The sequence below is a fragment of the Bufo gargarizans genome, chromosome 3 (genome assembly GCF_014858855.1).
Source record: "Bufo gargarizans isolate SCDJY-AF-19 chromosome 3, ASM1485885v1, whole genome shotgun sequence".
NCBI lineage: Eukaryota > Metazoa > Chordata > Amphibia > Anura > Bufonidae > Bufo > Bufo gargarizans.
In genome coordinates this window covers 294,184,441-294,328,619 of record NC_058082.1, presented here as the reverse complement: position 1 = coordinate 294,328,619, position 144,179 = coordinate 294,184,441, and the positions used below count along the sequence as shown (strand labels likewise).

The 144,179-nt window shown below is 44.3% G+C and overlaps 2 protein-coding genes across 3 annotated transcripts; one reads left to right on the top strand and one right to left on the bottom strand.

Moving 5' to 3' along the window:
• Positions 1-35,091: 35,091 nt before the first annotated feature.
• Positions 35,092-48,353, top strand: RBBP4 (RB binding protein 4, chromatin remodeling factor). 2 transcript variants are annotated; one of them, XM_044286476.1, is made up of 12 exons: positions 35,092-35,352; positions 35,470-35,617; positions 35,699-35,844; positions 38,030-38,203; positions 42,902-43,017; positions 43,204-43,364; positions 43,952-44,078; positions 44,587-44,664; positions 44,857-44,936; positions 45,728-45,785; positions 45,876-45,986; positions 47,650-48,353. In XM_044286476.1, the coding sequence occupies exons 1-12, from the start codon at positions 35,337-35,339 to the stop codon at positions 47,713-47,715; spliced, it is 1,281 nt and encodes a 426-aa protein (XP_044142411.1). In that variant the 5' UTR covers positions 35,092-35,336; the 3' UTR covers positions 47,716-48,353. The 2 variants fall into 2 exon arrangements, with proteins under 2 accessions (XP_044142411.1, XP_044142412.1); XM_044286477.1 differs by having other exon boundaries at positions 35,093-35,352; positions 44,860-44,936.
• SYNC (syncoilin, intermediate filament protein) lies at positions 48,136-86,587 on the bottom strand. The gene is made up of 4 exons (XM_044286478.1): positions 86,379-86,587; positions 83,581-84,352; positions 54,392-54,516; positions 48,136-48,745 (listed from the first exon to the last, which is right to left on the bottom strand). Exons 1-4 carry the CDS (start codon positions 86,420-86,422, stop codon positions 48,694-48,696), a joined length of 993 nt encoding a protein of 330 aa, XP_044142413.1. The 5' UTR covers positions 86,423-86,587; the 3' UTR covers positions 48,136-48,693.
• Between the last annotated feature and the right edge of the window lie 57,592 nt (positions 86,588-144,179).

Here is a 144,179-nt window from a genome sequence, read left to right as displayed (position 1 = left end):
AGAGGTGGAAGGGAATAGAATGTCTGTAAGTTCAGAATTACCATGGTAGAGTCCAGTAAAAGGCAAAGTCTTTGTAAGAAATAATCCAAGATGGCGGGGTGCCCGTGTCCAGCAGGCGGTCGTGATGTTAGTCGACGTCAGATGGTAGATGAAGGACCCAGGACCTGAGTGTGTCACTTTTTTTACCTACTCTGAAGCGGGGAGTGGTTATGACACATATAGGTCCAGCCTTGTGTAATTGGAACAGGGGCAGTCCTTTGCCCCATAGGGAGAAAATCTGGCAGAATCTTTGCTTTACCCTGTTTTTCCATAGCTGTAAGTCCAATCAGGAAATAGAGTTGATATTGATAATCAGTACAATTTTTATGTATCATCTGATACCAAATATGACTGGACGACAATACAGTGTGCCTGAGAACCTTTATATCTCAGAGCGGGAATCCCTGATTTGCCCGTGGGTTTCCTGGAAGGTGGGTTATAATAATCTTACCAATTCCTGAAGAGATTATTCATTTTGTATTTTCCTATCCTACGAAATATGAGGGGAAAATATGAGATCTATGAAATCCCTTTCTCCCTGTATCATCCAGCTGTCTGATACAGATCTGTCCTTTTCTTTTGAAGCTCTCTGATGAGGCTTAAGGTGTGAGGCTTCCTGCTGGGGTTGGAGCCGCTCCGACTACAGAAAGGGAGTTTTTATGAGGTTCTGTCAAGAAAATACCAGATTGATGGGTACTTAACCTTGCATGGGGGCAGGAAGAGTCTTTGGCAAGGAGGTGCTAATTGTACCTCTGATCTGTGAGCTGTGCTAGCAAGGGTAAATAACTTTAGGGTTGAAAAAAAGATTTTAACTCTTTGTGTGCAGACGAAGGCTCTGGTGATTTTAAAACCGCACGCATTCGCGATTTCGTCGTGTTGCTGAGATCGCAAATCGTCACAGCAGATGATTTACTTTTGTACACCTCGAACCCTCATGTTTCCCTCCCATCCATATTAAAAGAATTTCAACAATTTGGACGCCTTAGTAACTTTAAGATTAACTTCAATAAAAGTGAAATGCAGAACATCACGTTATCAGAACATGAGGCCTTACTTATATAGTCCAACTTCTCTTTCAAATAGGCAGACCACAAGCATTGCATACTTGGGTCTACAAATCCCGGCACAACTCCATCTCCTCTATCCACTTAACTGTCTGCCTCTTCAAAATAGAACGGTAGCAGATTTGGGGAGGTATTCTCTTAGGACTCTATTGTGGTTTGGTAGAATAAACAAGATTAAAATGGATATACTCCCAAGATTCCTTTACCTTTTTCAAACCATTCCCATTTGCGTACCCGGGAAAATTTTTATTACTCTGACCAAAGCTATGACATATTTCATATGGGGTTCTAGCAAGTCTAGATTGAGGAATTGGACATTGACTAAAGCCAAACACAGAGAAGGCATGGGCATGCCGGACCTGAAATTTTATCATGCATCGGCATTACTCATGCGGATCCTGAATTGGTCTGAAGGACCGAAAGTGAAGCTTTGGGTTCAATTGGAGTTTGAGCTCTCTCCCTTGGATCTAAAAACAATGCCCTGGTTAAGGGTTGCAGATAGACCTCAGATGGAGGAATGGCCCTTTTTAGTGCGATAAACCCTCACTCAGTGGGATAGATGGCTCCTAAATTCTCATTTATCTCATAGACCAGGTCCAATGACTCCTCTTATGGGCAATCCCACCTTTTTCCCAGGGGGTGTCAAATGAATAGATTTCTGAAATGGCCCCAATGTCCAAGAGTAAGGGATGCCATGATGGATTCTAAATTGACTCGGTTTGATGACTTCGGATGTGAGACAAGGGAGTTGTTGGCTCAAATATGCTCAGCTGAAAGTATTTGTTGAAGGATTATTTGCACTCTCCTCATATCCGACAATGTCGGATTTCGATTCCCTCTTTCTCAAACCCGGCAAACTGCTCTCACAGCCATACAAAATCTTACAGAAACAATGCAATGATGATTTAGCACCCTATTTCCAAAAATGGGAAACAGATCTTCGATTGTCCTTCTTACCCGAGGAGGTTGGCAAAATGTGTGCGTTCTCTCATGGATTGTCCATAGCAACTTCAGCCCAGGAAAAAAACTTCAAGATACTTTCTAGATGGTATTACTGTCCATCGACCCTTCATAAAATGTTTCCTTCTACTTCCAATTTATTTTGGAGATGCAAGGCAGATGAAGGTACTTTGTTACATATTTGGTGAGCCTGCCCAACGATCAAAAACTTCTGGGACAAGATGCTACGTACGGGTCTATAAGAAGTTCTCTGGGAAGGAAGTTGCAAATATTCCCAAAATTACCCTTCTTTCGTTGGTGCCTGGTTCTTTGGTGCAAGTGAAGAAGAATGCTCTAAGATTCTTCCTCACGGCAGCTCGCATGATGATCCCGAGACAATGGAAATCAGAGAACCCTCTTTGTGTAAATGGAAGAAGGAACTTAGGCATTTACTGAGAATGGAAGAACTGATCGCTCTTTCGCATGAACAGGGAGAGAGATTTGAATGAAGTTGGCGTCGTCTCTCTGAATTCGTTAGCTCCTCTGAATTCTCAGTGGCACTTGATGATGAGGTAGATGATGTCACACAGCTCACGGAACCTTTTCTAATTCCAGATGAGGTTTAGTGCTTCAACATTTGAGATGATTCAATTGAGACTTAGACTGATTTTACAGAATAACCCCTCATTATCTTACCCTCCCTTCTCTTTCCCCTCTCCGCCTTTCTTCCCTCTCTCTCCCTCCCCCTCCTGTTTGTCAGTTTATGTGTAAACGCTCCGATATCATGACAGACCAGGCTGATTTAGAAAAGTGAGTTTATTACTGTTTGAAGTTCACAGCAATTTTCCTAATGGTTTCAACTGCAGAAGCTTAAGTTATGGAGATCCTGCGTGATCCTATAAGACTTATTTATACATTTTCAAGAGATTGTATTGCTGTTTTTGTCATTTTATGAAAATAATAAAAAACAGAGTAAACATAAAAGGGGTAGAGATGCATGTGACGGGAACAAAGTTGTGCCAGTGTGCAAATCATTAATCAGACTGCATATGGAGTATTGTATACAATTTTGGTACATGTGCCCAACTGTATCTCATCTTGTATTCAGGCTATAGGCAGACCAACAGGTACTAGGGCCCACTTTGTATTGTGCATTTTTACCCAATAAACTTATCCTTTCGCTCTAAAAATAAAATAAATAAAATGGGAACAGATACTGCAAAGTCAGGACATTCATTAGAGGATATTAGAGGGCTGGGAAAGGGTAAAGAAGAATGTGATTGGGGACCGATGGAGGGAAATATCTTATAAATTAACTCATAGAGCGGTTTATGGTTTTCATTTCCATCTATCACCAGCCAACCCAGATAGACTTACCGCATGTCGGAGATGTAACACCCCCTTTACAGATCTGTGGCAAGGGATTTGGCAATACCTACAGGTTGATAGATACTGGGATACGGTCAAACTAATATATATATATATATATATATATATATATATGCGCATCTATATATATATATATATATATATATGTATATATACAGTGACAACTCAGTGTCACTTAACTCTCCAGGATCGCCGTCTTCTCCGCTTAGATGGTTGGCACACCTTTGTCACTTTTACAGCAGACCAAGCATAAATCATAAACATAAATCCTCGGCCGTCTGGCAACTGACTACACAGTATTTCCCCCTCTCTATCGGAATCTGGGTCTACCACCCAGCTCCCCAAAACACAGCACGGTGCTTACCCTACACACGGTTAGAGGTTCCTGGCTCCCACAGGCCTTGGCGCAGCCTGCTCCTTCCCCAGACTCAGAGCCCTGATTGAGGAGATCAGCCCACATTTACCTGAGCTCCTCAGCTGGCTGCTAATTCTCTTAATTACCAGCCTAGCTTCTGCAGACAGTGGGAAAAACCTATTTTCCCAGTCTTTCTTGTTCTCACACAGCTTCCTCTGGGTGAGATACATCATTTTAATGGCCCTCATATGGCCCTCTGGCAGCTGCACTGCCACATATCCTCCCTCCCCCATATAGGCTGTAGGACTGTTCACATTACATAACTCCCCTCCAAGGTAAAGCTCCTACATTGGGAAACATCTGCGGTCACCTCTGCAGTAGATATACCATGTGCATTACCCTCCAAAGGTGTACAAGACACTTGTTCAGTCATGGAATTACTCCTCCATTTGCTTACTCACCTCACACATTCATTGATTTTGTGATTTTTCCTGTTTCATACATGGCATAAATCCCACTGAGAATTTGTTTTAACACCAACACAAATATCCATCCATGTTGAAGGCCTAACAAACTTCTGTACTTACAGTCAGGTCCATAAATATTGGGACATCGACACAATTCTAACATTTTTGGCTCTATACACCGCTACAATGGATTTGAAATGAAACGGACAAGGTGTGCTTTAACTGCAGACTCTCAGCTTTAATTTGAGGGTATTTACATCCAAATCAGGTGAACGGTGTAGGAATAACAACAGTTTGCATATGTGCCTCCCACTTGTTAAGGGACCAAAAGTAATGGGACAGAATAATAATCATAAATCAAACTTTCACTTTTTAATACTTGGTTGCAAATCCTTTCCAGTCAATTACAGCATGAAGTCTGGAACACATAGACATCACCAGACGCTGGGTTTCATCCCTGGTGATGCTCTGCCAGGTCTCTACTGCAACTGTCTTCAGTTCCTGCTTGTTCTTGGGGTATTTTCCCTTCAGTTTTGTCTTCAGCAAGTGAAATGCATGCTCAATCGGATTCAGGTCATTAACTTGATTAACTTAGCCATTACATAACATTCCACTTTTTTCCCTTAAAAAACTCTTTGGTTGCTTTTGCAGTATGTTTTGGGTCATTGTCCATCTGCACTATGAAGCTGATAGTCTGCAGTTAAAGCACATCTTGTTCGTTTCATTTCAAATCCATTGTGGTGGTGTATAGGGCCAAAAATGTCAAAATTGGGGCGTGGCTTGCTCATGGCGGAGTAAGACGTGCAGTGGAACAGCTCTCCCACCATCCCTGCTCTCTACCACTATTCTCCATGCAATTTACCTCACCAAATAGTCTAGATGGGTCGGAAAACAGCGAAGGGTCCAGTGGAGACCGAACACCAATCAGATAATACCTGCATCCAGAAGTTCTTCGGCTCCCAGACAGGTGCATCGGGGCATCAAGCTACGCCTAAGATGGCTGCCTTCTTAAGTAGACTCTCGGAGTCCCTCCTCATGCGCTTCTGACAGCGGCTGGGATCTCCAAGCCCAGTTGGAGGCGTTACCCACCAAAGAGGACCTAGAGAATGGACATACAAGGCGGAGATGGAGGTACTGAAGGGGGAAATCAAACACCTAGGCCATCGGGTGGAGGCCTCTGAGAAGGCACAGGAGGCCATACTTGGGCATTTAGAAGATCACCATAAGGTGTTGGAAGCCCAGTCCCAACATATATCTCAGCTACTATGCCATTTAGAGGACACCGACAACCGTCACCGTCGAAACAACCTTCGGATCAAAAGTGTCTCGGAATCGGTCCAACCCGGTGACCTAGAGCATACTACACAATCACTTTTTGGCTCTCTACTGAATGGATCAGTTACACTCCCTATCGAGCTTGATTGCATACATAGAGCTTTGGGGCCTAAATCGGTCGATCTGGCCAGGCAACGCGACATTGTGTGCCGTGTCCACTTCTACAAAATCAAAGAAGCCATTTTGAATGCTGCCCGCTAGGCAGAGAAAGTGGAAATTGAAGGGTCTCAGATCCAAATAATGCCTGACCGCTCCAGAAGAACACTTCTCTTCAACTCCGCAGAGCGGTACGACCTATCCTTACCCTGCTAAAGGACAAGGACATTACCTATAGATGGGGATTCCCATTTCAGCTCCACGCAAAGAAGGACGGAAGACCGGCGACATTCCAGGATCCGGTGGACCTTCCCAAGTTTCTAGAGACTTCCTCGTTACCTCAGGTTTTCCTTCCGGACTGGCCGACAGTCCCATCTTCGATGCACATGTCACATAGGGAGCAATGGTCCAAGGAGTCCCCAAGATCTTTGAAGCAGAGGAAGACGTCTTAATACCCTTCGTCTTCTCCCCACACTGCCTTATTTTTGTGGACTTCTCTGTTGTTAACCTACATACTTAGTTAAATTCGTGTGTTCGAGGAGCCCATCATTGGGCCCTTCTGCGGAGTACTTTTTGTGCTCCTTAGGCCCCTTGCAGACGAGCGTGTCCGGATTAGGTCCAGATGCGTCCCGGTGCATTGCGGCAAACCCGTGCGAGTAGGGACGCAATTGCAGTCAGTTTTGACTGCGATTGCGTTCCAATGTTCAGTTTTTATCGAGCGGGTGCAATGTGTTTTGCACGCGCGTGATAAAAAACTTACTGTGGTACCCAGACCCGAACTTCTTCACAGAAGTTCAGGTTTGGGTTAGTTGTAGTGTAGATTGTATTATTTCCCCTCATAACATGGTTATAAGGGAAAATAATAGCATTCTGAATACAGAATGCATAGTACAATAGGGCTGGAGGGGTTAAAAAAAATAATAAAAAAAAATAATTTTACTCACCTTAATCCACTTGTTCGCGCAGCCGGCATCTCTTCTGTCTTGTTCTGTGAGGAATAGGACCTTTGATGACGTCACTACGCTCATCACATGGTCCGTCACATGATCCATCACCATACTGAAAAAACAAAACAAACCCATCAGAGAGATAGAAAAATCATTAGGCATGGCCAAAATAACTGTTTGGAACATTCTTAAAAAGAAGGAACGCACCGGTGAGCTCAGCAACACCAAAAGACCCGGAAGACCACAGAAAACAACTGTGGTGGATCATGTGACGGACCATGTGATGAACTTAGTGACGTCATCAAAGGTCCTATTCTTCACAAAAGAAGACAGAAGAGTTGCCGTCTGCACGAACAAGTGGATTAAGGTGATTTACATTATTTTTATTTTAACCCCTCTAGCCCTATTGTACTATGCATTCGGTATTTAGAATGCTATTATTTTCCCTTATGGAAAATTCAGCCCGCACAACCCCTAGCAGGTGCAGATTGCTATGGCGAAATAGAGATATAAATGTAAAAACACAAAATGCAATCGCACACTGCAACCAGCACTCTGCCCTGCCTTTATGCTGGATGTTGAATAAGGCATTGGTGTACATTTTGGCCAAAGCGTAATAAGCCACTCTGCTTTTAACCCCGTCCGGTGCCATTACAGCTTTCATCGGATCCAGGGATGCAAGTACTCACATGCATGCTGAACCCACTATATACTTCTCCTGGAGCCTAATGGCCTGGTAGGTGCTATATAAGCAGACTCAGTTTTATACTGACTTTAAAACCAGCCTCCAGGGGGCAGATTAACTGGACAGGTGTGCTTGACTGCTTGGAGATCGCCACGCCTCCAATACGTACTACAAAGAGAAAAATATGGAAAATTCAGCCCGCACAACCTCTAGCAGGTGCAGATTGCTATGGCGAAATAGAGATATAAATGTAAAAACACAAAATGCAATCGCACACTGCAACCAGCACTCTGCCCTGCCTTTATGCTGGATGTTGAATAAGGCATTGGTGTACATTTTGGCCAAAGCGTAATAAGCCACTCACCACGTCAAGGTCGCCTTCATGAGTGGTCCCTAACACTAGTTCCTACCTTTTATGGGCCATGACAGCCACATAAAGTCCAGGGAGCGCAGGTACAGCATGCACGCCAAGCACACTCTGCTTTTAACCCCGTCCGGTGCCATTACAGCTTTCATCGGATCCAGGGATGCAAGTACTCACATGCATGCTGAACCCACTATATACTTCTCCTGGAGCCTAATGGCCTGGTAGGTGCTATATAAGCAGACTCAGTTTTATACTGACTTTAAAACCAGCCTCCAGGGGGCAGATTAACTGGACAGGTGTGCTTGACTGCTTGGAGATCGCCACGCCTCCAATACGTACTACAAAGAGAAAAATATGGAAAATTCAGCCCGCACAACCCCTAGCAGGTGCAGATTGCTATGGCGAAATAGAGATATAAATGTAAAAACACAAAATGCAATCGCACACTGCAACCAGCACTCTGCCCTGCCTTTATGCTGGATGTTGAATAAGGCATTGGTGTACATTTTGGCCAAAGCGTAATAAGCCACTCACCGCGTCAAGGTCGCCTTCATGAGTGGTCCCTAACACTAGTTCCTACCTTTTATGGGCCATGACAGCCACATAAAGTCCAGGGAGCGCAGGTACAGCATGCACGCCAAGCACACTCTGCTTTTAACCCCGTCCGGTGCCATTACAGCTTTCATCGGATCCAGGGATGCAAGTACTCACATGCATGCTGAACCCACTATATACTTCTCCTGGAGCCTAATGGCCTGGTAGGTGCTATATAAGACTCAGTTTTATACTGACTTTAAAACCAGCCTCCAGGGGGCAGATTAACTGGACAGGTGTGCTTGACTGCTTGGAGATCGCCACGCCTCCAATACGTACTACAAAGAGAAAAATATGGAAAATTCAGCCCGCACAACCCCTAGCAGGTGCAGATTGCTATGGCGAAATAGAGATATAAATGTAAAAACACAAAATGCAATCGCACACTGCAACCAGCACTCTGCCCTGCCTTTATGCTGGATGTTGAATAAGGCATTGGTGTACATTTTGGCCAAAGCGTAATAAGCCACTCACCGCGTCAAGGTCGCCTTCATGAGTGGTCCCTAACACTAGTTCCTACCTTTTATGGGCCATGACAGCCACATAAAGTCCAGGGAGCGCAGGTACAGCATGCACGCCAAGCACACTCTGCTTTTAACCCCGTCCGGTGCCATTACAGCTTTTATCGGATCCAGGGATGCAAGTACTCACATGCATGCTGAACCCACTATATACTTCTCCTGGAGCCTAATGGCCTGGTAGGTGCTATATAAGCAGACTCAGTTTTATACTGACTTTAAAACCAGCCTCCAGGGGGCAGATTAACTGGACAGGTGTGCTTGACTGCTTGGAGATCGCCACGCCTCCAATACGTACTACAAAGAGAAAAATATGGAAAATTCAGCCCGCACAACCCCTAGCAGGTGCAGATTGCTGTGGCGAAATAGAGATATAAATGTAAAAACACAAAATGCAATCGCACTGCAACCAGCACTCTGCCCTGCCTTTATGCTGGATGATGAATAAGGCATTGGTGTACATTTTGGCCAAAGCGTAATAAGCCACTCACCACGTCAAGGTCGCCTTCATGAGTGGTCCCTAACACTAGTTCCTACCTTTTATGGGCCATGACAGCCACATAAAGTCCAGGGAGCGCAGGTACAGCATGCACGCCAAGCACACTCTGCTTTTAACCCCGTCCGGTGCCATTACAGCTTTCATCGGATCCAGGGATGCAAGTACTCACATGCATGCTGAACCCACTATATACTTCTCCTGGAGCCTAATGGCCTGGTAGGTGCTATATAAGACTCAGTTTTATACTGACTTTAAAACCAGCCTCCAGGGGGCAGATTAACTGGACAGGTGTGCTTGACTGCTTGGAGATCGCCACGCCTCCAATACGTACTACAAAGAGAAAAATATGGAAAATTCAGCCCGCACAACCCCTAGCAGGTGCAGATTGCTATGGCGAAATAGAGATATAAATGTAAAAACACAAAATGCAATCGCACACTGCAACCAGCACTCTGCCCTGCCTTTATGCTGGATGTTGAATAAGGCATTGGTGTACATTTTGGCCAAAGCGTAATAAGCCACTCACCGCGTCAAGGTCGCCTTCATGAGTGGTCCCTAACACTAGTTCCTACCTTTTATGGGCCATGACAGCCACATAAAGCCCAGGGAGCGCAGGTACAGCATGCACGCCAAGCACACTCTGCTTTTAACCCCGTCCGGTGCCATTACAGCTTTCATCGGATCCAGGGATGCAAGTACTCACATGCATGCTGAACCCACTATATACTTCTCCTGGAGCCTAATGGCCTGGTAGGTGCTATATAAGCAGACTCAGTTTTATACTGACTTTAAAACCAGCCTCCAGGGGGCAGATTAACTGGACAGGTGTGCTTGACTGCTTGGAGATCGCCACGCCTCCAATACGTACTACAAAGAGAAAAATATGGAAAATTCAGCCCGCACAACCCCTAGCAGGTGCAGATTGCTGTGGCGAAATAGAGATATAAATGTAAAAACACAAAATGCAATCGCACACTGCAACCAGCACTCTGCCCTGCCTTTATGCTGGATGTTGAATAAGGCATTGCACCTGCGCGGAAATCTCGCCTGTGTGAAAGGGCCCTTACTGTTTAAGATGTTGGTAGGAAGATGAAAATCCCATATGTTATAATTACTCCATATGAGGTTTATACCTGTTAGGTTGGTTAGTTAATACTATTGCTGGATAGTTCTGTTTATTCAGAACACTTCTCCCTCCCTCTATATGTAGGGTTGCAGGGTTACCCTTAATAATTTCCGAGTTATCGGATTAGTGTATTTCAGCAGATGGCTCACAGGAGCTGTTTGGCCTATTTGTCTTGTCCCCCTGTTCTGTTTTGTCTACCCTCTCGTTTTCCCCTTCCCAATCCTTTTCCTGCGTTGCGAGGTATAAAGATGTTCATCTATTTTCTACTCTATGGCTTCTATTAGGATCTGTTCTTATAATGTAAATGGTCTAAACGACCCTGCTAAGAGAAATCAAATTTTGTATAGACTTCACAAGCAGAAGGTTTCTATAGCTCTTCTGCAAGAAACTCACTTTAAGTCTGGGCACGTCCCTTCTTGCAAAAATAGATATTTTTCAGAATGGGTACATAGCACATTCCCGGAGTTTAAATCCAGAGAGGTGTCTATAGCTACACATAAGTCAGTCCCCTGTAATATTTTAAGTTCAGAAGTAGATAAGTTAGGACGTTATCTCTTCCTTAAATTCGCTAACACAGGTCAATCCCGGTTCTCCTCTGTGATATTTGCTGCTGTAGAGGAATTCGCTGGAGGCCTGCCGATCATTTTTGGTGGAGACATAAATTTCCCCCTGGATGCTTCTGTTGATGTTTCTTCAGGTAGGTCTTCTGCTGGGGTGGCCCGTGGATTTAAGAGACACCTACAACACCTTAGACTTGTGGACATATGGCGTATTCTCTACCCTACCATCAGAGATTACACATTCTTCTCTGCCTCTCATAACAACTACTACCGTCTTGACTACCTTCTTCTTTCTCACTCCCTCCTGGATGCCTGCCCTTCTGCCGGTATTGAGCCTATCTTATTCTCTGATCACTCCCTTATCTGGGTGACCTTAGAAATTGGGGACCATACCCGCTCCCAGAGTTCTTGGAAACTCAACGATAACATACTTAGAGGATTGTGTGGCTGATATTAAAGCTGCTATCTCAGACTTTGTGGAGGTTCATAAATCAGATCCTTCAAGCCCAACCATTCAGTGGGAGGCTTTGAAATGTTTAGTACAGGGTAGACTCCTCTTACATGCCTCTAGATTAAAGAAGATGACAGTTGAGCAGATAAGGTCTCTGCTGCAGAAACAAGCTGCTCTGGAACAGAGACATAAGGGTTCTCTCTCTTAAGTGGTGTATCAAGAGTTATGTGATACATGTATGGCTCTTAAGAAGATAATTGACCAGAAATACTTGGTTGCCAGAGATAGACTCCAAAAACTTTTTTATGGGCAAGGGGATAAGTGCGGTAGATTGCTAGCAAAAACACTGAGGCTAAGACCAAACTCCTCCTATATATCCTCCCTTAATCTGCGGGAATGGGGTCGTGTCCACGCTACATATTATAAGGAGCTTAACAATCTGAGAGGGAAGTATGCAGACCTTCATTTAGACGCTAAAACCCAGAAAATCAGAAGCTAAATCTCAGGCCTGTGGGCCCTAAATTATCAGGAGAACGGGGGGGGGGGGCCTATCGCTATCATGGCCGCACGTGTCTGAGAGCGGCTCCGACTCCCGTTGATTATCCTGAGCCATCCTGCACCTTGCATTCTCCTCACTCACACCTAAACAGTGTCCCCAAGAAGCTAGAAGCTGCAGAGGTAAGACATAAGCCCCAGCAAAGCCCAAATGGCGGCAGAAAGAATATGCCCGTCAGGAGTCTCAACATGGCGCCACCACTTCATCTTCCTCACGTGCTCCTCAAACCAGGGGACAAACGGCGCAGCAGCTCCCTTCTGAAGCCAAGGCTGAATCTAAACTCACGCTGCAAACTTCTCACATGCAGCTGATGGCACCGTCTGCCAGTCATCCCTTACAGGGAAGATAGAGGAGGTTAGAGTCGACTTAGAGCTCCTGCGCCATGATGTCCAGCAACTTTGAGAACGCGTCAAACTTACTGAAACACGTGTCTCGGACCTGGAAGACTTAACCAAACCTCTACCTGCCAGAATCGCTAAAATGCGATTGTGCGCATTTTAGGCATGCCGGAAAGGTCGGAGGGATCAGATCCTGCAGCATTCCAGGAGGGATGTTTTAGATCTACTTTCCCCGAAGCAACCTTTTAATCCGCATATGCCGTGGAAAGGGTACACAGTGTCCCAGCCAGGACACCTGCTCCTGGTGCTCCTCCAAGACCCCTCCTAGCTCGCCTGCTTAATTGGCGTGACAGGGATCTCATTTTATCTCAAGCCAGGATCAAGCAAACCATAAGCTTCGGCCCTGCGAATATCTCCCTATATCCAGATTTCTCAGCCGAATTACAAAAGAAGCGCACCACTTTTGTCTCCATCAAAAAACGTCTACGGGGTCTCAATCTCCAATATTCTATGGCTTGCCCGGCACGCCTCAGAGTGGTTAATGGCCAGTGATCAGTTTTTTTCTCCAACTCCGGGGAAGCTGAGGACTGGCTTTCCAGGAGACCACGCAGTTCTTCTCCCAAGTGAGCCCCTCCGAGGATTTGAAGGGCCCCGCATTTCTGCTTTTCGCTGGGGCTGATGGAGTTGCAGTTGTGACTCTATTCTTTTTTTGATATGCATCAATCATACACCAGAGCTTGGTAATGTACTGAGTCTATGATTTCCGTCAGTCCACGGTTACTGTTCTTCAGTTCTGATCATCATTATTCTGGTTTGCAAGAGATCATACTGGTATGGGGAGTCAGTTCTTATACCTGCACTAGTATAACATCTTCCTACACTGTGCAGGTCCCCCCCCTCACTGTGTATATTACTCCTATTCATGTTATATACCCAAAGTTATGGGTAATATGGGTATGTTATGTGTTATTCACTGTTTCTAGAGCAAGGTACCCTACTGCAAGGTATATCTCTCATCTATTATTTGCCGCTTTTGATAGCAGGCACCATTTGTCAAGTCCCCATCCTCACTATGATATTCAACGGTACCCATGGCGAATATCAGAGTGATGTCTTGGAATGTGAGGGGTCTAGGAGGTCCCAGAAAATGCATGGCAGTATTCACACATATTCGTAATTACGCCCCGCATATTCTAGGTTTGCAGGAAACCCATCTTACAGTTGATATGGGAGGGAGAGTTAAAAAAAAACTGGGTACAGTGGGTGGAAAGCGCATTTAGGAACTCCTACTCCAGAGGTGTGTCTTTGTTGATATACCGCACTGTTCGGTGGGAACCACATCAGACGATTGTTGACTCTGAGGGGAAATGTTTTTTCTTACGCTCATATCAATGGTGTTCCATATGTTGTACTAAATCTATATAATCCTCCTCCTGCTAATCTCTCTCTGCTACAAGCGGCGGCGGGTTTTGCAGCACAATTTCACTTTGCAAGACTACTCTGTATGGGCAATCTTAACATGGTGTTGGACGAATCTTTGGATAGGTTTCACAATCCGTCTAATAGTATTGGTCCCTGTTCGTCTAATACCATCCTTTGCGAGATTCCTTTCAGAGTTGGGGTGGCTGGATGTGTGGAGGGAAAAATTCCCAGGTCGTACAGAATATTCCTGTTTTACTCCTTCTAAGGGAGCCTTATCTAGGATAGATTATTTGATTGGCACTGCTAATATTTTTCTAGCGATACAAGAAGTGCAGTATGGTACTTAAGGTCCTTCTGACCATGCACCTATTATAGCGATGATCGTTGTATCTGGTGAGGTCAGCCGTGGCCCCAAGCTGCGCATTCACCCGTTCTGGCTATCCTTGATGAATGTGAATGATCGTATCCCAGATCAACTTAATGCTTTTCTTGAAGTTAATATAGTTGACGTTGACCCTCCCTTACTGTGGGAAACCTTGAAGGCCTTTCTACGTGGATGCCTCAAATCCTCCATCTCTTATATTAAGAAATTCTCCCACCGTAGAGAGGAGGAGTTGGGCATTCAGTGTAGAAATGCTGAACATAAATATACCTCTGATCCTACAGAGGAAAACAGGACAGACTGGATGATGAAGGGGAGACTGTATATGACACACTTGAAAGAAAAAAGTGATCGTAAATTGCTATTCCTCAAACAGTGGTGTACAGGACAAAAAACAATGGGCCTCAGCTGCGTTGGATACAGCCAAAGCATTTGACTCTGTTGAATAACCCTATCTGGTGCAAGCCTTAAAAAGTTTTGGATCAATATGGGAGGGAGAAAAGGGGGGGGAACGCGTCAGGGCATTCGTGCCATGACCCTTTCTGTCCCTGCAATATCCCTTTATGCCTCCTCCTCAGCCCGGAGATGTGTCTTGATGGTAGGCACACTCCGTCCACGTACCTATACTGTCTATCCTTATAGTGCCCTTTACATACTATCCCATATGGATATCTGGGTAATAGTAGATATTGAAAAAGATATCGGTTAAATAATCACGTGTCCCGACGCGTTTCCCCCCTTCCTCTCATTGAAGGGGTTCATCAGGGGACAAAGTCACTGTCAATCAAAAGAGATATCAATGAATCATACGACTGGAGGCCACAAACACAAATAGAAACCCAAAGACCAAATCACTGACTAAAGACAAAGGTCCGCACTTAATTGTGTAAAGATCAACGGATTTCAAGCCAGTAAAGAATATACTTAGCTGGTCCACTGGGAAGATGTCCAAGTCAGCGGTTTCTAGGTGAACATGTTGTCAGGGCCTCCAGGGGGCAAGATGTGATATAGCTCCAATTACTGTGGAGTTCCCACCAGATTTAAATAGCCATATGGGGCTTGTCCCAATCCGAGGGGCCAATCAGGAGTACTGGTGTTGGTCATGTGGTCCTGTAATGGGGAGGAGCCAAAATAGGTTGCAGAAAAAAACCTAATAATCCCCTAGATAGGAGAACACTGAATTCATTTTGGCTATCTCCCAGACTGTAGGGCCGGGTGCACCGCATATTTATTATCAAAAAAGGCGCAGCCGCTGCGATAAACATGCTGCTTAGGCCGTCATATGAAACGGGTGGAACGCACGCCAAAAGTTAAAATGGCCGTGCGTTCCATCTCCAGCCAATGGGGGACAGAGTCCCATAGGTCCTCCCTAATGCGTCACAGGAGCACACGTGACTGAGGATGGAGCGCACGCCACCAGGACATGTTTGTGCGCTCCACCCACAGCCAATCCGGGGCCACTGCGTCACAGGAAGCAGGAGGATGGAGCGCACGTCACTGAGAAATGTTCGTGCGCTCCACCCACAGCCGATCCGGGGCCACTGCCGCATCATCCACAGGGATAAGGTTATTAGAGTATATGTAAACCATATGGTTACCTATCGGGATAAAGATAATAAAATATATGTCCACCATATGGTTACCTAAATAACCCCATTGATCACAGGGCATGGAGGAGGGACCCAGGGCCATAAGATCCTTGCGATGTGGATCTATCAATGAATAAATTCAAAGATATAAAAGAAAAAAGAAAAAAGCGGATAAATTTATTTTGCACTAATCATGCGCCGGCCCCTTAATTATTAACAGAACATCATTTTGGTAAACTCCACAAATTAATGAATATTGTCAGTCAGTGCTATGTTGATGATGCACAAAAACCGGATATTAAAATGGATGTGATAAGGGTAATGGATAAAACTCACCCCTAAGATATACATAAATGTGACACTTTACGTGTCGATAATCAATTCTATCCATTATTTGGGATCAGGTGCGTGGGAGTATGCTGAATAATTCCAATGACATCCATATAAACTCAAGCTTATTGATCTATAAAAAGCATGTATATACGAGTTTTTCATTTAAACCCCTCGGGGACTGGGACCGCAGCCGATGGATCCATTCGGCTTCCTTCTGTAGGATCTTACGGTCCCAATCCCCTCTCCTAGGGGATGGTCTGATTATCTCTAAAGCCGCGAATCTAAGTGACTTTGGGTCCCCCTTATGGCACTCCCAAATATGGTTAGCCACAGGGGTTTCTTTCCGTTTTTTAATATCGTTGATATGCTCAAGGATACGTCTGCGGAACTCTCTGAATGTCTTTCCCACATAGTCAAGCGGGCATGTACACTGCGCCAGATAAATCACTCCTTTGCTCCTGCAATTGGAAAAGTCTCTGATGACATAATTAATACCCGTCGCTGAGCAAACATTGATTTTTGTGTTATTAATATAGCTGCAGGCCATGCATGCCCCACAGCGGAACGTTCCCAGAGGCTTACGATCCAGCCATGTCCCCTCAGGGGTTGGTCGTACATAATGGCTGTGTACTAGGCGATCCCGGAGGCTACGGCCTCGCCTAAACGTGATGCTTGGGCGTGCAGGAAGTACGTCCGCAATGCCTGGGTCCATCAGGAGGATGGGCCAGTGTTTCGTGATAATTTTACGGACCTCCTTATTCATGGTGTCATAGGTAGATATAATCCTCATGATATCCCCCTCCTTGTTGTTTAAATCCCTGGGTACCAGTAGTGTTTCGCGGTCCCTAGAGACTGCACTCTGGAATGCTTCCCGAAGTACATTCTGTGGGTAGCTCCTAGTTCTAAAACGATCTTGTAGTTTTCTAGGACTCTTGGAAAAAACTATCATGATTGGAACAGTTTCTTTTCATACGTAAATATTGCCCTCTTGGAATGCCCCTCTTCAAACTCATTGGGATGATGACTCTCCCAATGAAGGAGGCTATTGGTGGCGGTTTCTTTTCCTGAAAGTAGAGGTCACTAGTCTATCTCCTTTTTTGGTAATTCTGATATCCAAAAAAGTGAGAGACTCATGGTGGAACTCGGATGTGAATGCCAGATTCCAATTCCAAGAGCGTCAAAACAAAATCGTTGTGATACCTATGTGAGACAGCCCTGGTTCTAAGGAAATCAGATACCGCTTCCAGACCCCTTTCATGAGGAATACAACTGTACAAAGATTCTACATCTATGCTTGCCAGCGAGCAAGATGTTTCGATACTGATGGATTCAATCTTTCGTAAGAAATCCATAGCATCTCGCGTGTATGAGGGCAGAGCCGATACAAAACCCTTAAGTACATGGTCGATATAGATCCCACTGTTTTGTGTTACCGAGCCCACCCCCGATACAATAGGGCGCCCCTTTAATGGAGAGGTGCCCTTGTGGATTTTAGGCAAACCATAAAAAGTAGCAATCTGGGGTGTGCTCGGCAACAGAAAACGGTATTCCACATCAGAGATGACCTTTCTAGAGAGGCCAGCCTTCAAAATATCCTCCAGTTCTTTCAAGAAAATATCTGTGGGGTCTGAGGGCAGCACTCTATAACAGCCGCGATCATTCAATAAGCGTTCACACATGTTTTTGTATTCTATTTTTTTCTGTTTTTGTATCTTACTTTTAGGTCGAAGATCAGTAAACGGACCTTGACCAGGTGTCCGTGTGCCTTCCTCCATTAGATCACAGAGGATTTTGAAGTCCGTTTACTGATCTTCGACCTAAAAGTAAGAAACCTGCACCTCCGATGAACTATGATCATATAGAAATATTCTTACAAATGACCACAGAGGAAATTGAAAGATTACCCGCTAACTCATCACACTTCCATAATCTCTCTGGTCGGGAGATGGAGGCACTTCGGGGACTTGAAAAAGACACTACAATAATAATTAAGCCTGCCGATAAGGGCGGGAACCTAGTGATTATGGGTCACATAGAATACAAAAACATGTGTGAACGCTTATTGAATGATCGCGGCTGTTATAGAGTGCTGCCCTCGGACCCCACAGATATTTTCTTGAAAGAACTGGAGGATATTTTGAAGGATGGCCTCTCTAGAAAGGTCATCTCTGATGTTGAATACCGTTTTCTGTTGCCGAGCACACCCCAGATTGCTACTTTTTATGGTTTACCTAAAATCCACAAGGGCACCTCTCCATTAAAGGGGCGCCCTATTGTATCGGGGGTGGGCTCGGTAACACAAAACAGTGGGATCTATATCGACCATGTACTTAAGGGTTTCGTATCGGCTCTGCCCTCATACACGCGAGATTCTATGGATTTCTTACGAAAGATTGAATCCATCAGTATCGAAACATCTTGCTCGCTGGCAAGCATAGATGTAGAATCTTTGTACAGTTGTATTCCTCATGAAAGGGGTCTGGAAGCGGTATCTGATTTCCTTAGAACCAGGGCTGTCTCACATAGGTATCACAACGATTTTGTTTTGACGCTCTTGGAATTTGTTCTCACTCATAACTTCTTTCTTTTTGACATGCGTATCTTCCACCAGCTCAGGGGGACAGCGATGGGGAGTTCCTGTGCCCCATCGTATGCTAATCTCTTCCTGGGCTGGTGGGAGGACTAAAGTGGTTTTTCCAGACACACAGACCTGGTGGGTAGATAAGATCACATTATGGACAAGATACATCGATGATGTGTTTATAATCTGGAACGGTAATGATGAAGAATTTGCGCTATTTGTAAAGGCACTTAATATCAACGATTTAGGTCTGGCATTCACATCCGAGTTCCACCATGAGTCTCTCACTTTCTTGGATATCAGAATTACCAAAAAAGGAGATAGACTAGTGACCTCTACTTTCAGGAAAGAAACCGCCACCAATAGCCTCCTTCATTGGGAGAGTCATCATCCCCATGAGTTTGAAGAGGGGCATTCCAAGAGGGCAATATTTACGTATGAAAAGAAACTGTTCCAATCATGATAGTTTTTTCCAAGAGTCTAGAAAACTACAAGATCGTTTTAGAACTAGGGGCTACCCACAGAATGTACTCGGGAAGCATTCCAGAGTGCAGTCTCTAGGGACCGCGAAACACTACTGGTACCCAGGGATTTAAACAACAAGGAGGGGGACATCATGAGGATTATATCCACCTATGACTACCATGAATAAGGAGGTCCGTAAGATTATCACGAAACACTGGCCCATCCTCCTGATGGACTCAGGCATTGCGGACGTACTTCCTGCACGCCCAAGCATCACGTTTAGGCGAGGCCGTAGCCTCCGGGATCGCCTAGTACACAGCCACTATGTACGACCAACCCCTGAGGGGACATGGCTGGACCGTAAGCCTCTGGGAACGTTCCGCTGTGGGGCATGCATGGCCTGCAGCTATATTAATAACACGAAAATCAATGTTTGCTCAGCGACGGGTATTAATTATGTCATCAGAGACTTTTCCAATTGCAGGAGCAAAGGTGTGATTTATCTGGCGCAGTGTACATGCCCGCTTGACTATGTGGGAAAGACATTCAGAGAGTTCCGCAGACGTATCCTTGAGCATATTAACGATATTAAAAAACGGAAAGAAACCCCTGTGGCTAACCATATCTGGGAGTGCCATAAGGGGGACCCAAAATCACTTAGATTCGCGGCTTTAGAGATAATCAGACCATCCCCTAGGAGAGGGGACTTGGGACCGCAAGATCCTACAGAAGGAAGCCGAATGGATCCATCGGCTGCGGTCCCAGTCACCGAGGGGTCTAAATGAAAAACTCGTATATACATGCTTTTTATAGATCAATAAGCTTAAGTTTAGCACGTATGTCATTGGAATTACTCAGCATACTCCCATGCACCTGATCCTAAATAATGGATAGAATTGATCATCGACACGTAAAGTGTCACATTTATGTATATCGTAGGGGTGAGTTTTATCCATTACCCTTATCACATCCTATTGTAATATCCGGTTTTTGTGCATCATAACATAGGCACTGACTGACAATATTCATTAATTTGTGGAGTTCACCAAAATGATGTTCTGTTAATAATTAAGGGGCCGGCGCATGATTAGTGCAAAATAAATTTATCCGCTTTTTTCTTTTATATCTTTGAACTTATTCATTGATGGATCCACATCGCAAGGATCTTATGGCCCTGGGTCCCTCCTCCATGCCCTGTGATCAATGGGGTTATTTAGGTAACCATATGGTGGACATATATTTTATTATCTTTATCCCGATAGGTAACCATATGGTTTACATATACTCTAATAACCTTATCCCTGTGGATGATGCGGCAGTGGCCCCGGATCGGCTGTGGGTGGAGCGCACGAACATTTCTCAGTGACGTGCGCTCCATCCTCCTGCTTCCTGTGACGCAGTGGCCCCGGATTGGCTGTGGGTGGAGCGCACGAACATGTCCTGGTGGCGTGCGCTCCATCCTCAGTCACGTGTGCTCCTGTGACGCATGGGGGAGGACCTATGGGACTCTGTCCCCCATTGGCTGGAGATGGAACGCACGGCCATTTTAACTTTCGGCGTGCGTTCCACCCTTTCCCTATGATGGCCTAAGCAGCATTATCGTAACGGCTGCGCATATTCGATAATAAATATGCGGCGCACCCGTCGTTTAGGTTTAGGAGATAGCCAGATTATTTTAGTGTCCTCTTATTTAGGGGATATTAGGTTCTTTTCTGCAACCTATTTTGGCTCCTCCCCATAACAGGACCACATGACCAACACCAGTACTCTTGATTGGCCCCTCGGATTGGGACAAGCCCCATTTGGCTATTTAAATCTGGTGGGAACTCCACAGAAATTGGAGCTATATCACATCTTGCCCCCTGGAGGCCCTGACAACATGTTCACCTAGAAACCGCTGACCTGGACATCTTCCCTGTGGACCAGCTAAGTATATTCTTCACTGGTTTGAAATCCGTTGATCTTTACACAATTAAGTGCGGACGTTTGTCTTTAGTCAGTCATTTGGTCTTTGGGTTTCTTTTGTGTTTTTGGCCTCCAGTTGTATGATTTATTGATATCTCTTTTGATTGACAGTGACTTTGTCCCCTGATGAACCCCTTCAATGAGAGGAAGGGGGGAAACGCGTCGGGACACGTGATTATTTAACCAATATCTTTTTCAATATCTACTATTACCCAGATATCCATATGGGATAGTATGTAAAGGGCACTATAAGGATAGACAGTATAGGTACGTGGACGGAGTGTGCCTACCATCAAGACACATCTCCGGGCTGAGGAGGAGGCATAAAGGGATATTGCAGGGACAGAAAGGGTCATGGCACGAATGCCCTGACGCGTTCCCCCCCTTTTCTCCCTCCCATATTGATCCACTTGTCTGATCCTGCTCGTTCATATGTTTGTTGTACTGTTTTTGTTTTGTGTTTTGTTGCACTAGCTGTTCCTCTTTTAGGGAATTTTAAGTGACTGTAATAAAGGTTAAATTTTAGGTAGTCGTACTTCAGTGATTTCGATTGAACAATTCTACGACTACCCGCTTTATCTATAATTAGAGCTTTACTTAAAATGTTTTGGCCCAGTTTTTTGTCCAGTGGGTTAATATTCTGTATAGGACACCTATGACCAACATTCTAATTAACAGCTCATTATCACTAACTTTCCAGCTACATAGGGGAACCAGGCAGGGGTGTCCACTGTCTCCCCTTCTGTTTGCGGTAGCTATTGAACATATGGCGCTTAGAATTTGCCAAGACTCAATATTTAAGGGGATATCTATGGGAAACAGAGAAGACAGGCTAGGTCTCTATGCAGATGATCTAATTTTATATATGGATGAGGTGGAGACATCGTTGCCCAGAGCGATAGACCTCATAGAGCAATTTGTTTTTTTCTCTGGTCTTCGCATGTACTGGCCCAAATCGGCCCTTATGCTATTATGGTCCCCAGAGTGGCCTTCTGTTTATCACAACCTAATGGTTGTAGACCGGTTTAAATATCTGGGCATCATCATTACAAAATATCCCCTCCTATCCCACAATTTAAATATTGTTCCCATTGAATCTTATTTTATAGACAAGTTCAAGTCCTGGGGTACCCTCCCCATATCTATCATGGGAAGACTGAACCTGATTAAAATGATTTTATTGCCTTAAGCGCTACATCTGCTAGAATATGCTTGCACCCCGATTCCCCGTAACTTCTTTGACCGTTTGCACTCTATAATGGCCACCTTTATTTGGGGCAAAGAAAGACGGAAACTAGCATTGAATACCTTGCAAAGAAGCTGGCAACAAGGCGGAACGGCCTTGCCTGACCTATATTTATATTTCCTTGCTGGTCAATTGCGATTCTTAGTGCCATGGGTGTCACAAACCACACTTCCTAATTCTGAATATTACTTGCAGCAACATTTGCGGCTGTCCAATCTGTGGCCTGTATTGGAAAGATGTCATCGGTTTTCGGGCCAACTTCTACAAATCCACAGACTAGCGCTCCAGGTTTGGAGAGCTGCAAAGCTTCAGCAGTACAGTGATCTGCCAGATGTTATTCCTTTGTGGCACAATATGATGTTAAGTTCAAGCAAAATCAATAAACATAGATATCATGGGGTATGTAGAATATATATCAAGGTTCCAGCATAGAAGAAAAAAAACCTAAAATCACAACTTTAATGATATACCTTAAAAAGATCCAAGTTGGATCCACTATACAAAACACAAACAATACATACTAGATATGTGACCGATAATCACATCCAGCACTAGATAATAACCTGGGGTATGGGAATAATTGTCCCTATGTCTACCCCTATCCTATAACCTCAGTCCAGGGAAGGCTCCTGGTGGTGGAGGCCCCCTGTACGCGTACCTAGACTACTATCCCTCAAAGTTCCCTAAAGGGGTACTGCAGGGATTGTTCTAGAGTGCCCCAGGTGTTAGGTAAGGATAATGAAGTACCGTTAGTACACCAATTAGCTGGATGGAAGAAAAACAAAAAACAAAACACATAGTACAGACATATACAAAACATATAGATAGTCAGGGTAGTCATACACCTTGGTTACCTCGACGCGTTTCCCCCTAGACAATGCTATGGGATAATCAGGAGGTACAATAAAACACTATTGGTCTATACAATGTTAATGAGACAGAATAAGCACTGGCATATACCCAGGTCACACAGACAAAATCAGATGGTTGCTCTACATATAGTTGATACAGGGGGCTGTATTCGGGCCAATATACATGCTTTATAGCACCATTCCAGGCCAGTCACAGATAGACATTGATTGTGGTGCCTGGGTCAAAGTCCCTTGAGTCTACGTGAATTTTTATAGTGTACCGAAAATTAGACCACATGCGTAAAGCATGAAATATTATGTATTATCATTATGGACATTAGCGACCGGACATCAGGTCACTGTCTTGAGATGACCACGGACTGTGGACATTCTCTTTGAAACTTTTGTGGGGATCCGCTCTGGTAGGCAGTGGTAGCGAGTGCAGTATAGAGGCAACACAGAATGGTCTTGGTGTAAAACACGATGCTTTGTTTATTCACACGGTGCATACAAGTGAAAGACGGTGCAGTTCATAGGGAGGGTGATCACACACAACAGCAAAATAATAGTTCAAACACAGCAAGTCCCTGCTGCAGGCTACTTGAGGCCTGTTTCAGTCACATAGAAACATAGAATGTGTCGGCAGATAAGAACCATTTGGCCCATCTAGTCTGCCCAATATATCTGAATCCTATGAATAGTCCCTGGCCCTATCTTACATAAAGCAAAGTCTATTTAAAGCCAGGAGTAATGTCACCTTTTTCGTGAAGTAAGTCCATGGGTCCTGCTTCTAGCCACAGGACACGGATCCCTCCTGGTTTCAGCTGCAGGATCCTGCACAGTCCTCCACAGGCCTCAGCACACAGCCCAGCTCACCTCCACTTCTCACTCTCACAGCCAGAGAACACAGAAACTTCACATTGCCCACCACACCCTTGTTGCTGGTCAGGTTTTAACCCTTCCCTGCAAAACCTGGCCTGGACCGTGGGGAGACAGGCACCCGCCCGCATATCTGCCTGCTCCCAATAAGAGCCGGCCCGGATCCGCTGTGTTAACAGCATAACCGCTGCAATATGCACTTTTCTGGCTCTTACTCCACCGGTGCCAGGACCCCCGGTGGCACGTACCTGCCGTCTATTACCACCCCAGGTACTCTCCTATATATCCCCCCCCTTTGTTCAACCCTGAAGGGTTGCACACCCTGTTCAATCCTGAGGGGTTGGACACATGTACAACAGTGTACCCGGGAAAGGGCATCGGCATTCCCCTGTAAGCGGCCTGCCCTGTGTTCGACATTGAACTTAAAATTCTGGAGGGACAAGAACCATCTGGTGACCCGGGCACTCCCCTCCTTGGCCCGGCTCATCCACTGGAGAGGGGAATGGTCGGTCACCAGACGGAACCTTCTCCCTAACAGATAGTACCTAAGGGACTCGAGGGCCCACTTAATGGCCAGGCATTCTCTCTCTACCACACTGTACCTGGTTTCCGCTGGGGTGAGTTTGCGACTCAGGAAGACAACAGGGTGTTCCTCCCCACTGATTTCCTGAGAGAGTACTGCCCCTAGGCCCACTCCAGAGGTGTCCGTCTGAACGACAAATTCCCGTGTGAAGTCGGGTGTCACCAAAACCGGGGACCCACACAGAGCCGACTTCAAACGGGAGAATGCCTCCTCCGCCTGCTCATCCCAGCGGACCATCACCGTCTTCCTCCCCTTTAAAAGTCTTGTCAATGGGGCCGCTACTGTGGCAAAGTTGGGGATAAAGCGCATGTAATATCCTATCATCCCTAGGAACGAACGTACTTGCTTGGTGGTAAGAGGTCTGGGCCAGCTCTTGATCGCCTCAACCTTGTCTACCTGGGGTTTGACAACTCCCCGCCCAATCACGTATCCCAGGTACCGGACCTCCTCGAACCCGAGCGAACACTTTTTTGGGTTGGCCGTCAGTCCAGCTTTTCTAAGTGAATCGACTACGGCCTGTACCTTGGGCAGGTGACTCTCCCAGTCCTGGCTAAACACGATGATGTCGTCCAGATATGCCGAAGCATATGGACGATGGGGCCGTAGGATGACGTCCATCAATCGCTGGAAGGTGGCTGGAGCGCCATGTAGGCCAAAGGGCAAAACTTGGTACTGAAATAACCCCTCGGGGGTGACAAAGGCAGTCTTCTCCTTTGCCGCCTCCGTGAGAGGCACCTGCCAATATCCTTTTGTGAGGTCGAGGACCGAGAAATAGCGAGCTTTCCCTAGCCGTTCTATGAGCTCGTCTACCCGGGGCATGGGGTAGGCATCGAATTTCGACACTTCGTTGAGCTTTCTAAAGTCATTGCAGAAGCGCAGAGTACCGTCAGGTTTTGGGATGAGGACTATGGGGCTGGCCCACTCGCTCCTTGATTCCTCAATCACCCCTAACCTCAACATGGACCTTACTTCTTCTGAAATGGCCTGTCGCCGGGCCTCCGGTACACGATACAGCTTTAACCGTACCCTGACGTGGGGCTCGGTGACGATGTCATGTCGGACTACCGAAGTTCGACCAGGAAGCTCAGAGAATACGTCCCTATTTCGACTCACCAACTCTTTGGCTTCCTGAGCTTGTTTAGTCGACAGACCACCCGCTATCTTTACCGCGGAGGTGCCCTCCCGGACCTCGGGTGGAGCTGGGATCTTCCCCGCAGACAAGACAGTGCTTGGGCTGTTCCCAATGAGACACTCCCTATCTCTCCACGATTTCAGTAAATTTACATGATATACTTGTTCTGGCTTCCGCCGGCCTGGCTGGGATATCTTGTAATTCACTGACCCCACCTTCTCTTTCACCTCGTAGGGACCTTGCCACCGTGCCAAAAACTTACTGTCAATGGTGGGGACTAGCACCAGTACCCGGTCACCCAGGTTAAATGACCGGACCTGGGCACTCCGGTTGTATACCCGGCTCTGTGCCAGTTGGGCGGCTTCCATGTGTTCTCGGACGATTGGTAGGACTGTCTCTATACGGTCCTGCATCTTTTCTATATGCTCTATAATACTCTTGTGGGGGGTGGGCTGTTGCTCCCACGCCTCTTTTGCGATGTCCAGCAACCCTCTTGGCCGTCGACCGTATAATAGCTCGAAGGGCGAGAATCCCGTAGATGCCTGGGGCACTTCTCGCACTGCGAACAATACGTACGGCAGCAACAGGTCCCAATCCTTTCCGTCTTTGGCTACGGTTCTTTTAAGCATAGTTTTTAGGGTTTTGTTAAAGCGTTCCACTAGTCCGTCGGTCTGAGGATGGTATACGGACGTGTGCAACCGTTTAACCCCTAAAAGCTTGCAGAGCTCCCTCGTCACCTTAGACATGAAGGGCGTCCCCTGGTCGGTCAGGATCTCTTTTGGAATCCCCACCCTTGTGAACATACCCATGAGTTCTTTAGCTATGAGCTTAGCAGAAGTATGACGTAGTGGGATCGCTTCAGGATATCTGGTGGCATAGTCTAAGACCACCAAGATATGCTGGTGCCCTCTGGCCGACTTGTTTATGGGGCCTACCAGATCCATCCCTATTCTTTCGAAGGGGACCTCAATGATGGGCATGGGTACTAGGGGACTGCGATAGTGGGGCTGGGGCTTCGTCATCTGACACCCTGGACAGGATTGGCAAAACCTTTTGACCTCCTCATAAACCCCGGGCCAATAGAACCTTTGCAGAATCCGCTCTTGGTTTTTTTTTACGCCCAAATGTCCTCCCAGCACGTGGGAGTGGGCCAAGTCCAGTACCACACGGCTGTATGGCTGGGGTACCACCAGCTGCTCCACTACCTCGTGCTGCACTTTGTCCACCCTATACAGCAGGTCCTGGTTAAAAGCCAGATGGGGAAACACTGAGTCGGCCCCTGGGTGCTGAGCCACCCCATTTACCACTGTCACCCCTTCCCTCGCCCGTAATAATGTCGGATCCTGGAGCTGGGCGGTCCCGAACGTGTCACGGGATACCTCCAGGTCCGGGATGGACGGGGTTTCCACGGATTCGCCTGCCAACACCTCTAGGGGAAACCTATCGGGATGACACTCTACGGGTGATGTGGTGACCCCTACAGCTGGTATCCCTGCATCGGGATCCTCGGCAATTGGGCCCGATTGTCGTCTGTCCCTAAGGGAAGGCATATTGCTCTTCCACAGAGTCCAGAACAAAGGAAAATCCCTTCCCAGTATGGCGGCATAAGGGATTTGGCGTCCCACTCCGACGACATGCTGCACCTCTTTGCCCAACACGGACATGGTAACCCTGGCAGTGGGGTACTCCCGGCGGTCCCCATGGATACAGACAATGGACAGGGTTTGCTTCTCTGGGAGTGTCTCAGACACTAAGGACTCATGCACTAGGGTCACCAGGCTCCCCGAGTCCAGCAAAGCATTAATCAGATGCCCATCGACCAAGACTTGGCACAGAGGTGGCATATCGGTGGTCGGCCTGGCATCTGCGGTACATACAGGCCGGGCAAAGAAAGAGGACCGGCGAGCGAACCCGCAGTCCATGGGTTCAGGTGTTTGAGGACAGTTCGCTGCCCTATGTCCCAGGCCGTGGCAGTGCCAACATTGAATCCCCGTGGTCCCTCCCCAGTCTCTCTTCCCTGGAGTAGGACTAGCCTTCCCCCCCCTTTGTGGTTGGGTCCCTTTTTCCGGATCCCTAGCCTGAGAGGGAGCCCGACGGGATTCCTGCGCCTGCGTTGAGTCCCGCACCAAGTCCTGGGTTGCCACATACCTCTCGACAAGGCTTACTAAGTGATCCAGGTTGCCGGGGTCTCCCTGACCAACCCAGCGCTGTATGGCCCTTGGCAGTGCGCGCACCAAACGATCAACCACCACCCGTTCCACCATCTGCGAGGGGCTCAATGTCTCAGGCTGCAGCCATTTTCTTACCAGGTGTAACAGGTCATAGGCCTGGGACCGAGCAGGCCGGGACTCGGAGAAGGCCCACCGGTAGACTCGATGTGCACGCACATAGGTATTAACCCCAAGACGAGCCAACACCTCCCCCTTCAGCCTCTTATAGCTTTTGGCTTTCTCCTGACTGAGGTCGAAGTAGGCCTTTTGTGCGTCTCCCACTAAAAATGGCACCACTACTTCGGCCCACTGTTCTGCCGGTAACCTTTCCTGTTCCGCAGTGCGTTCGAAGACCATCAGGAACGCCTCAATATCCTCTTCGGGGCCCATCTTTCTTAACGCTGAGCGCACCTTATCCCGGGCAGCAGGTAGGATTGCGGTCCCCCGCATGGACTCCTGCATAGTCGCCAGTTGCTGGGCCAGTAGACTATTCAACTGCCGCTGGTCTCTCAGGGCTTCCTCATGTCTCCGAGTAGCCTCCTCATTACTTTGCACCAAGTGTCTAATAGCCTCCTCCATCTTGTCTGGAGCCACAAAACTTGCTGGCTTAATATATGACATACAGTCCAAACAGCACAATTTTCAGCCTCACTGCCGTTTGCCCGCTGAAGCCACCAATTGTGGGGATCCGCTCTGGTAGGCAGTGGTAGCGAGTGCAGTATAGAGGCAACACAGAATGGTCTTGGTGTAAAACACGATGCTTTGTTTATTCACACGGTGCATACAAGTGAAAGACGGTGCAGTTCATAGGGAGGGTGATCACACACAACAGCAAAATAATAGTTCAAACACAGCAAGTCCCTGCTGCAGGCTACTTGAGGCCTGTTTCAGTCACATAAAGCAAAGTCTATTTAAAGCCAGGAGTAATGTCACCTTTTTCGTGAAGTAAGTCCATGGGTCCTGCTTCTAGCCACAGGACACGGATCCCTCCTGGTTTCAGCTGCAGGATCCTGCACAGTCCTCCACAGGCCTCAGCACACAGCCCAGCTCACCTCCACTTCTCACTCTCACAGCCAGAGAACACAGAAACTTCACATTGCCCACCACACCCTTGTTGCTGGTCAGGTTTTAACCCTTCCCTGCAAAACCTGGCCTGGACCGTGGGGAGACAGGCACCCGCCCGCATATCTGCCTGCTCCCAATAAGAGCCGGCCCGGATCCGCTGTGTTAACAGCATAACCGCTGCAATATGCACTTTTCTGGCTCTTACTCCACCGGTGCCAGGACCCCCGGTGGCACGTACCTGCCGTCTATTACCACCCCAGGTACTCTCCTACACTATATACAACCGGGATAATTGTGATTCTTGCTGCAATGTATTTAAGGTATCTTATGATCGTAGATTTTCTGGTACACTTTTCACTGAAGCTCTTATCAGTGAAGCGAAGGATATTTTTTCAGATAGGGACATCCCGGGCCTGGTCACATCCTCATCGTGCAAACAGGTGTTTCATGAATTATATATTAGATATAAGGATAATATCAAATCCTGGTGGGAAATTAAATCAATTGAGAGCTACTTGGAACATAAAATAGTTCCCAAGGGTCTTCGCCATCAGGTCAAACCGGCCGACCGTATTGTATCAGTAGATCTGACTGCTAAATGGGAGGAAGAATTGACCTGAAGCTCTCTTAATTTAATGAACATCCTCTTGGAGGAAGAAAAATTGCTATTTGAACGTACCTCTATTAAGTTGCAGGAGCAAATAGATCTAGCCCTTAAACTCAGAGAGGACTCTGACTTCGGTAGACGCGAGTCATCTCTACAAACTCTAGTGGAGAGATTTCAAAATCTACTGAAGGAGAGGAAACACAGGCAGTTTCTCCGTGACCTCACTGAGTTTAGGGAAAAAAGGGCGTACAAACTGCCCATTTCTAATTATCCTCCTGTAGCCTCTGAAAATTCCTCCTCTGACATTGAATCATCAGATACTGAGCCCCAATATAGCACCTACGGTAAAGGAAACTCCTTCGGTGCAAGGCGACGTGGCAAAAGATGGCCACGTGGAGGGGGTGGGAGACTTGGGGCATCGCGAGGGTCTCAATACTCTGCCGTGCCCTCGTCTCCATCGCAACCTCCTTCCTCAAACTTGCCATCTTTCTCTCAGTCTGTACTCTCTTTTTTAGAGAAGGCCCAGGCTCCTTATCAATTACGGGAACAGGGACGAGCAGACAAAATGTAGAGGATGGTCTACAGATCATTAATCTTACCTCCCGTGAATTGAGCATGGTTGAGACTGATGTTTTGAGGAAAGGCTTGTCATTTGTACCAAGTACGAACTTCTGCCTTTTCAGTTGGACTAAGGACCTACAATTATTTGGTAGGCGCCTGAAATGGCAGAAATTCTTCAAACAGTCTAATAAACAAATCTGCGATAGTTTGGGACTTGATGTTTCAGACACTGATGGACCTTGAAGAAGAGGGAAGACGAAATCCAGGTCAGGGCCCATATACGGATCTTAAACAAAGGAGTAAGAGGATGCCACCTCCTTTCAATTACGAATCCATAGATATTTTTCTTCAGATGGTAATATCGGATCTGGAGAAGTTCGAGCATAGGCGGCCTGAAAAATATAACCTATCACGGGTAGAGATGTCGGCACTACAGTCACTGGAACGGGACAAATCAATAATTATAAAGCCCTCCGATAAGGGAGGAAACTTGGTGATCCTGGACCAGTCACTGTATATACAGATGTGCATGGACCTACTCGAAGATAGGGGGGGATATGGTGTCCTATCTACTAACCCTACCATTCAATTCAAGGCAGAATTGAAGAATATACTTGATGGGGGCATCCGTGACAAGGTCAACTCCCCTGCCGAGTATGATTTTCTTCTGCCGAATTTTCCTTGTACCGCTACTTTTTACGGACTTCCTAAAGTCCATAAGGTGACCACCCCCCTGAGGGGTAGACCAATTATCTCGGGGGTGGATTCCCTTACTCAAAACAGTGGCATTAATATTGATCGCGTCTTGAGTCAGTTCGTCGTGTCCGTACCTACGTACACAAGGGACACGATGGACTTTAAAATCAACACCATCAGTTTGGACCCTGGATGTCTCCTTGCGAGCATTGACATGGAGTCCCTTTATAGTTCTATACCACATGATAAAGGGCTCTATGCATCGGAGTATTTCTTAAAGACTAGGGGGATACACTGCAGGACACACAGTAGCTTTGTTCTGAGGCTTCTTGAGTTCATACTGACCCACAAGCTTTTCCTATTTAATGGGCGTTTCTTCCACCAGCTCAGGGAGACGGCAATGGGGAGTCCCTGTGCCCCTTCTTATGCCAACCTCTTCCTGGGTTGGTGGGAGGACACCCATATCTTTCCAGACCAGAACATGTGGTGGTCAGACAAAATCATAGTCTGGACACGTTATATCGATAATGTGTTTCTGGTCTGGAGAGGTGGGTCAGACGAATTCAATAGGTTTGTCACCGAGCTTAACGTAAATAACATTGGTCTTCGTTTTACATCTGAGATTGACCCAAAGACAATCGCCTTCCTGGATGTCCGTGTCACGACGACACCGGTGACAAATTGATTGCCGACATATATAGAAAGACGACTGCTACCAATTCCCTCTTGCACTGGGATAGCCACCATCCGGTTCCCCTTAAACGAGGGATACCAAGGGGGCAGTATCTCCGTGCACGAAGGAACTGCTTGGATAATCAAGCCTTTTTTAAGGAAGCAAAGAAATTACAAATGAGGTTTAGAGAGAGGGGATACCCTCAGAAACATCTTAATCAAGCCTTCAAACACGCAGCAATCCAGAACCGAACTAGTCTGTTGGTTCCGAAATTGAGAGACCTGGATAAGATCCAACCACCCTGTATCATCTCTACTTTTGACTCAGCTAATCAGGACATCATGAAGGTGCTCAATAGATACTGGCCCATTTTACGAATGGACCAAGATCTATACGGCATCCTGACGGAGAAACCATGCGTCAGTTATAGACGGGGCAAAAGCCTCAAGGACCGTCTCGTCCACAGCCACTACATTCCCCCCACTCGGGAGGGTACATGGCTGGACCGTAAGCCGCTAGGTATGTTTAAGTGGGGGGCATGCAAATACATGTCTACCGCCAAAACAATAACATGTACGGTTACTGGCCAAGTTTTTAACATCAGGGACTTTACGAAGGAGAGTGTGTGAGCATGTCAACGATGTCATCAAAAAGAACGTCACTCCAGTAGCCTCACACATTAATGAAGTGCATGGGGGGGGATCCTCGATGCCTCAAATTCTCTGTGTTGGAATTGGTACCACCGTCACCTAGAGGTGGGGACTGGGACAAGAAAATATTACAGAAGGAATGTGTATGGATCCATAGATTTAGATCCCAGGCGCCTTTGGGCATCAATGAAAGGCTGACATTCACCTGTTTCCTATGAGTGTGGCTATGTCTAGGATGTCCCTACTCTTCCATAAGCCAAGCTCTACGTGAATTTTTATAGTGTACCGAAAATTAGACCACATGCGTAAAGCATGAAATATTATGTATTATCATTATGGACATTAGCGACCGGCCATCAGGTCACTGTCTTGAGATGACCACGGACTGTGGACATTCTCTTTGAAACTATATACAACCGGGATAATTGTGATTCTTGCTGCAATGCATTTAAGGTATCTTGTGATCGTGGATGGAATTTTTATCCACATAACTGCTGCTATATTATATCGACTAGCACCTAGTACCCTGTGCCCCCTTTCCCCCAATACTATGTTTCTTCCCCCCCCTTCATCACCTCCCAATTAAACCTGTAGTTATGAAATAGGTGGTATTAATACACCTGAGTACGGCAGGTATGTGTCTATTGGGAGTTGATGTATGCATAAAGATAAACATCAAAGTTCATTACATAGGTAGGGACACATTATAATGTAGTATAGACCTAAATAAAATAATTCTGTATTGTGAGGTATCTTGTGGACCGACATGCATTGATAGCTAAACTGAATAGATTGACTGGGGACCGAAGTAGCCTGTGGAACGCATATGCGTTCCACAGATCGCTAACATAGGAACCGGAAATAGGCTTCTAGATCGGAAGCTGTCTTTTGGAACGCACATGCGTTCCAAAGACCGGAATGGTGGCGCTACACTGACCGGACTATACCGATGCTCCTGAGTAACCGGAACATCCGCTGGGTGGAACGCACGTTCCAACAACAGGAAATTGGGCCAGTCTGGGAATATTGCAGTCCACCAATGGGGCAACTGGCAACGCTTTAAATACAGCTGCAGCACTGATTAATAGATCGCCTACTAGGGGGATCGTCGACCGAGGGGAGGCCTTTATCATGTAAGTTTAATATATCTTGGTCAATGTAATTATAGGTCCTTGACTTTTTGGTATGCACCAGGTGTAAGCACCTGTGGTGATTGTATCCTTTAATTTCAGTGTGGGTCTTATTAGACTCTGTCATAGTGAGATAGGGACGATATCCTGTTGGGACGTATCATATCATCTGAACTGTGAGTTTACACTGAAACAATAATCTTGCTTATATTAGTGGTGGATAATGTACTAATTTGGGAATATGACTATTTCTTGCCCTACAGGATGCGGAACACACCTCTTGGTCTCAAGGGACTTTGACCCAGGCACCACAATCAATGTCTGTGACTGGCCTGGAATGGTGCTATAAAGCATGTATATTGGCCCGAACACAGCCCCCTGTATCAACTATATGTAGAGCGACCATCTGATTTTGTCTGTGTGACCTGGCTATATGCCAGTGCTTATCCTGTCGCATTAACATTGTATAGACCAATAGTGTTTTATTGTACCTCCTGATGATCCCATAGCATTGTCTAGGGGGAAACGCGTCGAGGTAACCAAGGTGTAAGACTATAAAGTCAACCCTGACTATCTATATGTTTTGTATATATGTCTGTACTATGTGTTTTCAGTTTTTCTTCCATCCAGCTAATTGGTGTACTAACGGTACTTCATTATCCTTACCTCACACCTGGGGCACTCTAGAACAATCCCTGCAGTACCCCTTTAGGGAACTTTGAGGGATAGTAGTCTAGGTACGCGGACAGGGGGCCTCCACCACCAGGAGCCTTCCCAATACAACCAGATACCCCCTCCCTCACCACCATCTTAGTGTACAATCCCTCACAGCCCCCCTAACATACAACCTACATACACCACCCTACTACATAGCCACCCCTCTGAGCATACAATGCAATACAGCCCTTCCATATACAACCCAGACACCTTCTTAGAACGCAGCCCCCCTCTACAACCAGATACCCCTTCTGTCAGCATCCACAACCACCCACTACCATCTCAGTGTACAATCCCTCACACACAACCTACAGACACCACCCTACTACATAGCCACCCCTCTGAATATACAATGCAACACAGCCCCCCCATATATAACCCACCTTCTTAGAACACAGCCCCCCCTCTACAACCAGATACCCCCTTCCTCACCACCATCTTAGTGTACAATCCCTCGCAGCCTCCCTAACATACAACCTACAGACATCACCCTACTACACAGCCCCCCCCCCCATAAACAACCCAGACACCTTCTTAGAACAAAGCCCTCCTATACAACCATATACCCCCTCCCTCACCACTATCTTAGTGTACAATCCCTCGCAGCCCCCCTAACATACAACCTACTACACAGCCCCCCCATAAACAACCCAGACACCTTCTTAGAACAAAGCCCCCCTATACAACCAGATACCCCCTCCCTCATCACCATCTTAGTGTACAATCCCTCGCAGCCCCCCTAACATACAACCTACAGACATCACCCTACTACACAGCCCCCCCATATACAACCCAAACACCTTCTTAGAATACAGCCCCCCTATACAACCAGATACCCCCTTCCCTCGGCCTCCACACAGCTGTCTCCCATATCAGTGTACAATCCCTGTGCTGTTCACAGTATAACATCACACTAGCGCACGTGTGCTACACAGCGCGCCATTTTCCTAACCACGAGAGTCACACAGCAGCGACCCCCCAGTGTATAACCCCTCACAGTACAAAATAAGTTACTAAATTAGTCGGGTTCCGCGTACTTGTACTGCGCTGCAGTTTTTTTTTAGTTCACTTCATGTGATAAAAAAAAGAAAACCTTCAGACTCTAGGAAAAAGCGCGCGGCTCTCCTGTTTCCGATCTACGTGAGCTAGCAGTGCCACGTGATGTTGTGACGTCAGCAGGTCCTTACCGGGTAAAGTATTTAGCCTTTACCGCGGCGGGAACCCAGAGGAGCTTCCTACTAAGCCGAGAAGGCCGCATAAGCGCTTACAGTGCCATGGCGGATAAGGAGGGTAAGTGTGGAGAAAGTTCACGGCAGCTAACGCTGCGTGTTCTATACAGTGTGTGCACTCGGTGCGGCTCACAGCCGTCCTTATTCTGCGTTTTCTCTCTGTGTTTCCCGGGCACAGCTGCGTTTGACGATGCGGTGGAGGAGCGAGTCATAAACGAGGAGTACAAGATCTGGAAGAAGAACACCCCTTTCCTGTACGACTTGGTGATGACCCATGCCCTGGAGTGGCCTAGTCTAACAGCACAGTGGCTTCCTGATGTCACCAGGTGAGTGTGGACTCCACTAACTGTCCTCCCCTAGAGGGGACATCTTCAGTGTTCTAACCTGTATCTCCTGTGTGCTCCCAGACCTGAAGGGAAGGATTTCAGCGTTCACCGATTGGTTCTGGGGACCCACACCTCGGACGAGCAGAACCACCTGGTCATTGCCAGCGTCCAGCTCCCCAATGATGATGCCCAGTTTGACGCCTCTCATTACGACAGTGAGAAAGGAGGTGAGTGCTACGGAGATCTAGACACGTTAAAAGATGACCTGTCGCCTCTGCTGACTTGTCAGTCTTAGGAAGTACTTGCAGTAATGATTCTGTTAATCAGTTCCTCAGTTATTGCTACAAGAAGCTTATTGGCGGATCTGCACTGTCTGACTCCAACATCAAATCGCTGCTGTCGGTGTGAGAAACATAGATGCTCCAGAGTTATTACACTGGGAATGCAAGCACGTCAGGGAGGGGACAGGTCCTCTGAAGAGACAACAGTTTTAGGAACTATATGCATTCTCCATGTATTAACAATTCAGCAGCATTTACTCTGTGTGCCATTCCTATGGTATTTCTATTAGGCTACTTTCACCTTGGCGCTTTGGTTTCTGTTTGTGAGATTCGTTCAGGGCTCTCGCAAGCGGTCCAAAACGGAACAGTTTTGCCCTAATGTTTTCTAAATGGGTGAGGATCCGCTCAGAATGCATCAGTTTGCCTCCGTTCCGTCTCTATTACCCTTTGGCGGGTGTCCGTCTGACGAAACGGATCCATCCTGGCGCACCATGTAAGTCAACGGGGACGAATCTGTCCTGGCACACAATGAAAGGCCTGTTGCACAATGTAAGGCCTCGTGCTGTAGGCCACAATGCACAAACACCAACCGTGGGGCAGCGGATCGTGGACCCATTTACTTCAATGGGTCCGCGTTCCGCAGAAAGATAGGACATGTTCTATCTTTTTGCGGAACGGAAGTACGGGACGTAACCCCACGGAAGCACTTTGTAGTGGTTCCGTTCCGCATCTCCGGATTTGCGGACCCATTCAAGTGAATGGGTCCGCATCCATGATGCGGAATGCCCAAGGAACGGCACCTGCGTATTGCGGATATGCAAATGCGGTCCACAATACGGCCACGGAGCGCACATGCTCGTGTGAAAGAGGGCCTAAGTCAATGGGGACGGATCAGTTTTCTATGACACAATCTGGCACAATAGAAAGCGGATCAGTCCTCCATTGACTTTTAATGGTGTTCAAGACGGATCCGTCTTGGCTATGTTAAAAATAACACAAACAGATTCGTTCTGAACGGATGCAGACGGTTGTATTATCTGAACGGATCGTCTGTGCAGATCCATGACGGATTTGCACCAAACGCGAGTGTGAAAGTAGCCTTAGAAGTTATGAATCAGTTGTTAGAAGTTTGCAGTAAATGTACAGATGGGTGTTACCAGTTAGGGGTGTGTCCCTGCACCCATGCTGGCATTGGCAGCACTGATTGGACAGAATAAGACGCACCATCACCCAACAGTACCTTTACTGCAGACTGCTGTTTTTTTTTTTTTTTTTTTAACTTCTATAAGGAATAATACCGGAATGGCACAGCAGAGTCATAAGAATTGATGCCCCCAGAGACACACAGTATTATAAATCTGTACAATGCAGTGCGCTCCTGTGAGATGACCAGTGTCCATAACTGGGAATAACGTTCATTTTCTGCACTGGACACGCTCATCTGAAAGAGGCCTTTGTCTGAACCAGCTGACTGATTTTAGTAAGATATCAAAAGCAATGCAAGTTTCTGAAAATCATATTTATAGGTGCCAGATAGGCCTGCACAATATATCGCCAAAGCAATCGCAATAAATCGCCATATCGCCAATTGGCCGACCCAAAAATGCTGCAATTGTATTACCATATTTTTCGCTTTATAAGACTAACTTTTTTCCTCCCAAAAGTGTGTGTGTGTGTGTGTGTGTGTGTGTGGGGGGGGGGGGGGGGAATGGCAGTGTGTCTTATAAAGCGATGTTTGACTTTTTACGTGGCTGACAGGGATGTATCGCCGGCTGCTATGTTGCGCGGCCGGCGATACATCAGTTACAGTATGGGGAGGGAGGAGGGTCTGGAGGCAAGTCGTTATTTTAATAAACGTTCTTCTATTTATCTGTTCTGTGCAGTGCTATTAAGAAAATGGCAAGTTTTCTATTGTACTTTTTCAGTAATGCAAATATGTTATTTAATTTCATAAAAGATGTTTTATTTTGAAAAACATTGCATTTGTGTGCTTTTGCCTTAAAAATTCTAGCAAATGGACCTCTAGCACAATTCCCTTAAAATATCGCATCGCATACCGTTATCGCAATTTTTTTGTGGTGTTTTTAGCTTGTTCTGTATAATCTGACTTTAAAAAGTCTTTGTTTGACAGAGTTTGGAGGCTTTGGCTCAGTAAGCGGGAAAATAGAGATTGAGATAAAAATAAACCATGAAGGAGAAGTGAACAGAGCTCGATATATGCCCCAGAACCCATGCATCATTGCAACAAAAACCCCATCTAGTGATGTTCTTGTGTTTGACTACACCAAACACCCATCCAAACCAGGTAAGCTGAAATTTTTCTACCCATGGTCAGATTCGCGCATCATTCCATACCACCACTACACCAATGCACACATAATACATGCAGTGCATTTCTTGCAGTCCTGGAATTTCGAACATTTATTTCCCACTTGTCATTAGGGGACACAGAAGACCATAGGTATAGCTGCTGCCACTAGGAGGCAACACTAAGTAGAGAAGTGTTGACTCCTCCTCTTAGCTATACCCCTCTTGCAGACACTGAGCTAATCAGTTTTAACTTCAGACCCCCCCCCCCCCCCCCCCTCCCTTATTTGTTAGTCCCAGTATAGGCCCTGATCCCTGTTTTACAATGCATGCTGTATTGAAACTGTCAATATTACACTAGGGGCTGAGACTCATTGTCTTCATGCCAAGCTCAGAGGCCATGTCGTGATCAGCATCTAAGGAGTTGGCGTTTTCAGGGATTCTGGTGAATACCGAATTGGCTTTCAGTAATGGCCAGGCCCCTGTACTGAACAGTGCCCACTTCATCAGAACACCATACATGTACGGCACATTGCATGAATGCAATGTTCGCCGCGCTGTAAATGTTCGGCCTTCATCTTTTTGGTGTTTAAGGGAGTGTCCGAAATAATTTTAGTGGTGCTTGAAAGTCTGTGAACCTTTCAGAATCTAGATTTCTGCATATAGTTGGCCAAAAAGTATCAGACTTTCAAGTTCTAAAATGTTTAGTTTCAGTTATTGCTGCATAAAGGGGGTCACACCAGATGCTGAAAGTAGTGGTTCACAAACTTTTTGCCACTCAGACGTAATATTGGATCATTTCCCTCAATAAATAAATAACTGGTGTAATATTTTGACTTATTTGTTTGATTTGGTTATCTTTATTTGCTTTTAGGACTATCATGTAGTTTTAGGTCAAAATTAGGCCTCATGCACACAACAGTTTTTTTTCATGGTCCGCAAAAACGGGGTCCGTGGGTCCGTGATCCGTGACCGTTTTTTCGTCCGTGGGTCTTCCTTGATTTTTGGAGGATCCACGGACATGAAAAAAAAGTCGTTTTGGTGTCCGCCTGGCCGTGCGGAGCCAAACGGATCCGTCCTGAATTACAATGCAAGTCAATGGGGACGGATCCGTTTGATGTTGACACAATATGGTGCCATTTCAAACGGATCCGTCCCCATTGACTTTTCAAGTCTGGAGTTCTTTTATACCATCGGATTGGAGTTTTCTCCAATCCGATGGTATATTTTAACTTGAAGCGTCCCCATCACCATGGGAACGCCTCTATGTTAGAATATACTGTCGGATATGAGCTACTTCGTGAACCTCAGATCCGACAGTATATTCTAACAGAGGCGTTCCCATGGTGATGGGGACGCTTCAGGTTAGAATACACTACAAACTTTGTACAAGACTGCTGCCTGGCAGCACCCGATCTCTTACAGGGGGATATGATAGCACAATTAACCCCTTCAGGTGCGGCACCTAAAGGGGTTAATTGTACTATCATATTCCCCTGTAAGAGATCGGGGCAGACCCCTCCCCAGTTTGAATATCGTTGGTGGCACAGTGTGCGCGCCCCATCGGGCCCCCCCTTCCTCCCTCTGTTAGAAATCGTTGGTGGCACAGTGTGCGCCCACCATCGCCCCCCTCCCTCCCTCTATTGTATTAAATCGTTGGTGGCACAGTGTGCCAGCCACCATCGGCGCCCCCCCCCCCTCCCTCCCTCTATAGCAGTAACAACATTGGTGGCAGTGTGCGGCCTCCCATTCCCCCCCCCCCCCCCCATCATTGGTGGCAGCGGAGTTCCGATCGGAGTCCCAGTTTAATCGCTGGGGCTCCGATCGGTAACCATGGCAACCAGGACGCTACTGCAGTCCTGGTTGCCATGGTTACTTAGCAATAGTACAACAGTAGAAGATTCATACTTACCTGCTTGCTGCTGCGATGTCTGTGAACGGCCGGGAGCTCCTCCTACTGGTAAGTGAAAGGTCTGTGCGGCGCATTGCTAAAGAACTGTCACTTACCAGTAGGAGGAGCTCCCGGCCGTTCACAGACATCGCAGCAGCAAGCAGGTAAGTATGAATCTTCTACTGTTTTACTATTGCTAAGTAACCATGGCAACCAGGGCTGCAGTAGCTTCCTGGTTGCCATGGTTACCGATCGGAGCCCCAGCGATTAAACTGGGACTCCGATCGGAACTCCACTGCCACCAATGTTACTGCTATAGAGGGAGGAAGGGGGGGGGGGCGATGGTGGTTGGCACACTGTGCCACCAACGATTTATTACAATAGAGGGAGGGAGGGGGGGGCGATGGTGGGGGCACACTGTGCCACCAACGATATTCAAACGGGGGGGGGGGGGGGGGGGTCTGCCCCCTGCTGCCTGGCAGCCCTGATCTCTTACAGGGGAATATGATAGTACAATTAACCCCTTTAGGTGCCGCACCTGAAGGGGTTAATTGTGCTATCATATCCCCCTGTAAGAGATCGGGTGCTGCCAGGCAGCAGGGGGCAGTCTTGTACAAAGTTTGCAGTGTATTCTAACTAGAAGCGTCCCCATCACCATGGGAACGCTTCTGTGTTAGAATATACTGTCGGAAATGAGTTTTCACAAAGTGAAAACTTAGATCAGAAAAAGCTTTTATGCAGACGGATCTTCGGATCCGTCTGTATGAAAGCAACCTACGGCCACGGATCACGGACACGGATGCCAATCTTGTGTGCATTCGTGTTCTTTCACGGACCCATTGACTTGAATGGGTCCGTGAACCGTTGTCCGTCAAAAAAATAGGACAGGTCATATTTTTTTGACGGACAGGATACATGGATCACGGCCTCGGCTGCAAAACGGTGCATTTTCCGATTTTTCCACGGACCCATTGAAGGTCAATGGGTCCGCGAAAAAAAACTGAAAACGGCACAACGGCCACGGATGCACACAACGGTCGTGTGCATGAGGCCTTATGCAGACATTCTGAAGGGTTCACAAACTCTTAGGAGCCATTCACACGTCCGTAGAATGGGTCCCCATCCGTTTAGCAATTCTGTGGAACTGGTGTGGACCCATTCATTCTCAATGGGGACGGAAAGGATGCAGACAGCACAGTGTGCTCTCCACATCTGCATTTCTGGAGCGCGGCTCTGGGGAAAAAAAAAAAAATTGCGGACAAGAATGGGCAGTTCTATCGGCGTGCCGGCTGCGTGTATTGCGGATCCGCAATACACTACTGACGTGTGATTGGACCCTTAAGCAGCACTTGGGCAACCCCTAAAATGGCTTGACCATTAGAATAAGAGTTTTGTGTGTGTGTGTGTGTGTGTTTTTTTTCCTTCCTTGAGCTCCCCCCACCACTCGGGACAGGTTGCACTTTCAGGTACCATTTAATATGGCATACAATGTAGTGGAAAGCGGGAAAAAATTCCAAATGGGGTTAAATTGGGGGGGGGGGGGGGGGACTCAGTTCCTATGGCGTTCCCTTTGCGGCAAAACTGACCTGTGCTTTTCATTCTTTGTGTGAGTACTAGAGATGAGCGAATTTCATATTTTGAAATTCGTTCACACATCGTTTGGTGTTAAAAGCAGAATTGCGTTATGGATTCAGTTACCACGGACCATAACTCCATCATAGAATTACGTTATGGTCCGTGGTAAAGGAATCCATAACGCAATTCTGCTTTTAACACCAAAGGAAGCGTGAACGAATTTCAAGATATGAAATTCGCTCATCTCTGGTAAGTACGATTGCAACAATACCACATGTGTGTGTATATTATTATTTTATTTTTTTTTTTGTTTAGTGTAAAAATAAATTTAAAACTGAATTTATTTTTTTACATTACTTTACTTTTTTACTTGTTCATTAGCCACAGGTCTCTGCTGTTTGAAACGGCAGAGACCCGCTGGCCATGTGCGAGCAGGCGCCGTGTTTGCCCATTGCTCCCGTGATGAAGGGTTTAAAGGGCATCTGTTAGCAGATTTGTACCCATTAAACTCACTGACCTGTTGCATGTGCAGTTGGCAGCTGGAGGCATCTGAATTGGTCCCATGTTCATATGTGTACGTATTGCTGAAAAAATATGAAGCTTTAATATATGCAAATTAGTTTCTAGGAGCACACTTGTCTGCTATCCGCCCCTTAGTTCCATGGATCCACCACGTGTGCACGTCTGAATGGCCTCAGTGGTGACTCTTTACTGCTGGGTCGCGTTCTGCTTGAGGACACCACCACTGAGACCTGTCATTGGCTGCAGTTGTGCACGCCAAATGTTTTTATGGGGTGACTGAAGCACAGTGAACACAGTGCAGGCAAGCAGATAAATATGGGCGGGGCAGTATTTAAAAACATCAGTCTTAAAGAACCCCTTTAACTTGGCTTCACAATCTCTAGGTTTACACAAAGAAATGGTTCTGTTTTTGTAAATCTATAAGTAAGTACTTAGAAAGCTGAGTATTGAAGAGCATGTTTTACTGTTATCTGAGATAAAATTCTGGTTGAGTAGTGTAGAGCTCGTGGTGGATTCTATAATGCAGGCATGCTCAACCTGTTGTAAAACTACAACTCCCACAATGCCCTGCTGTATGCTGTTCGGGCATGCTGGGAGTTGTAGTTTTGCAACAGCTGGTGGGTTGCAGGTTTGAGCATGCCTGCTTTAATGGATTTTACGATTTACTGTAGTTTCCGCTTCTGATACCTTGCCTTTCTCATTGTGTAGATCCCTCTGGTGAATGTAACCCTGATCTCCGGCTTCGTGGTCACCAAAAGGAAGGATATGGATTGTCCTGGAATCCTAACCTTAGTGGAAACCTACTTAGTGCATCTGATGACCATGTGAGTTTAACACAGATTTATGAGCAGTTTTAAAATCTTACTGCTACATGCAGAGGCCACTAACTATTGTTAGGTGCAGCCTATCCGTCCTTTTTTTTTTTTTTTTTTTTTTGTAGCAGATTTGGTCTAATTTATTGCAATGTGTGTTTTTTTTTTTTTTTTTTTTTTTTTTTTTTTTACCTACAGACAATTTGCTTGTGGGATATCAGTGCAGTGCCCAAAGAGGGCAAGGTGGTTGATGCAAAGACAATTTTCACAGGACACACTGCAGTGGTTGAAGATGTTTCTTGGCACTTATTACATGAATCCCTGTTTGGATCTGTAGCAGACGACCAGAAACTTATGATGTAAGTATTGTGCTAATCTGGTATGTCAGTTGAATTAATTATACAGTCATGCTCAACCTGCGGGCCTCCAGCTGTTGGGAAAACTACAACTCCCATAATTCCCGGACAGCCTACAGAAGGGCATGGTGGGAGTTTGTAGTTTTACAACAGCTGGGGGGCCGCAGGTTGAGCATCCCTGAATTAATAGATCAGTGCACTTTTAGGCAAAAAGTATATTTGCTTTACTCGCTTAGCGAGTGGCCAGGCTAGTGATGTGCTAAGCATTATGAACAAGTCAAATGTCTCTCAATTTCTGGTCCCTTACAAAATGAACATGGAGCTGCATTCCTCTCCTTGCTGTCTATGTACTGTATTCTGTAGGATTTTATTTTTTTCAGTTTTTTTTAAAGAAGGGCAGGTTGATGCTGAGGAGGAGGTTTGAATCTCCTCATACAAGCAAAATGCAAAGTTGTATTTTAGCGCATAACTGATGGGAATTACTGAGAAAATACTAAAAGCGGCCTCACCAGTCAGGCCCCAGAATAATTTAATTTGATACACAGTTTAATATCTGGTAATTCTTTCTTTATCTTTTTTTGCTCTACTAGATGGGACACCCGATCAAACAACACATCAAAACCTAGCCATTCTGTGGATGCTCACACAGCTGAGGTCAACTGTCTTTCTTTCAACCCCTACAGTGAGTTCATCTTAGCTACTGGGTCTGCAGACAAGGTAATTTATTCTTGTCTGGCGCACAGTCATTCTTTCTCGTGGTGATATTTGGAGCAGTTTGTTTAGGTTTGGTGGATGTTAAGCATATAAATCATTACTGTCACCATGGTTTTACAGCAAATCTTCTTTACAGTGTTTGTAGTCTTCTAATTTTCCAGTTAATGCAATAACTAGTAACAAGGTAAAGGAACAAGGTTTAGAAATGTATTTAAATCTACCTAGAAATGGTTAGATACGAGAAGTACTCCTGTACAGGCCTGATATACAAGTAAGTGGCGAAGGACATTGCACACATTTGTGAAGCTGGGGCTTACTATTTATTGGAGGCTATATAGCACCAGAGCATGATTGTTTATCTCCGTCATGTCAAGTGGTAATCTGCAATATTTTAGTTGCCTGACCTAGCTTTGAATGTGTGTTCTAGAATTGTTGGTTTGTTTTCTGTAACTGACCTTTTTGGGTTTGATTCGTTGCTACTCATTTACGCCTGTCTTCTCTCTATCAATAGACTGTGGCATTGTGGGATCTGCGGAATCTGAAACTGAAGTTACATTCCTTTGAGTCCCATAAAGACGAAATTTTCCAGGTAGAACAAAAAAAATGTAATCTTCTGATATAACAATAAGATTTGGTGGGCATCATTTTATTAAACTCAATGTTACCTGGCAAATCTTGAAGTAAAAGAGGCGATTCCACGAAGAGTAGTCTCATTGATCCTGTTGTCTATGTTTATGCTTTATATATGGGACAACTTAATGGCGGCAATTCAATTTACCTGCAGGTACAATGGTCCCCACACAATGAAACTATTCTGGCGTCTAGTGGTACTGATCGGAGGCTGAATGTCTGGGATTTAAGGTAATTTGCAGACCTTATGCATTTGCACATACATGTAATATTGAAGTGCAGTTATTGTAGTGAACAGTGATTTATGAAATTGTACAGTGTGGAAGTTTTTATATGCAGGTTTGTTTTTCTAAATGTGTGGCTGCACTGAATTGAAATCTTGTGTTGTTGCTGCATATGTCATAGTTTAGTGTCTAAATGCATAGAGTACACGTTTGTAGTTATAACAGGGATGCCAAAGGAAACTTCTGTTCTTCATTCTGCTGCTGCGTTTCTAACAGGGCATTGCTGCCAGTAATGCAGAGCATTTGTATTGCCAGGTAAAACAAACAATGCAAGTCAAGTTATACTGTAGTTTTTACACAGAGTTAATGTAGTGAGTGGGGATTGGGTGAGAATATAACTTGTAATACTAACATTTTGAAAGGTATTAAAGAAAATCTTGACCTCTGCTCTATAAGGGCACTAGTTTTCTTAAAGGGGTATTCCCATCTTAGACATTGGGGGCATATCCTACCGATTATGCCCCAAATGTCTGATAGGTGCAGGTCCCGCACCTATACTTAGAATTGAGCCAAGGTGCCAGAGGGTGAATGGAGCGGTGGCCACGCTTGTGCAGTGCGCTTAATTTCAATGGGACTTTGAAAATAGCCAAGCGCCAGTTCCATAGAAATAAATGGAGTATGGTCACGCATGCGCAGGGCCCCCTACGGCACTTTTTAGGCTCTGTTCTAAATATAGGTGAAGAGCCCCAAGGTCCAAGATGGGCCAACCCCTTTAACACCTATTTTCTTCTTTTCAAGTAAAATTGGAGAAGAACAGTCTCCAGAGGATGCTGAAGATGGCCCTCCTGAGTTGCTGGTACGTACCCATGTGCAAGTTTATCAAGAATTCTGGTTTTGTAGGATTATTTTTATTTCCCCCCAAATAACCTTTTCTTGTGTTCCTTAGTTTATTCATGGAGGTCACACAGCAAAGATCTCAGATTTTTCATGGAATCCTAATGAGCCTTGGGTTATATGTTCAGTATCTGAAGACAATATCATGCAAGTTTGGCAAATGGTGAGTCCTAACTTTTTAATTCTGTTATAGTTGCTCATTCAATTTCTCCTAAAGTAATACAGAACTGCAAACTTGTGGTGGCACTTGTCACAGCATTCTTCTGGTATTGCTGGGAAAATTACGTCAGACCATACACTTCCACTGCAGGCATAAGGCAGCCTTGCATGCAGTTTATTATTCTGAAGGGTAGTGGCGAGCTTAGGGTACTTTCACACTTGCGTTGTTTGATTCCGGCAGGCAGTTCTGACTGATCAGTCAGAAAAAATGCATTGCAATACCGGATCCGTTTTTACGGTGTCATCAGGCAAAACTAATCCGGTATTTATTTATTTTTCCTCATTTTTAAAGGTCTGCGCCGACCAGAAGGACTGATCTGGCATTCAGGCAAGTCTTCAGTTTTTTTCGCCGGAGATAAAACCGTAGCATGCTGCGGTTTTCTCTTTTGCCTGATCAGTCAAAATGACTGAACTGAAGACATCCTGATGCATTCTGAACGGATTACTCTCCATTCAGAATGTATGGGGATATAACTGATCAGCTCTTTTCCGGTATAGAGCCCCTGTGACTTTACTCTATGCCGGAAAAGAAAAACGCTAGTGTGAAAGTAGCCTTAGGGCAGGGTTTCTCACTCTCATCACTGACTTCTCCTCTGACAATGGGGTTCAAGTCCAAAAGTGCTTTATTTTGGCACTTCAGCACCATCACACACAAACATCAAAAATGAACACCTGCCCCTCTGGGTTCTACCTAATATATGTGTTGTCTCTACCTCACCCATAGCGCGCCGTTCACACACGTGATTTAGGTCAGACTTCTTCAGCCATATACGGTCCAGCAGCCTCCAGGCTGTGACCTTGACAGCACCCTTGGGGGAAGATGGTCCAGAAGTCCTCCTGACTCTGACAGTGCAACCCTCTTCCTCGGCCTTTCTCCCTCAAAGTCATAAACAGAAGGTTGTTTTATCCCTCCTTGATTACAGCAGCAGACCTCAGTGAAGGGTGTGGACTGGCAAATCCCTCTACCAAACCTACCCCGGTCCACATGAAATCCAGCCCAGAACAACATCTAGACAACTGTCTTGGCAAACTACACTTTGAAATCCAGAAAGCTGTAGTGGTTTCAGCAACTATGTCACCCAGCTGATGTATCTGGGAGGGATATACACATCTCCCAGCACTTATACTGTACACATCACCACAAATGGTATTGTGCCCTGCTACTGGTGAGTTTATCTTTAGATAAAGCCTCATGCACATGACTTTATTTTTCATCCATGTGAGATCTGCTTTTGATGGGAGAGAGAGAGAAAAATGCATATTTTGTGTTTCCATGGTTTGTGGACAGACATACGGATATGGTTGTGTGCATGAGGCCTAACTGTTGGCTGATAGCGGTCACATCTAATTATTATGCACTTGTAATATGGAAATGTATTATGTACTGTTATTGGGGTAGACTTTGACTCATTTCTAGCAGGGAAGTTATTTTAACATTCCCTATTGTTTCTCGTCGTAACTGCCACTTTTTTGACACAATCATTAAATTGATCACATTAAACATCTAATGCCTGTAGTCAGTTTCAGAGCCAGTTTATAAGAAATCTGCACTAACCTGAGTAAGATGCTACAGCTGGCATGCCCCTTATCATATTTTGCTTTTTCAGGCAGAGAATATCTACAATGATGAAGATACAGAGGGTGGTGTAGATCCAGAGGGGCAAGGCTCCTAGTTGTAACTATGATATAAATACCTCTTTTGTTCCCATTTCCCCTGGTGCAATCTAGTGGCGTCTCACTCCAGATATGTCTCTTTATCCAGCACTTGGACAATGACCTTCCTGTTCTGCAAGCTCAGTCCTCTCGTTCACCTCAACTTGCTTTTATTCATCTTAGTCAGAAAATACACTTCCATTTTATTTTATATATAAATATTTTATACAAAAATGTCATTTTTAACTGAGTACAATGGCGGTTTTGTTTCTTTTTGATTTTAACAAAGCAAGGAGAGGAGTAAATGAGAGCTTGTCAGGCACTGTGCCTTCAGGTGCACCTCCTTTGATTTGAAGAGTCTTGGACCAGGCAGCTTCATGCAAACATTCCTTATATTTTTCCACTGGAAAAGTCAACTTTGCTCCTATTACTATCTAGGATGAGCTCTTTTTAAGCCCTTTCCCCCAGTGCATTTTTTTTTGTTTGAAGTATGTATTGTACTTTAGACTTGTCATCCACTACTTAGTTGTGCTTAATTTTTACGGGGGCACTGTAATATCCTTTTGTATTTGTGTGGATTTGCTGTCTGTGTTGCACATCTCCTTTTTACAGTGGATGAGCACCTCATATGAAATAAATAGATTTCAATTGTTTTCTACATGGTTTTATTTTTTATTTTATTTGTGTGTGTGTGTATAGATGATGGATATGAGTGGAATTTCACACAGAATTCCACTGGAAATGGTTTAAAAAAAATTCCCAGCATCTGTATTGTAAAAATTGCTGCATTTCATTCTACATGAATCGTCATAAGCAAGTTTTCCTTTGCCACATTTCTTGTCTGAAATTGGAGCTGCGCAGTCAAGTTACTATGAAGCTTGTGTTGGGCATTTCCACAAGCACTGTACAGAAGTATTCATCTTCGACTTCCTAGGACAGCTGCTCTGTTTTATCCACATGAATGCTACGGATTTGGGCTGGTCATCGTCTTCTAGAGGTCATTTTTTGGTAACAGACTTAAATAGCTGTCCATAAAGTTCAAGACAACCTCTGTGTAAAAATAAAAACAAAAAAAAACACAAGAACATTTAATTAATACACAGCCATTTAGTGATCAGAAATGTGTGATTGTCAGTCCTCACATTGGCCACTAGATGTCATACATCTGCATTTTAGATATATACAGGTCCTTCTCAAAAAATTAGCATATTGTGATAAAGTTCATTATTTTCTGTAATGTACTGATAAACATTAGACTTTCATATATTTTAGATTCATTACACACCAACTGAAGTAGTTCAAGCCTTTTATTGTTTTAATATTGATGATTTTGGCATACAGCTCATGAAAACCCAAAATTCCTATCTCTAAAAATTAGCATATCATGAAAAGGTTCTCTAAACGAGCTATTAACCTAATCATCTGAATCAACTAATTAACTCTAAACACCTGCAAAAGATTCCTGAGGCTTTTAAAAACTCCCAGCCTGGTTCATTACTCAAAACCGCAATCATGGGTAAGACTGCCGACCTGACTGCTGTCCAGAAGGCCATCATTGACACCCTCAAGCAAGAGGGTAAGACACAGAAAGAAATTTCTGAACGAATAGGCTGTTCCCAGAGTGCTGTATCAAGGCACCTCAGTGGGAAGTCTGTGGGAAGGAAAAAGTGTGTCAGAAAACGCTGCACAACGAGAAGAGGTGACAGGACCCTGAGGAAGATTGTGGAGAAGGACCGATTCCAGACCTTGGGGGACCTGCGGAAGCAGTGGACTAAGTCTGGAGTAGAAACATCCAGAGCCACCGTGTACAGGCGTGTGCAGGAAATGGGCTACAGGTGCCGCATTCCCCAGGTCAAGCCACTTTTGAACCAGAAACAGCGGCAGAAGCGCCTGACCTGGGCTACAGAGAAGCAGCACTGGACTGTTGCTCAGTGGTCCAAAGTACTTTTTTCGGATGAAAGCAAATTTTGCATGTCATTCGGAAATCAAGGTGCCAGAGTCTGGAGGAAGACTGGGGAGAGGGAAATGCCAAAATGCCTGAAGTCCAGTGTCAAGTACCCACAGTCAGTGATGGTCTGGGGTGCCATGTCAGCTGCTGGTGTTGGTCCACTGTGTTTTATCAAGGGCAGGGTCAATGCAGATAGCTATCAGGAGATTTTGGTGCACTTCATGCTTCCATCTGCTGAAAAGCTTTATGGAGATGAAGATTTCATTTTTCAGCACGACCTGGCACCTGCTCACAGTGCCAAAACCACTGGTAAATGGTTTACTGACCATGGTATTACTGTGCTCAATTGGCCTGCCAACTCTCCTAACCTCAACCCCATAGAGAATCTGTGGGATATTGGGAAGAGAAAGTTGAGAGACGCAAGACCCAACACTCTGGATGAGCTTAAGGCCGCTATCGAAGCATCCTGGGCCTCCATAACACCTCAGCAGTGCCACAGGCTGATTGCCTCCATGCCACGCCGCATTGAAGCAGTCATTTCTGCAAAAGGATTCCTGACCAAGTATTGAGTGCATAACTGAACATAATTATTTGAAGGTTGACTTTTTTTTCTATTAAAAACACTTATCTTTTATTGGTCGGATGAAATATGCTAATTTTTTGAGATAGGAAATTTGGGTTTTCATGAGCTGTATGCCAAAATCATCAATATTAAAACAATAAAAGGCTTGAACTACTTCAGTTGTGTGTAATGAATCTAAAATATATGAAAGTCTAATGTTTATCAGTACATTACAGAAAATAATGAACTTTATCACAATATGCTAATATTTTGAGAAGGACCTGTATATCTCTCCTACAATCTGGGTTTTGCTCCCTGGCGCTCATGCATCGGTGGCTATGTTTTCCTGCAAAACAAATTGAAGACTGTTCTTGCAGTGGAACAGGTTTGGGAAATGTGTGTGTGGTGTTTTTTTTTTTTTTTTTTGTAATGATATAGATATAAATTATAGTAGAAATTAATTTATGGAGTTATTATGCAAAGTCTCGCGAGACTTCGAGGTAATAACTTCAGCTAATAGGAGCTAATACTGTATGGAGCACTCGCTCCGTACAGTATTCAAACAAGGTGGTATGCGAATCTACTTCGGATGTTTCATCCAAAGTCGATTCGCTCATGCCTAATGACAATATCCTGGTGGCCTTAGAAGCAGCTGATTGACATTGTATGCTGTTGTTTAATCTACCATCTACAAGGACACCCCAAACAGATTATTACTACCAAGACGTGGAACTTTACATTTATCCACATTGAACCTCATTTGCCAAGTTGATGCCCAAATACTCAGTGTTCAAGTCAGCTTGTAGTTTATGGACATCTTCCATAGACTGTACAATACTACACAGCTTAGGGCAATTTCAAACTAGTGTTTTTGCTGGATCCAGCAAAAAAACAAACGCTTCAGTTACTGATAATACACTGTCTGCATCCATTATGAACGGATCCGGTTGTATTATCTTTAACATGGCCAAGACGGATCCATCATTTATTAATTGGGGAGGGATCCGTTTTCTATTGTGTCAGAGAAACTGATCAGTCCCCATTGACTTGCATTATGGGTTATGACTGCTCCGTCTTGATCAGTTTCTCAGGACGGAAAGCAAAATGCAGCATGTTGAGATTTGCTCTCCGATATGAGAACGGAATGCAGTTTGGGGTGTTCAGTTTTGTCCCAATTGACAATTAATAGGGACAAAACTGAAGCGTTTTCACGCTAGTGTGAAAGTACCCTTAGTGTCATCTGCAAAAATAGAAATGGTGTTATTAATACCGTCCTGGATATCTTCTAAAATTAAATAGAGGACCCAGCACTGAACCTTGGAGTATACCACTTATAACCCCAGACCATTCTGAATAGGAATCATTGACCACAACTCTCTGGACACGGTCCTTCAGCCAGTTTTCAATCCAATTACAGACTATACTTTCCAAGCCTATAGACCAGGCATCTTCAAACTGCGGCCCTCCAGCTGTTGTAAAACGACAACTCCCACAATGCCCTGCTGTAGGCTGATACCTGTAGTCTGTTCGAGCATGCTGGGAGTTGTAGTTTTGCAACAGCTGGAGGGCCGCAGTTTGAGGATGCCTGCTATAGACCTTATGTTACCTATTAAACCTCTGAGGGACGGCATCAAAAGCCTTTGCAAAATCCAGAAACACTACATCCACAGCCGCCCCTCTGTCCAGGCTACTACTCACCTACTCCTAAAAACAAATCAGGTTAGTCTGACAACTTCTGTCCTTGGTAAACCCATGCTGGTTATCACTTATAATATTATTTACAGTCACATACTCCTGTATATAGTCCCTTAAGAGTCCTTCAAACATTTTTCCCCACAACAGAAGTTAAACTAACTGGTCTATAATTAGCTGTGAAGGACCTTGATCCTTTTTTGAACATGGGCACCACATTTGCCTTGCGCCAATCACTTGGCACTGTACCAGTACCTAGAGAATCTTTAGAAATTATAAACGGGCACAGCAATGACTCAACTAAGCACCCTTGGGTGTAATCCATCTGGATCCGGAGCCTTGTTCGCATTTACCTTATTTAACTTATCTCATTAAGCTTTTTGTAAACTTCAAAGGCTACAGCTGACCCCTCAGATTGGTATTTTTTTAAATGCCCTTTTTTGTCATTTATTGCCCTTTTTACAGTAGCTGTAAGCCATGGGGTGTTTAATTTTAGCAGTTTATACTTGTTACCTAAAGGAATACAGTGTTAGTGCAATTACTCAATGTGGATTTAAAGCTGTCCCATTTATCCTCAGTATTAGGTGACAGTAGCTGCTCCCAATCTACGCACTGAAATGCTGCTCTCAACCCAGGGAAATTAGCCTTTTTTTTAAATTCGGTGATGTTTTTTGCTCTGCCTGACAGAGATTATTTTTATGTTATTATATTGTCACGATTACCTAGTGTTTCTCGATAGTAACATTTCCAACAGAGCTTTGCCTCTAGTGGGAGCTTCTACAAACTGGGTCATAAAGTGGTCCTGCAGCAAGTTGAGGAATCTTCTCCCCTTTGCGGTTGAGGCAGAATCATGACCCTAGTCAATGTCTGGGAAGTTAAAATCTCCCATTATGACCACTGTGCAGCCCGCTCTATTTGGTATAAGTTGAGCTTCTATCTCCTCTGTGATGTTAGGGGGTCTTTAGATTACACCAAGTATTTTTTTTTTCCGTGTTTATATCCCTTTGAACTTACACCCATCACACTTGTCTTCAGATCACTCCTCACATACAGGCACACGCCACCGCCTTTTCTATTGACCCTGTCTTTCCTAAATAGTGTAAAACCCTCAATATTAACAGCCCAGCCATGCAAAGAGTATAACCATGTCTCAGCCACACCAACTACATCTACGTGTTAGTACTTGTAATTACACTATATATCCGAGACGATGGGCAGTGTAATGAACAGGAAGCAGCACTTGCATGGTGTGCCACCTCCTCTTCAAACAGCTTATCAGCAGGGCTGCTGGGTCTTGGACTCCGGCCCAGTGTCTTACCTCTAATGGAGAGGTAGACCATGTAGTTGCTATGGGGCCTGGCCCTGCAAGAAAGCCCCACCCCTAATTACATTTACATAGCTAGATGTGAAAACCTAGCTAGTTGTGAAGAAGGACCTGTGATGATGTCATCAGCAGCATGTGATCAGGGCAGCCTTACAGAGTCAGTAGTTTTACAGCTGAAGGACTTGTGATGATGTCATTGTCAGGCGACCAGCTCAGCCATGGAGAAGAAAATGTAGTGAAACTACATGGAGAGGAACTTCTGTGTGTGCCTGGAGGAACGGTGAGTGGTGTCTGGTAATGTTGGGGGTTGTAGTTCTCTCCTCTTATACCCTCTCCCTGTAATGTCAACTTGTGTTTCATAATAACAGCCTGGACATGCTGGGAGTTGTAGTTCTCTTTTACCCCTCCATGTATTTCTTACTAATTTTGACCTGTTTTACACTGCTGGTAGTAGTATCACCAATATAAAACCCCTGCACAACCCCTTTTATGTTTTGTTTGACACCAGTGAGTTAAATCTGTGATAGCTTTTGCCAGGTGCTTCTGCTCAGACCCATCTAATCATGCGTGTCAAGCTGGAACCAGAAATTTGAGACCAACAGGGGATTGTGAGGATGACTATCCCTTCTTTTAATTATTTAATGTTGGGTTTTTCGTTCTACAACTGAGCTGTATCTAAATAATTCTCGCAATTGCAGAATTGCTGTTTGTCACCCCACTGATATCCATTGAAGGAACAATTCTGTCTATGTAAGTGTGATATTTCTGTAATAACACTGACCCATAGAATAAGGTTGTTATGTAATTTTTTTTTACACAATAGTGAACCGGACATCATATGGTGCCTTTAAATTAATATAACTCATCCTGCCGAAAACAAGTCCTCACAGCTACAGCAACTGAAAAGTTATGGCTCTTGGAAAACAGGTAAGAAAAATAACAATTTCAGCTTGGTTGTTTCATATCTGGAAAATCGCAACACTGACCTGCTATGTTCATAATTGCATGCTGAGTTTTACAGCAATCCAACGTTTCTATCTGGATAGATTTTTTATTTGTTCATTGAGTGTATTTGCACAATGGAAAGTGTAATCATATGAGTAACTTTAACCGTATAACCTGTTTCTTCCTTTCTTATACCAGGGCATTAAGTTGAGTTTGATCACATACTTGTAGATTGCAAGCTCCTGGGCTAAACTTTTCCGTAATTCTTCCATCTCTGTATTCTTATGCTGTTGCTGCTGGACTGAAACCTTAATCTCCCTCCTCCTCTCTTCGAGCTCTTGCAGCTGTTCCTGGATGGAGCATGAGAAAATTTTCAGTCATTAGTTCCAACAAATGCTGTATCCAAATCATCCAACCACACAGACTGTAAGACGCTATCAGCATGTAAATCCTTGAAAGGGAACCCGTGACATTGCAAATGCAGTGCAATCTGCAGGCAGCATGTTGGGGGGTGCCCTCACCCATTTTCCGAAAAATATGCAGGTGCAGGTTACATTGTAATGAATGGAGACAACACATCATTTACACAGAGGAGTACCAATTCCACAGTGGAACACATCTCAGGGATTCACCCTTTTTTTCAGCCTCACGCACGCGTCCGTGGTTTGGGTCTGCATCTGAGCCGCATTTATTTGCGCCTTGGATGTGGACCCATTCACTTCAATAGGGTCACAACAGATGCGGACAGAACTCCGTGTGCTGTCCACATCCGTTGCTCTATTCTGTGCCGCTGTAAAAAAATAAAATAAATAGAACATGTCCTATTTTTGTCTGTTTTGCTGACAAGAATAGGCATTTCTATAATGGGTCGCCTGTTCCACAGATTGTGGAACCCACATGGGCAGCATCCGTGTTTTGCGGATCTGCAGTTTGCACCCGCAAAATACAGCACGGTTGTGTGCATGTAGCCTAAGCGCTCATACACACAAACATTATTTTTATTCTGATCCGTTTCTTTACAGGTCCATATGCGGAACCATTCACTTCAGTGGGTCCGCAAAAAAACAGAACTGACTCCATGTGCATTTGTATAAACACTTGTTCTCGAAAATCTGACTGTATGATGTACGAAGAAGCTCATTCATTCGGTGATCGCATCATTCCGCCGGCAGGGACCGTTGTCATTCCTGTGCAGCAGATTGTTATTTGCTCTGAAGCAATGATTTTCTATTGGGACAAGCGACCTCTGAATTGTTCCCATACAGCAGAGGTGATTGCTGCATGTAAATGCTGCCCTTCTGATATTTAGCACATGTACTATGCTCTGATATAAAATACAGCTCTTGATCGCTGTTTAAAGGGAACACATCACCATTAAAATGCAAATTAAATATTGGGCAAATTAAGACAGCATGTTATACAGCAGGAGGAGCTGGGCTGAGCTAATATATTGTTTTATGGGAAAAGATTCAGTATAAGGACTCAGATGGCCGCAAAACGCGGATACCGGCCTGTGTGCATTCCGCAATTTGCAGACCGTACATGACGGGCACTATGATAGAAATGCCTATTTTTGTCCGTGATTGTGGACAAGAATAGGACATGTTCTATCTTTTTTGCGTGGCCATGGAACGAAACTACGGATGCGGACAACACACTGTGTGCTGTCTGCAATTTTGCGGCCCCATTGAAATTATTTAGACTCCTTTCACACCTCCGTTCAGGTGTCCGCTCGTGAGCTCCGTTTGAAGGGGCTCACAAGCGGCCCTGAACGCAGCCGCCTGGCCCTAATGCATTCTCAGTGGAGGCGGATCCACTGAGAATGCATCCGCCTGCCAGCGCTCAGCCTCCGCTCCGCACAGTGAGCGGACACCTGAATGCTGCAAGCAGCGTTCGGGTGTCCGCCTGGCCGTGCGGAGGCGAGCGGATCCGTTCCGACTTACAATGTAAGTCAATGGGGACGGATCTGCTTGAACGGATCCGCTCAGGCTACTTTCACACTTAGAAAATTTTTCTAAGTTATAATGCAGACGGATCCGTTCTGAACGGAGCCACCGTCTGCATTAATATGAGCGGATCCGTTCAGAACGGATCCGATCGAACACTAGTGTGAAAGTAGCCTTATGTGAACAATCATTCCACAGGATCACTCAGGATCCATTTAACATTGAACAGATACAGCCTTCAGTCAATATTGCTCGAACTGCACACATCATGCCGTAGAATCAGTACATATTAAGGCAGTCATTTGTAACCGAAGCTCAATGTAAACTGTAATAAAGTATGTGATTGCAATAAAACCTATTTTCTGGTTCTTCGTTGTTCATAGCATTATTGCATCTAGATAACCTTCTAGTAAATAACTTTAAATAAAATAAGAACAAAAAATAATATAGGGGGGGAAAGGGATAGGTCCTGCGTAAGAAAATTCTGGTGCCTATCTAGTCCCCCAATGTTGAGGGAATCACAACATGCCCTGAAATTCCAGAGAATCTAGGAAAGTGAGCAGGGAATTAAATCTAGTCATAAATACATCTGACCCTTCTTGTTGCTCTGTTATCAGCTCTTCCATGCGTAAGATATATCTGAGCTCCTTGATCTACTCACATATTGTGGGTGGAGACTTGGACTTCCAATGTCTGGGAATTACCATTCTTGCAGCCGTCAGGAAATGCCTTAGAACCCCTTTCTTAACTTGCGCCAAGGAACCAGGGATAAGAGAGAGCAGGGCTTCTTGAGGACTATTGATGATCCTCTTGCCGGAGTATTTAGTATATATCTGTAGAATGTTGTCCCAAAAAGCGCAAATTGCAGGACAACACCATATGTGCAATAGGGATCCCCCATCCTTCTCACATCGCCAGCATATTTTTGAAACTGAGGGGAACATATGTAAAGTAGTTGGACAGTAGTACCATCTAGAAAGAATCTTGTAATTCTTTTCCTTGATCTGTGCCGCTCTCCATGGGAGAACGCAAACATCTTTGCAACTTCTGCATTTGTGAATTGGACCTGTAAGTTGGCTTCCCATTTATCAAAGAAAGGGGCCCTATCCCCACTGCACAAATCTAGGAGAACCTTGTACAATGTGGACAAAGCACCCCCTTCATCTCCTGGTTGTAGATAAATCTATGCGAACGTAGCTCTATAAAAGGAACTTCGTATCCCAGCTAAGAGGTCATGGAAATAGTGGGGCTTGAGCGCAGAGCTTCAAAGGAAGTCAACGTCCCTGAGGTTATGACATCTCTCAGTCTCAGAAAGCTGTTGTGTACAGCTTTGATGAGAAATGATGAGGGATCCAATCCCGGGCTAAAAGCTGGGTTATCATGTAGTGGAGTCATGGGAAAAGGTCTATGCGAAATCTGTGATCTAGAGATCCATTCATCCTAAAGTGCCAGGACATGCCTCACAAGATAAAGCCAGTGCTCTTTAGGTGGTCTGTCTTCCAGAGTGAGCCAGGGCATAGCTTTAAGGACAGTGGAGACAGACTATTCCAAGGAGACCCACAACTTCCCTGAAACCCCTGCGCATCCAATCTAGTAATCTTGAAAGTACAGCTGCGTTGTGATAAAGTTGAAAGTCTGGAAAGCCAAAACCTCCCAAAGATTAATGTTTAATTAGAACCCTCTGATTTAACTTAGGCTTACTGGTATGCCAAATAAACCAGGTGAGGCCCTTCTGGATAGCCGAAAAGTAACTTTTCGGAGCATGAATGGGTATGGTCTGAAAGATATAAAAATCTCGGGAAGATGTCCATTTTAACAGTATTCATACGGCCAAACCAAGACAGGTGTTTCAACGTATACCATCTTAGGTCCTCAAGCGTTCTCCTCTGCAGTAGCAAGTAGTTCAGGGGGTATAGGAAGTGTAGTTGTGTCAGGATTTGAATGCCTAGGTATGTCAAGCTCTGGTATTTCCATTTGAAAGAGAAGTTATCTTGTAAGGATTGTGTCTCTGTCTGGGAGAGAGAGATATTCAATAGTTCGATTTTAGTAAGGTTCACCTTAAAATTACTAAGGTGCCCGAACCTTTCAAACTCCTTAAGGATAGATGGTATAGAGATATGAGGGGAAGTCACATAAAGGAGGGGATCATCTGCATAAAGCGCAAGCTTATGTTTCGTGTTCCCAAACTCAATTCCTCCAATATCAGGATTGTTCCTAAGAGCCATTGCAAGATGCTCCATAGTCAGAACATAAAGGAGAGGGGACACCCCTGGCGCATGCCATTATGAATATCGAACGAAGGTGCCAATATACCATTAGTTCGGACTCACGCCGAGTGGTTAGTATATACAGGTCCTTCTAAAAAATTAGCATATTGTGATAAAGTTCATTATTTTCTGTAATGTACTGATAAACATTAGACTTTCAAATATTTTAGATTCATTACACACCAACTGAAGTAGTTCAAGCCTTTTATTGTTTTAATATTGAAGATTTTGACATACAGCTCATGAAAACCCAAATTTCCTATCTCAAAAAATTAGCATATTTCATCCGACCAATTAAAGAAAAGTGTTTTTAATACAAAAAAAGTCAACCTTCAAAAAATTATGTTCAGTTATGCACTCAATACTTGGTCGGGAATCCTTTTGCAGAAATGACTGCTTCACTGCGGCGTGGCATGGAGGCAATCAGCCTGTGGCACTGCTGAGGTGTTATGAAGGCCCAGGATGCTTCGATAGCTGCCTTAAGCTCATCCAGAGTGTTGGGTCTTGCGTCTCTCAACTTTCTCTTCCCAATATCCCACAGATTCTCTATGGGGTTCAGGTCAGGAGTGTTGGCAGGCCAATTGAGCACAGTAATACCATGGTCAGTAAACCATTTACCAGTGGTTTTGGCACTGTAAGCAGGTACCAGGTCGTGCTGAAAAATGAAATCTTCATCTCCATAAAGCTTTTCAGCAGATGGAAGCATGAAGTGCTCCAAAATCTCCTGATAGCTAGCTGCATTGACCCTGCCCTTGATAAAACACAGTGGACCAACACCAGCAGCTGACATGGCACCCCAGACCATCACTGACTGTGGGTACTTGACACTGGACTTCAGGCATTTTGGCATTTCCCTCTCCCCAGTCTTCCTCCAGACTCTGGCACCTTGATTTCCGAATGACATGCAAAATTTGCTTTCATCCGAAAAAAGTACTTTGGACCACTGAGCAACAGTCCAGTGCTGCTTCTCTGTAGCCCAGGTCAGGCGCTTCTGCCGCTGTTTCTGGTTCAAAAGTGGCTTGACCTGGGGAATGCGGCACCTGTAGCCCATTTCCTGCACACGCCTGTACTCCAGACTCAGTCCACTGCTTCCGCAGGTCCCCCAAGGTCTGGAATCGGTCCTTCTCCACAATCTTCCTCAGGGTCCGGTCACCTCTTCTCGTTGTGCAGCGTTTTCTGCCACACTTTTTCCTTCCCACAGACTTCCCACTGAGGTGCCTTGATACAGCACTCTGGGAACAGCCTATTCGTTCAGAAATTTCTTTCTGTGTCTTACCCTCTTGCTTGAGGGTGTCAATGATGGCCTTCTGGACAGCAGTCAGGTCGGCAGTCTTACCCATGATTGCGGTTTGGAGTAATGAACCAGGCTGGGAGTTTTTAAAAGCCTCAGGAATCTTTTGCAGGTGTTTAGAGTTAATTAGTTGATTCAGATGATTAGGTTAATAGCTCGTTTAGAGAACCTTTTCATGATATGCTAATTTTTTTAGATAGGAATTTTGGGTTTTCATGAGCTGTATGCCAAAATCATCAATATTAAAACAATAAAAGGCTTGAACTACTTCAGTTGGTGTGTAATGAATCTAAAATATATGAAAGTCTAATGTTTATCAGTACATTACAGAAAATAATGAACTTTAACACAATATGCTAATTTTTTGAGAAGGACCTGTAGAGCTGCTGCCATTTCTACATATCTCCCATCTAGGCCTATCAGTCTCAAGGATGCCAGTGGACCCTATCAAATGCTTTTTCCGCATCCACTGACATCAGAGACATGGGGGTTTGTTGTTTTGGGGCCTGTGATATCAGCGTAATGGTGCGGATGGTGTTGTCCCTCGCTTCTCTACCTGGAACAAATCCCACTTGATCTTTATTAATGACTTAAGGGAGTATCTTGCTGAGCCTATTTGCCAGGATCTTTGAGAAAATCTTGATATCACAGTTTATCAAAGATATCGGCCTGTAATTGCTGCATATAGTGTGGTCTTTGATTTGAGTAGGACCACTATGTGGGCTTCTAAAGATTGTTTGGGAGGGGCATGTTGGCGATATACTATTGAACACCCTGGTAAGGAAGGGGAGGAGCAGTTTATGATAACATTTAAAGAAGGTGGACTTTTCCCTCCTTTTAGTGAGGAGATTACTGCCATAATTTCAGGTTCTGTAAAAGGTAGATCTAATTCTATACTCTACTCTACTGGTATCCCGGGTAAAGCCGTCTCATTCATATAAGTGACTATGCGATCTTCAAGCTCTTGTTGTGGCATATCTACAAATTGTCCTTTAATGTTGTAGAGGGATTCATAGTATGTACAAAATACATTTGCTATATGGGAAGGGTGGTGTATTGCCTGTCCCCTGTTATCCTTAATTTCTGGTATGTATGTGTGTCTGGGTCTGGGATGGAGCAACTTAGCGAGCGCTCGACCGCATTTATTAGCGTTGTTGTATAGAAAGCTGTGGAAATGTTCTCTATACAGGTTGGATCTTTCGTCTATAGCCTCTTTTAGACTGTCTCTTACAGCTGTTAGTTCAGCCAAGAGAGCTGAAGTGAGTGATTGTTTGTGTAGAGTATCCACCTTGCATAAACGAGCTGTCAACTTCTCAATGTGTGTTTCCTTTTCCTTTTTTAGTCTACCCCCATGTTGAATGAGTGTTCACCTAATCACACACTTCAATTCTTCCCACTGCAGAGGAAGAGCTGTAGTATCAGAAGCGTGATTCTCCATCAAATATTTTATTGTTGTTTCTATCGCCTGTCTGCACATCATGTCCCTCAACAGGGTCTCGTTAAGACACCAGGTCCATCCCCTAGCCACCAAATCGGGCAATTCGAGGATAAGGAATATAGGCGCGTGGTCTGACCACATGGCTGGGCCTATAGTAGCTTTAGGTTGGAAAGTGAGAGCGTGATGGGATATGACTAACATGTCTATCCTGCTATATGATTGGTGAGCCGGTGAGTAGTAGGTATAATCTCGTTCCGTGGGATGCAGAATTCGCCAGATATCAACCAGTCTCCTGCTATGTAAAGTCGAGCGCACCCTGGAGATTGTTGAAAATGGTACCAATGACCTCCCCAGGGAAGTGATCAACTTTAGGTTCAGTTCCAGATTGAAGTCCCCACCAAGAAGGAGTACACCCTCTATGAAGGAGTCTAATCTAGCCATTATATTAGCGAATGCCTTACCCTGTCCTGAGTTTGGCAGGTATATATTATCAATCGTATACGCTCTCCCATGGATCGCCAGCTTAATGAAGGCATATCTACCCTTGTCCCACATTCGGGAATCTATAACAGAACAAGAAAAGGATTTGTGTAAAGCAATGGATACACCTTTGGATTTGGATTCTGGATTTGTGCTGTGGAACCAAGTCATGTAACTTTTAGAGCGAAAATGAGGGACACGGTGGGTCTCAAAACGAGTTTCCTGCAATAATACTATCTGAGCCTTATCATTTTGTAGATTAGACAATATCCTTGCTCTCTTTTGTGGGACATTAAAACCCAGTACATTTAAAGAGATTATCTTTAACACACTTGGAGTAATCATAATGGCCTACAACTGTGGATCAAGGGACAGGAGAAGGGAGAGGGAAGATTAGGGAAAAACAGGGAGGATGAGACAAAAAAAAGAAACCTTGCCTTTTATAGTAAATAAAAAGGGGGTTAGTGTATAACACACTACAAGGTGTATACTCTAGTATACCCTAGGCAAAACCTCGAAAAGGAGGAACTTAACGATAAACGTTTAACTATATAGGGTTGGTCTTCCTACAGCAGGTGAGGAAGCCACCACGAGACTAGTGTGCAACAATACTTAACTAGTGACCGTTCTTTCTTCTTTAGTATCAATAGCAGTCTAATCTACTTAAAGTTATATTTATATTGTATATCTATCGATATAAGGAAGGGCCGCCAAAGTGCGATAAAAAAAAAAGAATCGCCATATGACCTCTATCTCCTTCAACTGTCCCAGACTCAATTCAGAATATAAAGTTGACTATTAAAGAAAAGAGCACCCCATTTAAAGAGGACCTTTCATCAGAAAATGGTGTGTTTAAATTCTTATACAACCTTATGGGACTGCTCTCACTGATGTGCGGACACTTTTTCTTTTTTCAAAAGTACCCCCCGTTTTTTTCAAATGGACCGGGGGGTCCATTTGAAAAAAAAAAATAAGTGTCCGGACATCAGTGAGAGCAGCCCCATAAGGTTGTATAAGAATTTAACACACCATTTTCTGATGAAAGGTCCTCTTTAATGCTATCTTCCTTCCTATATTATCTTGGCATTTAAGTGTGGCTATCCAGCTACATCAGCAAAGAAACAATGTCAATATACATCACATGTCATAATGTGTCCCACAGGACTCATGTTGGTCAAGTTGGAAGTCCCTTTGTAGTGGATAGCCTCCGTGTCCCAGATCTATTAGCCTTCCACACTGAAAAACACGATGGCAGCAGAGGTATGGTGTGCCAATCCGGGAGAGATATCTCTGGCAAACCAAGAGCTGCTATAAAGTCCGCCAATTCTGAAGGATCTCTCAGCTCCAAGCGTTTGCCGTTGCGACGGACCACTAGATGAAAAGGATATCCCCACATATATGGGATCTCTCTCTCCCTGAGGCAGTCCAGTAGAGGGCGTAGCGCCTTCCATTGTAGTAAAGTGGTGCGGGATAGGTCTTGCAATAGAGAGATGCGAGCACCATTATATTCAATAGTAGATTGATTGCACACTTTCCGCATCATTTCCTCCTTTACAGTGTAATAATGCAAATAACAGATAACATCTCTCCGCTTGGAGGCATCAGGGTTAGGAGGCGCCAAAGCTCTATGTGCCCTGTCAATTTCCAAATCATCTGTGATAGACCTGTCTAGGGTTGTCTGTCCTGTAAGGTGGACACCAGATCTGCAGTGGATACAGCCTCTGGAAGACCCCTGATCCTAATGTTGTTTCTTCTACTTCTATTTTCAATGTCTTCATGGAGGCGATACAGTTGACTTGTATGTGCTGATCTCTAGTTTCTCCCTTATTCTCAAGGTCATCTAATCTGAATGTTAAATCATCCTGCTGAGAGGCCACTGCTTCTACCCTTTCTTCAATGATTTGTAAATTGCTAGAGATTGTGTGTAGCTCTTGTTTATATGACGTCTCCAGTCTCACTATAAATTGCTCTATTTCTTGTCTAGTCGGCATTGATTTTACATGTTCTCTCCAATCCCCTTACCTCGTCCTGTGTAGGTGGTGTTGCAGATAGTGAAGGAACAGGAGGAGGCTGCGCTGTATATTGCTGCGTAGAGGCTTGGGGCTCAGTTGCTATTGCGCAAGATGGTGGCCGCCTTCGCATGGTTGTCTGGTTATGGAGATGGGCTTCTGAGACCAGTAATGGCCCATCCTGCTCTTCCCCCGCCAATCTCGACCCCTGCATTATTGGACCTGTGGCTGCAAGTGGTGAGTGTGGCTGTATGGCGGCAATTGTTCTGTGTGCCGTGGGGGAGAAGACTGCCGCATGGGGGTTGCAGCCTATTAACGACTGCCCTTCCAGGACGAAGAAGTGCTGAATATCACTGCGCTCTGGTACCGTGCTGATGGGCCAGCTGTGGAGCCCTTTCTGGTCCGAACCATTGAGGCTCCGATAAGGCCGTCTGGAGAGTGAGGAACGGCTGTTTTGTAGTCTCTTGGCAGGAGCTCACATGAAGCGTGTGTTCACTACGCCATAGCCAGCGAATCAGTCTTGGGGTTTATGCACATGACCATATGTATTTTGAGGTCTGCAAAATGTTATTAATGCGGACAATAATATGACATGTTCTATATTTTTGCGGAACGGAAATACGGACATACGGAAACGGAATGCACACGGAGTAACTTCCATTTTATTTTTTCAATTTTCTCTTTATTGGGGCATTATAAGAGTAACATAAGAGAATGAGATGTTATACATTCACAATTATTGGCATAAGGATCAAATTACATTGATTCAGTATAATGCATACAATATTTCAAGAGTTTTCTCTTTTTCTTTTTTACTTAGAAGAACAGAAAACGTCCCTACCCAACTAAACCCCAGAACCTAGCTCCCACCAAGGATCTAATACAATATTTTCATGAGTATGTACAGTTCCCTATATTGTGACTCGTCAGAACTACTTTCCTAGTCTACCATGTACCTGAGCTTCTAAATACCATTTAGTGTGTGTGACTGGAGAGATTAATTCTCGTAATTCTGCTGTGGAAAAAGAAAATTCAATAAATTTCCTCAGTTTTTTTATAAACTTGGCTACTTCTCTTTCTTTATTTTTGCCTACCTCCAATCTTTCCATATACAGCAGCTGCTTCACCTGACCTACAACCTCATCTTTGGTTAGCAGTGTCCCAACCAAACAGTGTCGCAGGATACATTTCTTTGTTGACATAAGAACTACGTGTATCACTGGTTCTCCCACTCCTTGTCCCGATACTTCGGAATGATCCCTTGGAATATATTGGAATATGCACTGTTGAGGATTGAATACCACCTCCACATTCCATATTTTATGAATGAGTGCAATAACTTCTTCCCAGAGGGATTTCAGATTTTGACACTTCAATAAACCATGTAGGAGGTCTGCTTTGGGTTGTGAGCGCATTGTCTAAAGTAATGTGTTGTAGCGTCTTTGTAAAAAAGATCAAATGCATAGGTTGTTTTATGCATAATTCTTAGCTGAGTTTCTCGCCATTGCTCGCTTTTAATTGCATATCTAATATAATGTAATCCAACCCTCTTTTTTCGGGCAAGGTCTGAGTCTTTAAGTTCCTTCTCCCAATGTTTAAATGCCCTTCTGACTATACCTATGGATTGTATGTTTTGGATGTTGCGGTATACAGGTCCTTCTCAAAATATTAGCATATTGTGATAAAGTTCATTATTTTCTGTAATGTACTGATAAACATTAGACTTTCATATATTTTAGATTCATTAGACACCAACTGAAGTAGTTCAAGCCTTTTATTGTTTTAATATTGATGATTTTGGCATACAGCTCATGAAAACCCAAATTTCCTATCTCAAAAAATTAGCATATTTCATCCGACCAATAAAAGATAAGTGTTTTTAATAGAAAAAAAAGTCAACCTTCAAATAATTATGTTCAGTTATGCACTCAATACTTGGTCAGGAATCCTTTTGCAGAAATGACTGCTTCAATGCGGCGTGGCATGGAGGCAATCAGCCTGTGGCACTGCTGAGGTGTTATGGAGGCCCAGGATGCTTCGATAGCGGCCTTAAGCTCATCCAGAGTGTTGGGTCTTGCGTCTCTCAACTTTCTCTTCCCAATATCCCACAGATTCTCTATGGGGTTGAGGTCAGGAGAGTTGGCAGGCCAATTGAGCACAGTAATACCATGGTCAGTAAACCATTTACCAGTGGTTTTGGCACTGTGAGCAGGTGCCAGGTCGTGCTGAAAAATGAAATCTTCATCTCCATAAAGCTTTTCAGCAGATGGAAGCATGAAGTGCACCAAAATCTCCTGATAGCTATCTGCATTGACCCTGCCCTTGATAAAACACAGTGGACCAACACCAGCAGCTGACATGGCACCCCAGACCATCACTGACTGTGGGTACTTGACACTGGACTTCAGGCATTTTGGCATTTCCCTCTTCCCAGTCTTCCTCCAGACTCTGGCACCTTGATTTCCGAATGACATGCAAAATTTGCTTTCATCCGAAAAAAGTACTTTGGACCACTGAGCAACAGTCCAGTGCTGCTTCTCTGTAGCCCAGGTCAGGCGCTTCTGCCGCTGTTTCTGGTTCAAAAGTGGCTTGACCTGGGGAATGCGGCACCTGTAGCCCATTTCCTGCACACGCCTGTACACGGTGGCTCTGGATGTTTCTACTCCAGACTTAGTCCACTGCTTCCGCAGGTCCCCCAAGGTCTGGAATCGGTCCTTCTCCACAATCTTCCTCAGGGTCCTGTCACCTCTTCTCGTTGTGCAGCGTTTTCTGACACACTTTTTCCTTCCCACAGACTTCCCACTGAGGTGCCTTGATACAGCACTCTGGGAACAGCCTATTCGTTCAGAAATTTCTTTCTGTGTCTTACCCTCTTGCTTGAGGGTGTCAATGATGGCCTTCTGGACAGCAGTCAGGTCGGCAGTCTTACCCATGATTGCGGTTTTGAGTAATGAACCAGGCTGGGAGTTTTTAAAAGCCTCAGGAATCTTTTGCAGGTGTTTAGAGTTAATTAGTTGATTCAGATGATTAGGTTAATAGCTCGTTTAGAGAACCTTTTCATGATATGCTAATTTTTAGAGATAGGAATTTTGGGTTTTCATGAGCTGTATGCCAAAATCATCAATATTAAAACAATAAAAGGCTTGAACTACTTCAGTTGGTGTGTAATGAATCTAAAATATATGAAAGTCTAATGTTTATCAGTACATTACAGAAAATAATGAACTTTATCACAATATGCTAATTTTTTGAGAAGGACCTGTAGGTCAGAGAGAGGGATTATTATCCTACCTAACAGGGCCCCAAACCATGTCATTCTTTCCGCCTCCCCCAAGGTCGCAGATTGTTGTTTACAGTAGGACTTTATTGGTGATACGGTAAGTAATGGGAATTAGGCATCTGATATTTGTAACTAAAGGCTTCCCAGCCCATTAAGTTTTGTTCCGACACGTCTAACATGTCTCTCAGTTTATTAATACCTTTATTTTTCCATTCCGTATACATTTTGTTCTGACGTCCCTAAGGGTAGGCCAGCAAGGACCACAATGGCATCATGGGTGATAAATACATTGGTAACTTATAAATCTTTCTTTTTGCCTTCCAGGCCATTATTGTGTCTCTAAGTAATATCGACGTTTTGATGTGGGCAGGGATGTATTTCAGTCTGGTATGCAGTAAGGCCGAAAGATCCCAGGGATGTGCTAGTTCCTGTTCTACTTGACCCGCCGAGAAGTGTGTGGTGCCCCATATCTAATCTTTTACATGTCTAAACAATGCTGCTAAGTTATAATGTCTAATATTTGGCATTTGTAGCCCTCCTTCCCATTTCAGCATACAAAGTTTATTATATGCTATATGAGGTCTCTTTCCCTTCCATAAAAAGGCAGTGAACGTTGATTGTAATCGCATAACATCTGTGTGTTTCATTAACATTGGAATTGTTTGTAAGGGATATAGTAGCTTAGAGAAGCTTACCATTTTGATCAAGTGTGCTCTCCCACACAATGATAATAGCAACTCCCTGCATTTATCCAATTCCTTCACAATTTTTTGTATCAGTGGGGGGTAAGTTAAGTACGAGATTGGGGATTTGCCCATTTTAATTCCCAGATATGTGAGGAATTCTTTCCTCACTTCCACATTGTCCGTCGTTGTATCATTTGAGTGTCACAAAAATAAAAGTTGACTCTTTTTCACGTTTACTTTATAGCCTGTGACTGATTCATAATAGAGGAAGGTGTCAAAGATTATTTTCAAGTGTACCCCTGGGGTTTTCATATATATCAACAGATCATCTGCAAAACTTGTCAATTTTACGACTTGATTCCCTACTGTGATCCCCTTTTACAAATCAGATTGTATGAAATATTGCGCTAATGGGTACAAGGGCTATATCAAAAAGTAGAGGAGATAAAGGGCATCCTTTCCTAGATTTATAGTAGTAGACAAATAACCCGGTATATTTACTTTTGCCTGTGGGTTTGTATACAATGTCGTTAAGTAGGTGCAAAATGCTCCCTGTAGCCCCATTGCATCCAATACTGCGCCTAGCCATCGCCAGTTAATTCTGTCAAAGGCTTTTTCCGCATCGATTGCTAATAGTGACGGGTTTTCATTTATTCCCAGCCTCTTAAGCCCATCTTAAACTGCTAGTACTGTTCTAATGTTAGTAATAGCTGAACAACCTTTGACAAAACCAACCTGGTGGCTACCTATTAAGTCTGGCAAATAAATTGCCAATCTATTCGCCAGTAACTTCGACATTAATTTTATGTCTTGATTAATGAGAGATATTGGTCAAAAAGAGTCCGGGGTAGTCATATCTTTGTCTGGTTTGGGAAGTATTTTAATGTAGGCTAAATTTCCCAATGGTGGTATTCTCCCCCCATTCAATATGGAATTGAAAAGTGCTATAAGTGAGGGGGCCATCACATCTCCCAATGCTTTATAAATTCTGCAGGATATCCATCTGGGCCAGGGGCTTTATTATTATGAAGAGATTTTATGATGGTTATTAATTCCTCTTTAGTGATTTTAGCGTTTTAAAATAGCTAGGGCCTCTTCCGACAATTTCGGGAGGTTGATTTGGTTGAGGAGATCAGTGGCACGTGCTTTATCATATGGGTCTTGGCTATATAGGGACGAGAAATATTGTCCTATTATCTCTACAATTTGTTTTTGGGGTGTGTTTGGAGAGATCCCTTAGCGTCCTTCAGGGGGTATATCTGTGGCTGTTTCGCTTATGTGCGTGTTAAATTGGCATCCTCCCCACCTTGTCGCCGTACCTAAACAATTTTGCCTTTTTACAATCTGAAAACCATTTAGCTTTTTCTTCCTGGTAATAATTAAAATTATGTTTGGCTGTGACCCAATTTAGCTTGTGTGTCTCAGTGGGATTAGCAAGGTAAGTCGTATATGCTGCCCAAACTTGCTGAACTGCTTGTTCATATTTAGTATTGGTATCTCCCCCCCCCCCCACTATCGTATAAGAAAGTATTCGACCTCTCAAAACTACCTTTGCTGTTTCCCAAAACCATTCCGGATTTTGGGAGTGGGCATCATTGTCCTGTGCATATTCCCATCACCCCTTGAGCCGGTCAATAAATGCTTCATTGGACATCAAACGTCTTGGTAGCCTCCAAATATAATCTGTGCCCCTAGGAGTTGAATCAGCAATCTCTACCCATACCGGCGCATGATAGGAGATAAATCCGCAATACCTGCCCCTTGCGCTCTCTGACTCAAAAGCAGGATTTGATGAAGCAATTTTATGGATTTTTTGTTTTCTGTTCTCCAATTCATTTTGCACTCTATTAAAATCCCCCGCCACTATAATTAGTGAGGATCCTTCTTGCAAGATAGAGGATTCTAGAATTTGATAAAATCCCGTTTGGGAGGTGTTGGGAGAATAAATGTTATACAGCCTCAGAGTCCCACCTACAGAGTCCAATTCTACCTTCAAAATTCTGCCTTCTGTGTCAGAGTCAACCTTTTTCAGCTCATACTGTAAATTCTTGTGTAAGAGAATTATGACCCCTGCCTTCCTTCCATTCGATGAAGAAGCAATCACTTGTTCCACCCACATTTTCCTCAATCTCCAGAAGTCTTGCTGCTCCAAATGTGTCTCCTCAGTTTCTTGAGGTGTCTTAGTATCATGGTTCGTTTATGTGGAGATCGTAGACCTTTAACGTTCCAGGTGACAACTCTCATGTTAACCCTGGTATGAAAGATGTTACAGGAGACACAATTGTGATAGAGGTAATCCCCCTCTTGCATCATCCTTAAGTAAAAGACCTTATCGGCTAGGAGCCTTTACTTAACCCATCTAAAACTTCCCCCCAACCCCTTCCCCGCGGAACTGCAAACCCCCCCTACCATCCAGCTCGATAACTCATACTGTATCGACTTCTCTTTTTTCGAGGAGCTGTCGCAACTCCCTTCTTTCTTAGATAGACTATCCTTCTACTCATAAAAAAGACTTGTTCCACCCTCCATAGCCCTTTTGAAACATAATTAAACCTTCAATGCTGTTTCTCTGAACCATGTCAATAACCCCAAAACATCACCATAACATCCCCCGAACTGGACAGTATATTCTCTACTCCCTCTAGGGTTTATGTCCCTGAGGGCTCACGTGACATCTCGACCAGTCCATTTGGTAGGTGACCAATCTGTGCAAATGATCTTCCAGCTTGTCCATCCCAAATTTCAACCTTTGAGTCACCATTATCCTCAAAGATGGTTGATGATCTTGGGGACAGCTGTCTAGGCAAAGTTTTCTCCCGTCTGCCTCTGCTTGATATTCCACCTCTCAATCTTGGTTCGGCTTAGTAAGGTAACACATCGGCGTCCGTATCCAGTGTGTCCATGGCGTCACTTGGAGAGAGAAATGTCTCTACGCAGCCATCCGGGCGAAACACTCTCAAAGTCGGTGGATATATGCGTGCAAATTTTATCTTCCATTGCACCAGGAGAGAGCAGATTTGAGAAAAGGATCTCTGACATTTGGCCACTTCCGCTGAATAATCACTAAAAAGTAACACTTTGTGGTCTTGGATCATCAGTGGCTGTCAACGTCTTCTGTATTTGTTCAATATTGCCTCTTTCGCCGCATAATTTAGATATTTCACTATTGCAGGTCTCGGTCTAGCACGGTCCATTTCTGAACCCAGATTCTTAGCTGGTGCCAGTCTGTGTGCTCTTTCGACCGTGAAGATGCCCTGTAGTCCCAGGGCCTGAGGAATCTCTATTGCGCATATGTGCTTGAGCTGGCTTGGCGGTATTTTCTCTGGCAGGCCTACTATTCTGATATTGCTCCTTCTGGAGCGGTTTTCCAGGTCTTCTATTTTATCTTTGAGAGCCTGGTTTGCGTTGAGGACTTCCCTTATCTGGTATTGGGCCCTTTCTAGCTCTTCCTCCACTAGCCATGTCGCCTGTTCCAATTCTGTGATTTGGACGGTTGGGAGACCTCTCTTTGTATCTGCTGGAGTGCTGCAGATACTGTAGTTTCTAGCGTGGATTTAATGTCAGGTGCTAGAAGTTTAGCTACCTCAATAGCCATGGACCTGCAAGATATGGTGAGGTCCCCCTCGTCCTGGCCTTCTGCCGCCGGCTGTCTCAGAGGGGTTGCGACGCTGACCTTGTTAGTCCCTGCGCCTTCTCCACTGCCACCATCTAACCTCGCGGCACCCGCTCGTCTCCCAGCGCCTGCTTCACGCGCGGACCAGAGGGAGAGTTCTGCAGCAGGTATTTCTCCATACGGGTCTTCGGTGAGTTCCCCGCAGGTATTCGGTCGGGGCCTGGCGCTGTTAGGGGGGTCCGGGCTCGATGTTCGGCCTATGGAACACGGAGCTCCACTTTCCTGCCTCCTTACATGCGCGTGCCGGAACCGGAAGTTGTAACTTCCATTTTTTTTGCAGACCTGTTGAAATGAATTGTTCCGCATATGGTCCACAAAAAAACGGAACGGATACAGAAAGAAAATACGTTCATGTGCATAAGCCCTTACAGAAACAATCAATCTGCTAGGCTGCTCCTGCTCTATAACATGTTTCCTTCAGCGCAGACATCATGTTCAACCTGACAGGTTCCCTTTAAAATAGTTTTATTGGGAGACTGTTCTCTCCACTCCGTTATAAATAGACTTGGCATGAAGTACTTTTTTCAGGGATGTGTTGGCACCTAATTAAATAGGGAATATAAGGAGTCAGTACTTGGGCTTTCCTGTGTCATTTGAGCTGGACCCCAGTTTTGCCTGCCAAAGGCAAATGGTGAGTAGGCAGGGGGAAAAGAGTGTGAAAGAAGAGTTTCAGATCTGTACCCATGAGTAACACTGTCCTATATATATAGACTATTCTGCTTAGAGGTTTCCCGATAGAAGCACTTAGTGTCAGCACTAGGTGACATGTACACACTAGGCAATGTTTGAATTTATTAGTTTTAAGAAATGCTGAAAACAAGTTTAAAGGGGTTCTCCAGGATTTTTATACTGATGACTGGAGATGAGCGAATCGACTTCGGATACTTCATGACCTGAGAATAGGTCATCAGTATCAAAATCCTGGAAAACCTCTTTAAAAAAATGGGAATTAGCTCTAGTTCTAACATTTAGCTGTAGGAAGAGCAGTGGCTTCTTTTCCCTGGAGCCTCTGCTTCAAAGATCCTATTAGAATCAGGATATGGAAAATCACACACTTACTACTTTCTGCCCCTGTGGCACATTTAAACTTCAGGTTGGGGCTACAGTTTAATACATTTTCCACCAATTAATGCTTTGTTCGTGCAGCATTTGACAAATACCATTGCAAAATACTGTAACCAATGATGCAAATATAAAAGTTTGATACATTTTCATTTCAAGGGGTTGTCTCATGAAAACCAACACCTGGATCTGAACACTTTTGTAATTGCATGTAATTTACAACGTAGTATCACCACTGTACAAAATCTATCTGTATGGCGCCACCTGTTTGCCCTTTTGCTAATTGTTTCTGCCCTGCTCACTAAGACGGAAACACATGTTTAGTTCCATAGTTCATTTTTAACCACATGCAGTAGAAAGGACACACCCCCTAGAAAGGACACGCCCCCTTAGCCCTCTTTCACACAGGCGAGTTTTCTGTGCGGGTGCAATGCGTGAGGTAAACGCATTGCACACACACTGAATCCGGACCCATTCATTTCTATGGGGCTGTGCACATGAGCGGTGATTTTCACTCAGCAAGCTCTATTTTGTGCGTTTTTCACGCAACGCAGGCCCCATGGAAGGGAATGGGGCTGTGTGAAAATCGCAAGCATCCGCAAGCAAGTGCAGACGCGGTGCGATTTTCACGCACGATTGCTAGGAGACGATCAGGATGGAGACCCGATCGTTATTATTTTCCCTTATAACATGGTTATAAGGGAAAATAATAGCATTCTGAATACAGAATGCACAGTACAATAGGGCTGGAGGGGTTAAAAATGTTTTATTTTATTTAACTCACCTTAATCCACTTGATTGCACAGCCCAGCTTTCTTCTTTCTTCTTTCTTCATCTGTGAGGAAAAGGACCTTTGATGACATCACTGCACTCATCACATGGTCCATCACATGATCCACCACCATGGTGCTGGATCATGTGATGGACCATGTGATGAGCGCAGTGACGTCACCACAGGTCCTTTTCCTCACAGAAGAGAAGCCCGGCTGCGCGAACAAGTGGATTAAGGTGTGCTACATTTAATTTTTTAATTTTTTAACCCCTCCAGCCCTATTGTACTGTGCATTCTGTATAAAGAATGCTATTATTTTCCCTTGTAACCATGTTATAAGGGAAAATAATAAAATCTACACAACACCTAACCCAAACCCAAACTTCTGTGAAGAACTTCAGGTTCGGGTCTGGGTACCAAACATGCCAAGTTCTCTCACGCGCGTGCAAAACACATTACAATGTTTTGCACTCGCGCGGAAAAATTGTACATTTTTCCACGACGCACCCGCATCTTATCCCGGCCAAAAACATGACGCCCGTATGAAAGAGGCCTTAAACTGCCAGGTTGAAATAAATCTAGCAGAATAATAAATGTGGAGATCTCTGGATCCCTGTGAGGTACAGGGCTGGCTCTAAGCTTGTTAGAAAGAGAGAGGCATGTACTAAATGGTATCTGATTTTTATTTTTTATTTTAATCATGGGATAACCTCTTCCAAAACAGTGGCGTATTAGTACTGCACTGGCTGGATTTTTAAACATGGTGCCATAGCAGCGGGGTGCCTGACATTTCATACAGCAGACACCCGCTGCTCATGTCCACGACTGGCAATAATGCCGGTCGTGGATATTTAACACTTCAGCTACCGTGGTCAATCCTGACCATGGAATCTGAGCACATCCAAACCCAGAAGTGCACGCTTCCAGGTATGCTTCGGCTCCCTCCAGCGGCGTTCAGAGGAGTCAGAGCTTGTAAACAGTAGCCCCTGTCATAGAGAATAATAGGAGGCTGCTGCATAGTGTTTCCTATAGAGCCCTTGTCTGTAGCAGGACTCCATAGGAAACAAATACATTTCTCATAGGCTTCAATGCTAATGCATTGGAGTCTATGAGAATAGCCATCTAATGATTGCTTATTATAGTTCCCTATGGGAACTAATTAAAAGTATTAAAAAAAATAATAATAATAATTCAAATCACCCCCCTCCCCCCCAAAAAAAAATTTAAAATAAAAAATATATATCATGGGTATCGCAACAAGTAAAAACGCCCATACTATAAAAATATGAAAATATCTTTAGCAAGTGGCAAAACAGAAAAAAAAAGATGGCCAATTCGACATTTTTGGTCGCTTCATTTTACACAATTTTTTTTATAAAAAGTGATCAAAATGTCGTACACACCCCAGAATGGTATCAATGAAAAGTACAGCCCCGCAAAAAATGAACACACAGCTCCATACACATAACTCCCAAAAATAATAATATGAGAATATGGCGCCGAAAAAAAAAAATATTCCCCAAGGTTTTTATCATTTTATCAGTATCAAAAAACAGGAAAAACTACGCTTATAAAGTATACCGGTAGTTGGATTCGTACTGACCTGTAGAATAACTGGTCAGTTTTAGCGCACATCGAACGTCATATATAAAAAACCTGTAAAACTGAGGACAGAGCCACCACTCCTCAGAGCAGTGATTGACAGGCTGCTGTGTGTACCCTTATGGACATCTTGTCAGGCGATGCAGAAAGGGGCGGTCGCTGTCCTTATGAATACATAGGGCCAGATTTATCATTACACTTACAGCTTAGGCCCCTTTCACACAGGCGAGATTTCCGCGCGGGTGCAATGCGTGAGGTGAACGCATTGCAACCGCACTGAATCCGGACCCATTCATTTCTATGGGGTTGTGCACATGAGCGGTGATTTTCACTCATCACTTGTGTGTTGCGTGAAAATCGCAGCATGCTCCTCTTTGTGCGTTTTTCACATAACGCAGGCCCCATAGAAATGAATGGGGTTGCGTGAAAATACGATTTTCACTCACGGTTGCTAGGTGACGATCGGGATGAGGACCCGATCATTATTATTTTCCCTTATAACGTGGTTATAAGGGAAAATAATAGCACTCTGAATACAGAATGCATAGTAAAATAGGTCTGGAGGGGTTAAATTTTTAAAAAAAATATCTTAACTCACCTTAATCCACTTGTTCGCGCAGCTGGCATCTCTTCTGTCTTCTTTCTTCAGGACCTGGGTAAAGGACCTGTGGTGACGTCACTGCGCTCATCACATGATCCATCACCATGGTGATGGATCATGTGAATGACCATGTGATGAGCATAGTGACATCATCAAAGGTCCTTTTCCTCACAGATGAAGACAGAAGAGATGCTGGCTGCGCGAACAAGTGGATTAAGGTGAGTTAAATTATTTTTTATTTTTTTTAACCCCTCCAGCCCTATTTTACTATGCATTCTGTATTCAGAATGCTATTATTTTCCCTTATAACCATGTGATAAGGGAAAATAATACAATCTACACAACCTTGAACCCAAACCGTCTGGGTATCACAGTCGGTATTTTTATCACACGCGTGCAAAACACATTGCACCCGCGCGATAAAAACTGAACAACGGAACGCAATCGCAGTCAAAACTGATTGCAATTGCGTACCTACTCACTCGGGTTTGCTGCAATGCATCAGGACGCATCCGGACCAAATCTGTACACGCTCATGTGAAAGAGGCCTAACTACACTTTTACATATGTCCAAAGTCACTTTTGGCTAAGTCAGATTATTATTATTAATGGTCCTTCAATACTGTGATAAATGTGGTTTGACGGTAGCAGTTTTTCCTTCAGTAAGCGGCTTTACAAAAGTCGCACGTCTTTACGAAAAAGTCGTATGTTCTATTAAAAAGTCGCATAAGATAAGCATGGTATCACGATCGGCGTGACTATCACACACGTGACACAGAGGGAGGGAAAGAGGAAGGCCCTGCCCAAGAGAGAGGGAAGGTGGTGACCCCTGACTCACCTTGCGGCTGGCACCTGGCTGCCCTGACGTCCCTAGACTGGTTCCTCACCCGTACGCCGATCACGTGCCTAAAACCCTGGCTTTCCCTAAGATGAGCCCTAGATAGTGAACAGGGCGGTGGGAACACTAGTCCGCACCACTAGCTCTAAAGGAAAACACCAAGGGGAGGACAGACAATACAGACTCAACATATAATCCCAGGTGGGCGACAACAGGAGACAACAAAAAGCCCAACAGGGATCCGGAGGGTAGCACTCTGGAACAACAACCAGGATTCACAGCTCCAGTGGGTCAGTATAGAAGTCCAGGCAGGAAGCTCTATAACTGGCAACTAGAGAAGTGTGAGAGGAGAATATAAGGAGGTTGGGAGTGGCAGACAAGAAACAGCTGAGGAGGAGAAGCTACGGATCCCTGAGTGAGACAAAAAGGATTGCAAGGCAAACACAGAAAACAATCACTAAGAAACAACGTGATCTTTAGACATAGAGCGCGCAGCCACCCGCTGCGACTTCCTGACCCCGGGTATAACGGAGTCAGACGTGGCTCTTGACACCCTCGTGACAGTACCCCCCCTTTCACGAGGGGCCTCCGGACACTCAGGACCAGGTCTCTCAGGATGAGAGGCATGGAAAGCCTGAATTAACCTGTTGGCGTTTACCTCTGACGCTGGAACCCACATTCTTTCCTCGGGACCGTAACCCCTCCAATGCACCAGATACTGAAGAGAGCGGCGGACCCGACGAGAATCAACAATTCTGGATATTTGAAACTCCAGTTTACCATCCACAATAACAGGAGGAGGTGGCAGCGGTGATGGTTCTAGAGGTGGAACATACTTCTTGAGTAACGACTTATGGAAGACGTTATGGATCTTAAAAGTCTGAGGTAGCTCCAGGCGAGAAGCCACAGGGTTAATGACGGCTACTATTTTATAAGGACCAATGAACCTAGGGCCCAGTTTCCAAGAGGGAACCTTCAACTTAATATTCCTAGTAGACAACCACACAGTCATTCACTCCTAGGTCCGGACCTGGCGACCGTTTCTTATCGGCCATGCATTTATATTTACCACTCATATTTTTCAAGTTAGCTTGCACCTTCTGCCATACCGATGAAAGAGATGAAGAAAACCGTTCCTCTTCGGGAACCCCAGAAGACCCCCCCCTCTTTGAAAGTACAAAATTGGGGATGAAAACCGTATGCACCAAGAAATGGTGACTTGCCAGTGGATTCCTGACAGCGATTATTTATGGCAAACTCGGCTAACGGTAAATATGATGACCACACCTCTTGGTTTTCAGACACAAAACACCTTAAATATGTTTCTAGGTTTTGGTTGGTACGCTCAGTCTGTCCATTCGACTGAGGATGGAAAGCTGAGGAAAAGGACAAGTGTACCCCCAGACGGGAACAAAAAGCTTTCCAAAACTTAGAAATAAACTGGGTTCCCCGATCCGAAACCACATCGGAAGGGACCCTGTGAAGCTTCACGATTTCACTGATAAACACCTGAGCAAGAGTCTTAGCATTAGGAAGTGCGGGTAGCGCAATAAAGTGTACCATTTTGCTAAACCTGTCTACTACTACCAAGATAACTGTTTTACCCGCAGACAACGGTAAGTCAGTGATGAAATCCATTGACAGATGTGTCCATGGCCTATTGGGGATGAAAAGTGGCAATAAAGACCCTGCTGGACGTGTATGAGAGACTTTCGCGTGTGCACAAGTAGAACAAGTAGACACGAAATCCATTACATCCTGACGCAACCTTGGCCACCAAAAACGACGAGACAATAGCTCCAAGGTTGCTTTACTACCCGGGTGCCCAGCAAGTGCCGAATTATGATGTTCCTTTAATAATTCAAGACGCAGGTTTAACAGTACAAACAATTTCTCTGAGGGGCAAGAGGCCGGGGCGTCCCCCTGGGCCTCTAACACCTTTCCCTCTAGAACAAAGTGTACAGCAGAGACAACCACTCCTCTTTGTAAAATAGGTACCGGATCACTAACATTACCCCCTCCAGGGAAACTACGAGATAATGCGTCTGCCTTGGTATTTTTTGCCCCAGGACGATAGGTGATTACAAAGTTAAATCTGGTAAAGAATAGCGACCACCTAGCTTGTCTAGGGGTGAGACGCTTAGCCGATTCTAGGTACAGAAGGTTTTTGTGATCCGTAATCACCGTGACGGGGTGGATTGCTCCCTCTAAGAAGTGACGCCACTCTTCAAACGCTAGTTTAATCGCCAACAGTTCCCTATTTCCAATATCATAGTTTTTTTCTGCAGTAGATAACTTTTTGGAAAAGAAAGCGCAAGGACGCCATTTGCCAGGAGACGGACCCTGAGACAATACAGCCCCCACTCCCACCTCTGACGCATCTACTTCAACAATAAAAGGCTGGGAGACATCAGGTTGAATTAGAACAGGTGCCGAGGTAAATCTCTCTTTTAGAGAGGAAAATGCAATTTTAGCGGCGTCAGACCATTTAGAAAAATCAGTCCCCTTCCTAGTCATGTCAGTAAGGGGTTTAACGATCACTGAATAATTTTTAATGAACTTTCTATAGAAATTTGCGAAACCCAAAAACCGTTGTAGAGCTTTAAGGTTCTCGGGAAGATCCCAATCTAAAATTGCCTGGACCTTCCTAGGATCCATACGGAAACCTGAAGCAGATAATAGATATCCCAGGAACTGTATTTCCTGAACGGCGAAGACACATTTTTCAATTTTCGCATATAATTTATTCGTCCGTAGGACCTGCAGTACTTGCCTGACATGTGCTTCATGTGTTTTCAGATCAGCCGAATAAATTAAGATATCATCTAGGTATATGACTACAAACCTGCCGATGAGATGACTAAAAATATCATTAACGAAATGTTGGAAGACAGCAGGGGCATTGGTCAGACCGAAAGGCATGACTAAATTTTCATAATGCCCCTCAGGGGTGTTAAAAGCTGTCTTCCACTCATCCCCTTCCTTGATACGAATCAGATTGTAGGCCCCCCTAAGATCAAGTTTGGAGAACCACCTAGCACCCGCAATCTGATTAAAAGGTCAGGAATGAGAGGAAGAGGGTATGGGTCTCGGATGGTTATCCGGTTTAGCTCACGGAAATCTAGGCAAGGACGCAGGCCCCCATCTTTCTTTTTAACAAAGAAAAACCCTGCAGCCACGGGTGAAGAAGAGGGTCTGATGTGTCCCTTAGCCAGACTCTCGGAGATATAATCTTTCATGGCTTGTCTCTCGGGACCCGAAAGATTATACAACCTGGACTTGGGTAATTTTGCACCGGGAATCAGGTTAACCGGGCAATCATAAGGACGATGAGGTGGTAGCTTCTGACAACCCTTTTCAGAAAAAACGTCCTCAAAGTCCGAAATAAATGTAGGTAGGGAAGCTATGGAGGCGATTAAGCAATTGTTATTTAAGCAATTCTCTCTGCAATGCTCACTCCACTCCAATATCTCCCTGGCCTGCCAATCCACCACTGGATTGTGCGCTACCAACCAGGGAAGACCCAATACCACAGGAGAGGGAAGGCCCTCCAGAACGTAACATGAAAGACACTCATTATGGTGGTCCCTTACCCGAAGGTGTAAGTTATGGACAATGTGAGTGAGGTTTCTCTGAGACAGAGGAGCAGAATCAATAGCGAATATGGGAATAGGTCTCTGCAGCGTACAGAGAGACAAACCCATAGTGCGGGCAAAATGGGCATCTATCAAATTTACCCCTGCTCCACTGTCTAGAAAAAAAAGAAATAGACTCCGTCTTAACACCAAAAACAATAACCGCTGGCAACACAAATTGAGATGTTCGTATGGAGGAAACGTATACCCCCCGGCTGACATCCTCCGCACAGCCTGGGGTTAGTAGTTTTCCGACGGTCTTTTGTTTTTGAGAAAGGAGGGACAGACATTAATGAAATGACCCCTCCCCCCACAGAAAAAACAAGCCCCCCACCTACGGCGAGCCTCAGGAGGACGGACCTGACGAGAAGTTCCTCCTAGCTGCATAGGCTCATCTAAGTCAGTACAGACTAACTGTTGCTTGGGAGAGGTTACCAATTGCTCAGGAATTTTCGATCTCTCCCTAAGACGTCTATCTATTCTGATAGAGAGGGACATAACAGCATCAAGGGAAAGGGGGGTCTCATACAGCGCCAGCGCATCCTTAACCCTTTCAGATAACCCAGAGCAGAACTGACTCCTGAGAGCCGGGTCGTTCCACTGAGTATCCGTAGCCCACCTACGGAACTCTGAGCAATATTCCTCTGCTGGCCGATCTCCCTGTAGGAGTCTCCGTAACTTCGACTCAGCCAGGGCGACTCGGTCAGGGTCATCATATATGAGACCCAAAGCCCCAAAAAATCCCTCCACTGACCGGAGAGCCTGGGAACCAGGGGGTAACGAGAACGCCCAGGATTGCGGGTCCCCCTGAAGCAGGGAAATAACAATCCCCACCCGCTGTTCTTCATTACCTGAGGAGTAAGGGCGCAGCTTAAAATATAATTTGCAGGCCTCACGGAACGTCACAAATTTGTCCCTTCCCACAGAAAATCTGTCAGGAAGAACAACCTTGGGTTCTGTAACAACCTGGTTACCCATAACAACCGCTGGGCTTGCGGTCTGCTGCATTTGCTGCTGTTGTTGGAGGACAGACGCCTTCAATCCTGCCACCTCCAAAGACAGGCCTTGAAGCTGTTTTGCCAAAGCAGCAATAGGATCCATATTGGATTCTAAGTAGAGAGGAAAAAAAAAATATTTTTTTTTTTCTCCCAAAAAATAAGGGCCAGTTATAATATCACGATCGGCGTGACTATCACATACGTGACACAGAGGGAGGGAAAGAGGAAGGCCCTGCCCAAGTGAGAGGGAAGGTGGTGACCCCTGACTCACCTTGCGGCTGGCACCTGGCTGCCCTGACGTCCCTAGACGGGTTCCTCACCCGTACGCCGATCACGTGCCTAAAACCCTGGCTTTCCCTAAGATGAGCCCTAGATAGTGAACAGGGCGGTGGGAACACTAGTCCGCACCACTAGCTCTAAAGGAAAACACCAAGGGGAGGACAGACAATACAGACTCAACATATAATCCCAGGTGGGCGACAACAGGAGACAACAAAAAGCCCAACAGGGATCCGGAGGGTAGCACTCTGGAACAACAACCAGGATTCACAGCTCCAGTGGGTCAGTATAGAAGTCCAGGCAGGAAGCTCTATAACTGGCAACTAGAGAAGTGTGAGAGGAGAATATAAGGAGGTTGGGAGTGGCAGACAAGAAACAGCTGAGGAGGAGAAGCTACGGATCCCTGAGTGAGACAAAAAGGATTGCAAGGCAAACACAGAAAACAATCACTAAGAAACAACGTGATCTTTAGACATAGAGCGCGCAGCCACCCGCTGCGACTTCCTGACCCCGGGTATAACGGAGTCAGACGTGGCTCTTGACACCCTCGTGACACATGGTCCTCACTGGAGTGAACTTGCGCAATTTTTTGCAACTTTTTAAATTGTCGCAATAGTAAATCTGTCTAAAGATTAATTTACATAAGAAAGCACGCCCGCTTTCAGAAAACTGGCGAGCATAGCGCAGAGCCAATAAAAGTCACAAATGTTTGCGCAGTTTTAGCGATTGTGCAAAAAGTTGCGACTTTTTCACTCCATCATTTTGACTTGAGTTAATGATAAATCTGACTCATAGGGTATTCTTTCAGTGTCCCAGTAGTCAGACGGCGAAAAATATATATATATTTTTTTTTTCTGTTTTGGCTGCTAGTAATATACAGACTTGTAATCGCAATATGCTGCCCGTACATTTGACAGTATTAATTATTAATTATAAACAGACAGATCCACTTCAAAAGGGTTATTCTTTGAAATATTATTATACAGAGTAAAAAGTCCTGAAAGGCAGCTAATAGCTGTTTTATAGGAATTTGCCATATTTACAACATAAAGTATACCTCATATTGTTTTTGTTGCTAAGTGTCCACTTTTGTTTCTGTTACAGATCTGTGCTGGGGGGTGTGGTTTTAGACAGAATCTGTCTGCTTCTCCCCCTGGGAGCTGACAGCATAGTCCTTTCTTCTCCTGCAAAAGGTGTCTTCTCAGCACCTTACAGAGGCTTTGATCCTTCCCTTACAAGCAGGGCAGAAAGCTATTTCTATTGGCTGCTCTGCAATGTACAGACAATCACTATGCTGGCTTTGGGGAGAGGGACTGAGGATCCACTAGCGCCCAGCAATAGATGGATGTGCACATTGCTATAAATTCTGAACATCAGGTGGCTCCATACTATGCAATAACTCTAAGGACTCATGCACACGACCGTATGCCCTCCGAAACATACGGTCCGTGAGCAGGCCATATGTCCCGGAGTGGCATACATCGTGAGCACGGGATGAGGTTTTAAGGCTTTTCAACCAAAGCCAGAAGTGGATCCACCAGGAAGGAGAAGTATAAATACTTTCTTTATGTTTCCAATCCACTTCTGGCTTTGGTTGAAAATTCTGCAGGCAGATCTGCCTCAAAACCTTGTCCAAAAAACTCTGCGTGGCCCTACCCTAACTCTTCACTGGAACTTTTTTCAAAAGCATGTAAAGATTGGTTCACATCACGTTTTTGCCATTCGTTTAACCTATACAAAAAACGTATATGTTAATGGGTGCCTCAGATGCATGCCATACAATGGCATCCATTCACCATATTATTAAATTGTAAAAAAACTAACAAAAAAATACGTATGCAACTGGACCTTTTCTATACACATCTAAGATTGACAACCATATCCAGGTAAAGTAGGGTTTAGCATCTTTCAATTGGCCTCATGCACATTAGTGTATCATGGCTCAGACAAACCTCTAAATTTTTTGGAGCCAACTGTAGAAGATTATAGGGCCCTACTGTACACTGCTGAGTATTTCTGTAGGATTCTACATAAGTCTAATAGGAAATAAAATTGCCTTATTGCTAGGGGAGAATATCACTATTATATGGTGCCATATGAAAGCACCATACATTTATCAAGTAAGTGTGTACCGCTCTCCAGTACTTGGTCATTGGACTGCTCGTCCTCCATATCCATAAGCACTTCATGTGGGAGATTTGCAAAACTGTTGTAGAGGAAAACTGGCTTAGTTGCCAATCAGATTTCACTTCACTTTCCAAAGGAGCTCTGAAAATTGAAAGGTGGAATCTTATTGCTTGCTATGAATAACTAAGACAGTTTTATCTTACACCCCTTTTGATAAATCTCGCCCATGTGTCTCCCCTAGTAGGGAATACTTCTATAACATGGTATGCATGTATCCCTGTACCAAATTGCATTTCACATTTTACCTCACGTATCTAGGGTTCTCAGAACTCACAGAAACTGTTACATAAATACAGTACACATATTTTATATTAACAGCACTTTTTACAAGCAGCATTTTTATAAGCTTTATCCAAAATTCAATCCATACCCTGTAAAGTTGCACTTCTTCTCCACTCTTCGTCTTCAGGAGCTGGATTTGCTCTTGTAGACTACATTTCTGAACCTGCAGTTGGCAGGCTTCTGCTTGGAGTGGCCTTATTTCTTCTCTAAGCCTTTGCAACTCTTCCTGTGCCTTCCTTAGGGCCCGTGCCCCTCTTTCAACGTGCTCGAGGAGTTGAAGAAGTTTGGGTTCATAATGGTCTTGTAGAGTACTGTGTTGTTCTTCAGTTATGATTTGTAGCTCTGCAGAGAGCCGTCGTCTTTCCTGAAGTTCACGTGAGATTCGCCTCGGTTGCGGAGCTCTAAGTCGCAGTTCTTCCTCCTGTCTCTGTTGAGTTAAGATATTCCGCAGTTGGGAAAGCTCCTCTGTCAGTCGAACTGCAACAGTCTCTAGCTCTTCTTGTTCTGCAGTTTTCTGAACTAATTCCTGACGTCGATTTTCTAGTTGGTATTGGGATGCTACACATTCTTTAGTCACTCGGAACAATTTACGGCGTATTCCTCGTATCTCTTCCCTCAGAGTGTCCCTCTCAAGCTCTGCTTGAGCCTTCTGTCCATATGCCTGCAGTACATCCTCATGTGCTTGTTTTACAGCTTCCAATGAGGGCTCGCGAAGTAAGGCCAACTCACGTATGAGCTCCTCTCTTTCTCTTTCCAAGTCTTCCACAGCTGCGATACAGTATTGGAACCTTACCCCTATGTCCTCTATGGACAAAAATTCAGGAGTGACTGGTGAAGAGGGCCTCGACTGTGCATGTACCCTGGAAAGACAGGAAACGGCTTAATTTAATAAAACGGGCAAAGTTTTTCTAGGAATGGATACGTATTCATAAATGTAGTACTCTTAAAACCATCTTTTTGCAGGTACAAATGTATGATATCACCCCCTGGCGAAATTGATAGGAACGGCAGAAACTGAAAAAAACTCCACCAGCTAATTACATATATACCACAAACAAATGCATGTGATGTGTAGTATTTGTAGTAGGCACTTAGGTAGGGGCTGCAGTGGCTGAAGAGTGAGAACAAATGCTCGTTTGCCTTTTGAAAAAAATTGAGGAAAAGTGGATAAAAAGGTAGAAACCATACAGAGAGGAAAAAAGGTTGTAGAAAATATAGGTATTGGAAGTGGACGGAGTTGCTTGAGGCCCCACAGAATGTGGGTATATGGACTCCAGCATTGTAAGGCTACTTTCACACTTGCGTTCGGAGCGGATCCGTCTGGTGTCTGCACAGACGGATCCGCACCTATAATGCAAACGCTTAGATCCGTTCAGAACGGATCCATTTGCATTACCATGAACCAAAAAATATATATAATGTAAGTCAATGGGGGACGGATCCGTTTGAAAATTGAGCCATACTGTGTCAACTTCAAACGGATCCGTCCCCATTGACTTACATTGTAAGTCTGGACGGATCCGTTTGCCTCTGTACGGCCAGACGGACACCCGAACGTTGCAAGCAGCGTTCAGGTGTCCACCTGCTGAGCGGAGCGGAGGACAGACGGAGCCAGACTGATGCATTCTGAGCGGATCCGCATCCACTCAGAATGCATTAGGGCTGGACAGATCCGTTCGGGGCCGCTTGTGAGAGCCTTCAAACGGAACTCACAAGCGGAGCCCCGAACGCAAGTGTGAAAGTAGCCTTAATCTAATCCTGCAGTGGTGTTACATTTGTTCTACTCTATATCACAGCGGAGTAATACGGTTTAGGAGGATTCTCACTGAAGCCTAAACAATACCTATTTTTTGGGGGGGTCTAGAATCATTCAGAACTAAGTGTTCAGATATGACCAGCTAACCCCAGCATCCCATAATGGTTCCTACACACATACATTTGGTCTGGCATTTTTGCTGCCCAAAAAAAACAAAAAAACATTTTACATGTTTTTTTATGGAGATTTTCCATTAGCGTTTATTCTTCACATAGGTCATGGGAAAATGGCTGAAAAAAGCAATTGTTACAATGCTGTGATAAAAAAAAAAACTGCAATGGACACAAAAATGCACTGCAATTATAAAAATGCCACTATAAAAAATGCATGCTTGTGTGTACTGTTTTGTAATTCTGGAGTTGCCATATTTTTTCAAAAAGCACAATATGAAAACATGCCATAAAAATGTGTGAACCCAGCCTAAATCTTTTTATGATTCCTTAACCTCAGGGGGTGAACATAATCAGTGACCACCAGCTCTCCGGTGTAAGAACACTTGTCTTCCTAGACCCTTTTGAGAGTGGGTTTAGCCGCTGGAAAGCATCTTTAGTATTCCTTTTTCTTATAGTTTGATTTCTGTCTTGAAGATCAGTTTTTTTATATATTCATTTTATACAGAGAAGCCCATATTTCTATACATAGGATGTTATACATACACATTTATTCATTCTCATAATTTGAATTTCTACTATGCTGATGTCTGGGCATGCTGCTGTTCCTGTACAATCACATCTCTTTTGTCTGCGTGCCATTACATGAACTATTAGTGCGTCTGCTTATTAGACAGTCACACTCCTCGACCACAGTAATGTCATTTCATGCATTTTCTTTATCTCCCTACCACTACACTGTTAGCCAATGTGGCACTTTAAATCATGTCTGTCTATGCTGCTTCAGTGTCATGTGTAGTTCTACGTTCCTTGCCCCAGAACATCTGAAATACTTAATTTTTGGCTATGTGTGGTTCTGTCTGGTGTTTTCTACCCCTTGACCTCAACTACGTCTTCTTCCCATATCTAGAAATGTGTCTTCTTTAAGTTGATGTGGTCCTATTATATGTAGGATCTTACCTCCCTTCTTGAGAACGTTCCCCTTCATCCTCTGGACTGGACATTTCATCTGCTCAAACTGACTTCTTTGGTATTAATAAACTACGCACAAGAGCCTGTGGGTAATGTTTCCCCCCTTCATAGGCAGGGTGAGACTTGTAAGCTGTCACTTTATCTTCCACATGCTTCACACAGAAATTGGGCCCTTGAGTCTAGCTGGGCACGCCTGAGATGACACTGCAGCTCTTGCTGGCAGTGATATAGTTTGCCAGGGGTTAATTTATACAGTGCCAGAACTGCAAGGATTGGCTAATGCAGTATAAGTCTGTCAGCTGCGCCCAGTGTGCTTGGTCAGGCCCAGTGAGATGCCTGCTCTAGAAGCAAGTACCAGCTGCAGCATCATTTCACGTAGACATAGCTTTTCAGTAGAGCAGGAAGGAACTGGAAGAAAAAGCTGAGCTATTTTAAGGATAAGTTTCATATATATGTAACAGTTGAGGCTCTAGCTACATTGATGCAAAGCCTGGGCATTAGTAATAATAGTGGGAGGTATAAACAGTAAAAATCCTTTGATCTGCCATCTGATCATACAGAAAGTCTGAAACAGAAACTGGAGGTTCACAGACGCATAACATTTAGCAAAAAAACTGACGAATGTGATAAAAAAAAATATAATAGCAGTATACAGTGTTTGCCCTTCAGGCTTTATACCTTCAGTGTTAAATTATCAGGAATTCTTCCAGTGGGCCAATGCCTCCTCGCTGCCGTTGGCCAGATACATACTATTGTGGTAACTATAGGGGTCAATATTAGAGGAAGTCCAGGCAGCATGCTGAAGGTATGGTTGGCTTGGTGCTATGGCCCACATCTCACCTCCTAAGCCCCCTGCTCCATATCCATTTTAGAGGAGGAGGAGGAGAACAGAATGTGAAAGCTATTAATGGCCACCACAAAGGGACAGTTTCTGGGAGGTATTTTGTGCTAGGGTTTTGCGGACCCTGCCAACTTTTATTCGCGGACCATATACGGAACCATTCATTTCAATGGGTGCGCAAAAAAACGGAAGTTAATCTGTGTGAATTCCGTTTCCTGCATGTCCATATTTCTGTTCCGCAAAAAAATAGAACATTTCCTATTATTGTCCGCATAACAGACTAGGATAGTACTGTTCTATTAGCGGCCAGCTGTTCTGTTCCGCAAATTACGGAATGCACACGGACGTCATCCGTATTTTTTGCAGATCGCAAAATAGATACAGTCGTGTGCATGAGACCTAACATTGGAGATCTGAAGTCTGATTAACATTGCGGTCCAATTGGGGGTCTGATCTAAGGTCTGATTAACACTGGGGGTCTGATCTGATTATACTTGGGAATCTGAAAAAAAAAATTTTTTCTTATTTTCCTCCTCTAAAATATGAGTCTTAGGGCCATGTAGGATACAAAATAAAGTACTGGTGACTCATGCTTCAGTCATGGAGGTAATATGTTAATATCATTTGCATGAGTGAAGCTGTTAGACAACTGAAGCTATTAGACAATCGATATCACACTTCTACACCTCTGTTCAAGCTCAATTTCTCCAAATTAACAAAAATAGCTTCTTTCACACCTCTTTTGGACCAGTCCTCCTCTGGGTCTATGATGCAACCCTCGCTGTCATCAAACTAGTGTCCTTTGTCCTTAAGATGTAGGTACACAGCTGAGTTCTAACTCCAGGTGTTAGCTCTGTGCTGGGTGCTAGGGTCCTATGTTCTAATCTGACCAAGGACAACATCAGCATGAAGTTTGTATGTTTTCCCCATGTCTGTGTGGGTTTCCTCCCACACTGTAAAGATTTACTGACAAGGAACTTAGATTGTGAGCTAAATTGAGGACAGCGAGAGATGATAATGTCTGCGGAATATGTCAGCGCTATATAAATAAGTAAAATAAATTTAAAAAACACAAAACGTCTTTAAGATAAAAGTTCAGTTGTTCTGACTTATTACTACTAATATACCATGAATGTCATGAATAATGATGAATGCCAGTTACAGTGAATCTGTCATCATTTTTGGGATCTAATCAGCATTAGTTTGCTATATTCTCTTACAGACGTTTAGTTGGTATCTCTTTTTAGTTTCTCACTAGCAGAAGGACCCGGCTTGGCCCGGGTATATTTAATCTATTTAATTTAATGTTTGTGTGTGTCTTTAAAAGATATCGACAGTATCCCCCATAACAGTGACCTCTAAAGCACCCCGCCCCTTTAACAGTGAACTCCACAGTCCCCCACCCCTTAACACTGACCCCCCAACAGTGCCCCTCCACTTTAAAATAGGACCTCCACAGCAGCCCATCCCCTTAACTTTGACCTTCACAGCAGCCCATCCCCTTAACTTTGACCTTCACAGCAGCCCACCTCTATAACAGTGAGTTTCACAGCACCCCACTCCCTTGACAGTGACCTCCTCAGGGGCCTGTCCCCTTAATAGTGACCTCCACAGTACCCCGCTGCCTTAGCAGTGACCTCACAGTACCCTGCTGCCTTAACAGTGACCTCCACAGCAGTTGCCCGTTTAATAGTGGCCCCTGCCCCCTTAACAGTGACCTCCACAGTGTACGCCCCTTTAACAGTGACCTTCACAGCGGCCTGCCCCCTTAACAGCATAGGCATGCGCAAGGGGTGTGCCTTGGCTAATGAGGCATAATGGCTGATGATGGGGGCTAATGAGGCATAAGTGCTGATAATGGGGGCTAATGGTATAAAGGCTATATATATATACAGACGTGGACAAAATTGTTGGTACCCTTTGGTCAATGAAAGAAAAAGTCACAATGGTCACAGAAATAACTTTAATCTGACAAAAGTAATAATAAATTAAAATTCTATAAATGTTAACCAATGAAAGTCAGACATTGTTTTTCAACCATGCTTCAACAGAATTATGTAAAAAAATAAACTCATGAAACAGGCATGGACAAAAATGATGGTACCCCTAGAAAACACAGAACATAATGTGACCAAAGGGACATGTTAATTCAAGGTGTGTCCACTAATTAGCATCACAGGTGTCTACAACCTTGTAATCAGCCATTGGGCCTATATATATGGCTCCAGGTAATCACTGTGTTGTTTGGTGATATGGTGTGTACCACACTCGACATGGACCAGAGGAAGCAAAGGAAAGAGCTGTCTCAAGAGATCAGAAAGAAAATTATAGACAAGCATGTTAAAGGTAAAGGCTATAAGACCATCTCCAAGCAACTAGATGTTCCTGTGAGTACAGTTGCACATATTATTCATAAGTTTAAGATCCATGGGACTGTAGCCAACCTCCCTGGACGTGGCCGCAGGAGGAAAATTGATGACAAATCTAAGAGACGGATAATCCGAATGGTAACAAAAGAGCCTAGAAAGACTTCTAAAGAGATTCAAGGTGAACTTCATGCTCAAGGAACATCAGTGTCAGATCGCACCATCCGTCGTTGTTTGAGCCAAAGTGGACTACATGGGAGACGACCAAGGAGGACACCATTGTTGAAAACGAATCATAAAAAAGCAAGACTGGAATATGCCAAACTACATGTTGACAAGCCACAAAGCTTCTGGGAGAATGTCCTGTGGACAGATGAGACAAAAATCGAAGTTTTTGCCAAGGCACATCAGCTGTATGTTCACAGACGAAAAAATGAAGCATATCAAGAAAAGAACACTGTCCCTACTGTGAAACATGGAGGAGGCTCTGTTATGTTCTGGGGCTGCTTTGCTGCGTCTGGCACAGGGTGTCTTGAATCTGTGCAGGGTACAATGAAATCTCAAGACTATCAAGGAATTCTAGAGAGAAATGTACTAGCCAGTGTCAGAAAGCTTGGTCTCAGTCGCAGGTCATGGGTCTTGCAACAGGACAATGACCCAAAACACACCGCTAAAAACACCCAAGAATGGCTAAGAGGAAAAAATTGGACTATTCTAAAGTGGCCTTCTATGAGCCCTGACCTCAATCCTATTGAGCATCTTTGGAAGGAGCTGAAACATGCAGTCTGGAAAAGGCACCCTTCAAACCGGACACAACTGGAGCAGTTTGCTCATGAGGAGTGGGCCAAAATACCTGCTGAGAGGTGCAGATGTCTCATTGACAGTTACAGGAAGCGTTTGATTGCAGTGATTGCCTCAAAAGGTTGCGCAACAAAATATTAAGTTAGGGGTACCATCATTTTTGTCCATGCCTGTTTCATGAGTTTATTTTTTTACATAATTCTGTTGAAGCATGGTTGAAAAACAATGTCTGACTTTCATTGGTTAACATTTATAGAATTTTAATTTATTATTACTTTTGTCAGATTAAAGTTATTTCTGTGACCATTGTGACTTTTTCTTTCATTGACCAAAGGGTACCAACAATTTTGTCCACGTCTGTATATATATATAGAAAAAAGAAACAAAGTGGCAGCACCGTCCCAAATATAAGCAGAAAATAGGGTGCAGCTGGCCCAATATGGATAAAAGCCAAAAAATGGGCAGCACTCCAAGAGATAAAAATAGCAAAAATACTTTATTTAACCACAAAGGTCATGCAGCATTTCGGCTCTATACAGGAGCCTTCCTCAAGCTTGTGTTCGTGTAAACGGTCTTTTATCTGCCCCTTTTGATATACGAAACGGTACCCGTCAGGGGTGTCCCCTGTCACCTTTTCTATATACTGTAGTGATGGAATCTCTGGCGAATGCCCTCCGCGCGAACCCCTCTGTTTCGGGTCTTAGACTTGGTAAAACAGAACACAAATTATCTCTGTTCACAGACGACTTGCTTATATACTTAACCTCTCCCAGAATAGGGTTGCCCTCGGTTCTCCAAGAATTTGACCTTTTTGGTCGCCTTAGCAACTTTAAAGTTAACGTGCAGAAGTCAGAGATATTGAATATTAATATACCCCACCGGGAAGCGGACTACCTTAAGGGATCTTTCTCCTTTAGGTGGGCCTCTCACCATATTAAATATTTGGGAGTACTTATCCCAGCAAACCTAACACACGTGTTTAAGCTTAATTACTTACTCCTGCTTAAATCCATTAAATCCAGTATCCATAAATGGGCCCCACTTCAGATCTCCTGGTTTGGAAGGATTAATGCTGTTAAAATTGACATTTTACCGTGCCTTTTATATTTGTTCCAGACGATCCCATGTAAAATCCCCTTAACTTATTTTGCCAGGCTCAGGAGAATGGTCCCGGTCTTTGTTTGGAAGACACCCAGGGCTAGGCTTGGTTACAGTTTGATTTCACGCTCTAAATCCTCGGGAGGTACAGGATTGCCAAATTTCCTCTTATATTATAGAGCGACAGTTATGAACTGTGTTCTAGACATCTGCCACAACCGCTCTTCTAAACTTTGGGTGGAAATTGAGCATGACATGGCTCCACACCTAGCTACCGGAATTTTTTGGCTATCTTCTACCTCCTTAAATGCATTGCCTGACTCACAATCTCCGATACTTCTCTATACTTTAGCTAGACTTTGGAATAAATTTGCTGTTAAACTCAATCTTATACATGCCCCTGGTCCTCTCACAGTACTCACGGGCCATACAGATCTCCCCGTAGGTCTGAATCAACTTCCAGCCCTTGGATCCCGAAGCAGCCACTCAACTAAGTTGATAGACATATATAAGCAGACTGGCCTACTCCCCCTTGAGGATATCTCTCACATCATACCATTGATTCCTGGACGCTGGCTCCTTTTTCCTATTTTCAGTTACAAAGCTTTATTAATTCCCTGATGCCTGGATTGCAGTCATGTCCACCCTTAACTGAATTTGAAAAGCTGTGTACGGCTAGCTCAGCTCCCGACCACGCTATATCTCTGCTATATGCCATGATGAACTCTGGGGAGAGTGAGGGCCCCTCCACGGGTACCCACAGAACTAAACCTAAATTTATGTCTGATTGGGAATCTGAACTGGGATCCACCTTCTCGGTTGACCAATGGTCTCGATCTCTCCTCTTTACTCATAAGTTAACTGTGTCCTGTAATATACAGGAGCTTAACTATAAAATGCTTACCAGAAGGTATAGGACCCCAGTTCGATTGCACCAGTTTTATCCCTTGGTAACAGATGTATGCTGGAGGTGTCTTGCAGCGTAGGGCACAATGACATATATCTGGTGGGATTGCCCAGGTGTAGCCCCCCTGTGGCGAGATGTTTTTATTTTATACAATCACCTATACAAAGCTACTGTTATACCTACCCCCGCGATAGCTCTCCTATCCATGTTCTTAGGGCGAATCTCTCCGATTAAGAAAGGGGCTCTACGTCTATTCATTTTAGCTATGAGACAGATAATCCCCCGCCAATGGAGGTCTACCGAAAGTCTTTTAAGAGTAACCTGGTCTAGCGCTTTGGATGCGCTGGTGCATATGGAAGAGTTGAGTGCCTCTGACACGGATTCTACATCGGCATTCTGGAGGCATGGGACCCATGGAATCAATTCCGCACCTCCACTTCTTTTCCTGGGTGGTTGACAACAGGTACCATTCCGGATAGCAGTTCCTAAAGTGAAGTCCACGGTGGGCTCAACTCCTCTCTCTTTCCCTTTCCTCCTCTACCTCTTGTTCATGTCGTGTCTTGGTTTGTCGAGTCTCGTCTTGTCCTTTACCCGTGTTACTGTGAATGTTTGTCCAAATATTGGGAAATGTATGCCATACTTATTTTTTATTCAATTAGAATGGTTCCCATCGGCTTATTATTTGTTGGCCCTATTTTATATGGCTGTGTATATATATTGTACTACCTCTAAAGCGTTTATGAAGCCAGCAATTAGCCATTTCATTTCCTTTATTTATCTACTTGATATGCTTGTTGTATCATTCATTTTTATGCTTCAATAAAATAATGATTGAACCGTAAACAATTTTTATAATGATAATCTATGGTGTCACTCTGCGACATGTAACATGCTCTGACTGCGATGCGACAGTTGCAAAAAATCTATCGCAGCATGTCGCAGTGCAACACCATAGACTATTATGAAAATTGTTGCGTGACATTGGTGCAACATCAATGTCAAGCAACACATGTAGCAGTGTAGTTGTGCCCTATGTGTCGTGCAGCCCTAGCCTAAAGCTGACCTACAGGAGTGAAGAAAAATGGCTGGGTTGTTATGGAAACCTTGAGTAAAACTGTGTATATGTGGAGACTAAGGGCCTTCTATTGACTGATAAGGGACATGTGACCGTGTGTATGGCAGTTGGGATATGAAGAGAAAGACTTGCAAGCTTGTATTGGCTATTTTGGGAATATCTCAGGAATGGTACGTTCTAGAGAGCTGAGACTGAGACGGTCTAAAACCTTTCTGGAGGGATGTGTATACTAAGTTTTGCTGAAATTGATGGTTTTTGAGTGATTGCAGAACATACATACACACACACATACATATATACGTCCTTCTTTATATACACTCACCTAAAGAATTATTAGGAACAGCTGTTCTATTTCTCATTAATGCGATTATCTAGTCAACCAATCACATGGCAGTTGCTTCAATGCATGTAGGGTTGTGGTCCTGGTCAAGACAATCTCCTGAACTCCAAACTGAATGTCAGAATGGGAAAGAAAGGTGGGCTACAACAGCAGAAGACCCCACCGGGTACCACTCATCTCCACTACAAATAGGAAAAAGAGGCTACAATTTGCACAAGCTCACCAAAATTGGACTGTTGAAGACTGGAAAAATATTGTCTGGTCTGATGAGTCTCGATTTCTGTTGAGACATTTAAATGGTAGAGTCCGAATTTGGCGTAAACAGAATGAGAACATGTATCCATCATGCCTTGTTACCACTGTGCAGGCTGCTGGTGGTGGTGTAATGGTGTGGGGGATGTTTTCTGGGCACACTTTAGGCCCCTTAGTGCCAATTGGCCATTGTTTAAATGCCACGGGCTACCTGAGCATTGTTTCTGACCATGTCCATCCCTTCATGACCACCATGTACCCATCCTCTGATAGCTACTTCCAGCAGGATAATGCACCATGTCACAAAGCTCGAATCATTTCAAATTGGTTTCTTGAACATGGCAATGAGTTCACTGTACTAAAATGGCCCCCACAGTCACCAGATCTCAACCCAATAGAGCATCTTTGGGATGTGGTGGAACGGGAGCTTCGTGCCCTGGATGTGCATCCCTCAAATCTCCATGAACTGCAAGATGCTATCCTATCAATATGGGCCAACATTTCTAAAGAATGCTATCAGCACCTTGTTGAATCAATGCCACGTAGAATTAAGGCAGTTCTGAAGGCAAAAGGGGGTCCAACACCGTATTAGTATGGTGTTCCTAATAATTCTTTAGGTTAGTGTATATATAGATTGTGCTGTTTCAGTTATTTATGCTTTCCAGCAAATGTGTCTGACAGGTCAGCATATGTCTGAATGAGTCTAGGTTAAAGAGATACCAATATTATAAATGTCACTTGATAGATGGAAATTTGTATTAGGCTTCAGGAGCTTTAAGGTATGCCTCACTCACAGCATGGCCTGGCTCCCTGTGACTGTTAGGGCATTGAGATTTGGCTTTCCAGAATTTATAATGGCAAGAATGGCATAGTCTGCATTTCTAATAATGTCAAAAATAAAAGATCTGAAGGACCAAATTAAACTCAAATAAGTACGTTTGCATCTACAATAAAACCAATGTGTCACATAGAACATGATACCATTACAAAGAGAAACCATGATGCTATGCAATATTTTATTCCACTGATTATTGCTAATCCAATAAAAAGACATCTGAAAAAACACAGTTGTGATAAAGGAAAAACCATTTTTAACCATTTTTCATTAATGGCTACATTGTAGATTAGGGAAGAGGTTTCTAACATAATAATAATAATAATAATAATAATAATAATAATGTAATAGAAACTAGTGCACAGTTAGTTGCAGAAAAAAGTTTAAAGGGGATGTGTCATCAGAAAATCACCTATTGTTTAAATCACGTTTTATTTTAAACACTTTTTTTTTTTTGCTGATGTTGCATGTCGCTATATTTAACAAAAAAATCACTAAAATCCTGTTGTTTCAAACTGGCCACTAGACCTAAATTATTTTAAGACTTTCTGCCTTTTGAGAGCAGCAATATGGGCCACAGACACGATAGACAGGAGGGGCCCCCATTGACTTATAAGGGAGAATTTTGTAGGCATGCCCTATGACCTGTGCAGAGTGCAGAGATCAGTGAATTGATAAGCAGTGATATCACCTAATGTAAATGGTGGATTCTATTTTATCTATACAAAGGTGTTACTTGTCATTGCAATTCTGCCTGTAATAATAAGGTGGCTAATGAAAACTTGCCTGTATAGAACAGAAAATGATTACCTATTAGGCCTAGTGACCTGTGTGAAAATTGCAGGAATATATATATATATATATATATATATATATATATATATATATATAAAATAGACTGTGACATGGAAAATAAATTAAAAAAATCACCAAAATTCTATAAAATAAATATGTTTAACACAAAAATGTGATTTACAAATTTTCATTTTCTGATGACATATTCCCTTTAAATTATATGCATCTGAAAAATGTTTGTTGACCTTGGAACTATAGTTCCTAGGTAACACTGGACGCTTTTGGGAAGTTATGGTCCACACAGAAACTAGGGCGACAGAAAAGTGGAGAAGATGCCCATTGCAACCATCGAGGACACTGCTTTCAGGTTTTACAATAAATTAAAGCTAGTTTTGGAAGCTATGTTTCCTATGCTAGTTTTGATAATGTGATAATAATTTCACCCTCTGTATTCAAAACTAATTGTAGTACACAGGATTTTTAAAAACTTTAGTATCCCTTGTGAGTTTTGTCCTGGCTTCCTTGGTTAACTGATGCAAACTACCGATTACGAACCTGCATGTAAAAGTCACATATTTGTATAGTACTGTACATATACTTATAGAAAAGTATAATTAAACTGCTGCATTTAGAAAAAAAAGATTAGCAACATCAGTTACAGTAGTCTATTCAGATTATAAAAACTGCTTCTGCTATTCGGAGTAATTACAAATGATTGACATTTATAAAATAATATCAGAGATTTTTATTTATTTTTTGCTGCTAGAGGATCAGGAAGGAACTTTCTGTGCATAATTTATTTTTCTTAAATCCAACAGCTATCTTCATATGTCTCTGCCACACAGAACCTTTAACATGATTATTGCGTGCTGTCGTTTCTATGTGGTTTTTGTGTCAGCTGTTTCTTTATCCCTCTCCAAAGGTCATATTCCATAATCCTCATTTAGGTTCTGATTACAGGAGAGGCTGGCATACATGCAGATAAACAGATACACAAAAAGAAAGAACCTCCCAAAGACAGAGCTTGTATACATGTCTAGATTTTATTTGGTATTATTTAATACGATACCACTTTATTGATCGCAGGTGGAAATTGCATTGCTATTACAGCAGCTTACACAATCAATTGTACACATAATTACACTAGTACATGTAATTACATACGATAAAGGGCTCATGCGCACAAACATATTTTTCTTCCGTTTCCGTCCCGTTTTTTTACAGGTCTGTTTGCAGAACCATTCATTTCAATGGGGCTTGTAAAAAAACGGAAATGACCCGTGGGCATTCCTTGTCCACATGTCCGTTCCGCAAAAGAAATAGAACATGTCCTTTTCTTGTCCGATTTGCGGCAAGGACAGGCATTGTGTTTAATGGATTTCCCCCCCCAAAAAATGATTTAACTCGGATGTCATTTGTTTTTTTGCGGATCTGTGTTTTGCGGACCACAAAATACATATGGTCATGCGCATGAGCCCTAACACAACAACACAGATGACACATAGGAGGAGTAGAAGTAATGCCCTTCTTTCCTATTATCTTATCTGTCTAAGGCCTCGTTCACATCACCGTTTCTCCTTTCTGTTCTCCGGCTCCATTGAGGAGCAGGAGAACAGAAAGGACGGATTCTGCAGATAACTGAGACCTAACTGAGCGTAACAGAGCCTAAAGACCCCATAGACTATAATGGGGTCTGTTCGGTGTCCGCTCAGAACATGATTTTTGAGCGGAGACAAAAGTCCAGCATGTAGGGCCATTTCTGCTGTTCTCTAGGAGATTAGATTGACTTTTGTTATAATCCATGCCGGATACTGAGGAATAGCATCACAAAGACACTCCTTTTTTACTCCTAAATGTGAACTTATACCTATTCTGAGCAGCGCGGTTTTCTCTTTTTGTTTGATGTTGTATGTGTAGGACTACAAGTCCCAGCTGTACAATGACACTGCTGATACAGAGAAGGATCTTCCCTCTACCTGTTCTTGTGCAATGCCCTGCAGAACTCCTCCAGTCTGTTAGCTCTTTGTCTGCAGGATGAGAAGGGAAGATCCTGTGTCTCCACACTTCCTGCAGCTGCACAGCAAAGCCTCCAGCCCTGAGTCTGTGCTGCAGAAGGGGTTAAAGTCTCGTGAAGAATCCAGGGAGAGAGCAGATGGCAGTGCAGGGGGGGTGTTGCCAGCACAGTGTCGTCTCGTGTACAGACACATATCTGCTCTCTCAGGCTTGTGCACGAAACATCATCATAGCAGGGAGAGAAGCTGCCATCATAGGTCATGTGACCCTCAGTGAAATCTGAGAAAGGAGCCACTGCAGATGAAGTAAGTAAATGCCCTTACATTGGCCTAGTTAGAAACATACATAGAACAAAAAAACTCGGACAACCCCTTTAATTACTTTATACAGTTTATTGTCATCTGCAAAAATTGATATTTTACTGTGTAAGCCTTCAAGATCATTCATAAAAATATACTGAAGAGAATAGGGCCCAATACTGACCCCTGTGCTACCCCACTAGTGACAATAACCCAATCTGAGTGTGTACCGTTAATAACCACCATCTGTTTTCTATCACTCAGTCAGTTACTTTTCCACATACAGACATTTTCTCCCAGTCCAAGAATTCTTATTTTATATACTAACCTTTCATGTGGTACAGTGTCAAATGCTTTGAAGTCCAGATATATGACATCCATTGACTCACCCCTTTCAAATCTAGAACTTACCTCCTCATAGAAACTGATTAAATTGGTTTGACATGACCGATCCCTCATTAAGCCATGCTGATATGGTGTTATACGCTTATTTTCATTGAAGGTTTTCTAAGAGATGCTATCTTGGAGTACCTTAACCACCTCCGGACCGCCTAACGCAGATCTGCGGTCCGGAGGTGGCAGCGCTGCGGACAGTCACGCATATACGCGTCATCTCGTGAGACGCGAGATTTCCTGTGAACGCGCGCACACAGGCGCGCGTGTTCACAGGATCGGAAGATAAGCGAGTGGATCTCCAGCCTGCCAGCGGCGATCGCTCGCTGGCAGGCTGGAGATGTGATTTTTTTTTAACCCCTAACAGGTATATTAGACGCTGTTTTGATAACAGCGTCTAATATACCTTCTACCTGGTCCTCTGGTGGTCCCTTTTGTTTGGATCGACCACCAGAGGACACAGGTAGCTGTGCAAAGTAGCACCAAACACCACTACACTACACCCCCACCTGTCACTTATTAACCCCTTATGAACCCCTGATCACTTCATATACACTCCCTGATCACCCCCCCCCCCCCCCCGTCATTGATCACCCCCCTGTCATTGATCACCCCCCTGTAAGGCTCCATTCAGACGTCCGTATGATTTTTACGGATACATGGATCGGATCCGCAAAACACGTATGGACGTCTGAATGGAGCCTTACAGGGGGGTGATCAATGACAAGGGGGTGATCACGCATATAGACTTCCTGATCACTTCCCTGTCATTGATCACCCCCCTGTAAGGCTCCATTCAGACGTCCGTATGATTTTTACGGCTCCATGGATACATGGATCGGATCCGCAAAACACGTACGGACGTCTGAATTGAGCCTTACAGGGGGGTGATCAATGACAAGGGGGTGATCACCCATATAGACTTCCTGATCACCCCCTGTCATTGATCACCCCCCTGTCATTGATCATCCCCCTGTAAGGCTCCATTCAGACGTCCGTATGATTTTTACGGATCCACGGATACATGGATCGGATCCGCAAAACACATACGGATGTCTGAATGGAGCCTTACAGGGGGGTGATCAATGACAAGGGGGTGATCACGCATACAGACTTCCTGATCACTTCCCTGTCATTGATCACCCCCCTGTCATTGATCACCCCCCTGTAAGGCTCCATTCAGACGTCCGTATGATTTTTACGGATCCATGGATACATGGATCGGATCCGCAAAACACGTACGGACGTCTGAATGGAGCCTTACAGGGGGGTGATCAATGACAAGGGGGTGATCACGGATATAGACTTCCTGATCACTTCCCTGTCATTGATCACCCCCCTGTAAGGCTCCATTCAGACGTCCGTATGATTTTTACGGATCCATGGATACATGGATCGGATCCGCAAAACACGTACGGACGTCTGAATGGAGCCTTACAGTGGGGTGATCAATGACAAGGGGGTGATCACGGATATAGACTTCCTGATCACTTCCCTGTCATTGATCACCCCCCTGTAAGGCTCCATTCAGACGTCCGTATGATTTTTACGGATCCATGGATACATGGATCGGATCTGCAAAACACGTACGGACGCCTGAATGGAGCCTTACAGGGGGGTGATCAATGACAGGGGGGTGATCACCCATATAGACTTCCTGATCACCCCCCTGTCATTGATCACCCCCTGTAAGGCTCCATTCAGACATTTTTTTGGGACCAAGTTAGCAGAATTTTTATTTATTTTTTTCTTACTAAGTCTCATATTCCACTAACTTGTGTCAAAAAATAAAATCTCACATGAACTCACCATACCCCTCACGGAATCCAAATGCGTACATTTTTTTTGACATTTATATTCCAGACTTCTTCTCACGCTTTAGGGCCCCTAAAATGCCAGGGCAGTATAAATACCCACATGTGACCCCATTTCGGAAAAAAGACACCCCAAGGTATCCGCTAACTTGTGCCAAAAAAAAATAATTAGAGGAACTCGCCATGCCCCTCACGGAATACCTTGGGGTGTTTTATTTCCAAAATGGGGTCACATGTGGGGTAAAATGTCTAAAAATGCCCTCCTAAAAGGAATTTGGGCCGCTTTGCGCATCTAGGCTGCAAAAAAGTGTCACACATGTGGTATCGCCGTACTCAGGAGAAGTTGGGGAATGTGTTTTGGGGTGTCATTTTACATATACCCATGCTGGGTGAGATAAATATCTTGGTCAAATGCCAACTTTGTATAAAAAAATGGGAAAAGTTGTCTTTTGCCAAGATATTTCTCTCACCCAGCATGGGTATATGTAAAATGACACCCCAAAATACATTCCCCAACTTCTCCTGAGTACGGCGATACCACTTGTGTGACAATTTTTTGCAGCCTAGGTGGGCAAAGGGGCACACATTCCAAAGAGCACCTTTAGGATTTCACAGGTCATTTTTTACACATTTTGATTTCAAACTACTTTGCACACATTAGGGCCCCTAGAATGCCAGGGCAGTATAACTACCCCACAAGTGACCCCATTTTGGAAAGAAGACACCCCAAGGTATTCCGTGAGGGGCATGGCGAGTTCCTAGAATTTTTTTTTGTCACAAGTTAGCGGAAAATGATGATTTTATTTTTTTATTTTTTTTTCTAGCAAAGTCTCATATTCCACTAACTTGTGACAAAAAATTAAAAATTCTAGGAACTCGCAATGCCCCTCACGGAATACCTTGGGGTGTCTTCTTTCCAAAATGGGGTCACTTGTGGGGTAGTTATACTGCCCTGGCAATTTAGGGGCCCATATGCGTGAGAAGTAGTTTTAAATCAAAATCTGTAAAAAATGGCTGGTGAAATCCTAAAGGTGCTCTTTGGAATGTGTGCCCCTTTGCCCACCTAGGCTGCAGAAAAGTGTCACACATCTGGTATCGCCGTACTCAGGAGAAGTTGGGCAATGTGTTTTGGGGTGTCATTTTACATATACCCATGCTGGGTGAGATAAATATCTTGGTCAAATGCCAACTTTGTATAAAAAAATGGGAAAAGTTGTCTTTTGCCAAGATAAAAAAAAAATCATAATTTTCCGCTAACTTGTGACAAAAAATAAAAAGTTCTATGAACTCACTATGCCCATCAGTGAGAACCTTAGGGTGTCTACTTTCCGAAATGGGGTCATTTGTGGGGTGTTTGTATTGTCTGGGCATTGTAGAACCTCAGGAAACATGACAGGTGCTCAGAAAGTCAGAGCTGCTTCAAAAAGCGGAAATTCACATTTTTGTACCATAGTTTGTAAACACTATAACTTTTACCCAAACCATTTTTTTTTTACCCAAACATTTTTTTTATCAAAGACATGTAGAACAATAAATTTAGCGAAAAATTTATATATGGGTGTCGTTTCTTTTGCTAAATTTTACAACTGAAAGTGAAAAATGTCATTTTTTTGCTAAAAAATCATTAAATTTCGATTAATAACAAAAAAAGTAAAAATATCAGCAGCAATGAAATACCACCAAATGAAAGCTCTATTAGTGAGAATAAAAGGAGATAAAATTCGTTTGGGTGGTAAGTTGCATGACCGAGCAATAAACGGTGAAAGTAGTGTAGTGCAGAAGTGTAAAAAGTGGCCTGGTCATTAAGGGGGTTTCAGCTAGCGGGGTTGAAGTGGTTAAACAGTTTACCCACAACAGATTTTCAACTTACTAGCGTATTGTTTCCAGGGTGTTTTTTTTATACCCCTTTTTGATCATTGGAACCACATTTGCTAAGCGTCAATCCTGTGGAACACCCCTTAAATATCAGAAATAAGGGTCTGTCTATGACATTACTTAATTCTCTTAGGATACGGTGGCAATTTGTCTATTTTAATCCGTTTAAGGCACTGCTGCATTTCTTTCTAGGTCAGACTGGCCGCTTTTAATGGAAAATGTACTTTTATATTCTGCATTTCATCTGAAAGTTTAACGGAGAAAATAAATATTTAATAGCTTTGCTTTCTCCTCATTTCTCACTGCAAGTCCCCCCTCATCACTATGTAAAGGGCCGACACGTCATATTTATACTTGTTACCATTTATATATCTGAAAAACATTTTAGGGTTAGTTTTACTCTCTTTGTCAGTGAGTCTCTCTGTCTCCAGTTTTGCTGCTTTTATTTGACTTTTGCATATTCTATTTTTTTCCTTATAGTTTTTCAATGCTTCCTTGCTACCCTCCTGTTATAGTGATTTTAAGGGGTTATCCCAAGTCTAAAATATTTCCACTAATACCCAGGCCTCTTGTAAACATTATACTTACCTGCTCCATGGCACCTGCGTCGCTCTGGATCCCTGCACGGCCGCAACTGCATCTCCCCACCATGTGGCGACAGGGGGGAGCAGCCAATAGCAGGTCGCGACGGGGAGGCAGATCGAGTGGCCACCATGCAGGGATCCGAAGCAATGCGGGTGCCGGGGAGCAGGTAAGTATAATGTATAAGAGGCCCGGCTATTGGTTGGGATCTTTTAGACTTCGAATAACGCCTTTAAATGCTTTCTTTTTGTCATGTATTGCTTCCTTTAGATTTTTATTTATCCACCAAAATATCAAATTTTGTAGCTGCATGACATTGTCCCAGTTAGTAAGACTAATGGTCTCTCTTAGCTGGTCAACTTTAGCTTTTTTGAAGTTTAGTATTTTTGTGTCTTCCTGAAAAAACACTCTTTTGAATGACAATTGGAAGGTTATTATTTTATGGTCACAATTTCTCAGCTGTCCCTAACCTGCACATGTGTTGTTCTGTCAGGTCTATTGGTTAATACTAAGTCCAGTATGGCTGTCCCTCTAGTTGAGTCTTGAACCAGTTGGGAAAGATAATTGTCTGTAGTTATTGCCAAGAACCTGTTTCCTTTATGAGATCTACAGCTTTCAGTTTTCCAGTCTATATCGGGGTAGGTAAAGTCCCCCATAATAACCTCATTATGATTTGCCGCTTAATCTATTTCCCTTAGGCATCTTGCACACGACCATATGCCCTCCGAGACATATGGTCCGTGAGTGGGCCGTATGTTCCGGAGCGGCATTGATTGTGCGCACGGGAGCACACAGCATCATAGATTACCATGATGCTGTGCACGCTGGGCCGCCCGCGGGACTATTGTCCTGCACTCATATGATCATATGAGTGTGGGACAATACCCCGCAAGCGGCTCGACGTGCACAGCATCATTGCAATCTATGATGCTGTGTGCTCCAGTGCGCACAATCAATGCCGCTCCTGAACATACGGCCTGCTCATGGACCGTATGTCTCGGAGGGCATATGGTCGTGTGCAAGAGGCCTTAGTAGTAGATTTTCTGTGGACTCTGTTATATTAGGTGGCTTATAACAAACTCCTATTAGTATTTTTTTATTGTTTTTGTCTCCATGTATCTACCCACAGGGACTCCACATGTTCATTTCCCTCACTTATATCTTCCTGGAGTGTGGGCTTTAGACAGGATTTTACAAACAGGCGAACCCCTCCGCCTCTCCGGTTTTGACGATCCCTTCTAAACAGACTGTAACTATGTACGTTATAGGGGTTCTCCAGGAATAAAAAAAATGAAAATACTTAATTAAATATTGCTTTATTATAAATATATTCCCAAATACCTTTCATTAGTTATCTTGGCTTGTTTTGTCTAGGGAGCAGTCATTAGGAGAAATAAAATGGCCACCACCCTATTAGTACACACAAAACCTGTCCTAATCACACAGGACAAGTTACTTCACAACACTGAGCTAAATAACTGCCTCATCCTCCTCTCTTACATATCAGAGATTATGATCCTGAATACAGCTGATGAGAACTTCAGTTGAATCTCTGTAGGAATGAAGTTCATGAGGAGACATAAAGTACAGACAGCACAGACTGTGGTAATGTAGGGCTGTGGTATTGGAGACTTCATACAAGTGCTACTGCTCAATACCACACCCCCACCTCATCTCTGTACTTTATGTCTCCTCATAAACTCCATTCCCACAGGGATTCTGCTGAAAATCAGGGTCATAATCCCTGACATATATCCTGTACATGTCACCCGTACATACTAAATGTTAAAACACTGGGTAACACTGACATGGAAAAGGACCTAGGAATTTTAGTGAACAGCAAACTAAGCTGTAAAAAACAGTGTCAGGCAGCTGCTGCCAAGGCCAATAAGATAATGGGTTGCATCAAAAGGGGCATAGATGCCCGTGATGAGAACATACTCAAGCGGTCATCAGTGCGGGATGTGGCCAAAGGACGTCCACTTCTATGCCTTTCTGTGACTCTTCCAGTCTCTCTGTATCACTGTTGCAACGTAGTGATGATACTCTGCGACACTCTAAGCTCAGTGGCTACATCTGTCTGAGAACATCCTGCTTGAAGCTTCACAATGGCGAGGTACTGTTGATCAATTGTTAGGTGTCGTCTTGGTCTCATGATGTCAAAATGTGAACAGCATGATGAGAAGGACTGTTTAAATACCAATTCTAATTGAACCAAGAAATGTATTGGACGATTCATGGATCAAACACCTGTTGTGAATTTTGCCATTGAGCTCCTTGTTAGAGAACAGCAAGTTGTGCAACAAGTACTGAAACATTGAACAGTTGGACATGTGCATTCAAAAGTTTAGAGAAGGTCACATTACTTTCACCTGTAAAGATGGGGGTGCATTTTAGGTTCATCCTCAAATTTTACCCACAAGCCAAGTATCCCTAACTTTTTGTGAGTATTTTATATATTTTTATGGAGCCCAGGAATTTCTAGCTCATTGTACATGTAATGGGTTAGAACAAAGATGTCAGATGCAGAAAAATAATCTTGATACTGTCCTATGTACTGTGTCAGAATCATTGCAGGATAGTCATACATATAACAACATTGTCAAGTTTGGGCAAACAATAGCAATTTTACAATGTGCCTTCTAATAATATACCATGAACAGTCATTTTTAGACTGCTGGAGGGGCAGACAATCTGCAGCAATATCCTTGGTATAAATTAGGATTAGAAATAGTTACACTAATCTCCACGTGTATGCAGTTAGGTATTGGTTTCTTAGGCCACCATCTCATATGAGAATATGTTTACATTGTTGGTTATTATATTGGCTCTACCACATGAGCCTGAATGAAACCTTATATGCTCTTCAGTCGGTTAATGGCTGGTCATAGCACCTAGGAATGAGGTTTTGGGTAATCTTGTTAAGAATGATATTGTTCCCCTGCCTTTGCAAAGTGAATATGTTCTTTTTCATCTTTAGGACTTTTAATTCCCACTACATTTTCTCATAAACCTCTTCAAGTCGTGTCTAACACGTTTGAGTCAGTGTCTTTGGAATGCAATTAACTTACAAAAGGCAGCGCTCTGTTTAATTGAGAGAGAAGCTGGCAGGATACACTCACTTCCATTTATGGGATAAAAATGAGTAAAATAAGGTCACTTTTTGTGCCATGTGGATTAATCTGTTCCATGCCCGAATAATATTAAATTGAATAGGAGTGTGTTTTCTAAACCAACTAACGAGGACGCTTCTTGGCTATTAAACAACTTTGCCTGAAACATAAAATAGGAAGACATTTTGTAATATACATTGTGTAACAAAATCTGAGGTAGATAGACAGATTTTAGATTTTCCTAAACTTGCATTATCAATAGCTGATTGTATGTCGGTGTCTTTTGATCTATTAAGGACTTATCTGTAATGGGGTGCCGAAGGCGCACTTGGTCTCCCATCAGCCGCAGACCTGCTGCTTAGCTTTGGGAGCGAGGATGTGTGTTTGACCTCGTTCCCAGGGCGGCTTTGCTAGCTGGGAGGCTCCCTGCTCCTTGGTCTGCCTTAAGCACCGAGCTGATCACTCGGTGCTCGACTGGTCGGTCTGTCGGTCATGTGACGCTGGTCACGTCACATGACCCTCACTCCCCACTATAAATACAGGCAGCCTGCTGGCCACAGGTTGCCTGTTAATTCTAGGTTCCTGGCATTTTGTTGGACTACTGAATACTACCTGACCCTGTTCCCTGACGATCCTTTGCCTGCTCCTTCTGTACTGCGCGTCTCTCCCTATTGATTGGTCCAGGGGGGAGTTGGTGAAATGGGGACCTAAGTGTGACTCGTGCTTGTCTGTGGTACAAGCTGGGGTCTCAGTAGAATCTGATATATTACCCACGGTCATTAGAGAATATTCTGATGTGTTCTCATCACCTACCCCAGAGGTTCTACCACCCCATAGACCTTATAATTGCGCCATAGAGTTAGTAGAAGGTGCCAGGTTTCCTAAGGGGCGCATTTATAATCTCTCTAAGCCTGAACGCAAGGCCATGGAGGATTATATTAAGGAAAGCCTTGGTAAGGGGCACATTAGACCTTCTGTCTCTCCTATGGGAGCGAGGTTTTTCTTCGTTAAGAAGAAGGATGGTGGTCTTAGGCCTTGTATCGATTACCGGAAATTGAATAAGATCACTATCCAGAATAGATACTCTCTCCCATTGATTCCGGATTTATTTAACCAGGTTCTGGGGGAAACCTGGTTTTCTTAGATTGACCTGAAAGGGGCATATAATCTAATCCGAATCAAGGAGGGAGACGAATGGAAGACGGCGTTCAATACTCCGGCAGGACACTTTGAATATCAGGTTATGCCTTTGGACTCAGCAATGCCCCCGCTGTGTTCCAAAACTTTATGAATGATATTCTTAGAGAGTTTTTAGGTAAATTTGTCATTGTCTATCTTGACGACATTTTGATATTTTCTCCTGATTTCAAATCTCATGAGACTCAGGAGAATCAGTTGTCCGCTAAAAAAGAGAAATGTGTCTTTGGTGTACAGGAGATACTGTTTCTAGGGCATGTCCTGACCCCTCACGCCTTCAAGATGGATCCTGGTAAGGTACTAGCTATTAAGGAATGGGTAAGGCCTTCATCCTTAAAGGCCTTACAACGGTTCTTAGGTTTTGCCAATTACTACCGTAAATGTATTAAGAATTTTTCAGTAATTGCTAAATCGTTGACCGACCTTACTAAGAAAGGGGCGGATTTGGAGAACTGGTCTACTGATGCCATTACTTTATTTGAAACACTAAGAAAGGCATTCAGTAGCGCTCCCATTCTGATTCAGCCAGATCAGGAGAGACCTTTTATTGTGGAGGTGGATGCGTCTGAGGACGGTGCAGGAGCAGTCCTTTCACAAGGTCCTGCTAGTCTAACTAACCTGAGACCATGTGCTTTCTTTTCCAGAAAATTTTCTTCCACAGAGAAAAACTACGACATAGGGAATCGGGAGTTGCTGGCTATTAAGTGGGCATTTGAGGAGTGGAGGCATTTTCTGGAGGGGGCAAGGCATTGTGTAACTGTTGTCACTGACCATAGGAACCTTATGTTTTTCGAATCTGCTAAGAGGTTGAATCCTCGTCAGGCTAGATGGGCACAGCTTTTTTACTTGTTTTGAATTCTCCATTACTTTCAGGCCTATAAAAAAAAAACGTGAAGGCTGATGCATTATCTCAGAGCTTCCATACTTTTCAGCCTACAGAGGCACCGCCTGAATCCATCCTACCATCAAATATCTTCGTAGCAGCCTTAACCTAAAATATCTCGGCTCTCATTAAGGCTGAACAACATCTGGCACCGGCAACCACCCCAACAGATAAGTTGTTTGTCCCCATACAATTTCATCTCCAGCTGTTGGGTGAGTGTCATGATTCTGCTTTTTGTGGACATCCTTGTTTTGAAAGCACTAGAGAGCTGGTTTCTAGATCTTATTGGTGGCCCACTCTATTTAGGGATGTCAAGTCCTATGTGTCAGCCTGTGAGGTTTGTACTAGGTCTAAGACACCTAGGACTCGCCCTGCTGGTAACCTACGACCCCTACTTATTCCCAGTAGACCCTGGTCCCATATCTCGATGGACTTTATTACTGACCTGCCGCCAGCAGAGGGTAAGACTGTTGTTTGGGTAGTGGTCGATAGGTTTAGCAAGATGGTTCACTTAATTCCTCTGTCTAAACTCCCGAATGCCAAGACCCTGGCGTCTATTTTTGTGAAAGAAATTGTACGGTTACATGGTATCCCGGAAAATATTGTATCTGACAGGGGTGTGCAGTTTGTGTCCAAATTTTTGAGGGCTTTCTGTCAAAGATGTCAGATTTCGTTGTCTTTTTCCTCCGCCTACCACCCTGAGAGTAATGGGCAGACTGAACGCCTTAATCAGTCTGTGGAACAATTCCTTAGGTCGTATGTTGCTGATGACCAGCAATTATGGGTTAAATACCTTCCGTTGGCTGAATTTGCTTTGAATAACCGTGTTAATTCTTCTGCTGGGGTCTCCCCTTTCTTTTGTAACCATGTTTTTCATCCCCGTTTTCATTCTGGGTCGTCCGTCTCCTCCTCTATCCCTGAAGCGGATAAAATCTCCACCGAACTGTGCACAGTTTGGGCCCGGGTTCAATCGAGCCTAGAAAAGGCTCAAAGTTCTCAAAAACTCAAGGCCGATAGTAGACGTTCCAAGGGGGTGAACTTTCAGGTTGGGGATAAAGTATGGTTGTCCTCCAAGAATCTATCTCTCAAGGTATCTTCTAGAAAATTTAGTCCTCGTTTTATTGGACTGTATAAGATCACAGAGGTTATTAATCCGGTATCGTTTAAATTGGAGCTGCCCGAGTCGTTCCACATTCATAATGTATTTCATAAATCTCTACTTAAAAAGTATTTTGAACCTGTTGTACCGTTGAAAGCCTCGCCTCCGCCGGTTCTTGTTAGTGATGCTGTCGAGTATGTGGTGTCTAAGATAGTGGATGTCAGGAGAGTGCGTAATTCCTTACAGTACCTGATTCACTGGAAGGGGTATGGACCTGAAGAGAGATCTTGGGTACCTGCCAGGGAGGTTCATGCTCCTAGACTTGTTCAAAAATTTCATTTAGAACACCCTGAAAGACCATCACCTGATGTCTTGGGTCCGGTGGCCCCTCGTAAAAGGGGGGGTTCTGTAATGGGGTGCCGAAGGCGCACTTGGTCTCCCATCAGCCGCAGACCTGCTGCTTAGCTTTGGGAGCGAGGATCTGTGTTTGACCTCGTTCCCAGGGCGGCTTTGCTAGCTAGGAGTCTGTTCACGTTCCGTTATTTGTCTTGTCTGTCTTCCCAGCACGTATCCTAAGTTAGGGACTGCCGTCTAGTTGTCCCCTGTCATTAGGACTTGCGAGGCAAGTAGGCAGGGCCAGGGATGAGGGTGGAGCGCAGTGGTCACTATCCTCCCCCCTGTGTGTAGTGTACGTGACCGTCACATTATCCAAATTGTGCCTCTAGCTGCCAACCAGTCTGCAAAAAGGTGAGACACTCCACATTCTCAGAGGAAACTCCATTTAGCACTGGCCTGCTACTTACAAGCCATATGGGCATACTAATGAAGACCTGGAAGGGGACATTAAAAATGCAGGGCAACCCCAGACATGGTGGCTGCTAACCCAGCAGGTGGTCTAAGCCATTCAGTAGGTGGATGAAATAATATCAGAAGCCATAACTCCGACCTCATAGCACCCACATCTTCAGAACCCTTGTAATTGTGTTCAGTCTGACATGAGCTTCGGGGAGAGTCTAGGGACACCATACTGGACATGAGGCATTTCTCAGTATTCAGGATCTGGCCTTCTGGAAATCATAACTTGATTACATTTGGTGTCTATATGACAGGGACGAGGCGACTCAGATTATGTGATCTTACCTGTACCCGCAGTCCCTGTCATACAGCGAGAAATTGCCGTGATTCATATTGCCACATCGGTCAGTCATTATTGAAGGTGGGACAAAAACCTGAATAATATCAGACGTCCCAGAAGGCAGGGAGGTTCCATCAAAGCCCATCCCTCGGCTGAGGGGGGATAAAAATGGGTCGTTGGGAACAGTTAATTGTCAGCCATTTGGGGATCCACATTGTTTGGAGTGACTGCCCGTATCCTCAGCTGTCCCCACAGCCGGAATATAACTGCTGCATCTCAGTAAGCCAATATTCTGTATTTTATCCCTTTTATTTTATCTGTTTACTGCATTGTTATTGTATGTATATTTTTGTTTTTAATTTTTTATCTGACATTTTCTTTTTGTATTGCACTGCACTATTGTGTCTTAAATGTAAAAATTCCTTGTTGTCTTATAGAACTTGCTCTTTCGGAGGGAATAACGTTACCGGTAGTGTTTCAGAGGATTTTAGGTCCCATATAGATAACTCGTGTTACGATGTTAATTTTAGGTTGAGAGAATATGTGAGTATAGGCCCCTATTGCCTTACAGTATAGGTGGTGGCAGCAATTGCGATAGAAAATATTGGGGTGTTAGAATCTAGGAGAGTAAGTTAGCATAATTCGGTCATCTAGAATAGGTGGGTGGGAATTTATGTGGTAAATTGATGAGCTCACTAGTATAATTCACCCCCATGATGTGACCCAAGAGTAGGGATCGTCACACATTGCATGGCCAAAGTAGACACCCATAGGGTATATTCACACATTCAGGTTTTATTCCCTTTTTTAAGCTAAAACAAGGTGTGGATTGTAAAAAAATAGTAGATAAGTAGTATCTATCCTTAAAGGGGTTGTGCACAGGATTGGACAAGCCATAGACCCTGAAAATCTCAGCCTGGATAGAGCGCTAAAACAAAACAAAAAATACTTTATTAATTGCTTCCACACTAAAATCAGGGCCACTAAACCCACATACATTATACAAGAACAGAACACCAGGATGCTTCAGGTGGTGATAAATATTGAGATGCACAATCCCCACACACCTTGCATCCAGTTCTGGTTGTACTATGTATTGCTGGCCCAGCCGACTTGTGTTGCCCTGCTTAATTGTGTTTGCCCTGCATTCTGTCAGTTTGGACCCATCTACAGCATAGGGCCACATTTAGTTTTTTTCCAGGGCTACTTTAAATTTCCAGTCCACCCCGGTTGTGCAAGAATAGGGGTGTTTATGGCAAACCTCTCCACTTGCTGTGTTATAAATGTGAGATTTTTGGCAAACACATTTTGTTCAAAATTATTTGTGCCTGTCCACCAGTGTCAAGGCAATCTCTTTAGGGCAGGAACCGAACACTAAATACTACCTCCGCTGGTGCCATGCCAGAAGCCGGTGTTGCACCAAAAGAGGTATACTATAGTGTGGGCTCAGCATGCATGTGGAACCTGCATTCCCTTAATTTAATGGAGGACGGTATGGCACCGGTGGAGGTAGTATATAGTGTAGGGTTCTGTCCAAAAGAGATCGCCTTGTTGTTGGCGGGCAGGCACAAATAATTGTACAAAATGTAACTGCCAAGAATCTCACATTTATAATGTACCATTAGCATTTTACATTTTCTATAGTGAGTATGGCACTATTGTATTTACTTTATTATTTGTGTTTGCAGAGTGCTGTTGAATTTTTGTTTCTTGCTGTTGTGCTTACAACCATGGCAACGTGCACCTGCGCACTGGGATGTGCTGACTAACCATTTTTTCTTTTCTTTGCAAACCTCTCCACTTGGCTGGACCTCTAAAGGGAAGCTTACTTATCTGCTTCCTGGAACTAGCTCTCCACTCCATCTCCTCCATCTCCATATGCCATAACAAATGATCAGATGACACAAGAAGAAGGACACATAATTCGCATTGTGCAGCTACCCTAAAGTTGGAAAAGCCCTCCTAAAAAGGTAACTTTTTTTATTGTAGATTTTGAATTTGTCTCATCTAAATATAGTCACGGAAAATGAAAATTGATAAGTTGTGTACGTTCCTATGTCACTAAACACTGCCTTAAAGAAACGTTTAACCTAAAACAATAAAAATTAAGGATAACACTCCCAAACAATTCCGGCTAATTGGGCAAAAAAATAATGGGAGTATCAGGGGATGTGTACCTATATCCACCTGGGTGGTGTCACAAACAGTGGGTGTGAACCCACTGTGCCATGTGACCATGTAACGTAAAGTGAATTCAAAAGATTTGAGAACGAATAAGCTTAAGCAGGCTAAGTGAATAAATATATTTACTAAGGGTACTTTCACACTTGCGTTGTTGGATTCCAGCAGACAGTTACGTCGCCAGAACTGCCTGCTGGATTTGGCAATCTGTATGCAAACGGTCACCATTTGTAGACGGATCCGGATGCAGATCCGTCTCACAAAAGCATTGCAATACCGGATCCGTCTCTCCGGTTGTCATACGGAAAAATGGATCTGGAATTTATCTTTTTCCCATTTTTAAAGGTCTGCACATGCGCAGACCGCAAAACCGGATCCGTTTTTCCGGAACACTTGGGCCCAGATCCGGCATTAATGCATTTCAATGGAACATAATGCCGGATCCGGCATTCCGGCAAGTGTTCCGGAACTTTGAACGGAGAAAATACAGCAGTATTTTCTCCATCCAAAAACCATACAGTGACTGAACTGAAGTATACAATAACACACAAAAATCACATACAGAATAATAAAAAGTTAATAAACATCACTAGCCTAAATGCGGTAGAGACTCAGTCGATCATGCTATAACTCATGGCTGTCTTCCCCCATAACACATGACCGACATCCCAGGGTGTACAAGAGAGATAGGGAAATCATACTCACATCCCACCTAGAGTGGAGGGCCTGGTGGAGTCTCCTGAGTGAATGTGTGTCATAATGTTTTAACCTGTTAGCCCCTCCTCCAGTGTGCAGCATGCATGTCTCTGAAATCACTAAGGAATGTGGTCTCATCAGCACAATGGGGGATGGGTACTATCTCTAACCCACTTAATTAGAAGGGAACTATGTAACAGAATTAAACGAGGAGAACCAATCAGTTACTTAAAAATACCCTAACAATACAGACCAACCTCCTCTAAGAGTGTTGTCTAAGTGAACCCCTCGTTCTTCTCAGTAGCCTTTATGGTGGGGATAGACTTTCCTGAGGAGAACACCAGGTCGCTACCTCTTGAGGAGGATTAGCACACGAGACAGAGGTACAGACGTAGTCAACAGGCTAAGTTCTAAGCAGGAGCAGTGCAGGACTGAAGAATGAGGCAGAGGCGAAGTCAAACAAATAATAGGTATGGGCAGGCGGCACTGGTACAGGTCAGGCAATCCAGATCGGCAACAGGAGAGTCGAGGCGAGCAAGCAGGGATCAAACAGATAGCGGAGTCCAGAAACGCAAGCATGGGGTCTGAGACACTTATATATGTGCAGGAGGGATAGGATTGGTCATCACAGTCACATATGCTAACGAATAAATCACAGAAAATTACGGGCATCGCCCCTTAACCTGTTGGGGACACAGGGCGTACAGGTACGCCCTGATGTCCCGGTACTTAAGGACACAGGGCATACTTGTACACCCTGTGTATTTCCGATCACCGCTATGCTAGTGCCTCCTGAAATCAATCAGCAGGCACCCTGGGACAATGCCGAGGGGGGTCCTGTAACCCCCCCGTTATCGGCGATCGCAGCAAACTGCAGGTCAATTTTTTTTTATCTGGTGACCCGATAACCCAGAATAGGATGGTGATCGGTGGTGTGATAATACACCACCAATCACCATCCTGCGATCCTGAGAGGTAATGGTGACATCACCTCTCAGGATCGCTTCCGATTGGCTGCAGGGTGGGCGGGCGGTTTAAACTTACTGCAGCTCTGCCTCCTCCTCCTTTCTGTGTTGGGATCCAGGAGAGAGAGCAGCCTGCGTTGTCCAGCTCCAGAGCTCTATGAGCCCAGCACCCCCACTGAGCCACCATAGTGCCATCTGGCACTAAAAAGGTACATAGGGACAGGTTAGGGAGAGCTTAGATAGGTAGGGATAGTCAGGGAAAGTTTAGGGGGGGGGGAATAAATGTTTTTTTTTTTTTTTTTGCATAACCCTGATCGGGTGTCTGTGTGACCCTAGACCCCCCAGAGGTGCTGCAGCTTGCCCCCTTTCCCCCCCACACACATTTTTTGTGCGTGCGCTGACTGTGGCCGTCACTCTTAGCGTCCGGCCACTGTTAGCGCATTACCCACCCCACCGCTGATCAGCTTCGGACTGCTGATCAGCTGTTCTCGGCCGAGGAGGCATACGCCCTGCTTGCCTCTGACTCCGAGAGCCCCAGTGAGGGCGAGGATGACCGCACTTTCCTCTTGTCATCCGCGTCCTCCTCATCATCTAGCGATGATGACGAGACCCCAAGGTGGCAGAGCAAGGGGACCGCCATGCCAGGGACCCTGTGGCCCACACTAGTACGAGCTGCTCTGGGGCTTGTACTAGTTTTACGGCCCACCAGATAAGTTCACCTGAGCCCCCTACCGGTGAACTTGTCTGGTGTATTTTGAGCCAGTGATTCCTGATTTTGTTGTCCAAGCAGGAATCCAGATTCCCACAGTGGGCTTCACTGAATATGACTATTTTAGTCTTTTTTTCAGTGACCACTTTGTGAATCTGATGGTGGAGCAAACAAACTTGTTCGCCCAACAGTTCATTTCTCAACACCCGAGCTCCTTTTTGGCTAGGTCCGGTGGCTGGACTCCAGTCAGTGCAGCCGAGATGAGGACGTTTTGGGGCCTCATGCTGCACATGGGCCTAGTCAAAAAACCCAGTGTCAGGCTGTACTGGAGTGAGGACGTCCTCTACCAGACCCCACTTTACAGTACGATCATGACACGCTCCCGTTGAGGCCATTCGGAAATGCCTGCATTATGCAGATAACACAGCATGTACCCCCCAAGGGGATCCTGCATATGACTGCCTGTACAAAATCAGGCCGGTCATCTATCACTTTGGGGCCAAATTTTTGGAGGCCTATGTACTTGGTAGGGAGGTCGCGGTTGATAAGTCTCCCATTGCTTTCAAGGGGAGACTCATTTTCCGCCAGTATGTTCCCTCTAAGCGGACGAGGTATTGCGTGGAGTTGTACAAACTTTGTGAGAGTACCTCAGGGTACACTTACAAGTTTTGTCTGTAGGAGGGGTGAGATTCCCGTATTGAAGCCCCAGAATGTCCCCCCACTCTGGGTATTTGCGGGAAACTTGTGTGGGACCTTATGCACTCACTGCTAGATAAGGGTTACCACCTGTACGTGGAAAACTTTTATACTAGTATCCCCTTGTTCCAGTCCCTCGCCGCCAGATCCATGTCCGCTTGTGGGACCGTGCTGAAAAATCAACGCGGCCTCCCTACTCACCCCCTCCAGGTACCTATCCTTAGCGGTGAGACCCGTGCCCATACCAGTGGAAACCTGTTGCTGGTCAGATATAAGGACAAGAGGGATGTCCTTGTACTGTCCACAATTCAGGGTAACGGCATTACCCCTGTCCCTATGCAAGGTACCGTGGCAACAGTCCTCAAGCCCGATTGTATCGTCGACTACAATCGGTATATGGGAGGAGTTGAGCTCTCTGATCGAGTCCTCAAGCCATATAACGCCATGCGCAAAACCGGGGCATGGTGCAAAAAAGTTGCGGTCTACTTGGTAGAGGTTGCCTTGTACAACTCTTTTGTGCTGCCCCGGAGCGTTGGCAACACAGAGAAATTCCTCCAGTTCTATGAGGCAGTCCTCAGGGCCCTGATCTTTTCTGACCGGGAAAGAGCAGGCCGGAGTACCTCGGGAACTGGAGGCGCCCGGATCATCCCTGGCCAACACTTTCCAGGTGTGGTCCCCCATACTGGAAAGAAGGGACAGTCCCCAAAAAAGTGCAGAGTGTGTCACAGGAGGGGGATACGGAAGGACACAACCACTCAGTGTGACACGTGCCCCAATCATCCGGGCCTCTGCATTGACGGTTGCTTCAGGGAGTACCACACTTCCATGGAGTACTAAATTTATAATCCCCTTCCCCAATTTTAATTCCATTTAGCCACTGACACTCGAATAAAAACTGGTTCTAAGACTTGAGAAACCCCCAAAAATAAAAATTAAAAAGTAGAAAATATTAGGTATCGCTGCGTCCGTAAGAATCTGCTCTATAAAAATACCCCATGACCTAAGCCCTCAGATGAACACGGTCAAAAAAAATTTATAAAAACTTTGCAAAAAAGGTATTTTTTGTCACCTTACATCACAAAAAGTGTAATAGCAAGCAATCAAATAGTCATATGCCCCCCCAAACCATCCTCTCATCCCGCAAAAAATGAGCCCCTACCTAAGACAATCAGCTAAAAAAAAAATATATAATGACACCCCATATGTGGTCGTAAACTGCTGTATGACCAAACGGTAGGGCGCAGAAGGAAAGGAACGCCATATGGTTTCTGGAAGGCAGATTTTGATGCCCTTTTCTTTTGCCACCATGTCCCATTTGAATTACCCCTGATGCACCCCTTGAGTACAAACTCCATGAAAGTGACCCCATCTAAGAAACTACACCCCTCAAGGTATTCAAAACTGATTTTTAGAAACTTTAATAACCCTTTAGGTGTTCCTCAACAGTTTATAGCAAATGGAGATGAAATTTCAGAATTTCACAAAAATTTAATATAGAGCAACCAAAAATCATATGTACCCTAAAATAGTCCCAACAAAACTGCCACCTTATCCCGTAGTTTCCAAAATGGGGTCACTTTTATGGAGTTTCTACTCTAGGGGTGCATCAGGGGGGCTTCAAATGGGACATGGTATAAATAAACTAGCCCAGCAAAATCTGCCTTCCAAAAACCACACAGCGTTCCTTTCCCTCTACGCCCTGCCGTGTGCCCGTACAGTAGTTTACAACCACATATGGGGTGTTTCTTAAAACTACAGAATCAGGGCAATAAATATTGAGTTTTGTTTGGCTGTTAACCCTTGCTTTGTTACTGGTAAAAATGGATAAAAATTTAAAATGTGCCCAAAAAATTTAATTCTTAAATTTCATCTCCATTTGCCAATAACTCTTGTGGAACACCTAAAGGGTTAACAAAGTTTGTAAAATCAATTTTGAATACCTTGAGGGGTGTAGTTTCTTAGATGGGGTCACTTTTATGGCATTTCTACTCTAGGGGTGAATCAGGGGGGCTTCAAATTGGACATGGTGAAAATAAACCAGTTCAGCAAAATCTGCCTTCCAAAAACCACACGGCGCTTCTTTCCCTCTACGCCCTGTCGTGTGTCCGTACAGTAGTTTACGACCACATATGGGGTGTTTCTGCAAACTACAGAATCAGGGCAATACATATTGAGTTTTGTTTGGCTGTTAACCCTTGCTTTGTAACTGGAAAAAATGGATTAAAATGGAAAATTTGCCAAATAATTGAAATTCTTAAATTTCATCTCCATTTGCCAATAACTCTTGTGGAACACCTAAAGGGTTAACAAAGTTTGTAAAATCAGTTTTGAATACCTTGAGGTGTTTAGTTTCTTAGATGGGGTCACTTTTATGGCGTTTCTACTCTAGGGGTGAATCAGGGGGGCTTCAAATGGGACATGGTGTAAATAAACCAGTCCAGCAAAATCTGCCTTCCAAAAACCACACAGCGCTCCTTTCCCTTTACGCTCTACCGTGTGCTCGTACAGTATTTTACGACCACATATGGGGTGTTTCTAAAAACTACAGAATCAGGGCAATAAATATTGAGTTTTGTTTGGCTGTTAACCCTTGCTTTGTCACTGGTGCAAATTTATTAAAATGGAACATTTGCCATAAAATCGAAATTCTGAAATTTTATCTCCATTTGCCATTAACTCTTGTGGAACACCTAAAGGGTTAACAACGTTTTTGAATACCTTGAGGGGTGTAGTTTCTAGAATGGGGTCATTTTTGGGTGGCTTCTATTATGTAAGCCTCAGAAAGTGACTTCAGATCTGAACTAGTCCTTAAAAAGTGGGTTTTAGAAAATTTCTGAAAAATTTTGCTTCTAAACTTCTAAGCCTTGTAACATCCCCAAAAAATAAAATTGCATTCCCAATATGATTCAAACAGGAAGTAGACATATGGGGAATGTAAAGTAATAACTATTTTTGCAGGCATTACTATGTATTTTAGAAGTAGAGAAATTGAAACTTGGAAATTTGCTAATTTTTTGAAATTTTGGGTAAATTTGGTATTTTTTTATAAATAAAAATTAATTTTTTGGACTCCATTTTACCAGTGTCATGAAGTACAATATGTGACGAAAAAACAATCTCAATATGGCCTGGTAAGTAAAAGCGTTATTCACACATAAAGTGACACTGGTCAGATTTGCAAAAAATGGCCTGGTCCTTAAGGTGAAATATGGCCATGTCCTTAAGGGCTTAAAGGGTAATTACGCCTTTGGGGGCAATTTTTTTTATTATTGCATTGTAATCATTTTGAGCCAAGATAATTTTTTTAATTGGTCTTTCATTACAAATATGGAATCCTCTTTTCTGTACAGAGCTGACATGCTGTAATAGAGGAATCTAAATTTTCGCTTTTTTCTGTGAGTTAGCTAACCTGACGGGCTCCTTATCTCTCCTCTCTGACATTATAAACACATTATATCTCAGTTCTTATCTTACTGATAAGAATGGGGCTTAAATAAGTGTTTATGAACTCCTAGTAAATTAAAGATTATTAAATTATTAGAGTTTATTAGATGATCAGCACAGCTAGACAAACAGTTAACCCTTTGTGATAAAAAAAGGCTCAATATTTGTAATAAAGACCAATTGGAAAAATAATTTTCAGACCGAAATAAGAAAAAATTGCCTCCAAAGGTGTACATAGGAATTGCTACAAGGAGCCCAGGGCTGGAAGGAAACCGTGCAGCGGATTCCAGAACGGATGATGTCTGTAAGGTCAAAGCCCAGGACTGCGACAGTGAATGGGGAAACACCGGCAGAAGATCACCACCAAACACGGAGCCTGGAACCACGGCTGTAAGCAGAAGAATGTCGGCAGACAGCAACCGCTGTTACATCAGTATCACATCAGTATCAAGGGATGTGTATTATCTCCTCTACTCTATATATTCACCATTCAAGCAATATTATAGGTGAATATGATGTGGTCTCACTATACGTGTAGGAGAGATGCCAATGTGTGGGTACGGCCACATCTGTATATACGGCCACATGCAGTGGCGTCTCTAGCTTTCAAATTTTGGGGGGGCACACTGGGGGCCAGGACAAAAGTAGGGGGGGCAGCTATAACAATGATACATTTACACAAGTACGCTTAGAAATGCTGCGATACTTTACCCAATACCTAAAACCGCAACAGGGAAGAAAAGTCCTGCTGTCCGTGGTTTAAAAAAAAAATCACTCAGATTTCAACATGTCCTAGCTAGCTTCAGATGTCCTAGGATCTGAAGCTCGATTCGCTCCACATTCATCACGCCAATTAAGGCACCTTCCCCAAGAAGAGAAAGTATGGCCAAATCCTGACTTAGGCCTCTCGACCAGTTAGGCCAGTAATCTCTGCTCTGCAATGATGAAGGGAAATCACCCTGAAACAGCTGTCTGCAGATGAGGTGTTGGCTTATTTAATATCCTAGTCATATCTCAAGGCCTACCGTATTTTTCGCCCCATAAGACGCACTTTTTCTTCCCCCAAAATGGGGGAGAAATGCCCCTGCGTCTTATGGGGCGAATACTTGCAGTTTTACATCGCTGGCAGCGATGTATCAGTGAGCGGGGACTCGGGGAGGGACTGGGAGGAGTGTCTGGGGGCTGGCAATAGCGGCGGGGCGGTGCAGTCAGTGTAGTATAGCACCGCCCCGCCGCTCCAGTATACTAATATACGATGTCATATTCAATTAATAATTATCAAACATGCCCCCTCACTCCTATTACTAACTTACATCTAATCGCTGCTGTTGAATTCATGCAGGCCAGGCGGGCGGGCGGCAGCGTAACTCTTGTCACGTGCCTGCGCCGCCTACTTTATGAATGAAGCAGGCGGCGCAGGCAAGTGACGTCAGTGAGACGCGCCGCCCGCCCGACCGTCCTGCCTGAAAACAGCAGCGATTAGGATGTAAGGTACCATAGTAATAGGAGACAGTGAGGGGGCATGTTTGATAATTATTAATTGAATAGCACATCTTATATTTGTATGGTGGCGGCGGCGGCGGTGGGGGGTGCTATTGCGATCTGTGGATGGCACAGTTATAGGCTGGGGGGTCTGTGGATGGCACTGTTATGGGCTGGGGGTCTGTGGATGGCACATATACAACAGTGCCAGCCACAGATCCCCCCCCCCCCCTGTAAAAGTGCCAGCCACAGATCCCCCCCCTGTAACAGTGCCAGCCACAGATCCCCCCTGTAACAGTGCAAGCCACAGATCCCCCCCATAACAGTGACCATCATCCACAGATCCCCCCATAACAGTGACCGTCATCCACAGATCTCCCCCATAACAGTGACCGTCAACGACAGATCTCCCCCATAACAGTGACCGTCAACGACAGATCTCCCCATAACAGTGTCCGTCATCCACAGATCCCCCCATAACAGTGTCCGTCATCCACAGATCCCCCCATAACAGTGTCCGTCATCCACAGATCCCCCCATAACAGTGTCCGTCATCCACAGATCCCCCCATAACAGTGTCCGTCATCCACAGATCCCCCCCATAACAGTGTCCGTCATCCACAGATCTCCCCCATAACAGTGTCCGTCATCCACAGATCTCCCCCATAACAGTGTCAGTCATCCACAGATCCCCAGTAATAGTGCCATCCACAGACCACCATTAGTTCCAAACCACCAAACACACAGCACACCTTTTGGTAAAAAAATTTTTTTTTCTTATTTTCCTCCCCAAAAACCTAGGTGCGTCTTATGGGCCGGTGCGTCCTATAGGGCGAAAAATACGGTATTTAAGGGTCGAACATTGACTTATAGATAGCTGCCTTACATCTGGTGGCATTAGAGGCAGAGCTTGTTAAGAGCTCATTTGCATCCCTTTCTTCATATTACTGCAGGTAAAATCTACTACATTATCTGTACTAAGAGTTATCACTGTGAGTATAGGTAATGTAGTAGATGTAACACCACAGATAACACAATGATAGCTCTCTGAGTACAGATAATGTAGTGGGTGTAACAGCACACACAACACTGTGTTACATAGGACTGCAGGTAATGTCTTCACCTTTCCCTGCTACCTCTGCATTGCTGTGTCCCTCAAATTATCATGTTTGGCCTGTGCACCATATCAATCCCTGCTAGAATCAAGGCCATCATTTTTTGTGGGGGTCCAGTGCCCCAGGTGATCATCACACTGAAGGGACCATGGCGCTCCTGTGAGTTCTGCATCCCCTTCATCCATGTACAGTACATAGTGCTGTCTCTGCTTTTTCACTTAAACAGGATAAGATGCAGTGTTCAGCACAGCCGTCATATGGAGGAGCCCTTGTGTCTGTGTAAATGAAAAATACCCCAGAAATCCAACTGGTTATTTTATTTTCATAAAAATATGGACAAGAATAGAACATGTTCTATAATTTGTGCAGACACATGCATGTGGACAGCACAAGGATGACATCTGTGTTCTGTCCATGTTTTTTTGAGGACCCATAGAAATTAATCGGTCTGTGTGCAGTTTGGACAGACATAAAATATGGTCGTGTGCACGAGGCTTTAAACAAAACCCAGCAGTAGCATAATAAATAAGTTTCATAATATCACTTTCGTCAGTGGCTCAGCTGAGAATTATTCAGGATTGGGCACAGTATACCTCATTTCACACAGATACGGCATTAGACCAAAACCCTACGCCCCGATGTTAAATAAAAAAAATATTTTTTTTGGGGGGGGGGGGGGGTATACTATCTCTCCTTGGGGAGATAGCGCCTTAATCGGCGTGAGGAGACTTATAGGCTATATGCACCTCTGGACATCTGGGAAGAAGGTATGCAAATGTGTTCTTAAAGGGGTTATCCAATGTCATAAACTGCCCCCCCCCCCCCCTCCATATGCCAGGCCCCTTACAAGGAATTCCCAGCGGCGCTCCTGGTCCCCGCACCACCACTGCTGCTTCTCCCTGTACACGGAAGAAAACATCAGGTGTCGGGGGGGGGGGGAGCAGTCAATCGCAGGCGGGGACGGGGGACGGGGCTCCCTATATCATCCGCAATGTGTCACCACCTCTTCATTTCATGCTCCGATGCTCTCCCTTGCCCTGTGCTGTATCATGCAGGGCAAGGACTTTTTTGTTTACATTTCTACATTGCTAGGCGGAGGTTTCCGCCTAGCAGTGTTGCCGTGACATCACCGGCACTAATGGGTGGGCTTTAGCACTTCCCTAGCCTATTTGCTAGGGCAGTGCTAAAGCCTGCCCATTAGTGCCAGTAACATCACTGGCAACACTGCTAGCCAGAAGCCTCCGCCTAGCAGTGTAGAAATGTAAACAAGAAAGCCCTTGCCCTGCACGATAGGGTGACCCTCCGATCTGAGTCACCTTACGTGTTGTATAACGTAATTTATCAAAAGAGCAGCATTTTCTCCCTTCCTTCCCCTTTTCCCTGTTATCTTTGTAACATTGCTTGTTCTCTGTATTAATGTGGATTACTGTTTCCTGATGTGTTGGATTACTAATCCTGAGTGCTGTCTGAGCCTCCGGTTACCCATGTGATGTTTTTTAGGTTTCATGACATCTCCAGGAGCGTCAAAGCCTTCTCTCTGTTTCTCTCAGGCCCAGTGACGTCAGGACTAGTATCACTGGGCCAGTAAAGCATTTTTTTTATGTATGCATAACTTGATTAAATATATGCATTACATGAAATAAATATATTTATTAAGAAACCTGAATGTCTACATAGATAATTACGGCAGATGAAATATTTAGCTGTATATGTCAACCTGTATAATATTAATAACACATATTACCATTGACATGTCAATCTGTACAATATTAATAACAGATATTAACATTGTCCTGTTTTAAAAAATATCATTAATATCTCAGAGTAAAGCATAATTAAATGTTCAGTTGCAATCTATCCTTTTTATTTTTTTTCTATTAATCATCTGGCAATACACGTTATATAAAAATAACATTAACAACATTTTTCTTTAACCCCCCCCCCCCCCCACAACCCCCCCTTACCCCCGCCCCCCCCCTGCGATGCGTCTACATTCACCTCCAGTCCTCGGTTCTAAGACCGAGATAAGTGGTGACAAGTGAGGACCGGAAGTTCTATGGATTCCAGTCTCCCCAGATTTCAATCCATTTTTTCTCCGTGTTTCTCTGCTTATACAGAATATACTCATATCTCTTAGTAATGTTTACCAGATTTAACCATGTATTCATAGTAGGACTCTTTCGCGAAAACCAGGAACGTGCTATCAAAAGACGTGCCAAAAACATTATTTTGAGTAAAAGATTTTTTTTATATTGCTGACAGCTCACCTTGGCCAGCTCACCTAGTACCCAACATTCAGCGAAAAAAGTGATCCACACCTTCAGTTTCCCTCCAATATATTTATGAATAGCTCCCCAATACTGTTTCAGTTCTGCACAGGACCAAAACATATGGAGATAGTCAGCTTCAGGGACATCGCACCTAGGACAGTTAGAGTTTTTCCTAATCCTGCATCTATTAAGATGTAACATACAGTCTATGTAGAATATAAACTGCACCACCACGTGATTAAAATTATGTGAAACCAATTTTAAATTCAGAGTTACCTTCTGCTCGGTCATCCACATGGATCATTGGACACTCATTTTTCCAAGTCCTCTGACCAGGAGAAGAAGTATCTCCAAATCAAGTTATTAATACATTTTTTATAAAGGTGAGAAATCTTCATCTTCTGATCTAAATTCCCTAACCACTCATTAAATTGTGTTAAAGTGTCTATTTGAAGCCTATTTTTCTGCTATATACTCAAAAGTGACGATCTTAACTGTAAATACCGAAACCATAATAATCTCTGTTCTTTTTTTCTTTGTGATAATTCTACATATGAAATAATATCTCCATTACTTACTACCTGTGTCAAATATACAATCTTACTTTTTTGCCAATATTGTTCCTTAACTAGTGTATCTAAAGTTTTAAAATGGTGATTGTACCATAAAAGGAGTGCAACCTAGTGAACCTTTCACTCCGTACCATAATCTAATAGCCTGCCATGACTTCACAAAAAGATTCCTGGCTAAGTTAAATTCCCTCCAAATTATCATATGGAGATCTATTAACTAGTCCCTGCAGAGTGGGCTATCCCTCCATTCACAAAAAAAAAAAAACTGTGCAGCTAAAAAATAACCCTTAAAACAGGAGAGGTTAACTCCACCACTCTCTCGGGGCTTATACCAATACTCTAATTTAAGTCTAACCCATTTCCTGCCGCAGAGTAGATCTTTAATAATTCTTTCAATCAACTTAAAATACCTATCCAGAATCCAAACTGGAGAATTCCTAAAGAGATAGAGTAACTGAGGAAGAATCACTATCTTGACTAAAGATATTCTATCAGCCTTTGACAGAGGTAATCGAAGACAAGTTGTTATTTTTAACCTTAACTTATTTATCAATGGCATCAAGTTAAGCGGAATGAAATCTTCCACCCTAGGGGAGACTGTGATGCCGAGATACTCAAAAGAATTAACAATTTTCAAGGTGTTCAATGGGCTATCCTTGGAAAATGATAATTTATCTAAGGGCGTCATTGTTGTATCTAATGGCATAATCGTAGTTTTATCCCAATTTACATCCAGACCTAAGGCTTGGCCAAAAGAGTTTATCATTTCCATAATGGTTGAGAGAGCAAGTTTTGTCTGTTGGACATAAAATAAGATATCATCAGCATATAAAGAAATGCGGTCTTCCATTCCCAATACCACAAACCCTAATATCCTCGGATCTTGTCTAACCCTGACAGCCAAAGGTTCGACATAGATATCAAATAAAAGAGGGGAGAGTGGACATCCCTGGCGAGTGCCCCTAGTCATGGGAAAACTTCTTGTAAAGCACCCATTTATATTTAGTCTTGCAGTAGGGGATCTATAAAGAAGTTTAACCATGTTAATAAACCTAGGGCCAAAGCCCATCCTATGAAGCACTCTCCATAGGAACCCCCGCTCAACTCTGTCAAATGCCTTAGACGCATCTATAGACAAAATAGATCGTGAAGGCCCACCCGAAGTCCGTATATTAGCAAAAAGACGATGTAAATTATAATGGGTCCCTTTATTGGGGATAAAGCCATTTTGATCTGGATGTACAATTGATGTCATAACACTAGATAGCCTCGTAGCTAAAATTTTAGAATAAAGTTTAACATCTGTGTTAAGGAGGAAAATCAGTCTAAAGGATCCCAACTTACTAGGGTCCTTACCCTTCTTTAATATCACTATTATCACAGCCTCTGTCATTGTTTCTGGGAGAACACCCTCTTTTATTGAATCAAAGAGTGTTCTCCCCAAGCGGGGAAAAACAATCTTTCCGTATTTACGATAGAACTGGTAAGGGAATCCATCCGGTCCGGGGGCAGAGTTACCTGAGCAGGCCTTCATTGCATCTTCTATCTCGTGGAGAGACAAATCCATCTCCAATCGTTCCTTTTGCCCATCTGTAAGAACCGGAAGGGGAATAGAATCCAAGTACAAGTCAATCTCTGCCTCTGAGAGGACACTCTCTGAATTATACAATTCACTGAAATATTTTACAAATACTTCTAATATTCCCTCCTGATCTTCCACAATCGTGCCATCCGGCATACGTATACTGCGAATCTCTTTCTTTGAGTCCTGGTGTCACAACCAGACAGCTGAGAAGCTCTGACAGAAGCCTTTCAGAACCTCCTCCTTGAGTTTTCTTTGTTTTGAATTTCAGTTCCTCATCTCGTTAGCCTCTCTCAGCTGTCATGTAGTTTGACTGATTGCATCCCTTTAAATTCCTCCCCATAATGCATTAGTGTGCAGCTTATACAACTTCCTGGAGTGTGTGTGCATGCTGATCCTATTTTCCAGCCTTCTATAAGATAAGTGCTGTACATTTATTTGTGATTTTCTGTTTGCTGGATGCTGGATCCCAGGTGACCCTGACTCCCTCCGTGTCTAGTGTAGGGAGCCGGTGGTCGTGTCCCCTCACTATTGTAGGGTGTTCAGGTGGTATATAGTCGAGGTACGTGGATATGCGATCATCCACCATTGGGATTTTCGCATAGGCTGAGCAAGCAGGGAGAGTGCCAGGTCTTATGCAGGGGTCTCCCTTTTGTTCCTTAGTTTTGGATCCAGTGAGTCATATATTCATTTTGCATTGTCTTGTTTCCTGTACACCTTCCGTGACACCTGGCTTGCTATTACTCTAGCCAGCATCTTCCCAGGATGACCTGCCTCCGAAAAATATTTTTGTCCTCTAAAGAACCGCTTCTGTTGTGCTTTATTCAGAAGAAAGTCAGGGAGAGCCTGGCTTGTCCTCTGCATAATCTCTCTATCTTAATCTATTTTCACCTTAGCATACCTAGCCATTCCTTCAGCGGCTGCTTCCTCTAGTTTTTTCTCCTTCATCACATACTGCTTACTCAAATTTGCAATTGTACTAATAAAGATCCCTCTCATAAATGCTTTAAACAGATCCCAAATATACTGAGATTTAGCTGAGGCATAATTCCTATCCCAAAAAGAGACTATTTCCTCTTCTATCTGATTGTGGTTATCTATTATCAATAGCCAGTGGGGATTCAATCTAAATGGAGGTTTCACTTTAAAATCATTCCCTGCCATACATAGCTCTACTAAGAAGGGGACATGGTCTGAAACGGATCTGGCCTCGTATTTCATACGTCTAACACAATTTAGATAACCTTTATTTATAAGGGTCAGGTTGATTCTAGACATAGAACTTCCAGATTTACTAAAGCAGGAAAAAGCTCTCTTTTCTCTAAATAGATATTCCCAGACATCCACGAGGCCCACTTCTTGGCAAAAACGTGCCTAAGGGGGATCCCTGGAGCGGGGAGGATCCATTCCCTCCAGCGGAAATCCTGTCTACCTCTGGATTCATCACGCAATTGAAATCCCCATTGACTATCACCAAACAAGATTCCATTCCTGTCATGGAACCATGAACCAGACGTACAACAAGAGATAAGTGGAAATAAGAAGGCTTTATTGAAAATCAAGCTGTAAGGCAAAAGTCCAAACGAATGGCTAAACCGAAGCAGGGTCTTGCGAAGCCAGAGGTCAGGAACCAGAAGGGTAGTCAGACGAAGCCTGGATCAGGAACCAGCAGGGTAGTCAGACGAAGCCTGGATCAGGAACCAGCAGGGTAGTCAGACGAAGCCAGGATCAGGAACCAGAAGCAGCAGCAGTCTTAGAAGCATGTGAACACAGGAGGACCAAGCAAGGAACTGAAGCCACAGACCTCCTATATATATGAGCAGGCATCCAGCTCCTCCCAGTGGGAAGGAGAAGCCGCAGGGTGGGAGGCTACAAGAAACCCAGAAACCAAGATGGCCGCCAGCACATGTCAAACGAAGGAGAACAGCAAGAAGGTAAGACCATGACAGTACCTCCCCCTCAAGGGCCCCTCCTCCGCGGAGTAAAGAACGGTTTCTGAGGGAAGCGTGCGTGGAAGGCTCGGAGCAAGGCAGGAGCATGGACATCTGCGGAGGGAACCCAGGAACGCTCCTCTGGACCATAACCACGCCAATGGACCAAAAACTGCACCCGACCGCGGACCAGGCGTGAGTCCAGGATATTGCTCACCTCATACTCCTCACGATTGCCCACTTGGACCGGACGAGGCCGAGGAACCGAGGAAGTGAAACGATTACACACCAGTGGCTTCAACAGGGAGACATGAAACACGTTGGAGATCCGCATGCCAGGAGGAAGCGCAAGGGCATAGGCTACCGGGTTTACCCTGCGAAGCACTCGGAAGGGACCAACAAAGCGAGGCGCCAGCTTGGGAGTGGGCACTCGAAGGTTGAGGTTGCGGGTGGACAACCATACGCGGTCTCTGACCTGGTAGGAAGGAGCGGGCGCTCGTCTGCGATCAGCCTGGAGTCTCTGGCGCTGCGCAGAGACCTCAAGGGACCTCTGGATCTGTACCCAAGAAGCACGTAGGACGGAAAGGTGATCCTCCACAGCCGGAATATCCTGGGGAGAGAATACCTCCGGTAACACGGCAGGTTGGAACCCATAATTGGCCATGAAGGGAGACGTCCCAGAGGAAGAGTTCACCGCCGTGTTCCTGGCAAACTCAGCCCAAGGCAGGAGGTCAACCCAATTGTCTTGGTGATCGGAGACATAGCAACGAAGGAATTGCTCCAAGGCCTGATTGGATCGTTCTGCGGCCCCATTGGACTGAGGGTGGTAGGCCGAGGAGAAAGAGAGATGAATCCCCAACTGGGAGCAAAAGGCGCGCCAGAACCTGGACACAAACTGACTCCCCCGATCCGACACAATCTCCTTGGGCAAACCGTGCAACCGGAAGACCTCCCTGGCAAAAATCGAGGCCAACTCTTGTGCAGAGGGTAACTTCTTGAGAGGAACACAGTGGCACATTTTGGAAAACCGATCCACAATCATGAGAATGACCGTATGGCCTCGGGATGCAGGGAGGTCCACAATGAAATCCATCCCCAGGTGTGACCATGGACGCTCCCCGGTGGCTATGGGTTGCAAAAGGCCCAACGGAAGGTGCCGAGGGGACTTACTCTGGGCACAAACGGAGCATGCCGCTACATATGCGGCGATGTCGGAACGTAGAGAAGGCCACCAGAACAGACGTGAAACAGCCCAGGACAGCTGATTCTTTCCAGGATGCCCCGCGGCCTTGGAGTTATGGTAGGTTCGCAACAACCGAGTGCGCAACTCCTCAGGCACAAAACATCTGCCGTTGGGTCTCCCAGAAGGAGCACCAGATTGAGCCGCCAAAATCTGCTCACCCAGGGGAGAGGTCAGGCTGGTGCGAATGGCGGCCAGGATCTGATTCGGAGGTATGACCGAAGTCGGAATCGACTCCTCCCCGGACAGCTCGGAGTACTGCCGTGATAAGGCATCCGCTCTGATGTTCTTGGAACCGGGTAGGTAGGAGACCACGTAATTAAAACGTGACAAGAACAGAGCCCATCTGGCTTGACGTGGTGTCAATCTCTTGGCCTCAGAGAGGTAGGTCAGATTCTTGTGGTCCGTCAGGATGAGAACCGGAACCACCGAGCCCTCGAGCAAGTGCCTCCATTCTTTAAGGGCCTGCACGATGGCCAATAACTCCCTGTCACCAATCTGATAGTTGCACCCGCGGAAGACAGTTTTCGGGAGTAAAACCCACAAGGAAGCAGAGGACCCTCTGGTGTTCTACGCTGAGACAGAAGGGCGCCTACTCCCGTCTCAGACGCGTCCACCTCGAGGACAAAAGGCAACCCAGGGTTGGGATGCGACAGAATCGGAGCCGACACAAAGGCGGACTTTAGAGCCTCAAAAGCTCGGATGGCCTCGAGCGGCCAGACCTGGGGATTACTGCCCTTCCTGGTCAGATCCGTGAGAGGCTTGGCTAGCATGGAAAAGTCCCTGATGAACTTCCGATAATAATTGGCGAAGCCCAAAAAGCGCTGCAGGGCACGAAGACCACTGGGCTGGGGCCACTGTAAGACAGCCGAAACCTTCTCAGGATCCATTGAGAACCCCTCAGCGGAAATTATGTAACCTAAGAAGGTTACCTGGGATCGGTGAAATTCGCATTTATCAAGCTTACCGAACAGCTTGTTCTCTCGTAACCGTTGCAACACCCGTCTGACATCCAGAATGTGGGCCTCCATGGATTCAGAATATACCAAGATGTCATCCAAATAGACCACCACACACTGCTGCAACAGGTCACGGAAAACATTGTTGATGAATTCCTGGAAGACTGCGGGCGCATTGCACAACCCAAAGGGCATAACCAAGGATTCATAATGACCGGTCCTGGTGTTAAACGCGGTCTTCCACTCATCGCCCGCCTTGATCCTTACCAGGTTATATGCCGCCCTCAGGTCGAGTTTGGTAAAGACCGTGGCCCCTTTGAGGCGATCGAACAGCTCGGAAATCAAGGGTATCGGGTAAGCGTTCTTGATCGTGATGCGATTGAGACCCCTGTAATCGATGCAAGGCCTCAACTCACCGCCCTTCTTTTTCACAAAGAAAAATCCAGCCCCTGCCGGGGACGAGGATTTGCGAATGTGTCCGCGTGAAAGCGCCTCCCTCACGTACTCCTCCATGGCCTCATTCTCCGCTACCGACAGTGGATAGACCTTGCCACGAGGAGGAACGGCACCAGATTGTAACTCTATGGCACAATCGTATGGGCGGTGCGGAGGTAGGGCACCTTATCGAATACATCCCGGTACTCCTCGTATTCAGGAGGCAACAGAGAGTCCGAGGAAGTACACAGCAACTTGACAGGCCCATGGATGCAACTAGCCCCACACTGCGGTGACCACGAGAGGATCTCGGCCGATCTCCAATCGAAAGTCGGATTATGCTTCTGGAGCCAGGGGTACCCCAAGACCACCGAGTAGTGTGGAGATGAAATAACCTGGAGACAGACCGACTCTCTGTGAACGGCACCAATGGTCATCCCCACTGGAAGGGTCTCCTGAGTCACGTGTGGCGGCAGAAGGGGTCTGCCGTCTATCGCCTCAAGAGCCAGTGGGGAACCTCGAGGCTGCAGAGGAATGGAATTGGCGGCAGCGAACACATTATCAATGAACAAACCACCAGCACCAGAGTCCACCAACGCCTGGGTCGTCACCGAGCCCCCGACCCAGGAGAGGACAACAGTAATCAGTGGTTTGTCAACACGGGAAACCGGGGACGAGGAGACTCCACCCAAGATCTTCCCCCGACAGGATCTCAGGTGCGAGCGTTTCCCGGACGGTTCGGGCATGCCAACCGAAAATGCCCACCGAGACCACAGTACATGCATCGGCCCTCGCGTCTCCGGAGTACCCTCTCCCCCTCGGACAGGCGAGCAAACCCCAGCTGCATGGGTTCACCCCCAGACAAGTCATCCCCAGGAGGCGTGGGAGGAGAGGGAGGCACGGGTGGGACAGCAAACGTAGGCGCCAATCTGTTAGAAGACCTCCGCAGGCTCTCCTTAAAGGAAGGTCTCTCCCTGAGTCTGGTGTCAATCAAAATCAGGAAAGAAATAAGAGACTCGAGCTCCACTGGTAGGTCCTTAGCTGCAACCTCATCCTTCAAGGCATCTGAGAGACCATGAGAGAAAGCAGCGACCAGAGCCTCATTATTCCAGCCCACCTCTGCTGCCAGGGTACGAAACTCAATGGCGTATTCAGCTACGGATCGTGAACCCTGTCTGACGGACATAAGGAGCTTCGCAGCAGAGGCAGCACGAGCCGGCACATCGAATACCTTCCGAAGAGAAGCAACAAAACCGGAAAACTCGGCAACCACCGGATTGTTGTTCTCCCATAAAGGGCTGGCCCAGGCCAAGGCCTTGTCCGAGAGCAGCGAGATCAAGAAGCCCACCTTTGATCTCTCAGTAGGAAAGGCATGTGGCAGCAACTCGAAATAAATGCCCACCTGGTTAAGGAAACCTCGGCACTGAGTTGGCTCTCCCCCAAAGCGCTGTGGAAGGGGGGCAGAACCGGTCATACCCCGAAACACCGCAGGCGCAGCAACAGGTGTCGGGGTAGTCTCTGGCGCAACAACCGGAGCGGCAGTAGGAGCGGGCCCAGGAGCGACAACCGACCCATCGGCAACGGAAGATAAATGAGCCGTGCGTTCAAGCAGGGTTTGCAACGCCACAGCGAACCGACCCAACAGGTGAGCCTGCTGATCAAGTCTGGCAACCAGCGTAGGTAGCGAGGATGGCCCTGTACCGTCAGAATTCATGGCTTGGTCCTAATGTCATGGAACCATGAACCAGACGTACAACAAGAGATAAGTGGAAATAAGAAGGCTTTATTGAAAATCAAGCTGTAAGGCAAAAGTCCAAACGAATGGCTAAACTGAAGCAGGGTCTTGCGAAGCCAGAGGTCAGGAACCAGAAGGGTAGTCAGACGAAGCCTGGATCAGGAACCAGCAGGGTAGTCAGACGAAGCCTGGATCAGGAACCAGCAGGGTAGTCAGACGAAGCCAGGATCAGGAACCAGAAGCAGCAGCAGTCTTAGAAGCATGTGAACACAGGAGGACCAAGCAAGGAACTGAAGCCACAGACCTCCTATATATATGAGCAGGCATCCAGCTCCTCCCAGTGGGAAGGAGAAGCCGCAGGGTGGGAGGCTACAAGAAACCCAGAAACCAAGATGGCCGCCAGCACATGTCAAACGAAGGAGAACAGCAAGAAGGTAAGACTATGACAATTCCCTCCAGCGGAAATCCTGTCTACCTCTGGATTCATCACGCAATTGAAATCCCCATTGACTATCACCAAACAATCAGTCCAGTGGTCCACAAAGGACAGCAAACAATTCAGTACCTGCCTGGAAAATGTAGGGGGATATAGATAAACGCCAAAATGCATAGCTTTCCATCAAGACTACTGTAAAGAAAAACGTATCTCCCCTGTTTATCCATAGAGGATGCAAGGCATAGGAAATTAATCTGTTTGTGGATCAATACTGTAACACCTCTGGAGTAAGTAGTATATGTTGAATTGTACATCTGTGTAGCCCACCTCCCCCCAAGTCGGGGTTTCTTCTCCTGTGAGAAATGAGTTTCAACCAAACAGACAATAGCTGGCAGGTGTCTCCTTATCAGATCTAATACCACCTGTCTTTCTACCTTCTCCCCTAAACCCCGAACATTCCATGTAAATATTCTTGTGATCATTAATTAATCCTAAATTCTCCAAGTACCATCCTCAACCATCTTCACTCCATTCCCCACTTCCATGTTAGACGCATCGCAGGATACCCTCCCCTCCGTCCGCCCCCTCGCACCCAACCCCCCCCCCCCCAGCACCCCCCTACCCAAAAACCACTTGATCTGTAATTGAAAGAAAAAACAGACCTCTTAACTAGGACCATCCCTCCCCCACTCCCCCAATCGGGTCTACAGCCCAAAAAATGAAAATCCCAAGGGGGAAAACATGTTTCAGTCAACAGTCCTATCCAACCAATCAGTGGCCATATCTGGAGTGTCAAAAAAAAGTACTGTTTCCTTATATACAATCCTTAATTTGGCTGGGTACAAAAAAATAATACTTAATGTCCTTGCTCTGAAGATGTTTTTTTACATCTAGAAAGGTACGTCTCTTATCTTGAACTTCTTTTGAAAAGTCTGGAAAAAAGGAAAGTTTACACCCATTGTAGAAAATCGGAGATACATCTCGTGCACGTCTTAGGATCATGTCTCTATCGCAGGCTGCAAGCATCTCAATTATTACAGTTCTTGGTGGCTTCCCTGGAATCGATTTACCACTGGAAATTCGATGAGCCCTTTCAATTAGAAACAGAGGTGAAAAATATTCCTTGCCAAAGTTATCAAAAATTATAGATTGTAACGTTCCTATAAAAATTATTTTTTTATCAGGGCTTTCTATTAGGCCCAAGATTCGTACATTGCATCTTCTTGACCTATCCTCCAGCTCCATTTTTTTTTATATGGTAGTTATAGTCCTTTTTTTACTGTACTGTTCTCAGCCTTTAACATTTTCACTTTTTGTTCCAATTTGTTCACTGTAATTTCCAATTCCTTAGTTCTATCACAAATCTTTGTCATATCATCTTTTATAATAAGCTTATCTGTCTGTACTCACCCCAGTTGTACAGCAATGTTTTCTATCGCTTTTCCATTATTTTTAACAATCAGTAAAATCTCCTCTAAGGCTACTTTCACACTTGCGTTTTTCTTTTCCGGCGTTGAGTTTCGTCCTAGGGGCTCAAATCCGGAAAAGAACTGATCAGTTTTATCCCCATGCATTCTGAATGGACAGTCCGTCCTTCAGGATGCATCAGGATTGCTCCGCTTCAGTCTTTTTGACGTTTCCGTCGAAATGAAAAACCGTAGCATGCATAATTTTCTTCTCCGTCTCAAAAGCCGTAGCATTTGCCGTAACGCCGGATCCGTCCTTAATTCCCATTGAATTGTATTGAGGACGGATCCGACTTAAAATGTTCATAGGAACGACGCAACGACTGATCCGGATATCCGGTCTGCGCTTGCGTCGGATAGAGGAGGAGCAAGTTTCGCGCCACCCTGTCTGGATCCTGCCTGCGAGGGAGTCGGGTGCACGCCAGAGAAGGTGAGTATATGTGGTTATTTTATTATTTTTTCTGCGAAAAAACATCATATAAACAGCTCCTATGAACTTATACAAACGAAGCTATAAGTACATAGGAGCTGTCAGTACCCAGTGCATGTTAGGAGTAGTAGTCCTGACATGCTGCTGCTCCTAGCATCCACTATGTGCTTATGTTAACTGCATACCCCTATGTACTGTGGCATAGGGGTTGCAGGTAATATAACTACACAGTGCATGTTAGGAGTAGTAGTCCTGACATGCTGCTGCTCCTACCATCCACTATGTACTTATGTTAACTGCATACCCCTATGTACTGTGGCATAGGGGTTGCAGGTAATATAACTACACAGTGCATGTTAGGAGTAGTAGTCCTGACATGCTGCTGCTCCTACCATCCACTATGTGCTTATGTTAACTGCATACCCATATGTACTGTGGCATAGGGGTTGCAGGTAATATAACTACACAGTGCATGTTAGGAGTAGTAGTCCTGACATGCTGCTGCTCCTACCATCCACTATGTGCTTATGTTAACTGCATACCCCTATGTACTGTGGCATAGGGGTTGCAGGTAATATAACTACACAGTGCATGTTAGGAGTAGTAGTCCTGACATGCTGCTGCTCCTAGCATCCACTATGTGCTTATGTTAACTGCATACCCCTATGTACTGTGGCATAGGGGTTGCAGGTAATATAACTACACAGTGCATGTTAGGAGTAGTAGTCCTGACATGCTGCTGCTCCTACCATCCACTATGTGCTTATGTTAACTGCATACCCATATGTACTGTGGCATAGGGGTTGCAGGTAATATAACTACACAGTGCATGTTAGGAGTAGTAGTCCTGACATGCTGCTGCTGCTCCTAGCATCCACTATGTGCTTATGTTAACTGCATACCCCTATGTACTGTGGCATAGGGGTTGCAGGTAATATAACTACACAGTGCATGTTAGGAGTAGTAGTCCTGACATGCTGCTGCTCCTACCATCCACTATGTACTTATGTTAACTGCATACCCCCTATGTACTGTGGCATAGGGGTTGCAGGTAATATAACTACACAGTGCATGTTAGGAGTAGTATGTTTTCATTCAACAATATGACAACCTGTCAAAATTTTAATTTTTTTAGACTGATCACAAAGAAAAACCCAGCTAGCCATAAAGCCAGCCAGCCAGCTAGCCATAAAGCAAGCCAGCCAGCCAGCTAGCCATAAAGCAAGCCAGCCAGCCAGCTAGTCAAAAAGCCAGCCAGCCAGCTAGCCAAAAAGCCAGCCAGCCAGCTAGCCAACAAGCCAGCCCGAAAATTATGACCAGTAAGTTTTTTTTTCCGTCGGTATGTCTGTTATTCTAGTTAAAAGTTAAATTATTAATTTTTTTTCTTTTTTTTTTTTATAGCCACATCTTCATCTTCCAGCGAGGCCGGGAGCTCTCCTCCCCGATCACGACACCTCCAGGATGTGGTATGTAAAGTTCCTTTGCTTTCCAAACTATATATTGTGTTATTATTCTAATAATAAAATTTATATTTTTTTGTTTATCAGTCAGACTCTATGGAGGAGAGTTCTCCCGGTCAAGCCAGAGCCAGAGGAACAGGGGAGGAGGAAGTTGGGGGTGGAGGAGAAACGGTTGGTTAATTTTTTTTTTTTATAGTTTTCAAATTTTTATGTGTGTTTTTTTTTATTTATATATGTGTATATGTATATATATATATATATATATATATATTTTTTTTTTAGCCATCTCGTCCTGTTGCCAGTGAGAGAGGTCATCAACGATCTTCCAGAGGACGCCGTGGAGCACGCGGCGGTCGTGGTCGTGTGAGTATTGTAAAGTTATGTTTTTTATTAAAAAGTAATTTATCGAATATTAAAATTAATATTTATTCAATTTTTTTTTATTTTTTTAGGGCTCCCAAATCTCCACCAGAAGGCATGAGGAGGACATTGAACGATTTTATATCGACAATGACCTCCTCATCCATATGGTGGAGGAGCGTACACCGTTGTGGGACCACACCGACCGCCGCCATGCAGACCATCATCTAACACGGCTCCTCTGGAACGAGATATGTGCGGCCATTCTGCCCAACTGGGATGACCTCTGAGAAAGGCAACAGGGCAAATGCCGTAAGTATAAATTATTTTTAGAGAGCAGACATGTAAAAAAAATATTAAACAAAAGTGGTTTTACAGTCTACTTTTTTTTAAACCGCCACTTTTTTTTAAAAGAATTTTTTTTTCTTTTTGTGGCTGTTTCAATTAAATTGTAAAAACAACTTTGATTAACCACTGATTTTAAATATACATCCTAAATTGATTTCTTTCTTTCTAGGAGATACGATCATGGTTCGGTGGCGCTCAATCAGGGACCGCTACAAGAAGGCCTTTAATGAGGAACTTCGGCGCCCGAGTGGGTCGGGAGGAACCTCAAGGCGTGAATACCGCTATTCTGCCGCCTTGGGGTTCCTACGAAGGACCCTTGAGATGCGAAGGTAAGATATAAGGTGTCTCTTAAACAACTTTTCAAACTAGGTGTATGGCCAAGACAGACTGTCATTTGGCACTTTGTCTTGGACATCCACATTGTATTTAGTGGAGTAGAGAGGAGCAATGTATGCTTCCGATTTTTCATTTGAAGTTGCTTTCTAAAAAAAAGGCTATACTGTACATAGACACCTCCTTGAAAATTCATTTATTTCATGGCCTCTATGTACAGTATGTTTCTCTTTTTTTGAATGTAACCTCCTATGTAGCTTCTGAAGTCTCTTTGCTCACCTCTATCCCACTGTTTCTCCCATCCATAAAAAATGCTAAATATTATTTTTTTCTTTGCTTCACAGAACATCAAGCAGCACTCTTGCGCCAGAAGTTCCTCAGGAGGCGGTCCCTGAAGAGCAAGCCGCAGCGGGTCCCTCTCGTCCTGCTCCTACTGCTGGTCAGGAACACCAGGTTTCCCAACCTGTTCCCCTACTTGTGCCCTCTGGCGACGCAACAATGTTGACGATGGCTCCACTTTTTGAGGCCCTTATGCGTCGCCAGAGGTCAGGTAGGAGCCGCCAGGCTGACTACGAAGACCTCACAAGGCTCATGTATGAGTCCTTGGCGGGGATCACAAATAGGGTTGCATCTGTGGAGGATCATTTGCGTCGTCTTCAGGAGGGGGCGGTGTTGACGACACAAATGAGTCCGATGCATCACTATATTGTGTCGTTGTTACCTGCGCTGGAACGCTTATCACCCGACCAGCAGTATGAGGCCAGAAGACAGATGGACAGCGTTTTGTGGCAACTGGCACACCGCCCCACAACCATTCCCCCACCCCTGCCCTATCCCCCATCCTACACCTATCCCCCATCCTTCACCTATCCCCCATCCCACACCTATCCAAATTTACAGCAACAGGCTCAGCACTCCCAACCTCCCCCTCCCCCTCCCCCTTCCCACAACCCACCCCCATCCCAAACCCCCGAGCTCTTTTCTCCACACTTTTCTTCTCCTTCTTACTATGCTCCTACCTCTTTCACCACTCCCTCTACTGTTTCTCGGGAAACTCCTTCTCCTGCCCAATCCACTCTTCATACTCCCTCTGTGCCACTTGCTTCAACACGCACTTTGTTGTCCACAGTGGCAGAAGAACAACAGGACAGAGTGGACCCAAACCGATCACTTCCCCCCACCCCCCAGCATACCTTCCTTAATTTGTAATTTTTTATTTTATTTATTTTATTGTTATTTATAATAAATGTTATTTTGTTATTTATAATAAATGTTATTTTTTGGTTTAAAAATCCTTGGACTGTTTAATTTTTTTTTTAATAAACCTAGATATTTTTACTTTTAATAAAAGTAAAATCTCCCAGCACTGGCGGAGCGACACAACTAATTGTCGCTCCTCCAGCGTTGGTAGATTGTGAGAAACCTAGGTGTCTAATAGGCCAGACATAATCTCCCAGCACTGGCGGAGAGACACAACTAATTGTCGCTCCTCCAGCGTGGGCAGATTTAACCTCAGTCTCCATAACAGGCCTGATTAAATCTACCAGCGCCAGTGGAGCGACACAAGTATGTGTCGCTCCTATAGCGTGGGCACATCAATATATTGAAATAAAATCTAATAAACGTTAAATGAATATTTATTGAACCCAAAATGCAATTGAAATCAAATACAACACACTTTAACCATCAAACAACGGGACAACAAACTAACGGCTATTTGAAAAAGATTCCCAAAATGTTTATACATAACGGTCCTGCCAGTCCACCCTTCCTGCTTCAGAGCAGAAATAATCCGCAAACGAGTCTCTCATCCGTGCAACTGCCACAGTTGACCGATGTCGACAACTTTCAATGCTTGCGATCTCGCTGTCCTCCGGTACCTGTTCTAAATTGAGTGGTTCTTTTTGAAGGAGGTAGTTGTGTAACACAACAGCACACTTTACAACTTCGTCGACTGATTCAACCTTCATCTGAATTGGTTTTGTGAAAATCCGCCATTTTGCAACCAAAATTCCAAATGTGCATTCAACCATTCTTCGAGCCCTGGTCAAGCGGTAGTTGTATGTCAGTTTTTTTAAATCTAATCCGCGGCTGGAATACGGTTTAATTAGATTTCCACACATTTGGAAGGCCTCATCACCAACCAATACAAACGGCATGGGTGGGCCATCAGTACCTGGCAGTGGTTGAGGGAGAGGAAAATCAAATTGTCCGTTATATAGACTACGGCCCATATTTGAATTTTTAAAAACCATGGAATCGTTGGCGCGTCCATAGGCCCCTACGTCCACTGCAACAAAACGATATTGAGCATCTGCGATGGCCATTAGTATTATTGAAAAATATTTCTTGTAATTGAAATACTCTGATCCGGTTCCGTGGGGCTTGATAATACGAATATGTTTCCCGTCTACCGCACCTATGCAGTTGGGAAACTGACAAACATCCCAAAATCTTTCAGATATTTCTGTCCAATGCTGTCGAGTTGGATGTGGGATGAATTCATCATGCAGTTGTTCCCACAAAACACGGCATGTCTCCTTGACAATTATTGAGACAGTTGATATCCCAAGGCGAAATTGAAAATGGAGTGAGCTGAAAGTTTCTCCACTTGCCAAAAACCTAAATTTTAAAAGAAAAAAAATGGGTATTAAAAATGTTACCAAACAACATAATATACAAGGTATATCAATCTGATACAATTGTATTGCACCCCTACATATATTACTTTGGTCAAGATTTTTTCTGTGGCCAATATAATTGTTAATAAAATTCTACGATAAATGTTCTCCATGGCGAACAATATTCATCCCAGTTCACCCAACATCTGACAAAACTTTCAAACAAGATGTACAATTAAAAAAAAAAATGATGAGCATCAATTGGGGCCAAAATTAGACACTTTGTACAGTGATCACAGAAAAAATAAGCAAATATTGCTTAAAAATTTTATGGCTTCACCCTACCAAACAGCAGCTTTTAAAAATTTAGACTAAATATTGGTTCAATATGTACTTTACCTTATGATCAACAATAGGCGTTCTGCTGGGGAAACACAGCGACGGAAAGTGGTGTCTTGTCTTTGAATGTGAGGTGACACCCGTTGTAATAGATCATCAAAACTTTCTACTGTCATCCGTAAGTAGTTGAAGAATTTTTCTGGATAATTCCTCAATTCAGGAAACAGAGTTTCAAAGACTCCCCTTCTTACTCTTGCAGAGGTTATTGGATGCACCCAATAGCGACGCTTTCTACGCCGTCTGGCTCGAAGACGTCTTCTCCAGCGTGAAACCAGAATTAGAGCCTGAAATCCAAAACGAATATGGTCCGGCATCATCTTTGCAATCTGCTGAAGGAACTTCTGAGTGGTAAGGACCTTTGGTTTTCTTTTATAGGCAGTTGTAGTATTTGCTTATCTTTTTGTGACCTTGGGTTTATCTTTTATAGCCACTTGTAGTATTTGCCTAAACAGATAGCATCTTTTTATCTCTAATTTATACGCCGGATCCGTCTTTCCGTCCAAAAACGGAAGGAAACGGAATAGACGGATCCGCTTTTACGGCGGATCCGGCGGGCGGATCCGACGAAAATTGGCAACGGAAAGAAACTGAACGACGGATCCGGCTTTTATGGACATCGACGGAACGACGGATCCGTAATGTGAAAAATGTACGGCGGTGTGCGTTGTGTCGGATCCGGCGGGCAATTCCGGCGACGGAATTGCACGCCGGATCTCTCCGCCGCTAGTGTGAAAGTAGCCTAATGGAGAGGGGCCCTTTTTTTTTTTGCTTCTCCCCATCTCCGTTATCAGGGTCTCCCTCGTGTCGATCCTTCGATCTAAACTCAGCGATATTTTTTTTTTGCTCCAATGTCTTGCTTCCCCTTTTGACCAGACGTGGTGTTTAAGTTCGGTGACCTTAAGAATTGATCAATTTTAGCAGATTCTATTAGTTTCTGCCCTGGCTTGAACAGCGTCAAGTCTGTTGATCGTCTATTCTGTTTAGGAGCCATTTTTGTCCCTTTTTTATTTATTTTACTTCTTTTCCCCCTTCCCCCCCCCTTTTTAAAGAATTTTTATTCCCCCCCCCCTTTTCATGTACTTTTTTATTTATTTATTTAATGCAGGAGGAAAGTAGGAGGCACAGCCACTGGCAGCCACAGACACGGGAAGCCCGTCGCCACAGCAGATAGATTCGGAGGGGGCGCCCAATGCACAGCGCTCTCACCCTCCAAGGGTAACGGACCAACCTCAAACGGCATCCTCACTGCAACTTCAGCATCCAGGAGCAGCACATATCCATGAGGATCAGGGGAAGCTTCAAATCTGGGAAGGGGGGAGCACACAGCGCTCTCACCCCTTCCAGGAGCAGCGGAAGCCAGCTTCAATCAGCATCCACGATGCAACTCAGAGTCTGGGAGACATGCTAAGGTAAGTAGGGGTCAGTAGCTACTTATTCAGGACTGCAAAGCGAACAAACGCTAAGGACGTATTCCGGCCGGCATTAGGGGAGGGGAGAGAGAGCGCAACGCTGCGCTGGCACGTCATTGCGTCCTCACTCCACCGTGCCAGTAAAGCAGTTGATAGGGGGAAAAAAAAAATACATCTCATCCACTTTGTAGTATAAATGCTGCCGATTTGATACACACAAATCCATAGTAGCAAAACAGAAGAATTTATGCCATGTATGAGCATACCCTTAAAGGCTTTGGACAACGTTTCATTTTATTTATTTATTTTTTCATTTGCTTCTTAATAAAAAATCAGGGGCTTCTATCTGACCAGTGTTTCCAATTGTATGGCACGTGACCACTGAGGGCACTGAATGACTACAGCATTCATGTGCTCACTATTGGTTCACTATTGGTTAAAACAGATTGGGGGAATGCTGGATCCTCAGTGCTGGATCGGTGGGGGAAAGAAGTAGTAAGTAGTGTTATTTTTTATTTGGGAGTATTTGCAGCTGTTTTTTTTTTTTTTTAAATAACCCCTTTAACATTGATATACTATTAATCAGGGTTGCCAACCAGAGTTTTTCTTTTTTCTGGACAACTTATCCCAAAATAACGGACAGCCAACATTTTTTTACGGACAAATTTGAAAACCATACTGAATGGTAATGATTGTAAGTAATACATGTCTATAGCTCAATATTCTGATAAGTACTCCAAAATACCACAAAAATAATATTTTCAACTACCACTAGCCTCCAAAAAATCACGGACACATCTATATATTTCACAGACACATGAAAAAAGTTGCCTATTTTTACGGCCTGTCTTTCTGGACAGTTGGCAACCCTGCTAACAATGTCTGACTGGTTAGAGTCCAACACCTAGAATTAGGTATCGTTCTAACGCTTTGTGCGCAAATCATATTATGCTAAAAAGCAGGATTTTATTGTGTCATGTGAAATCAGACAAACCCTTCCCTGAAATCCTTTGGAAAATCTTTCCCACATTCAGATGACTGGATGTATTTTCAACACTAAGGGGCACACTTAATAAGGCCCTGCACTGGCGGTGTATTTTTTCATAATTTCGGAGTATCCAGTGACGCTTCAGTAATTCTATCATTTTTAAAAAGATGGGACATGCTCCGAGTACTTCTGTGTATGTTTTCCTATCTACTTCTGTGTGCAGTGATATGTTGCTGAGGAAGCTATAATTAGACACTATAAGACAGCAAATGTTTACAGTACTTTCTTTTTTTTTTTTTTTTAAACCACATTTTATTTATTTAGTTTTGTCAATCATCAGTTGCAGTTACATTATACATAGTCCAATGTTTACAAAATCAAATTGCATAGGTACATAGACAAATGTTACAAAGGATTATCAAATCATGAGTTTTCATTAAACATATTCAACTCCCCCCCCCCCCCGCCCCCTATTTACACTCTTCTTAGCAACCAGTCCCTGCATTTTAGAGAGCAACCACTTGAGGGCACCCTACTCATTTGCAGAATTACTTGTTTGCCTTGGCACAGTTCACTGACCACTCCCGAATCTCAAGAATTAGTCATTGCCTGTTACCTGGGTCTGAGTGGTGGGGGTAGATGTGTTATGTGACATCCACCTCTAACTGGTTGTATCAGGTAAAACTGCCTTTTGCATTGTGGAAGGAGTGTTTTTCGTTTATTAAAGCAAAACAGAAAACTAAGGCACTGTCTAGTTTAATAAAACCCACCTTTAACAAAGACAAACCTATATATCTTATTTATTGGAAGAGAGATCTATGAAAAAATGCAGTATGAAATAATAATAATAATTACTATTACTTAGAGAAGAAACAGGTAAAAGGCTTTTGCATCATTTTGGCAGAAATTTTCACATTTGTCTTTATGTTGGTGAATAAATTAATTGCTGCCAGAACTGTCATTTAGATTTGTCATTTGCATCAGGGGTGGACATTGACCACTGTGCAACAGTATATGGGCCCTTCGCTATCCAAAAATCTGCTCAAGTAGGGCCTAGAAACCTGGTGTCCCGTGTGGTTTATATGTATTTTTTGTACTTTCACGCATTTTTACCGATATATTGTATTATCTTAGACCCTATTACAGCTGAGCATTGGCAAACGATAACACATCCATTGGTGCTTGTTTGCGCCAGCCTGATTACACAGGCCGATGCAAACTGAAGTTGTATGATCTGTATGATTTCGACATCTGTATGTACATTGTGGAAAAAAGACAGAACATGTCCTATACTTCTCCGCAAAATGCAGACTGCGGTCCCATTGAAGTCATTGGGCCAGATTTATCATTAGCTCAAGTCAAAATAATGGAGTGAAAAAGTCGCAAAAAAATGCGAAAAACGCTAAAACTGCGCACAAATTTGCGACTTTTTTCTGCTCTGCACTATGCTCGCCAGTTTTCTGAAAGTGGGCGTGTTTTCTTATGTAAAGGAATCTCTAGACAGATTTACTATTGGGACTATTTAAAAAGTCGCAAAAAATGTGCAATTTTGCTCCAGTGAGGACCATACTTATTTTTAATAGAACATGCGACTTTCTCGTAAAGATGTGCGACTTTTGTAAAGCTGCTTACTGACGGATAAACTGCTACCGTCAAACCACATTTATTACAGTCTTAGAGGGCCGATCATAAATCTGACTTGGCTAAAACTGACTTTAGCCATATGTGAAAGTGGAGTGACCTGTCAGAGTAATGATAAATCTGGCCCAATGAGTCCTCAAAATCCTGATGAACGAAGTCCATCAACTGACAAA

What these genes read in the sequence shown, in the direction of transcription:
- RBBP4 (XM_044286476.1), top strand. An exon ending in ATAAAGACGAAATTTTCCAG is followed by an intron (nt 44,665 to 44,856) that starts GTAGAACAAAAA and finishes TCAATTTACCTG; the next exon opens with CAGGTACAATGGTCCCCACA. An exon ending in CTGAATGTCTGGGATTTAAG is followed by an intron (nt 44,937 to 45,727) that starts GTAATTTGCAGA and finishes CTTCTTTTCAAG; the next exon opens with TAAAATTGGAGAAGAACAGT.
- SYNC (XM_044286478.1), bottom strand. Translation starts at nt 86,422, where the DNA reads ATGTCCAGTCCAGAGGATGAAGGGGAACGTTCTCAAGAAGGGAG. An exon ending in GAACGTTCTCAAGAAGGGAG is followed by an intron (nt 84,353 to 86,378) that starts GTAAGATCCTAC and finishes CTGTCTTTCCAG; the next exon opens with GGTACATGCACAGTCGAGGC. An exon ending in AAGAAGTGCAACTTTACAGG is followed by an intron (nt 54,517 to 83,580) that starts GTATGGATTGAA and finishes TGCTCCATCCAG; the next exon opens with GAACAGCTGCAAGAGCTCGA.